Source organism: Rhinolophus hipposideros, assembly GCF_964194185.1.
Source record: "Rhinolophus hipposideros genome assembly, chromosome: 7".
Taxonomy (NCBI): Eukaryota; Metazoa; Chordata; class Mammalia; order Chiroptera; family Rhinolophidae; genus Rhinolophus; species Rhinolophus hipposideros.
The window spans coordinates 74,120,910-74,265,088 of record NC_138053.1 but is presented as its reverse complement, the minus strand read 5'-3'; the positions used below and the strand labels follow the sequence as shown (position 1 = coordinate 74,265,088).

Sequence of the window (144,179 nt, the reverse complement as noted above, 5' to 3'; positions counted from 1 at the left end):
TGCTTTCTTTTCCATTGGCTGAAAGCTAAATATGTCAGTCACTTATTTTTAACCATATGTATGATAACAGTGTCATATTTGATGGCAGAGTTATGTGTTAGAAGGAATGTGGTTATATCAGTGACCATGAGAATCAGAGTTACTCTTTCTTCCAGGAAAGCTCACTTCCAAACTATTACATGAGAAAGAGTAAGCATCTATATTCTTTGATCTACTAGTTTGAGGTCGCTTTTCTTATTTTATTTTATTTTTTTACTTCAGCTTATCTCAACCCTGTATATAGAGACAAAGCTGACAACTGTCAAGTTAAGGTTATGCATGTAAGCACTGCAAAAGATGGAGAGCCCTTCCCATTATTCTATCCCTATATTTCAGCCCCACAACTAAACCAACACATTGGATCTCTTCCAACAAAGAGAGAACTCAAGAACTTTGAGCACTCAGAATTTTTGGAAAATCTTTTCTTGCCTTATGTTACCAGATGTGACTTAAGAGGAAAATTATGCCTGTCATAGGTAAATTTTATAAATTCACAGAGATAAGCTATATATAAACTTAGTTAATTTGTATTCTATATTTATAAATAAATATAATGAAATATACAAAGCTACATTGGAAATATACAAAATTATGTTAAGGCACCTGATTTAATGTTAAGATATATTTTGCTTCTTAGTCCATGGATTTCCATAAATGTACAGACAGAGTATTATAGCCACTACTTTTCAAACATGTTTAGAAATTAAATGTAAAACCATCTGAACAGTTTTTCAGAAAACAAATTCTGCATTCAAGATAATTGAGTGGATCCATGTATTAGTCAACTAGTGCTAAGATAGTGCTAGATAAAAAAAAAAAAATTCTAAAGTCCTTCCTAGTTAACAATAACTAGCATTTATTTATCACTTATTTGTCTAAAGATAAGCTGTGGCTCAGCTAGGATCATCTACCTTGCTCCAATTTGCAGGTTGACTTCAAATTTACTCTACATGCCTCCTCATTCTTTCTAAAACAGCAAACTAACTTGGACGTTCTCTCCTCATGCATATGCGTAATCACAAGAGAGAGAACGAAAACACATGCTGCTTCTCATGGACATGACACTTCCACTAACACTTCATTGGTCAACGTAAGTCCTATTGCCAAATCCAATATCAAGGGGCAAGGAAACACTGCCAATTTGCATGACAAACCAATAATAAAACAATTTTTCACTGGCCAAGTATAAATGTCACTGTCTAATTATAAAATTCATGCATTTTGTTTTAAGTCATGTTGTCCTGAAATATTATTTTGATTTTTCATATATATATATATATATATATATACACACATATATATACATATATATATACACATATATATACATATATATATATACTAATTTAATCTTAAGAATATTCTTATGAAGTAGGTACCATTGATTTCATTTTACAGATGAGTAGCTCATTGAGGTTGAATAACTCTGCCAATAACAGACAGTTAAGCAATGACAGAACTGAAGTTCAAATCAGGTTTCTTTGAATGAGTGCTCTTTAAAATGTAAAGAGATTAAATGATTTCAGAGCCCGTTACAGTGTGTCCCCAGAAGGCATGAACTACTCAGATAGGCTCTAGCCAGCACTTACTGTGTGAGGGGCACCACACAAAGCATTAACACCATAGCAAAACCTCAGGATAAACAAATGAGTGAACAAATAACCTCTGCGTCTAGGTCAAGTAAATAACATCCTCAGTCAATTCAAAATCTCACGTCTTGCTTGATGAACAATGAGCTATTTTACAGCATTATAATAATTCCCAGTCACACACAGCCCACCTCCTTTTAGTATTGGTATTTGTTTTGGCTTTACTTGCATGGCTAACTTCAAGACATATTCTTTCTCCAAGAATCAATTATTTATTTATTTTTACTCATAAAGACACACACACATGCTAATGTCAGAAAGTTATCCTTGTTTGAAATATTTGCTGGTTTGCTTGTCCTTTAAGACACATTTTCCCTCATTTGGTGAGTTTGAATTGTAGATTTGATCCAGCATACTCTATTTGGTCATACTTTTTATTAAAAATCACCAGTCACAATCTTTTGTTCTATTGTGCATATTTTAAAGAAATCGTAGCTAATTCATGGAGTTAATGCAGTATAAGTTAGGTGAATAGACCTGAGTATTTTCTGAAAATAGCTGTCATAATACTGATGAATGGAGAAAAATACAGAGACTTTGGTATTAATAAAAAAGGTTGGACAGATGAGATTCTGGATAAGAGATAAAAGAGGCTAGTTCGATCCTTATTCAAATTAAGGAAAAATATTTGAAATCAATAAACATATTATTTCGACAAGCGTAAGACTGATCTGAACAACTTTTAATCATTTCTAAATGGAATAAAAGGTAAGAAGTTCCCAAGTGTGTTTTTGAAGATGTAGGATATTTCAAACCTCTTTTTACATGCCCTACCAACAAAATGGATGCCATCAGTTGATGTAACGTATTTTATTTCTCCCAAACTAGTTTTCCCTTACTTTTTAAAATTTATCTTAAAGGAATTTCTACAGTGTGTTTTCCTCTCATTAAAAACAACTTATAAAGAGCCTGCTGTACACTAGCTATTCTGCTTGAAGCTTTCCATTCTTTGGAATTATACATGTAGCTACTAAATTATTCCCACTTTTAATAAAGTAACTATATTTCAGTGCTCATAAATTTGTATTGACATCACAGTTGTAAAAGAGATTATAAGCAGCTATGAAAAGTGATTATTTTATATATTACTCAATAGTTTAAGCTCCTAAAAATGTTAAGAAAAAGGTACAGATCTATCAAAATAATTTACATTTAATTCTTTAGGAAAAGGTTAATTTTAAATGATGGTTATGCTACCTAAACTTGCAGAATTCTAATTGTTTGTTTGTTTATTATAATTTATTAGGTATTTACTTATTATAATTTATTTAGTCATTGGCATTCTTGACTGACAACAAATAAATGTGTATATTTTAATAGCAGTAGTTGTTTCATCAAAAATCCTGATAGCTTGATTTGCCCGTAAATATTAACTACTAGGTTAGTTTCTTGCTGAATGAAATTAAAGTATGGTATTTCATTACCTGAAGAAAATGGTCTATCGAATGTGTTCATGATTTTCAACGTACATGGACCACTTAGTAAAACAAGTAAAATAGGTGTATCATTTTGATAAAATTTGCTAAGTGAAAAGCAATTATTTGTGAGTTATTAAGCCCTCCAAATACATCAAGTACATTCTCCAGTTCAGCATTGAAAAGCTATTTGGATGTGATACCCTTCCAACAGAAGCTAATTCTAATTCTTGTTTCTTGTCAACACCATTGGCATTTAGTGGCTGTTAAATAAATTCTAAGGACAACCAGCAGGTGATTTTTGCCATAGCAGGAAAGAAAAACACTGGCTTCTGGGATGAGTCACTCAAGTCAGAGAGGTTTATAGAAAGGCTTTTACAAAAGCACCTCTTTTCATTTCATTGTTTAGGTTGAGAGCTGTCCATAAGGAAGTGAACTCAAACAGCTTTTGGCTTCAAAACCACCATGGACATGTTTATCTTAGGCAATGTGGTGCCTTTGCTAAAAAGGAGTATGTCAAAAGAAAAAAATAACTTAAAAGCTATGAAGTTATCTGGTATATCGAGCACACCAGAGCCCCATTACAAAGTTATTGTCAGTTTCAGTTTCTCTCTTTTGAAAAAAATAAAATAAAATGGAAAAACCCAAGAGTGTTCAAATAAGAGCACCAAAAATGATCAAGGAAGGGTAATGAACTTACTCTTAAAAGGACTTGGGTTTATATTAAATCTAGAGAAAAGAAAGCACAGAAAAATATTTATAACTGTGTTCGATAAGTAATCAAGTATTCTGTTATGTACTTTATCTCAAGATGGACAGAACCAAAGAAGTAAGGGTATAATTGAAGCAAAATGTTTAGGTTAGACCTGCAAAAGACTATTAGAGAATTAAATTAGCCTCAAATAGACTGCAGCATTTGTAGAATCTTCAGCCTGGTAAATTAAAGAGGCAAAATTATCCCCCTTTGAGAAAGTTCAAATAAATGAAGTTATCACAGAAGACAGAAATATATCAAATTGACCACGAGAAATCTTTCAGATCCAGAATTCAGACTGCCAAATATTTGAATTTGATTTCTTTTGAATATAGCTGGATTTCCATCTAAACATAAGAAATATGAACTTCAATGAATGCTTGCAAAAATGTCGTCTGAACAATTTCAGGGGTAGGGGATGGCATTTGGTTAACCTCTCTGGTGGGATGGCAGAGGGTCTCCCACTCCCCTTCTTGGTCTGTGCACGGAACACTGCCAGAGAACTGGGTGGAGGGGGGTCTCTGGGCTTACTCTGACTGTATTAGGAAACCTTCTTTGACTTGCCATCCAGCCTTGATTGGATTTCTTCCAAGTTTCTAAAAATTTTAGAAGTTTACAAATCCTAATGCACAAATAGTGACACTTCTTGCCAGCTCATTTCTGCTCTACCCCTCTCCTCTGTTGCAAAGCTGGCTACAGAATTCTTTGCTGAGTTCAGGACCCAGTTATATATCCTTCAAACATTATAATCTATCTAGCATTCTAACTTCTAAAAACGAGCTGTCTTCCTTATTCTTTTCCATCGTTGGTCTTGACTACTCCCAATCTCTCTGAGCTGGTCCTCTGTTAGTCTCACCCTTAAATGTGATTAGGTTGCTGGAACTTTATATTGCATTAGTTAATTGCACACAGCTAGAGCCACTAATTAATATATCATATGGTTCCCTTGAGCTCACGACTATGGGTATATTTATAAACCACATTATATATAATTTTAAATCAATAGAATTACTAAGTTTGCTTAATCATATACAGAAATTTTTAGGATCGGATTCACCTCAAGTAAATATCAAGCTTCTCAATTCTTAGCATATTGAAAGAGGGGGAAGTTACAAATATGGAAGGAACCATTCAGCACTGCACTAGGTGCCAGTCATAAAACCATAACAGGCCCCAGACGCCTTCACTCTGCCAGACATCAAGCCTCTCAGGCAGGACTATAGACAAGATCTGGTCAGTGCTGCTCTTTTATACCGGGGAAGCAGTATTTCAGTTTCAGCAACCAGTATAGCCATACTCTCACTTCAGGGCAGCATAAGGTCCATATTAATGAGTCCATTTTAATTATCAACAACACACATTGGTCAGAAAAAGGAAGAGAAGTCAAAATATGAATATATACTTATTAATTCTAGAGACTAGTAAAATAGATAATTTCCTCTAATAGTGGCAGGGATATTTAAAATGTTCAAAGGCAGATGAGTTCTGGAAAGTAAGTTAGTTTGGTTTTATCCACACTTCACTATTTTAGTGCAATGGTTAATAAATACTTATCGTATTAAGAAACTTAAAGAAATAACTACGGACAAAATGGAAGGAATCAGAGGCATAGCATGTGACCAACTCAATTTTGCTAACCTTCATGGATGAATTTTAAAACTAAAACTTTGAATAAACCAAAAACATTGAGCCTGAAAATCATTTCATCTAAAAGTCACATGTCAAGAGAATCCAGCTAAAGCATAATTTATAAGTTAAATATAAATATGAAATAAGAGAACTCCTCATAACCTGTATGCCTTTTAAAATCTAATTTTCTTCTGGGAATGCACGTTTAAATATTACACAGAATTTTAGCAATATGTATTATTGCCCTTAATCTACCCTGGCATAGAATGACATTTTTAAACTGGGAGTATGGTAAAATTTTCCCTCTTTTTCCCTTCATTCCTTCATTTTTCCTTTTTTTACAACTAACATACTCTTATAATCCAGATTTTTAACCATTCCATCAATTTTTCAAATTTTCTAATCAAACATAAAACAAACTTAAAAATACAATTAAGTAATCCCCCAGTTCCTTTATTCTACACTAAATGAAGTAAAGCAAGCAAAATTAACTCATAGGATTAAAATCACTTTTTGTTAAAATATCTATATATGTGCATGGTGCATGTTTCTATATATGTAAATTAGGCTTTACATGTTTCAAAGCCAATGGCTAATATTAAGCCTCTCTAATTTTGACCCACTTTTCATATAAAATAGAAAGAAAAATAATAAACTTTCTTTGTCTGTGTTTGGGGGCCAGCAAGTTCAGAGTTAAATGGGACCCAGTGGATTCATTTCTACTTTGTCTCATACTTGCACAATTCAAAGTCCCATGCAGAGTTCTCTTGAAAATGTAGAAATTTAACCAGTGTTTAGAATTCTGACCTCAAAAACATGTGTGTGACCTATTTTTAGACCAAAGCATTTTCTCTTTATACGTTTTAGTGGTTGGAATTAATTTTGGAAGCACATGCTACAAAATAAAAAGAATCAGCTCCATTTTTGTAGTTGCTGATGATTTCTAAAATGTTCTAGAGGGAATTGACTATAATTGGCATTGCTTTGTAGAACACTATTGTCCATCTAACATGTGCTTTTAAAACCTTCTGTATATTCAACCCAACATAGAGGTACTTGCTACAGACTATCAATAAGCATACATTATTTTTTTAAATTAAGTTTATTGGGGTGACAATTGTTAGTAAAGTTACATAGGTTTCAGGTCGGTGTACAAAAACTCGTAAACACAGACAATAGTTTCATGGTTACCAGAGGGTAACGGGGCAGGGGGAATGGTAGATGGGGTCACATATATGGTGATGGAAAGAGAACTGACTCTGAGTAAGCATACATTTTGCTTCAGAAGATCAAAGTGGAGACAAAAAAATCATTACTAAAAAACATCATTACAGAAGAGAGTATAGAACTAAATTCTAAAATTATTTCATAATTTATATGTTAAGACATTTCAAAGAAAGGTATATATTCATGAACTGGAAAAGTCAGGTAAGAATTTATGAGAAAGAGTATTTGTTTGGTCCTGGAAAGATAATGATTATGATGTTGATGATGATATTAGTATGAACTGAACACATATTTATGCCAAGGACTGAGTTTTTCACAGGTTATTTCATTTAGTCTCCAAAGAACCTTGTAAGGCAGAAATATGATTATCTTTATTTTACAGACTAGGAAACTGAGGTAAGAAAGATTAAGTTACTTGCTAAGTGGAGATAGGATTCTAGCCCTGCCATACTGTTTTCATATTTCTGTTCTGATTTTCTGTCCTAATTCAAATAATCAGATGTTTCACAACCACCATCTAAGATAATTATCGCAAACATGCCTGCCTATGTTTCTCAGAATCCTCTTCCCTGATGACCTGCATTATTCTCTCTATTCACTTGTTGGTCCTGATTAATTCACCTTGGGCACTCTAATACTAAACTTTTATTGAATCATGAGTAAGACTGTGAAGAACTTTAGAATTGCTACAGAAAAATCTGGCTATGTATCAGAGTAACCTAGGGAGCTTGTTAAAACTACAGATTCATAGATTCCAAGTTCTTGAAATCTGCAGAAAGAAATTCTCACATTAATCTAGGGTTGTTAAAGAGCATTTGAGACCGATAAGTTGTGCCTGATCCATGGACTAGTTGTCCTGCGAGTTAGCCAATTCTAGTGACAAAATTTCTCTTAGGTTACAGCATCTCTGAGGCCATTCTATTATTCTTTTAACTAGCAACATTTAATCAGGACTAAGTATGAGTCAGCTACTGGACAAAATTCCGAAATTTAAAATAAATAAATAAATAAATAAATAGTTACTTTCTTTAAAAAGCTCACTGTGTGTTGACATAGAGAGCTAAGCCAAAAAGCACTGTACCGAAGGTATCAGGATCGGTTTATACATAGGGTTCGGTGACAGCACATAATAGAGACGTTACAATTTCCTGGCTTCCTCCACTTTTCTCTGGCTTGTCCTTTTGGTGTTCCTTCCCATGTAGTCTATTGGAGGTTTTATTTGTGTCATTTCATTTAATCTTCACAACAATCCCAATAAGACAGACATTAGAGAGTTCAAAGATAAGGAAATTGACTCAAACGGATTTTAAAAATTGTCCAAGGATATGCACCTAGGCAACAGAAAGAGAATTCAAAATCACAACTATGTATCCAAAAGTACAATCTTCGCATTTTGTAAACTGCCAACAATTTCAAGGATGTTTATCTCAGTAAATGAATAGTACAGTCAATCCTCTGCACAAGGAAATAGCTTGAATTTTAAGCTCTAGTTCCAATAAGTAACACATCCAGTCAATTTGAACAGTTTACGTCTTGCTTGGCGAACAATGAGTTATTTTACAATGACCATCCACAATTCAAAGTCAGACATAACCCTCTTCATTTTATGAGCTCATATTTGCTTTGGCCCCTGATAGAGCAGAGCCACAATTCATGTTCTGTTCTCAGGAAGCCATCCTGTTTTCTCTTATTAGAACCTGCACCCATATTTTTTTGCAAGCTGCTGTTTATAAAGCATTTTGTGGTAGCTCAAGAAAATAAAATTGCAGATTAAAAGACGAGGCTGAAATTGCTCCATACTCAAACTAGTCCTTCTTCTAGAATATAACATATTACATATGGTACTACTGAACCTTGTTAATCAATGTTAGGGTTAGAACTATTACGATTAGATTTAATTTTTCAGGGTCCACTTTGATAGGAATTAGGAGTTCAATGGATTAAATGGGCGAACACATATTTAAAAGTAACATGAAAGCAAGATTATATAGCTTTATCAGAGCAAACTTAACAAATCACCATTCAGAGCTATCATTTCATCGTTAGGAATTGGGTTAAGGTTGTAAATAGAGGGAGATGGTAGTGGGGATTAGATTTGAAATTCAAACATTTCCTACCTCCACTTTATGAGGACTAAAGAGATGACAGTTTTCAGAGCTGAAGTGTAAGCCTTATGTTATATGGGTACCATAGATATTGTGTGTGGTTTTCAAATCTCCACTTGTCGCTGTTTATTTTTATCTCCTTAAAATAATGTTTCCCTTCTTGTGATATTTACCCCCAGGAATCCAGGAGTAAAAATACCCATAATTGGCATTTACTAGCTCAACTACATAATAAGAAACACATGTGAACATGCAGATAGAAAATATTTCAATGATTTTTCATTTGTATTACAGTGTATGTTTTCTTTTTAAAAAATCTGTTCTCAACATAGAAAAATCTCCAAAATGTTTGAAGCATTCTGAAGTCAAACCAAATATCCCAAAATAAATGCTAAAATGAAACGTGTACCTAATAAATTCTAACAAATTATTTCTCAGAATTAATCTAATGGGTCATATTAAAACAGTTTTAATATTTCAAGTATCAAACAATAAGGTGTTTTTTTTTTCACTTTCCTGGTAGATTAATTCAGTGTGACCTCACTACTAAGAAATTCTGCTATAAACAGATTTTGTTTTTCTTTGTTCTAGAAACACAGGCATGAGTGTTCTCTAATAGTTGTATTCAATTTTTCCAGTACTTTTATTCATCTTATCTGATGATAAAGTAATTCAATCCCATTTTTATCTTGAACAATGGTACATCGATAATTTATTTCAAGGAATTTGAAAGATAAATACTTTTCAGTACAAAGAACCATGGTTAGAGCTGTTAGGGGTTAAAGCATAACCAAACACGTCGAAAGTCTATTCTAAGGATCTCCAGGTTTGGGATGGACATAAGCCAAAACCATGAAAAACAACTGTTAGACACAAAATAATCACATAAATGTCCAAAGTGCTATGGCAAAGTTTCCATCAGGTTATAAGAATTCAGGAAGACTTCATAGAGAAGCCTTTTAATAAATTATATATATAGTAGAGGAATAGGATTTGGAAAAACAGATTAAAGGTGGAGACTGTGGTCCAGTAGGATATAATATCAACAAATGATCAGAGGAAGAAAAACAATTTTTTTAAATGTGCATGTAAGCATTCATTTCTTTCATGGTGTACTGTACCTACCATTACCTGGCATTTGTCTCAACATATATGGGGATTCTTTATGTGTCTTTGTCCCTATAAGACTAAGTATTGATCAAAAATGTTGATTCTATCATCTTTATATCTCTAGAATTTAGCATAATTCCTAGGATACAAAAAGTTATGTTATTAAATGAAAAAGTGAATAAATTAACATTTCAATCCAGGTTAAAAGTTAGGGAATAATTGGTGATAAGGATAAAAAGAAAAGTTGGAGTGATAATATTCGAAAAAGAGAGGTGAATGGTTAGTCACCGAATGATATTAATAAGAAATTGGCATAAATTAACTATGTTTTGGGAATAATAATCTGACTGCATCAAGCTGACTCCACTGAGACAGTCTGGAGGAAGAGATCCAGTCTGAAAGTATAAGAAACAGTTCAGGTCAGAATTAAGTTACATGGGGTTGAAGTGAAGGCATGACAGATTTAACAAACATGCAGAAAAAGTTCTTCGTGCCTCCTTTGCCCCATACAAATTAAAGACCTGCCTTTTTCTGGCTAGTGATGAATTATATATTCCACCCTCATAACAGAGTGAGGGTTGGAAATAGCCTCTATTTATGGGGTAAATTTAGTCCTTTGAACATGAATATCTAGCTACACTCATCCCAATCATCTATTTCATTGGCCAACCTCCCTGGTCACCCTTCCTCCTGGGCTCCAGATGTCCACTTCAGTTTCCTGACAAGACTGCAGCTTGGTCCTATACACCAACCTGGAAAGTTGAAGGCCTGATTCTAGACTATGCCTCCGGCCAGTTGAATTGTGCTCATAGTCTTATAATATCCTTCCCAATACAGAACTCAGGGACCCATGTGACACCAATAAATACTGCCATGTCAAAGCATTCAAATTGAGCTCTATTTTATTCTGAAGGAGAGAATAGATCCTTATTAACCTTGACCCATGATTCAGAAAATGCGTTGTTCTGGCTTTTTGCTTCTCTACCACTACAAAATTCCCCGTGCAATGTGAAAAGACCATCTCCTTTGAGAACTATAATTAATAAAGCTCAGTAATTTATTAAATACAACACCTCAGAGTTTCTCACGTCAAAAAAAAAATCTAAGATTTAGTTTGCCTAACTGAAAAATGACAGTTTTCTAAAAATATAGAGGTCAGAAAGGTACTATTGGAGGAAGAAAACTATGAGCTTGATTTGCGACTTCATAGACTTGAGATGTTGGTAGCACTACTGGATCAAGTTATAGAAGAATGTCTGGAGCTTAGAAGTCTAAAGATCATATTTTAATTAAATAATAAAGATGCAGAGATTTAATTAAATCATGTTGATGATAATTGAATAGACATCACAAAGGGGAAGAGTTCATAAAGAAATAAAGTGAATAGAGGAAAAATCTTGGTAAAGATTAAGGAAAGTTGGGAGAATAGAGACTGAACAGAAGCTAAGAGATTTCCACAGAATATATCAGCTGAGCCAAATTTCCCAAATAAGTCAAGGTTGAAGATAAGTTTGTTGATGTCCAGAGCTTAGAGTTGATCTTTGTAGGAACATTTTCAGGAATGCATTGGGAGGGAAAGCCAGGTTGCAAGAGGTAATGTCATGAGTGGAAAGCAACTCCACTGATGGAGTCAGGAGTATGTACAAGTTTTCAAAGAACTTTGATATTGAATGAAAAAGCAAAAGAAAAAGCTGGTGTAATTTGAAGAGGAACTGGATCAGCATGGTTTTTCTTCTTTAGAGTAGGTAAAGCTTGAACCATTCTGTAAGCAGAAGAGAAACCAGCATACAGGGAATAACAGAAGACGCACACACACACACAGACACACACACACACACACACACACACACACAATAATCAGTCAAATTGATGGAGCAAAGTTCCAAAGAAAGTCAGGAGCAAAATTTGTAATTATTTTCTCAAACACAGCAACAACAAATCAAAGAAGGAAGGCTAAGATTCAGAAAGATTTTAGTTAATTAGCAGTAAGGGAGGGAGCTCAAGTAAGACGATGATAATCTAGAAGGATATAAAAAGAATGCTCAATTTTACCAGCCCTGGGCCATCAGGAGTAATTAGGTCACCTTCTAAAACTTCATTTTGGATATTTTATTATCCCACACAACAAAATATCAGGCATTTTTAATCCAGTGTAACCAAGGAGTAAATTGTCTTGTTATGTGGAATTAAAAAGTAAGATGGATTTAGAGCAACATTATGCTTGCATGTTTATATTTGTCACGGAGACTGATTCACAACAAGTACTTAATAAATGTGCACTGCTCAATGAATTTATAAATAAAATAAAATACGTAGTTTAAATATAAAATAAAATGCAAATATAAATAGCAGACCCTTTTAATAGATGAGTAGCTGTAACTACCCATATTCATATAAATACACACAGACATATGTGTACGTCATCGTGTGACTATCACACACATGTGCTCATGAAGGGGGGCCTTTCTTGTCAATTCCTAATACATGGAACCCCAAATCCCCAGCACTTGCAATAAGGTGGGTTACAAGTCCAAAGAGTTGGTAATACATGAGTCACCTTCTCAACAGCCTGTATCTAGCATTTATCCATAAGTACCTCATTCCCCAAACAGTAGCAAATTCTAAAGTAACTAAATATCTGGACTGGAAAGGCAGGAATAGGAAACTTCTTTCCCTCACATTGTCTTCTCTAGAGCCACTATGTGAGAAATTGAACTCCAAATCATAGCAGTTGGTCCTGACTGCAGTTGAGCTTTTGAGGTAACGTTACCCAAGTTCAAGTATATAAATTGACTGACTGTAAACAGAGTTACTGTTTTCCATAAAATTGTTACTCATTTGAGTAATGATCCTAAGGCATTTACTAAGGAGAGTGCCAACAAAAGAGGGACCACTCTCACCTCTGATATTCAGAACTCATATTTTTGTTGGAATAGAAATGTACATAGTTTGGGATAATAATGCAATCAAAATAAGGGAACTACAATTTCCCTAACACTTTTCATGTGCCATCCTGGAAACATAACCCTCTCACCTACCCTGCAAGGTAGAAGAAACTGAGGTTCAAAAAAAAAGAAACAATTTGTTCAAGCTTTATATGGCTGGTAAGTGGCTAAACTCACATTTGATTCTCTAACTACACCCCACTGCTGATGAAGTCAGATATATATTGAGGAGCTACAGAAAACCACCTAAGATGTTTTATTCTGAATGGTAATTATCTTGGTAAGTTTTTACGATAGAAAACAAGTCAAGGTTATTTCTGTAAATATCCTTCCATCCACTCTGAAGCATTCCCTGTCTAAATAGTTTCTGATTTTCCAAGTCATTCACTCTCTGTCACCAACCCTTGCCCCTGTGGAAAATATGATGAGACCCAGTGCAAACAATTCCACACACCTATCTTGTAGAGTGACTCTCTAGCCTCCTAACTCTTCTACCTCATCTTAGATGTAGTCTTCCCCTATTGACAAAGTCCCCAGCCACAAAGACCTGGCTCCACTAAGCAGTGCACTTACACTGCTATGTATACATCAGCTTAGTTCTCAAGGCAGGTAAATTCAACCCTGAAATCAATCAGTTTGCTCTAGTTTCTTGGAAGCCACATTAGTACCTCTGAAATATAAGCAGGGAATTAGCAGAGCCCTCTAATGTCTTGAATTAAATTTTACGCCGAACTGTGTTGTACTCGAATAATGGATTGCCCATTGTTCACTAGTAAAGGGAAGGTTGTTAAGTACTTCAAATAAAGCTGTGGCTTTTCTGTTTGTTTTAATTGTATGTTTTTCCCTGCTTAGTCTTTGTGGAGCCCATGGTGGCTAGTCCTCTGTTCTTTTCATTGAATTCTGCTGAGTGCTCAAATCAAAATGGTAGCATTTCTTAAATATAGGGATATTAAGGAAAAAATACATTTCTTCCCCCCCAGAAAGCTAACTGTGATTATACTGAGAAATAGGAAATTGCACTCAAAGAGCCTGGTGAGTCCCTCTAGCAAGGTTCTCTTGTCTCCCCTTGGATTTGCTGCCCTTCTCTCTTCTAAGCCAATTCCTAATTTGTTCTCCAGTTCTTTCAAATCAGCCATGATTTCACTTCTTCAAACTTTCAAAATCTTATTGCATATTCCAGCTCAAAATCTAGCCTCCACTATTTCAGGTACAATGAATATTATTCAGCTTTTAAAAAGAAGGAAATCCAGCCACAGGCAACAGCATGATGACTTGGAGGACATTATGCTCAGTGAATAGCCAAACATCAATACTGCATCATTCCACTTATGTGAGGCATCTAAAGGAATCAAACTCATAGAAACAGAGAGTAGAATGGTGGTTGCCAGCAGTTGAAGGGAGGGGGACCTAGAGAGCTGCTAGTCAATGGGTATGAAGTTTTAGTCATTCAAGGTGAATAAGCTATGGAGAGCTGCTGTACAGCATAGTACCAACAATTAGCAATACTGCATTGTGTACTTACAAATTTGTTAAGAGAGTGTAACTCGTGTTAAGTATTCTTACATTAAAAAGAAAAAAATGCCTCCACTATTTCAACGTCCAAAACAAAACTGATTATATAAACTATAATTTATAGTATATCTCCAAAATACAGTCAGTAAAAAGCATAGACTCTGTAACAATAATAATAACAACATTTTTGAGTGGTCTATAGTGCCAGCCATTGTTATAAATGTCTTATATATATATTACTTCATTTAATCCTTATAATACCCCTGTAAATGAAATACTATTATGCATACTATTCCATTTTTCAAATGAGGAAATGAACTGTAGAGTGATTAAGTAACTTGCCCAAGTCACACAGCTGGGAAATTATACAGCTTTAGAAAAGCTATAGAAAATCCAGGAAGGCAGAGAAGAAGTCCGAATATAGTGTTAGCTTGAAAAAAAATAAATTACCAAAAAAAAGTATGTTATTATTCCACTTTATTGAAAATAAATAGAGATAAATGGGTTATAGTTTTAAAAATGCTCTGAAAAGACAAACTTAAAATGGTTCAGAAGTGAGAAGTGAGAATGGTTAAAACTCTGAGAAGTGAAAATAAGAAGGGAAGAGATACCAACTTTTTATTTTATACAGTCCTGTATTGTTTTTAATTTTCAAAATGAGCCTACATTAAACAGGTAATTAAAAATTGTAACAACTACTTCTTTACTTTCATATTAGACTTTTACTGTGTGCACAGCATTATATGATGTGCTCTAAGACATTTTGAGTTCACGTGGTGACTACATAGATAAATTTCTCCCTCTGACTATACTACTCTTTCCATGAATCAAACCAGACTGAGAAAACTACACATTGCTTTGTCATCGTGTACAATCTTTTTAATTTTGTTATTTCCCCCCGGATTTATTCTATGATATGATGTCTCTAATTCACTTTGAGAGACACTAAAAAAACCAAAAACACACAGCTTCCTAAAACATATTTTTGTATTTATTAAAAGAATGCTGTGAAAAATACTGTTTAACACATTGCACCCTAATTTCTTTTGGCGAACATACTGCAAAAATATTTCTATAGATTCAATGTAGAAAATTGTTTTACCCTTGTAAGTAACTGCTTTGTTCTTAATGTGTGGACGCCTTGAAATAGTTAACCAACCATGATTCTGTGTTTCCATGGTCTTCCCAAAAGCTTAAAATGTATCTGTTGCCTATCACTAGAAAATACGTAACATCCTTGCAGCATGTGCTTTGTTTACTAATCACATTCTTAATTTCATCTTATTTTTCTCACCTTCATTCACCCAGATTTGTTAATCTACTTTTCAATCCCTCCCTCTCTCTTTTTTTTATCTTATTTGCACACATCTTGGTAACTGCCTTAAATCATTTTAGAACAGACAAAATAAGAAGAAAAATATATAAATTCATAAAATTTAATTTACACATGTATTGGTTTAAAGAAAACCCAGTTGAGTTAGGCCTAGTTGAATTTAAATTACCTGGTATGTCTAAAATGGCCATTAGAAAGAGAGTTTAATTGTGCACTTTTCCAATACACTTATGAGATTTTATTCAGAGTGTAATATGGACATCTCATAATTTTAAAGAATAAATAAGATGGAAAATATTAAATGATTGTCATTTAAAAAGTAACTAGGACCTAATTTTGCAAGGCCTGTATGTATTCTGTGAGAATAGACATAGCACCTGCCCCTAGAAATTTAATATGAGTCGTACATAACACTATTTCGAAATCTAGCAATTTGGGATCCAAAATGTTCAAACTATATTCATATCATTCTAAGAACATAAAGGATATGTTCAGTCTTGTTTGAAAGTTGGTGCTATAAAGCATTTTCATAAAGGGGTTTGTCTTGAGATAAACAAAAGACAGTTCCCAGGAGACACCAGGGTTTTAGTAACTTCTGAATTAATTCAAATGATATTAAGAGGAACATTCCAAGAATGACCTTACAAAACACCTTTCTATTCACCTTATTAATATCTTCAGAAATTAATAGTTCACTAGGAGATAGTAATAACCTCTAAAAGTAATGCAAAATCTGTAATAAAGCCACAGCTTTAAATTTAAATACCCCAAGTAAACACATCCAAATCAGACAGAATTAAAATATTCCCAGTGCTTGCTTTATTTGAAATAAAATTTCCCAGGCTAAAGCTCAGTGGTAGAGAGATAATTCATCTTTTCCCCATCCCTAGTGCCAAGGATTCTCCTCCCTTTTATAATAAAAATGTAGTAATCATCTCAAGTTCTCAGCATCTGTAATGCCATGTAATTGCCATAACATGCCACAAAATGTAGGCAAATATGCCTTTGAATTATTATTTTCCAGTTGCCAGGAACATTACAACTTGACCACACAAGCTGTTGATACCGTATTGCCAGTCTGACTATTATGTTATTTTAATCATTATGTCAGAGCCAAGAGGCTTTACTCAATATCATCTTCATTTCTGAAGATGTTATAGCACAGGACCAAGGAAAAGAGGTAGCTTTGTTAGCGTTATAGAATTGGCAATAATAGATATAATATCAACTTCAAATTTAGAAATTCTGGGGAATACTCGATTACATGACACATAAGCAGCCCCACAGAGGAGGCTATTAAATATTGAAACAGTGCAGATTCATTCTAGTTGACAAATATAATGACTAAAATTTATTAAATCTCATTTTCATTAACTTCTACATGATTTTAGGATCAAGCAGATATATTTTGAAAGGGTCATCTCTCACTTCCAAGTAATTCCTGTCATTGAAATAACTCAATAACATCCTTGCAAAAAAAAAAAAAATACATCCAAGTCTTCAACAATTCACACAAGTATTAAAAGAGCATTTGTCCTTAATTTTGGGAAACTGAATTTCATATTCTGATGACAATGCCTACTTTAAAATATTTTTTGGCTAATTGATAAACAAAATGGCACCTTTGTTTCTAAATAAGATGCTTTGTTATCAAAGTAAATGAAAAATATTCACTAAACTATAAACCTGTTCAAGTGAAGACACCCTGCCAAAATACTGTATTGAAGAAAAAAGATTGAAATCAAATGCCCATTTATTCTCCCATAAGGATATAACTCTCAGCTAACACTACTTGTACTTGAAGTCTCCTGAACGTTTTCATTTTGGAAAATTGTACCTGAAATACATTCTTGATTAATTGATTTGCTTTTATCTAATCAGACACCTAGCACTAAATCTAACAATTGCATGTATATTTTTTTCAAAAGTAAACACTAGAGATTGTAAGATTATCTAAGTATTTCAAAATAAATTAACTTTTTTCCCCAAAATATATTGTCAACCTCCACACTAGACCACACCATTAAAATAATTAACAGTGCTTTGGCTGACATGGTGGCCAATGATATTCATTAACTCCTACTTGGATGGTTTCAGAATTCAGCAGTCAATGATTGGTATTTTTCCTCAGCAGAAATTTTCCCCCTTTATTTATTGCTTTCAATTGGTATTGACTTTCAAATGCTTCATGACGAATTTGATTAGTTTTGTTCCTTAAATAGTTTTCAAACAGGAACCTAAAAGAACCAGTTCATTGGCTTCCATGGGTGTCTAAATTCTTTTGATAGCTTTTTTTCCTTGGCTCCTGGTTTTCAGAACATGGAGAAAGGTCTATTGTTTAGACATTTTGACTTTGTTTTTAAATAATTCATATTGTATAACTTTTATTGTTATTTCATAATTTCAAATACGTCATTTGAATGTGAAGAACTAATTTTGACAAAAAAGTATATTGTTTTAAATATTTAAGTTTGAATTTTATCTGTTTCATGTACCCTAAACAATATTTAATAATTTGTAGATACTCAATAGGCATTTACTCCTAAGGAATGTGGTATAAGTTGGCCCTTTGTTTTCATCTGTAAAGGGAAAGTAGAAATTGATATGAAAAAGGGTAATCAGAAAACTGAAGTTTTCTTGTGCTTTTTTTAAGGAAAATGCAATCTGGGTGACACAAAATAAAGTTTGTTTTGTTCAAAAATATTCAATCTTAAAATATCTTCCTTCTAAGATGATATAGGAACATTTGTGACAACATGGATGGATCTTGAGAGTATAATGCTAAGCGAAATAAGTCAGACAGAAAAAGCAGAGAACCCTATGATTTCACTGATATGTGGTATATAAACCAAAAACAAGACAAGCAAATGAGAAACAAAAACTCATAGACACAGACAATAGTTTAGTGGTTACCAGAGGGTAAGGGGAGGTGGGGGGAGGGAGATGAGGGTAAGGGGGATCAAATATATGGTGATGGAAGGAGAACTGACTCTGGGTGGTGAACACACAATGGGATTTATAGTTGATGTAATACAGAATTGTACACCTGAAATTATGTAATTTCATTAACAATTGTCACCCCAATAAATAAATTTAAATTAAAAAAAAATATCTTCCTTCTGAATCTATTTAGTTCAAATCAGTTTTGTAACCATTACATCACATTGTTAACTACATTTTTTTTTAATTTAAAAAGTTACAGAACATGTTCTGTAATGTAGAGACTTTCAGTTCAGTTCATCAAACACTGGCTCTACTATGAATTAGGCATTATGGTAGGTGATGGAGAAACAAAGATAGATAGGAAATATCCCGTCTCCTAAGAACTTCCATATGTGGAACCACCAGACCCCACATCTCAGGAGAATATCTACAGAACACTGTCTAGAGGCATGCCTAAGGGAACCAGAAGCATTCCAGAGATGAGAGTAACTACAAAGAAACCAGGAGGAGCCAATGCTGTTCAATGTCTACATTCTCGGCACCATGATGAGGATACCAACACAGAGAGGACAAAGGTATGTGTTGCCAAGAGGAACACAGGGAGGAGTCTGATAGCAGATGTGTACACAAGAAACCATGGAAACCCTGGGGAAAGTGTATCACACAACTGAAATTGTGAGTGTTGGAGAGTTCGAGAATCCAGCTGATGGGAAGGCAGGATTCCTCCAACTAGTCAACAACATAAAAGTGCTAAAACTCATTATTGCATTACTTATTTTAAATATTTGAAATGCACACATTATTACCTGACATTCATGTTGCTTGGTTATTTTTTAAGTCTATTTATTATCCATCTATCAGTGCTCCCCCACAAAAAAAACCAACATTCAAATTACATGAAATCAGAGAGCTATCACAGGCATTGGTACAAGCCCAGTGCTTACCTGATACATAGCAGGTAACAAATATATATTTCTTGAGTGAAGGGATGAATATATGAAAGTATGAATATTCTAGTCCCTTCTTCCTGACAACATGACCAAGGAAGCCAGCACACCTTATCTTCTGCTGGCTACATCCATGTTGGCCTTTACTTCACCATTCTTACGACTCTCCACTAGAGCTTTTATAATTGCAAGTTCAGATTGATCTTGGGAGTCCTCCCAGTGTACCCCAGGTCTCTTGTGCCCTTTTTGTCTTGAAAGATCCTATAATACAGAAGAATTGTTCACTTTAGCTCCAATTATAAAGACTCTAACACCATATTCTCACTCCAAGTATCTCAGAAAGAAGGTGAGATTCATGGTAGATTTGGCTCTGGAATACTCTCCTCTGTCTGGGGCCCTCTTTTAGATCACTGTAAAAGGAGAGGGCTCAATTATTGGGGACCCTACACATTACATCCTGCAAGGAGAAGAAACCAAAGAGCTACCTGGTCCATCATCAAGATAATCCAAGAAATTGTCACTTAGATAAATTAATCCACGTACAGAGCCAAAGACTATCTTTCACATTGATGAAGCGGCACTTAATGAACTTTCAGAACCTGGGAGAAACAAAATGGGAATTGCCGTAAGAATATGGTACCTGTGATTGGACACGAAATCGAGTCCTGAACATGATAGCATTTAAACAAGGCTTTCTAAACAGGAACATAGTTGAAGAGTCGATTATGAATTATGTTGCAATGAAGACTTAATTCCTTTGGCAAGAATTATATAATTTACTGCAGTTTCATCGACTTACCAACTATTGCACAATATTAATACAGATGACTCTTGAGTAGTCTTCCAGGAAACAAACTGGACTGAATTTAAATGTACCCAAGTTTCTTCTAATATTTAGATATGATGATATTAATTTATAAATGGCAATATCCATGACAAGGAGACTCTGTTTCACATTGCCCTGCAGTCATTTATGTCAAGATAGATGATATAAACTTGGATAGAAGCACAAATCTAATATTCAAAGACCAAATCAACAACCCAGGAGTCATGGCAGACTAAAAGATAAATTTAAATGTTAGAGCTATTAAATATTAATATCAATGCTTTCTCAAACTTAAATATTATTATACTTTACAGTTTATAAAAGTTTACATTTTTCATTTCATTTAAGCCTCACTAAACTCTAAGAGGCTTAAATGAAGATTTTGTTATGTACATTTTATAGATCATCAGAAACCTGACTTTCATAAGGGCTGAGACATGTAAGTTTAAGCTCCATATTTCAGTTTAGACACTTTGTAGGTTTCCTCTTTGTGCCAGTCACCGAGCTAGATACTACAGCATCAAGATGAACGTGACTGGATTCCTGCTGAGATCTGATGAGGAAGATAGATGGTTAAATTATTTCAGTCAAATATAAGGAATGATAGATGGAAGTTATCATACCTACTAATTGACAGAGCAAGGAATTGAACATATATCTCTGTGTATAAATCCTATGGCATTAGGTAGGCACATGAACTGTGTTACATATTGTTTCGCCATCTGTTCTGGTTGAAAGGTTGATCTAATCCATATTCTGTAAAACAAATGGGCTCTGGAAAAGATATTCTTGCCAAAGTAAGATCTCATATTAACAATAAGAAAAGATTAAAAGCTGTTTCTGTGTAGAATTCTTACAGTCAGAATGTCAAGGTAAGGTCACCAACCATCCTGGATTTCCCAGAACTGAGGGGTTTACCAGGACATGGGACTTTCAGTGCTAAAACCCAGCAAGTTTTGGACAAACAAGGATACTTGGCCAATTTAAGTCAAGGTCAGGAAATCATAAAACAAGTTTATTATCCCAAGACCCAATTTCAGTTAGGCTCAACCCCATCAGTTTAGATCTATTTATCTCTGGATTGGGTTGGATTATAAAGACCAACAAGAAAGAGGAAGCCAAATAATAACATTACCTTTTATTTGTAGAACAGTTAAGGTTTATAAAAATTGGCCTCAATCTTTATAAATTATTCCATGTGTGGTTCATGACACTGATAAGGACATTTTACAGATAAAGAAGCAGACTCAAAGAGATAAGAAATTTGGTCAAGATCATAAAACTCCTAAGTGCTAGAAAAAATGCTAGAACCAAAGACTATGTAAGGATCCTAGAACACTTCAACCTCTAGCAATAAAAATAATCCAATGATATAATAGCCTAACTCACCAGGTCAAAACTATTATTCATGAGTATTAGTTTATTAGAGTTGTACTTAAAGTGCAATCAATCAATAGAAGAGGAAGAAGTGACATAAACTTAAAGTCAAGTGAGAGTTTATAAGTTCTAGAAACACTCTTAACCACTGAAAGGCAATTTAACCAAAGAATTTGTGCATATCTAACTTCTCTGAAGTGTGTAACTTAATAACTGTCTATGATTTTTATTGCTGTGTTGTAGTGGTGATAAATATCAAACCTGGATGGTGCTTTGGAAATCCCTATACAGCACTGTACAGATATAATATCTTACAGGGTTTTTAAAATTCTTTTTTAAAGTTTATTGGGGTGACAAAGGTTAGTAGAGTTATATAGGTTTCAAGCGTACAATTCTATAATACATCATCTATATATCACATTGTGTGCTCACCACCCAGAGTCAGTTCTCCTTCCATCACCATATATTTGACCCAGTTTATCCTCATCTACCACCCGTCCCTCCTTACCCTCTGGTAACCACTAAACTGTTGTCTATGTCTATGAGTTTCTGTTTCTTTATTTATTTGTCTTGTTTCTTTGGTGCTTGCAGTTTTATATCCCACAGATCAGTAAAATCATAGGGTTCTCGACTTTTTCTGACATGAGATCAGTATCTCAACACCTGGAGGCTTATCGCTATTAGTCTGAAGTCAAAATTCCAGTTAGTTTTCCTCATTTCAGTAGATGAGTCAGATATTAGATATTATTTCTGCTGTCCATGTTTCTGGGGCTTAAGTCAGGCTTGCCACTCACTCCAGTGTTAAAGTGGCACAATGTACAATAATTTCTTCCGCTTTAGTAGTCCTTGTACCATCATACCTGATCTCTAAAGCTCCTTTTAAGCAAGCCAAATACACACACACCCACACACACACACACTTCTTGGTATTTCCCATTATAAATTTTGGTCATAAACGACTCACATTATAAACTTAACCATAAAAAGTTCACATGAACCAATGGGTTTTAAGAATGATAAAAATAAAATACCTCACACTGAACCTTTCATACATTCAAATTCTGTTTTATTTCCTGTTGCAACTGAATAGAGGTTTAAAGTTAGAAAGGAAACTACAAAGGTTTATTTAAGGACGTTCTCTGTACTCACTGTATTTAGAATCTATCCATATAATTAGTTGCTCAAGACTTGAGAAAAATTATCAAAGACCCTGTCCGTAAGCAAGATAAGCCATTCTGATTTCTTTCCTCCTGCCAGGGAATATGTTTTCCTCTTGTAAAAATATCATAAAATATCTGTGATCATGAAGACTTGCATATCTCATTTCAAAATGCCAAATAGCATGTTTTTTAATTAAAAATCAATATGTTGTTTTGAAAAGTTTATATAATGGCCTAGAGAGTAATGAAATTAAAGGTTGGGAGTATATTTAAATAACTAATCAGCAGTTTGCATTCATTCAGTCAGTGTGACAAAGATGTTAGCTGTCCACATAAAAAAAGAAAAAATATTATGCTCCCCCTTCTAGAATATGGTAGGTGTTTCTCAGAGGTATCTTTCAAGGCAGTGAGTACATTTTACAGCACCAATTCACATAAAGGTATAGCCATATGACTAGTCACACCAATAAAATATGAGTAAAACGATGTGTGTTATTTCTGAGCTTAGATTTTTTTTTTTAAGCAGTTATGTCTTCTTCACTCTGTCTCCCTCCACCTGTTGGACCCTTGTGGATGATGGTGTTGCAAGATAGAAGAATCCTGAGTCCCTGAAACACTGTGGAAGGCCACCATGAAGCAGTTAACACTCTCAGTGGACCGTTCCATGGATTGCAAAGAAAATTCTATAATGTTAAGCTATTGAAATTTTAAATCTCATTTTTTCAGGAGCTAGCATTAATTACCCTAATTGAATACTCTAGGCAAATAAATTTCCATCACTAGCATCCATTGTTCTGTACAGAAAAATGCAATATTTGGAAATGTCAGATGAACCCTCAAATTCTTAATTAGGTATAGACAAAATTAGGTCTCATCTAACCCTTAGGTCTCATCTAACTGCCTGCTGCTACTATAGATGTAGTTTCTTCTACTTGTCTTTTAAATTTCAGTTTAAATATTACTTTTTTAGAGAAGTCTTCCTTATCTCCCATCTAATTCAATTCTCTGTAGTGGCTACAATAGTACCACACATCTATCCATAGTAGTTATTACAATGTCACTTTACATATTATTTTTGTAATTATATGATTGATGTCTGTTTTCCTTGCTAGACTATAAGATTTTTAATTTGAGAAATGATGTCCTTTTGTTTTGCTCAGCACTGTGTCCACCATGTCTAACACACAGCCCACATGTACCACTCCCTAAATACACATTTGTTAAATGTATATAATGAATAAATAGTTCAGTGTGATATTAAGACAAATGAAGACTAGAGAATGTAAAGAACTTGATGAAGGTACTTTTATGGAATCCAGACTTGTCTCTTTTCCTTCAAGTTAATTACTAGTCTTATAGTGTCTCAATGGAGAAAACAGTGAGTTGGCCCCAGATAAATTGGTTATTATAGAAGACAAATCAATTCACAGTAATAAAGTTATCATTTTATTCCTGACAAAGGACCATGTCCATAATCTCACTCACCAAAAGTTTCGTGTTTTGCTCTGCTAAGAATCATAATCACTGGTGCCCAAAATATCATAGGAACATGTTCTGATTTTGTGACCTGTTAATTTTCCCCAGGATGTTAATCATTCTAACAACATGTGGAAAAAACACAACTTCACTAGGACCCTATTTTGTTCCATTTTTAGAGTGGTTTCCCTTATCTGCCCCGCTGAAGAAGAAGTATGACTCTCTTGAGAGTGAGACTGAGAGAAGAATCTGAGCGTATTCAGTTCAGCCTTTTTCTCTCTGTCTCTGGACTCTTCCTGCAAAGAAGCAGGATGTGTACTTCCTGCTTCCAAAAAGTAAACACATCAGAAACAGTGCCTAGGTCAGCATTCCAGAGATGTTTCTGGCTCATCTTGCTTTTTCTACTTACCTTATGAAAGTTTCAGAATTGTGAGGCAGGAATTCTGGGTAACCACATGCTATTCCTTAGGCTGGGATACCTCTTACCTATCCACATCTCTCCTAATTCATCTAGTTAGCTGCTATTTTAGATCTGAGTTCAGTTATTACTTCCTTAGAGAAGCCTTCCTAATACCCTCCTTATTCAATTTCTGTCCAGAACTCTGCCTCAATGTATGGGTTATATATTGCTGCATAACAAATTGCCCCAAAACTTAGCGGCTTAAAACGACAAACATTATTATCTCACACAGTTTTTTAGAGTCAGGAATCTGAGATTAGCCTAACTGGGTGGTTCTGGCTGAAGGTCTCCCATGAGGTTATAGTCAAAATGTTGGTCAGGCCTGTAGTCATTTGCAGGCTTGATGTGTGGGCTGGAGGTTGTCAGGAGCTCAGCTGAGCTGAAGAGAGATTGCTGAGCTGCAAAGTGTTGGAGTAGCCAATTCATGCAACAAGCCAAAAATGAAAGAGTTCAGCCCTCAGTTACTTGTTGAGATGGTACAAGCAAAGGGCTAAAATCGGAGAAAGCACTGCTGTCCTTTGTTCCATTTCCCCCCATGGAATGGTACACCAATCAAGGATCAGATAGATCAACACAACACTGGGGGCTGCCTCACTATTGAGGGAGCCCCAAACAAAGACTCTGGGAGTTTTATGAACCCTAAGAAGAAGACTGAGGGGGAAGGGTTAGGAGTAAAAAAGTACCAAGTACTAAGTCAGAATAAAGTTATCTTCAAGCTTTTCTCTTCCTCTTCCTCCGAATAAGGACGTCTCGGAAGAGGTGCATGAAGACCTCTGCCCAGGCCTCTGATGAAGAGATCTTAGAAAGAAAGTGGCCCAGGGCTAGAACTGCAAATATGTGAAGAGTAAAACCAGCGAATGAGACTGAGTCCTTGGATGCAGCTCATTCAGAGACTACAGTGTATTGGCTGTACACCTGGTCTGGTATGGGGAGGTCAGTTTTCTCCCATGAGGCCTGCCATGTAAAGCCTCTGTACTTGCCTATTCTTGGCCTTAAAAGTCAGACATAAGCTTTTAACCACTACCCAGGCTCCTCAGAGTTTCTGTTTCCAAAATTGTTCCCTCACATAGCCGTTGGCAGGAAACCTCAGTTCCTTACCATGTGAACCTTGCCATAGGTGTGTTGAATGTCCTCGTGACATGGTAGGTGCCTTCCCCAAAAGTGAGCGAACCAAGAGAAAGAATGAGGAGGGAATCACAGAGCCTTTTATGACTGTCTGAAGACATACATCATCACTACTGCCATACTTTCATTTTCAGAAACAAGTCACTGAATCTATCCACACTCAAGGAGAGAAGAATTAGAGTCCGCCTTTTGAAAGGAGAAATGTCAAAGAATCTATGTATTTATTTTAAAACAACAATACTTAGTAGATCATCTTAAGGTTTAGATTAAGAGCAAGGTAAGAGGAATTCTGCTCCTAGTCTCACATCTAAGCCACATAGCTTAGTTGTTACTTTGACCTCCATTGATCTGACTGTTCGTTTTCAAACTTAGAATAGGGAAGAAGATACAATTGAATATCATCTTTAAGTCCAATTAGGCTGTTTCAAATACAATTTTTTAAACTATTAACTGATTTCATTTAATCTGTAAATTCACAAATCTGTCAACTCAATCATAGGAAAAAAATTAAATTATTCATGCATTCACTTGATTGATTAGTTAAGATTATGGCAGATTCAGAGGTTCATTATAATGATCTAAATGAGATTATTTTCTCTAACACAACCAATATGAAATATCCACTACAGGTAACAATAATTCTAACAAAGATAGAAAGGCTACAATTGGAAACATGAACATAACAAAACACACTGAGCATCAGCATTTTTTTCAACCATGTTTTCCACTGTCAAGAGCAAAAAACTGAAATGTTACAACTTACTCTTCTCACTGGAATGCTAGCAGACAAGTGAGCTGAGGTTAATTTATTACTAAAGGAAAGAGGACAGCAAACAGTCTTTGAGGGTTTGGAGTTTTGTTTCATCTAATGTTAGGAAATGCTAGGGAACTATCAGTTCCTCCCTACTTACAACTATTGTTGCAGTATTTACTGGAACAAAAATTCAGTTTATAAACTAAGGAAATAAAAGCAACTTTACATTGATGGTGGCATTACTTTTTACATGGGATTTCCTGAATAACATTATGCAACACATTGTTACTTCAGAACTTCTTCCTGTATTTTTAAGTAATTAAACCAAACAGAATGTACTAAATCCCCTACAGATTTTAGGGAAAAGTACTGGCCTGTAGATACTCAATATTCTTCCAACATGCTGTCTTTTCTTAACTCTGTTGTTCATTGCTCGAGAAATAATTTTTCTCTGTTTCTCTTTGTTGTATAAAAATTAGAAATACTGGAAACTGAAACCAATTCTCAAGTCAGAAACACCATAGTTCACCATAACTATTGGTCTTCATGGTGACTTCATACAGATAATCTCTGTGCTTTCCACATCTAAATTCCATCAAAGGACTACTGTCCATCTTGTTCATCACTGTCTTTTCAGGCTCTTGCTCCATACTTGACTGTTTGGACTAAATAACTGGGGAAGAAATTAGTGAATGCTGCTCTTTACAACAAAATTATTGACCTGCCACGAAAAGAGACAGAGGTATTTTTACTATGAACTCTCCATGTAGGTGGAAGGAATTACCTCAGACTGAGCTTTGGGAACAACAACAAAAAAAAAACCCTGCACCTTAATTGCTGTGCAAGTTTTAATTCTTTAAACTTTCAGGACTGTTTTAATAATTATCTAATTAATGACTTCAAATCTTTTTGAAAATAGAAAGTTCCAGATACATGCTAAATTTTAAAATTTTAAGTAATGAAAAATGTGTATGCATTCAGACACTTGGTGAGCAGTGGGGGGAAGAATGATGAACAAGGTAGATCTAAACCCTAAGCGCTTGCATTCTAACAATGAATAGAGATATTAAACAATGAACTACACAACCATTTCATTATAATTGTGATGGATGAACATGGGGAGAGTAGAGTGGGTGTGGCAGTGTATAACAAGAGGATCTGATCTAGTGGAGCAAGTCAGAGAAGACTTCCTTAAAAAAAATGGTATTTCAGCTGAGCTCTGAAAGATAAATAGGAATTAATGGGTGGGCAGGGGGATCCTGAGAATAGAAGAGGATGTGAAAGAACACCACATGACTGCAACTCAGAAAGCACATCAATGACCTATAATGATGCTAGTAAAGGATAAAGCAATCTGAACAGATTTACTTTCTTAAACAATCATTCTGGTTTCTGTTCTGAACAAGATGGTATAGAATAATTTTTCCTGTGCTCCTTTATACATGTTGTTAAATACTCAAAAAATTGTCCTTTGGACAATGATAAAAGAACTCTGAAAGTAAGCTGAAAGAGTGACAATGGCACTGGCTAGAAGGCGGACTGCTAGGAACCTTAGGACATGAGGAACGTCTGCATGGTGAAATGTCCTAGGTTTTCTTTTTTTATCTTCCATATGTTCTCAGACTGGGCAGAGGAACAGTCGAAAACCCAGAACCATCAACAGGCACAAGCAAAACAAAAACAAACAAACAAAAAGAAAAGTTTGTCCTATCTGACCAAAGACTGGGAAAAGAGAGCCCCAGCTCCGGCTTCACATCTGGTCCTGGCAGTAGTCCCATCACCAGCAGCAGGAGCAGAAGAAAACTCTAACCATCCCAGTCATCACTACACAACCCTGCTTCCAGTGGCAGTCTGTCCCTGGCAGGGCAGCATCAACAGAAGCATAATTCCCCCTGTCCTCCACCCAGAATCACAGAAAGACCAGGCCCAGTCGCTTCTACTCACCTATTCTATGGCAGAGGGTGGCCCAGCGACACCAGGTAGCCCAGGGACGTGCCTTCTATATTTGTAGATGGCACCAGCAGGGATTGAAAGGGAATCTGCATTAGTTTGCTTGGGTTGCTATAACCAAATACCATAGACTGGATGGCTTAAACAACAGACGTTTGTTTCTCACAGTGCTAGAGGCTGGAAATCCAAGATCAAGGTGCTGGCAAGGTTCTATGGAGGATACATTAGTGGTTCCTTGGGATTAAATGCAGGGGAAGGGACGAGTAGGTTATAAAGGGTAACATGAGGGAGTACTGTGATGGTACAGTCTAGTGTTTTGATTATGATGGTGGTTACACAAGGCTACACATGTGATAAAATTGCAGAGAACTACACACATCCACAAACACAAGTGCATGAACAACTGGTGAAATATGAAGGCACTGTGTGGATTACACGAATGTCAACTTGTTTTTGATATTATACTGTAGGGAAGCCGAGGTAAAGATGCACAGGACTTCCCTGCATACTTCTTTACAAGGTCTTATGAATCTATAATTACTTCAAAATAAAAAGTTTAAAAAAAAGTTGTATGTCTTCTATGTGAAAGTTGGACCAAAAAAGGCAAGAAGAAACGGGGGAGACCAGCATTGGGTGATTGGGGATTATAACTTTGACCAGTACAACGGCAGCAGAGAAGGGAGTATATGAATGGATTAAGTATTTAGGACGTATCAGTATAATAAGATGTAGTAATTATTTGGATGTGGGGTAATGGAAAAAGAGAAGGAAACGCTGAGGATTCTGACCTATAAAAACTGTGGATTTTGCTACCGTTTGTTGAGATCAGACATAATGAAAGAAAATGCATTTACTCTACAGGAAGATAAATACTGTTTTGGATACATTCATTTTGAAATACCTAGAAAGTATACTAGTGTAAAAGGTATTAGTTGAATGTATGGTCCACTGTGCAGAAGTCCGGGTTAAAATATACAAGCCTAAATTGTCAGTGGAGAGGTAAATCTAGGTGTGGCTATCCTAGATTGCCTAGGAAAAGAAAACATGGAGTGATGAGTAAAGAGGACCTAGGATAAAACCTTAGAAAAGTACATTGCTTAAGTTTAAGGAAGTCAGAAATAGGAGGATGAAACTGCAAACAAAAATGAGAAAAGAGAGGTCAGTAGAACAGGAAATCAGAATATGTCAGTTTAAGTCAGACTGAACTCAGAAAATGTACGATATTTGACGGTTGTGTTATTCATTAAACAAGGTAGAATTTGAGGACTATTAAGGAAAAGGGAAATATATCTTCAGTTGGAAAGGAATCACCCATTTTCTTCTGTTTTACTATAAGGCAGCTTAGAGAAGAGGCTCTTCATGACCGAACTTGATTGTCCTGCACTGCATTACACCCAGAAGAATGCTGCAGTTAGACAGGGAAATGTCTGTGCTGCATCTCAAGTTTAGTATGAACCTTTTAAGTAGCACTGAGCTGGCTCTTTTAGTTTTCCAGATCCTTCAATAGACTCCTACTTGACTTAAAAAAAGACAAGAGAACACAGGACCATATTTGTCTATAACCTTTTCCTGGAAAGGTCCTAAGTATTCTGTGGACTTCATTCTATAAACAAGATAATTACATAAAAACTCTTATATAGAAATGCGCCTATAAATATATGCCAGGTCTGCAGAAAACTTAAAATATACCAGGCCACACCTAGCTATTTTTAATCAGTCTTTTCATTAAATTCTATTATACAGGCATCATCATCACCATCATCATCATCACCATAATAGCTTGCATGTCTTGAGTGTTTACTATATTCCAATGTTCCAGGTACTATACTAAGTTCTTTACATAACATTTTATCTAATCCTCAAAGATACCTGTTGGATATTGCAAATATTTTTATCTCTATTTTGCACATGATAAAATAAAGACTTGGTGATTTGAAGTAACTTGCTCAAGTTCCCAGAACTAGTTAAATGGCAAAGTAAGGATCCAAATACACATGCTCAATGTCCTAAACATTATACAATACTGCCTTTACAAATAAAAGTAAATAATGTGATATTTCGTTGCTCTTGGCCCGATACACATTATTACAACTTTGAAGGAAAGATAATCACAAGAAGTATGTGTCAACTGTGTACAAAGATAGGGCACATCTACAGCCTGCTGATATTCACCACTTTTCCAGAGAACACATTAATTACAATCCAAAGTTCAACAACTGCAGGAATGGAATGTGGAAATAAAGCCTCTCATGAGTGTGGCTAAGAATACAGATGTGACCTAGAGAACATGGTCTGGAACTGGAGTTCCCATTTTTCCAATAGGAGAAAGGGAGAGCCCGGAGCCAGAGTGATCAGTAGAGCCTGAGGCTCAGCAGAGTTCATCGATTTGCAAGAATCACACACAAAGAGAACTGAAGGTCTTGCCCAAGGTGGCTTCTGCTTTTGCTTGGACAGTGTTGCTCTTTATATTAATACCACTGGAAAGTGGGCATCACTATTTCAAATGTAATAAGTCCTATCCATAGCAGTAATGGCATCTTAGAATAAGCAAGACTATGGTTTTGTTTACAGAGATCAGTTCCACTTATTTAGAATCATATAAGCATAATCATTCCCCATCCTCACTGTGACCACGCAAGGGGAAACATGTTAATTTTGAGTTCTTAAGAAAGTACTCCCTTAAAGTTTGATTTTTATTGATTTTATTTTATTTTTATTTTATGATATCTTTGAAATTTAAAAAAAATACTATAAATCAAATCTCATTTGTCCCTTATTATGACAGCAGATCATATTTCAAACTAAACAACTAATAACTAACTTCTTATGTCAGATTCTAAATAGGAAAACAGAAACTAATTACTAATGATGGAGGATATTTAATGTAGGGAATTGGTTATACAGGTAACAAAAGACTGAGGCTATCCAGAGATTAAAAATAAAAGGAAGCCACCCAAATCCCTAGGCTGAGGGTTCAATATGAGATAGTGTTATTTGAATCTTAGAGCCAGAATCACACAGTGGAATCTCGAACTTAGTAGACCTGATCAAAAGAAACTAGAGTCACAGACGCAGACTAGAGTCACTGGAGTCACAAAATGCTGCACCAGTGAAATAGGAGGGACAGGAGTATCCTGATTTTTCCTTTGTTTGCCCTCAAATATTCTATGGGTGCCTCTCCTTGGTCAATCCCAGTAAGAAGCCAGCTGTCATGGCAGCCTGGAAATTGCAACCTGTAAGTGTCAGCTTCCCCATGATACAGGAGAGAGCCAAGGAGGGAAGGATCTGAGGGCAAACATGTCCAGGACAGGCACAAGCCATGGTAGCAATCACTATACTTAACCAACCATATTGTCCAATGTCATGGTATATGTGATCAAATATTAAGTCATAGGATTCAGAAATACATATTTGAGAAGATTTTGGAAAGTGTAAATCAAAAGATATAAGCTTTAGTAAAAGATCAGTAATTCATCTAACACATATTTTATGGATACCTTTTGTGATTCTAATATTAGAACTTGGGAATACAATATGTAAGTAAAGAATAAATAGTAGACAAGTAAATAATAAAGAGTAAACAATGCAGAGTAAACAAGCTTGCTGCTTTGTGAATAATGAAGACTTTGGGAGATATTTATTTGACTACACTCTGATTTAAATAATAAATTCCCCTGGAACTGATTTTAGCCTCAACATTCAATTTATTGATTTTTAAGCTCATGTTCAAAGATGCATTGAATCAAAATTGCACCCGTGGCTTTTATTCACAAAGATAGTGAGTAGGAGAGAAAGAAAGGCATTGACAACCAACAGCATAGTCCTTTTGTTCCTTCTCTATATTACTCAAAAGATAAAGCCAATAGAATCATATCTCTTACTCTACGTGTGCCCATAAGCCTTCCCAGCATAATTTGATGACTTCTCTTCTATTTTTGGTCTGTCTTTGATGCTTATTATAATGATTCTACTCCTATAAATATACTGGGGGTGCCAAAAATGTACTACACACATTTTAAGAGATGTTATCTATGCTCCAGCAGTATTTCGCCATAATCAGAAGTGCCTGGATGCTGATGGTAACCACTTTGAGCACCTCTTGTGATTGCAAAAGTCAAACGTGACTTGTATTCATTTTTTGTTATGGGATATACTGAGTATTACAATTAATACAGTTTTTTCCTTTCTTAAAATGTGCATACATTTTTTTGGCATCCTCTGTATTTTGGTACTTAGTATATACTCTTTATCATTTTGCTAAAATAGGATCATTTGGGCTATATCATTTTGTAACCCCATTTTTTACTTAGCAATGTATTTTTGAGATGCTTCTTTTTGAGGTGCTATCTATATAATAACATTATATAGATATAGATATGTGCATATAATTACATAAATATATAAATGTAAATATGTTATCATAAGTTTTAACGGCTGCATATTTTGTTATTGCATGCATATGCTATCATTTAGTAATATCACTGTTGATAAGTTTGGTTCTAATTTTTCAAAATTTTTACAACAATGTCATGAGCATCTCTAATCCTGTGAAGTTATTGCTGAGAATAAATACCTAAAGGTGTAATTGTTAAGTCAAGAGTGTTTTATTAGTCAGTTTAGGCTACATTTTTCTACAGTAACAAACAGCCAAAGGATGCCAGTGGCTTATAACTGTTTTTCGCTCTCTCACACAACTGAGGATAACCTCTCTCGAGGATCTTGTGAGGGAAAACAGATGGACAACTCTGAACTGATTCAGAAAACTTCTGGTGAGCAATATTTCATATCAATTCTACCCACAATTCACTGTCCAGAGCCACCATAAATTTAAGAGGACAGAAAAACAAAATCCTTTTGCAGAGAAGAGCCCTAAAATATAATCCTTCCAGGAAAAAGAAGGAAGTATTTCTAACAACACTACCAGACTTGTCCATAATAGTTCATACTGCTCTGATCACTACTGTTATAAAAAAGGACAAGGTTAAATGTTGCCATAAACAGAAAACAAAGATTCTGAAATAAAGAAAGTACCAAATGTCCCAATCAATTCTTAGCAGATAATTTAAAGCTACATTATGGAGAAGTAACATAAGTAAAACACCTTGTACATACAACTAACACAGGGTAATCATGTCCATTTCCACCTGGCAAACAAACTCTGCCAAAACATGACCACCACATAACTTCAATCCCAACCATTGGATGACCACAGCCATAGTTTCAACCTCTAAATCGTCATTGGCTTCTTGCCCACATTTGCTCAGAAGAGATTTGATTGTGTGCAATAAAATTTAGCCATGAAATAAGAGGTTTTCTATCCAGTAAACCAAACTAACAAGTCTATCGATAGTATATTTGGATTTATAACTTCCAGTCACTTTTTTCCTCTTGAAAAGATATGCAGATGACATCAGAGTAAACTAGATGAGATTGTTAAGATCACTGACAACTAAGCCATACCTAAATGAATGTAGGGACATCTGGTCAGTAAAAGATAATTAAATAGCCTAAGGTTTAAAATTAGCCTACTGTCGGGAAAGAACTTTTCCTATTTATTTTTCAAAGGAAAACATAGAGATGAACAGAGAAAGCAAGAATGAAAAATAAGGGAGGTATGGCAATTTTAGAAGTACATTAGCAACTTGGTTTCCAATCCTGAGTTGCCACAGTTAATAGCTGACAATAGAAGGAGGTATACATTTTGATAAACAATAGACTACATATTTTCACATTAAAATAACCAAGGGGAAAGTTCTCTTCAAGTCTATGAAACTTTATACTGAAAATAAAATTGCTTATCCCTGGGCTCCAAGGGAGGTGGTGAAGGATTGGCATAGGATGGGGTCCAAGGAGGCTGCTGGTATGACCCCCCAAACTGTATTTGAGATCATAACATTGTCCTTTATTAAGTGTCTGAATCTAATCATTAAAAAAACAAGTCCTTATCCAAGAACAAGTGTGTGGATAATATACTCAGGGAAATCCTTTTGATTGATTGAGTTTTCACTTATAAACCAAGTCTAAACCCTTTACCTTGAGGGCAGATTAATACACAGCTTCCAAACCATTCTCTAAACAGCCACTTCCAAGTGTGTTGCTTCTAATGACTGGAGGTGTGGGAAGCCTAATTTTTTACCCCCATCCCCTATGGGTTCCAACTACTTAAGGACACCCCCCCCCTAAGGTTCTTAATGAGGAATCAAGCTGTAACATCAACCATGCTTTCTTGTAAACTGGAGTGGAAAATATAGTAGGGGCTCTACCTCCCACACCAAATACAACTCACTCCCCAGCTGCAGCCACAGATGTCTCACATGCCATGGACCTTACAAACAGAAGGCGTTCAGACAAATTAGGCCCTATCCAAGTGAGCTTTGCTTGAGAGAGACAGCGAGAGTAAGGCGTGAGAGGAAGAGACATTAAAATTAGAAAGGAACTTGGAGACAATTAAAAGGTAAGAAAAGCTTTCATTCCTGAATGATAGATGAAGATGGAGAGGAAGATCAGAATTTTACCCAGTACAGTTCCTCACAGGATTGGAGAGGAAGTTTCCTTGTAGTCATAGGGAATAGGATTTTCCAAAGTAAAACTTCCAATATTCAGAATCACTTTATTCTTGAAAGAAGGAAGACATTGTTGTAGAAAAACATTCAGTGAGAATTTAGTAGTATCACTTATGAAAGCATTATTTATATTACAGTACTATATATTAATGTTACTGGATCACACTTTCACTTCTGTATCTGGATCCAAAGAGAAGAGTTTTCACAAATGCAGGAAATTAGAATTCCAGCCCTCCCTTTCAGACCACATCAAATAGGGAGTTAAAAGCTCTTTGAGAGAAGCAGATATTGAAAATCTGAAAACATAATTTGAAGAAGAGAGCAGTAACTGAGTTATTTACTATTTCTAATTGCAATTAAAATATTTAGTGAGGTAAAAGCAATAGCCTGTGTTCCCTGATGACTAGCCACATTGCACAGCTGTTAGTTCTTTGACATTTTTATTAGGAGACCCATAAAGTATTGTTACCCTGGACATGACAACTTTGGGCAGAAACAGCTAAGAAAACAAAAAGTTACTAGCATAGCATCGTCCAAGCTGACGCTTCCACTGTGCAAGTTGTCATAGAAGCAGGAATAAATTATGGATAGGGAGGGCCACCACTAAGTGTGTCCCTCTGAAAATGCATCTTGGCCCAGGCTTGAGTAAAGCCACAGTGAATAGTAAAATTTGCTGCTAACACCATTGAACCATTTTCTTGGCTGTTACTTGCAATCCAACTCTTAGCGACATTACAGGTCCATTTGGAGGTATATTGGTAAATTCCTGTGCATCAAATCCACCACATGTTCTTATGTCATCTGATACTCACTGAAACTATTAGATGAATAATCAAGAAAACTTGACATGAATTTATTGAATGTTTACTGAATATCTATTACTGTGTCAGGTCTTTTGGTGAATGGAAAAAGATATAAGGAATGTTATTGTTCATAACAAGCATTTGTAGAAGGAAAGACCTCTCACGCCATTAGTTATTGAAAGAAAATATAGTTGGTATTTAGGCAGATGGAGCAAAATTGTGAAAATGAGAACTGGAGAATCAGTTCCGCAGATGCCAAGTAAAGCACTCTTATATGTTCCTGCAAAATCTGTAGAACAAGCTAATGGAAATTCATGTGTTATTACCAAATGCTCATGAATCTTCTTATCATTGGTGAATCTGTAGGTTATTACAAAAGGACAATTTCTCATCATTTCTATTACCAATTTTCACATCTAAGTTAAAGGAGATGCAGACCGGAAGTTCTGATAGAATGCAAGGTCTCCGAGCTCTTGTTAATCTTAGTCCCTGGAGGAAGGTAAACCTATATAATCCAAATCAAAACAGAACTGTCACAGATCCTAAATCCAAGAGGCAAGCACCAGAAAAGACAAAGCCACATAGAGAAGTTTCTGTATACTTAGAAAAAATTGGACATTTACAAAGGGATAATGCTCATTCTTAAAAACCCCATTATAGAGTAATTCTATAAAATAATCAATGTAGTACATGCAGTATTTGACAGCTTGAACTCTGAAATCAGACTGCAGGAGTTTAAATCCAAGTTCTTCTACCTCCTTCTGTTTGTGTGATCTAAAGCTAATCTTTTTTTTTTTTTTTTTTTTTTTTTTTTTTTTTTTTTTTTTTTTGGTTCTCTTCTCCCTACAATGAGAATAAACAATACCAAATGAGAAGATGGGCAGTATGGATTAAAAGATGGGCAGCATAGCCTAGCTGCAGAAGTATAACAGTACTTGAAAGTTGAATAAAATGATGATACAGCTATCTTCTTGTCTAGTTTACTGGCTGATCAATGGAAGGAACCTTACCCTATTTATTTTTGTGTCCCATGACCAAGTATTACGAGCACAGCTGGTGCTCTATAGATGTTTTAGAATGAATGAATGATGTATTTATACAATTATATGCTATATAGGTGATAAAAAACAATGAATTCAGTGAAAATGTAAAGAAACCCAACTTATTTTGTTCCCTCCATATTAATTAACACCCTAGAATCAATCCAGGTTTTTGCCTTTTATGTTAATTTTACTTACACAGAAATTTGAAAAGAAATATAGTTATTCAAATTCTCTAGGTAGGACATCTGATCCCAAGAGTTTCTATGGTAGACTTAAAAAAAAAAAAAAAAAGGGCGTCTCAAAGATATATTCACTTCCTAATCTCTTGAACCTGTGAATATTATGTGACAAAGAGTGAACATTACCTCATATTGCAAAAGATGTGATTCACTTAAGGATATTGAGATAAGGGATTTATCCTGGGTTCTCCAAGTGGGCCCTGAATGCACATAGAGGAGGCAACAGGAAGATAGAGGTGAGATTGGAGTGATACAAACACCAGTGAAGAAATACTGAGCATCCACCAGACGCTCGAAGAGACAGGAACAGGTTTTTCCCCAGAGAATCTGTAGGGGTATGGCCCTGACAGCACCTTGATTTCAGACTTCTGGCCTTCAGAACTATGACAGAGAGTAGTTTCTGTTGTTTTAAGCTACCAGGGTGGTTATAATTTGTTACCCCCAACCTAGGACACACATACACACACAGTCCCCCTGTGTACAGTAATCTTGTACCATAACTCTTAGCTTAGGCTTTGAAATCAGACAGAACTGGCCTCAAATCCTGGCCCATCCATTTGCTGAGATATCTTAACCTTAGATTCTTCTCCATTATATAAGATTATTAAATCTCCTTTATTGAATGGAATTGTGGGTATAAAGCATCTAACACTTAGTCACTCTAAATTATTGTTCTTGTTATGAGCTAAATAAACATAAATCTAGTCATCCACCCAAGAATCTAGTGGTAAACTCTGGCAATTACTGGAAGACTATTAGATATGCTCTGAAGGAACCTATACAGGCTGACGTATTAATGTCCAAGACCAGACTGTTAGAAGAGCTGAGGTCACAGAATTACCCAGAATGCAAGTTAAGTTAGGAATCAGACATCATTGGACATAGAATTCGAGTCCAGTTCTGCTGCTTTCTTGGAGACTCAGCAAGACCGTCCCAAAATGAGACGGTGGCTTTTGAGCATAACTGGCTACTTGAGACATACAAACCCTTCTGTTGTTTATAGAATGAATCACCCTTTGGGATTAGTTGATTTTTTAATCTGTAAGCATGAATCATAAGGTCTTGTAACAATAGTTAAATCAAGAAAGGATTTAAACTCAAGAAATTCTCTCATACACACACATACAAAGTGTTCTCTCTTAATAATAGCAATCTTAAAAACCACCATTCTTAATTTAAAAATATCCATTTCCTTATTGGAGAGAAACATTTTACCAACCAGGTAGTCACATACATCTTTGGAAAATTCCCTGAACAACTTCCCTTTCTCCGTAAATCTTTGTTTTCACAGGATGATCTCTCTTTAACTGAAATCATAACGTGTGTTAGCTATTATAATGATGTTAGAGAATAGACAGTTCAAACTCCAGATGTGTGCTCCTCCCCAAACTATAAAATCTTGTAAAGAACAAACACTTCTTATGAGGCTGTAGCAGAATGTTTTACATGCTACAATTTTCAGGGCAAAGGATTTAGCTAGCTACTATTTACCACTTCCTTCCCTCTTCTTCCAGCCAGCTCTCACTTCCCCTTTTCCTCAGCATCTCTAATGTCCATTACCCTTCACTAGTGCCCAGGATAAAGACTGCTGTGGTCCATCCACCCTGTGTGAAGATGACCACAGTGAACTGTAACAAAGATTCATAACTCTTCTTTTATTGGAGCATTCAAATCACTCTCAGAAAGAGATGATTTCAAACCTTGCCACAAGGAGCCCTGCCTGATAACAGAATTTTCTCTTAACCATCAAGAGAATTATAAAAGAAAAAAGCAAATGTGGTGTTGGTGCTGGATTACATACTACTGCGCTATTGAGAATTTAGTGCTCTGGGTGGGTGTGCATTTCTTGGTAATCTGTTGGAAATTACAAACATCAATAAAGAAGGCTAAGAAGGATAGTGGACAAGGACTCAGAATTCTGAAAAAGAGCCCAATGTTTTAGAGACAAAGGAGAATCATAACAAGAGAAGGCCTTTTATAATACAAAATATGACAGATTTTAATTATGTCTTTTATTACTATCAGTAACACAATAAGAATTGTTTGAAAAAACTACCTGGTAGATTTCTTTTTATTATGAATTTCACACCTATACAACATCTTTAGATTTTATAAAGCACAATTAGCTACATATGCATAGAAATCAAGAAACTATAGCATGTCCTAGATTTTTATCATAATATCAGTAATTCACCTGTAGATATGCCTCAAAAGAAAAGATGAACTGTGCTATTCCATCACCCCCACCAGAGACAAATAAATTTATTATAAGTAACCGTGAATACTTTGCTTAATAAACAAACTGATAAAAGTCAGTCTTTACAAAGTTGGGAACTGACACCACGGCTGTCAACCTTACCTCCTCGCCTCTCATATCCTGCTGTTCTCTTCTTCACTCACTCTGCTCACCTCACTCCAGGCACGTGGGCTTCTTGGTTGTCCGTCAAGCATACTAAACACTCTACTACTTCAATGCCGTTATACCTGCTGTTCCCACCCCTTCCTTCAGGTCTTGACCTAAATATTGCCTTCTCTATGTCCTAATCGCCTGATAGAAAATAGCAGTACACCTTCTTAATATTTACCATTCCCCCTTCTCTGCTTGATTTATCCCTTTGACCCTTATTGTCTGTAAGTTCAGTGACATCAGGGATTGTTTTCTGTTTTGTTTATGACTGTATTCTCAGTGCTCAGAACAACTGTGGCGCATGTAGACCTTGGAAAACACCTTTTGATTAAGCAGGTGACCTAGTTGTATTTCCAAGTTCAAGTGTTATCATAAAATATTTGACCTAATCTTGACCTTAAACAACATGTAGATACAGTCTTGAAATTTAAGGAAGCTTTCAAAGAATGTAGATCAGAGCATCTATCAGATTCTTGAAAGTAGAGGTTGTGTCTCAGAACATATTCCAGGAGCCTCTGCTGTAGAGACAGAGGTCAGGTGAATTTGCAGCAACTCCAGAGTGGGTAGAGTGACAGGCCAGGCCTAGTGGTCTCAATATAACACACCTACACTACTTTCCTGCAGATGAGCAATATGGGGTGGTGGAAAGTAGGCTGAACTGGAAGCTGGGAGATCTGGGTTTTCCCTCTGACGAGATGTGAGAGTTAAGGCCAATTGTTTAAACACCCAGGTCCTAGTTTCCTCTGTTAAAAACAGAAGTCAACCAGGTAAGTGATTTTGAAACTTTTTCTTAAAAAATAGGCAACTTTTTCCCCCAATAAAATAAAATAAATAGAAGATATTCACTATTGAAAATGAAAAGAAGTGAAGCTGTTTAATGGAATTATGGGAAGCAGTGACCTGATGCCCTACTTCCTCCCTCACCTCCCTTTACCAAACCAGCAATGAGCCACTTCCATTGAACCCCTGGAGAACATGGGAATGTAGCTTGGAAACCCCAGCTTGGAAATCATCTTAGGTCACATCATTTCAGATGTCTTCTTCTAAAGTAAAGATAATGTCAATTAGATAGGAAAAGAAAATAAGGAATTTATTATAAAACTAAGCTTAGGCAAAGGTCAGAAATATCCAGTAAGTCATTTTTAAAGCTGCATTACTTCCTACAAGCTGCAGTTCTGTATTGGTACATTGCTTGTGACTTAGAAGTCTAAGGAGTTAGTGTTAGTGAAAGATGGCTGGATGAACTTGAATAGCAAAATTCTCTTAGCTACCACTTACTGTATGTCATTGTGCAGGTTTATTAACATTCTTATGCTTTAGTTTCTTCATTTGAGAAGTTAGGCAATATCTACCACATATAGTTGTTCTGAAAACTTGATGAGATGATTTATGAGAGTTTGGAGTAGGATCTGACACACAGTAAGTTCTCAAGAAATTGTTTTCATTTGTGTTGTTACATATTATAAAAATATGCGGTGTTATTATTGGAGATATCACAACAGCCTTTACCCTTACATGGCATTCGAGAAACCAGAAAAAGTTACTGACTGAACTCAAAGTTTGGCTACATTGTGGCTCCAAGATAAGGTAACACTTTCATTAAAATAGAAAAAAAGACAAAAAGTTAAATAAGGATTTCTTCCATTGTCAATATGTAATTCTGCTAATGTCCAATCTTACAGATATCCTTATTAATACACTAGATTCAGATAGACATTTGGGTTACTATTTTCAAATTTTATTAAATATTAAATATGTTTTGAAATATAAAGCAATAGATTTGCATTATTGCAGCTCACAAATCCTCCCAAATTTCTCTCTAGATAAAATAGACTATACTGCTAAGAATGCCATACAGAGAAACTTTTTGACTTGCTCACTGACGTCTAAAACTTTGAAATCAAGCTGTATGAAGTCATTTTATATATACAATGTTACTTTAATTCTAAGTTATTGAAATCTACAAGCATTTATTGCACCACTTTAATTATTTTTGAGTATTAAAAAGCAGACTAAAGATATCAGTCACATAACAATAAAAACTATTTGAAGTTAGGGAGTGTTATACCTCCATCATTGTTCTTTTTCTTAGTATTACTTTGGCTATCCGGGTCTTTTGTAGTTCCACACAAATCTGATGATTTTTTTGTTCTATTTCTTTTAAAAAAAATGTCATTGGGATTTTGATGGGGATTGCATTAAATCTGTATATTGCTTTGGGTAATACAACCATTTTAACCATGTTGATTCCTCAGGGCAACAATAATCAAAACAGAATAGTATTGGCAGAAAAACAGACACATAGACCAATGGAATAGAATTGAGAACCCAGAAATAAAACCACATAAATATGGACAGATAATTTTTGACAAAGAAGCAAAAAACATACAACGGAGGAAAGACAACCTCTTCAATAAATGGTGCTGGGAGAACTGGATAGCCACGTGCAAAAGAATGAAACTGGACTGCTATCTGTCACCATGTACCAAAATTAATTCAAAATGGATCAAAGACCTAAACATAAGTTCTGAAACAATAAACTTCATGGAAGGAAACATAGGTACTAAACTTATGGACCTTGGGTTCAAAGAGCATTTTATGAATCTGACTCCAAAGGCAAGGGAGGTACAAGCCAAAATAAATGAATGGGACTATATGAAACTTAAAAGCTTCTGCACAGCAAAAGAAACCATCGACAAAATAAAGAGGCAACCAACTGACTGGGAGAAGATTTTTGCAAACAGTGCCTCCAATAAGGGGCTAATATTCAAAATATACAAGGAACTCATGAAACTCAACAACAAAAAAACAAACAACCCAATTGAAAAATGGACAGAGGACCTGAAGAGACATTTCTCAAAGAGGACTTACAAATGGTAAATAAACATATGTAAAAATGCTCAACATCACTAATCATCAGAGAAATGCAAATAAAAACCACAATGAGATAGCACCTCACCCCAGTTAGAATGGCTATCATCAAAAAAACAAATAGTAACAAGTGTTGGAGAGGTTGTGGAGAAAACAGAACCCTCATACACTGTTGGTGGGAGTGCAGACTGTTGCAGCCACTATGGAAGGCAGTGTGGAGGTTTCTAAAAAAATTAAGAATAGAATTACCAAATGACCCAGCAATCCCTCTTCTGGGTATCTACCCAAAAAATCTTGTGAACATCTTGAAAACACTTGTCTATAAAGACACGTGTGCTCCAATGTTCATTGCAGCTTTATTTACTATGGCCAAGACATGGAAACAACCAAACGTACTTCGATAGATGAATGGATAAAGAAGTTCTGGTATATATACACAATGGAATATTATTTGGCGGTAAGAAAAGATGAAATAGGACCATTTGTGACAACATGGATGGATCTTGAGATTATAATGCTAAGCGAAATAAGTCAGACAGAAAAAGCAGACAACCATATGATTTCACTGATATGTGGTATATAAACTGAAAACAACAAAAGAACAAGACAAACAAATAAGAAACAAAAACTCATAGACACAGACAATAGTTTAGTGGTTACCAGAGTGTAAGGGGGGAGAGGGTAATAGATGAGGGCAAGGGGGATCAAATATATGGTGATGGAAGGAGAACTGACTCTGGGTGGTGAACACACAATGTGATTTATAGATGATGTATTACAGAATTGCACACCTGAAATCTATGTAACTTTACTAACAATTGTCACCCCAATAAACTTTAATTACAAAAAGAGAGAACAAAATAAAAGGGGGAAAAAACTACTTGAAGGTAACTCCTACAGGGGAGATCCCCTATTCTATTCATTTTTGTGATCTTTTAAGATAAGTTCTCCCAAGCTTGAAATTTGAAGAGGCCCTGAATGGAGGTTGGTGGTTTCCAGGAAGGGCCTCTAAGTAGCCTCGAAATGTGATATTTGCTCTCTCATTTCCCACATTCCAAAGTCCTTAAGCTTTATGGTTCAAAAATCTGATATTGTCAGTATAATGGGAGAGATTCATCTGTTAAACACTGTCTTAGATGAACCCGGCTCACAAAAGATGAATGTACAAAATTAGGGTGCTTAAGTATTAATTCACTTAAGTAAGTATTATAGCAATCGTGGGTCCAGACAACCAGGTTAGCATGACCAGTGTATTTGTTTTCTCTAGGAAAAATGGAAAATTAGATAAGAAGCTAAATTCTAATCACAGGTTTGCTTTGAGTGCACGAAAGTGAGTTGTATAATTCAAACATGTGGCAGGTAGTGGTTACTCTACATGGAGAGATTGAGTCGCTGTGCAAGTTTACTTAGCCCTTGGGTGACAGAACCCTGGGTAGAGTCCACATCTGTTTTTCTCCAAAGACTCTGCTATGTTTTAATGACTGTGACACTATATTTGATGTCACAAGAGATAAAAGAGAAGTATGTTCCCCAGAGACCTTGTAATCTCACTGGGAAACCAACTCTAACATTTATTGTACTGTCGGAGAGTAATATAAGGCAACATGTAATTTGTGCCGAAGGCCCAGATGGTCATGATAGTAGGAGAAAGTACAATAAAATCCCAAAGACTCAAGGAAACGCTCCAAAAAGGAGTACCATATTTTAATCAGAACATTAAAGGAGAAAATCCTGACTAGATGGCTGACTATCAAACCCCTTCACTTTTGTTCATGTTTGAGTTCAGTCACTCAGAAGTCAGAACAGAGATCAGTTTGGTAGTGCAAATTCTTGTCATAATGTAAATATGTTTTCAAAAGGCTCATCTGAATACAGGAGACATTAGTACAAATGATACGCTGTGCCTTTAATATTATATTCTTCCCCAAAGCAGTTATCTCTAATGATTAATAAGTAGTAATCAATTATCTCTAATGATTAATAAATAGTAATCAGCTGAACTGTTTTGCATCCTGTTTATCAATAACAAACACAATGGGGAAGCAAAATTTTTCATTGCAGTGAAGTTATCCTAAAGCAGAGGTCCTCAAACCTAGGGAATTTTGCCCACCACAGGGCATCTGGTACTGTCCAGAAACATCTTTGATAATTTCCATGGGGGTGACAGGAAATGCCATTGGCAAATAGTGCATAGAGTCCAGGAATGCTGACAAATATCTATCCCATAATGCACAGCACAGACCCCTGAGAACAAAGAATTATCTGATATGAAATGTGTATCATGCTGAGGCTGAGAACACCATATGGACGCTGAAGAAATATCCTAGTATATGTTACCAGTAGTCAAGCATAACACACATTAAAGGCCTAGGTCCAGATTCCTCTGGTTCTCCCTACCACCCCACACCTAATTTGAATCAAGATTTGTATTCTCGTGTTGAACTGGGTAGGAAGGTGTGTGTGTGTGTGTGTGTGTGTGTGTGTGTGTGTGTGTGTGTGTGTGTGTGTGTCTGAAGCAAAATTTCATTTTAGCCTCCTGGAAACTTAATGTAATTATTATAAAGTTGTTCAGATTTCTTTTAAATTTGCATAGAATGTGTTCTTTTCTTGTTATTCACATTCAACATGAAAATAAACAGAATATTTAGATTGGCCAAAGATGCCCATTTTTCTGCCAATCAGAAAATGAGGGAAATGTTTAGTGATAAAAATACTTTTGTAAGAGAAGAAAGCATGTTCAAATTGTGAATACTAAATTGCATGTATCTAAAGAAAAATGTCTTAATGTTTGTATTGTGTCTTTAACTTTTCAACACATGTTCATACTTATAGTTTTCATTGTATCCTTACAGACAGAAAGGAGTTATAGTAGTCCCATTTGAAGATGAGAAAAGACCAAAGCCAGGAGATCTATGTGGCATCTCTAAGAACATAATTCTTTCTTGCATTCTACATTGAGCCATATCTGAAGTTACTCAGGGATAGGAACTCAGAATAGAATAAGCTGTAATAAGAAAAGTCCAAAGAGAAATAAAACACAAGATGGATAAAAACATTTGAATCCTGGGTATATACCCAAAAAATCTGAAAACATTTATCGATAAAGATGCATGTGCTCCGAAGTTCATTGCAGCTTTGTTTACGGTGGCCAAGACATGGAAACAACCAGTGTCCTTTGATAGATGATTGGATAAAGAAGATGTGGTATATATATACACAATGGAATACTATTCTGCCATAAGAAAAGATGAAGTACTGCCATTTGCAACATAATGGATGGATCTTGAGATTATTATGCTAAGCGAAATAAGTCACACAGAAAAGGTTGAGAACAATATGACCTCACTGATATGTGGTATATAAAACTAAAAACAACAAACGAACAAGACAAACAAATAAAGAAACAAAAACTCATAGACACAGAAAATAATTTAGTGGTTACCAGAGGGCAAGGGGGGAGGGAGATGGTAGATGAGGGTAAGGGGGATCAAATATATGGTGATGGAAGAAGAACTGACTCTGGGTGGTGAACACACAATGTGATATATAGATGATGTATTACAGAATTGTACACCTGAAACCTATGTAATTTTACGAACCACTGTCACCCAAATAAATTTTAATTAAAAGAATTCACAGGAATCAAAAAGAAATTCAGCTCATAAGTGGAAAAAACGGGCATAATTTTTCTCAGGAAATAATAAAAAGAGAGCTATACAGTTAGTGACAAAAAGATTAAAAGCAAAGAAACGTGATTATTTCCTGACTACTGAAAAGACATACAGAAACCACATCTCCCAGATGCACTTTCACCACTTCTCAGCACATGTATTTCTGTTCACTCAGGATCCCTCCTCACAAGAAATGACACATGCTAGAAGAGCTATTCTAAATATAGTGTTTGGTCACCTGTCTTCAGTTGTCCAAATGTTAGGCACACTTGAAAAAAATATCTGAGATCCACAAATGGAAATTAAATTTGAAACCCTGAAAAATCAAACCTTATATCAAGCCAAATTACAATAATGCATAAACTTTTAGGATTTAGTTTATAAGAAGTTTCTTGTTTTTAGATAAATCACATAATCAATGTGATCTTTATTTGCTTATATACTTTGACATGATTAGGAATCTGTCCTCTACAAATAACTAATAAATAATTGTTGTGGGTGCACCCTGTCCTCCTTCAACATGAAAACAGATCTTTTCTTTCTTACTCCTAAAGCCAAAGTTCATAAGGATGTGATTTTCAGACATTTCTTTATTACTGCCAAGGATTTGAATGAAGCCATCAATTCAACCTGTTTCATGTAAAGATGACAGCGATTTGACTTCCCTAATAGAAAAAGTTAAATGCTAGGATTTAATTTTCACATAGCATTTAGAAAACAAAATAACCCCAAATATTCAGTATTTTGACAAGTGAAGAAAATTTGTGGAAGGGGCGCTGTTCTTTCTTTCTAAAGCCTGGAGATAACTCTGTAGAAAGTTCTTTTCTATGTAATGAAATATCAAAATTTCCAATTTCAAAGTACATGAAACATATATGTTTTGGATGAATATTCACTGCCCACTCAATGCATTCCAGAGCACATTGGCATCATGATATTTACTTATTTCTGGTCTCCTAAAGTAGTCTGCTCCTCCCTACCGCCCCCCTCCCCAAGTTCTAATAGTAGAAGAGAACTCTGATGACTACACACTTATACTGTGTCTATCATGTAAATAATTTTGTTTTCATTTAGAAATATGGTTAATTCCATTTGAACTTCCATTCTCAATAAAACACGTTACTTTCCCAATTAGGACTCATCCTGAAATGTATATATTTAAGCCAATGAGCAGGTACAACAGTGCAACTCTATTCTCATTTCTCATTTCTTTTAGTTCTATAATTTTGTCCTATAATTTTGCGTTTTTTGGCCCTCCTTATGTATTTGATTAAATAAGCTCATAGAGAGCATCAGTTCAGGTAACCACTTTGAACAGTGGATAGCAGAAACCTGGTGGCCCTAGGAGATACTGAGGGACAGGTCATGTTTGCCACCTGTTCACAGATGTTAAATTCATTTAAAAACCTACTTCATCCTAAAAGAATCAGTTTCAGCATTCTGCATATTCTCCTGATTTAGGTATTTTGTTGTCATTTTGATGGATCCAAAAATAAGTAACGCTGTCAACGTGTACATAATTAAATAGAAGATAGATCAGGATCTCAAATGGCTGAAATGCAAGCCAGAGTTAATACCAAAAAAGAATTACTTTAAAAGAGTAATGTGTGCACAAATCTTTAATAATGCCAGGCCCATGTATGTATTACATGCAGATGATTTCATTTAATCTTCACATAAAAAGAAAACATTATCTCCATTTTACAAATTTTTTAAAAAGGCTCAGAGAAGATATGTAATCTGTTCAAAGCCATGAAATTAGTAATAGGCAAAGTAAGGGTTTGAATTTAGGTCTGTCTGAACCAATACTGTATAATAGCTCCAAAGGATATTTTAGAGAGTGACAGGGGTGCAGATGGTGCAGGTGGTAACCATAGAGGCATCTGAAATAGAATGTGATCTGATACAGGATTTGAGGAAACCGTCAAGAGGTCATGGAAAAGGCTCATTACAAGAGCACCATCACCAAGGCATGTTCTAGGAAAAGCCATGAGTTCATAGTAAGATGAGAGATCAGAAAGTTAAGCTCTGGCTAAACTGTGCTGTAATTATCAAACTAAGAAGTTATTGTTATTATTATTAATGCAATGCACATAATGGGAGAATTACATGCCCGTAGTTTGGATTACTGTGACAGTAGTACGATAAAAGATATTTTGAAGGGAGGAGAGATGGCAAGGAGTAGAGAGATGAGTTCACAATATTTCTGGCAAGAGAAGATGAGTCTAAATGATGACAATAACAGTGGGACTGTAAATGAGAGCAAAGATGCAAGGAAAGGGTACCTGTGTGGAGAGATACTTAGCTAGACTTGGCAACAGATTGAATGCGATAGGCACAAGATAAAGGAAGCAAGTACTCCTCAAGACGGTATCATGGTTTCATGGAGATAAGGGTGATTCCGTTATGGGACATAAGACAGTGAAAGAAGATCTGACTGGGGTAGGGGTCTGGCAGGTCTAAAGATATTCTGTCAGGTTTTGTAATATCCTGTTACTAGAACAACACCAGGCTGGAAAAGGCGTATTTTATTAGGATCAGAAGAATGATCTGGAGTGGCTTAACCAAAGTCTAGGCCTCTTAAAAGCTGAAATGGTTTTGTACTCAAAGATACCTACAAAATAGGGATCTATTTTGTATATGCCTACAAAAAAGGCATATAGTACAAGCATATAGGTAATTTATTAGCATGCCTTTTTATTCAGGTTAAAAAAAAAAAGATAGAGCCAGAAGATCACTGAGAACTCGCTCTCAGGCTTTCTGGTCTCACTGATGTCGGAGGTTGTTAAGTGTTTTTCCTGAAGAACTTGTCTTAATAAGTAGATACCTCTCAGGGGTAAATGCTCAAGAGTTTAACTTTCAAAGACAGAAGTAAAGAAAGAAAAAGCCATGATGCCTGAAAATCAGTAGAAGGAGAGCTAAATTCACATAAAATATCATTTGGGGAACCAGAGCACAATCAGGGTGGCCAATAAGGAAAACCAACAAAGTTGGTGAGATGTCCAAAGAAAAGTTCTCCTAATCATCCTATGACTCATCTATTCTCTCTGACTTGCTGCCAGCACTGTAAATAGATTTTTTTTTTTAAATAGAGATGGTTAGCCGAAATTACTTCTGTTCTAGAACCAGGGAAATGGTGTTAGCTATGAAATTTCATAAGAGACAAGGACAGGTGAGGTGAGAATAAAGAGCAAAAGACCCATAGCGTGGCACCTGGGAAAGGAATTAAAACGACAAAATCATTTCATCATTTGCACTTTGTAAGGGGAAGAAGAGATGCATTTTAAAATATATGTACATTGTTCAGAGGAAATAACTTTGAAGTCCATGTAGTAAAATTTAGGTTAAATACTAAATGAAAATGTACAAAGAAAAATAAAGATGAAATTTTAGTTGGATTTTTTTTTGAGGCTTTCTTTTCATGAAACTGAATTTAATTAGAGCATTTATATCCATGTTTCTAAGTCCAAATCAAGGCCAGCCTCAGAAGTACGTGACACAAATTGAGGAGCTTTCTAAAAATCTTGACCCAACGACAGTCCCTATCTGCCTGCCATTGATCTAGGAATTCCATGATTATAGATATAGTCATTTCTCTTCACAGAAGTTCTGAACGATGTCTTTTTGAAGCGGGAATTTTCCTGAAAGTGGCTTATATATTACCTTTCTAATAGTCATTCACACCCCAGAAAGAAAAAGATCTTCAAAAAACAGCTACACTAAGGGAATGAGGCTTAGGAAATGTTGAACCATTTGAAGACAATGTATACGGAGAAGAGGAGGAGTGGTGGCTACGTGAAGTTGGGAAAATCCGCGAACTCTGACCAGGACACATGATCTCATCACCACCTCTTTAAAGTCAATTCCCACTTGTTATTTTTTTCTGGAGTTTTCTGGGACTAGCTTGCCTATTCCTCTTTTCCACAATAAAACTTTTCCCCTGAGACTCTATCTTCTTGAGCAATGAGGTACTGAAGCATATTTTTCTCTCTAGTTCCTCGTGTTCTATAATGAACCCATAAATCTTGTTCACATTTGCTAAGATTTTTGCCTCAAATTACCACTGGGGAAGAGCTGACACACTATACCTGGAGGAAATTACAGAGCATAAGAGCTGTATTAGTCACAGGTAGCCGTATCTTCATCAGAATATTATTGGGACAGGGCCACATTTTTTTTTTTTTAAAGACTGAGTCAGTCTTGCTCAGACCTTCATCTGATCTTGGTAAGCCCCAAGCAACTGTTTCTCAACTTTATACCAACAACCCACTACCTTCAACTCTTTTCATAAAGATAACTCATTATCAAGTGTAGAATCAAGGGGAAATTCCAAACTAGTATCAGGCCTCTGCATCTCCAAACAGAATTTCATATGCACACACTTACTGCCATCATCCATTTTGTATAAAATACATGAGAAACAAAAATGTACATTCTTTGAATTAAAATGATTGCACATTTTCTATACAGAATTGTTCCCATGTGCTCCCCACCCCCTTCCTGGATAAACAACATTAAAAAATATTAAGTTAATCTGTTTTTCACTTGAAGAAAAAAATTAGGGCTAACACTGGGACTGGGAATTGGGAGTGAGACATGATTCCAGTGCTCTTTGGGCTTAGTGCTATGATCTTATAAAATAATCTGAAAGGACCCCTGTGTTAGAATGATGGGACAGGAACCGGCCTGACAGCATTTATGACGCTACCCCCATCCTTCAGCACAGGTCCGCCTTCTGTTTCTCTCATCAGCTCCACTTGAAGAGACCAACCTGAACCCTGGATACAGTTGAGAAAGAGAATGGTCCCACTGCCAATTCTCACTTACTATAGTTTTCCTTATTTTCCTGTCTCTTTGGAGACTTGAAGAGAACTTTTAGGTGAAAAAAAAATACATAAATACATCTGGAAAGTTTATGAATTGAAAGGATTGTTAATGAGTGTCATTAGCTATGTAATTTCTGGACATATTCAAACAAATATGGGACTGAAATAGAAGGTCCTGAAAGCTTCACAGTGTAGTAGTATCTGCCACCTACCCCTTTCCCATCTCTAATATTTTCTACTAAACCCTTTTTTTTATATTTGGATTTTTTAGATTTAGATTTTTTAGATTTTTGGATTGGGAAATTTCATAAATAATGGGATATTAGACCCCCCTCCCCTTGCTAAGTAACAATCTATACATAATTTCTGCATTGGACAGAAAATCATATTAGGGGTTTCCAGAACAAAGATCAATGCATTGAGAAGGAAAATAAAAATAGATGGTAGCTAAGGAAAGGAAATTCCACAGCAAAGTGAGACTACCTGAGTTTCTCCTGTGTCTATCTCAGCTTCTCTATCAATAAGAAATGTCTACATTTACATTAATCAGAGGTGTGCTGGATCTGGCTACAACCTGCTTCTAAGAGACAGAAATGTGTGTATTTCTTCCCAAGTTCTAGTTCACTGATATACATTTGTAGTTCAAAATAAGCCAAGGTGGGAGTATTGACACCATGGAAATCAGCAAATGCTTCAAATCAGGCCATTGTATTTTTGTACAGTCAAATTGTCAGCACACTGCCAATTATAATTTATATTAGAGAAAAGGAAATGCAAGAGAAGTCCTAATCAACATACATACAGTGCTGTCCCTGAAAGGAGATCTGATGAATATCATTTTTCTCAATTTTAGTGATGTCGTAGCATGCATTAGGCCATGGTGTCTACTTGATTAGCGGCATCACATACCTGAGAAATTGCAAATCAGAAACTCTGGATTGGGGCCAAACATTAAAGCCCTCCTGGGGACTCTGATACTTGCTAAAGTTTGAGAAGTTCAGTCTGTGCATCGCATCTAGGGAATCTCCTCAATCTAGCTCTGTGTGTGTGTGTGTGTGTGTGTGTGTTGAGGGGACAGTCGAGGTCAAGGTATATTAGATGTCAAGGTGTATTATTGAAGGTATATCATTTAGTTTGATTTTATGATAGAAGAGCTATGAGCAGATATCAAGACTTGCTTGTCTGTTTGTAAGGTAGAAAAGGTGCAAGCTAATGAGAAAGAAACCTTAATAGGGGAAAGAGAGAAAACACAGGAGAGGATAAGAGTAATTCGACCAAATTCCTTGAGAGACAGAAGATGGGATGTGAAATACAGATAATGAAATCAACCTTGTTAAGTCTTATGCTTTATAGACTTGTACCATCCCTAACCCCACCTATTTTTTAAGGATAAGATGCCAACATCATCTCTACAAGTAAAATAACTTTTTTTTTTTTTAGCAGATGCAATATCTATCACGGTCTTGAACAACTGGTCTGCTGAATGCTCAGATAACACAAAAAGTTAGGTGGGTTTGCATGAAAGCTAAATTAAAACTCTCTGCCACACATATTACTATACAAATTAATTTGATGAGTCATCTTTGATATCTGAGGTGGAACAAAATTTATAACGGGCCTCCAATAAGGCTTACAACATGAAACTTCAATAACGCCTACCATTTACTGAATACCTAATGTGAGTTAGGCATATTATGTGCATTATTTTGTTTCTTCATCATATTTGTACAAGGCAGGTGTTATTAGCTATATTTTCTGGATTGGTTAAGGTTCAGAGATATCAAAGTTAATCAATTGCCCATGATTGTGTAGTAAATATACTTTAGTATAATGGATCCCAAAATTTATTCACTTATTTTTATTGATATTACTGGCAAAGTTGGCAATTTTAAGAAAATGCTTTGAAGTATTTTTTTATAATAAGTTTATAGAATAGAGTCAAATAGAAAAAGGTCAAGGAAGACCCCCACACAATAATTTTCCATGGAAATAATTACAAAAGCCTCTACCCCTCCTAGAACATTACAAAGAGTAACTCTGAATCATATCTGATGAAAACGGTTTCACACTCACATTGCTCATAAGCAAAAAGTAATAGAAATGAATATCTTGTCAAAACTTTTATAATCTTTTGGCTTGGGGACCAGAATTTAGCAATACAAAATCAATGGGATTTTAGCAGGCCTTATGCTAAACTCACTGCCTTACTATGGGCACAGACCAGACCTCCCAATAACTCCTCAAGTGAAATATTTTCAGCACTCTCAGGTTTAATTGCTTAGCTGTGCTTTTTTCCTGTCCATTGGGCTTTCATAAAATTATGAGGGAGAACCACTAATGTTCACAAGGCAAAGTTAAGGTCACTGCCTCGGCCACCTTAGTGTGACATTGACCATAATAAACACCTAGAATTACCCTAGCTTTTCCCATGTCTGCATGTGGTTTACACTGGAGAAACGCCAGACTGATTAGACCATGTCTTTTCTGGATCACAGCTCTGCCGACCATCCAAGAAACATTTTTCCCTCCCTTTTGGAAGTTGATTTCCTGTCCTGCAATCCTACTTCATTTTAGAGGAATCTCTCTATTCAATAGACTAGAACAAAAAAAGAACCATTACAGTGTATTATCATTATTTAAAATGTATTGTTTTTATCTCAGTAAGCTTCAATGCAGGAAGAGTAGAAAGTTTTTCATCTACCTATGACTTGCCTTTTACCATATGAATTAAACGTGAACTGCTTCTTTGGGGCTCACTGAGTCTTATGGTGAAGTCCAAATCGTTACACAACATTCGCTCAGTCTTTCCTCTATTCCTAGGCTACAACCTCAAGCAGTTTTCTCTTGTTTAAAGTGTCTCTTTCAATTAACCACTTTTAACGAATAGAAAGTGATAAATATTCAACATTGAAACAATATCGTATACCTAATTTCCTTCCCTAGTTTGAAATCACTTGAATCTTACTATCAGTCTAAAAAGAGACAGTGCTGTTTTTACTTCGCACAAGAAAAATTACGTATTGAAAATACGTGTATGTACATGCATACAGATATTTATATACATACATATACGGGTGTGTCTATACAGTTCATAGATGGCCACTTAATAGATGGCCACTATTCGAGAAAGAACTCGAACTACAGACATTGCCTAGTCCTGGGTAATCAGTTTGCACACGAGGAAGAGAGTTTTTGTTTAGCATTATAATTTTTCAGTATTTTAGTATTATACTTAGTATTTTAGTATTATAATTTCCTGGGATAGTTTTCTAAGATGAAAGTGTGTGATTAGTATCTTCTAATCACTTCAAATGGATTTTGCAAAAGGAATGTTCTTTTTAATGTGTGAAAACACGTACAGAGCGTGGGGCCGGTTGTGCGGTTGCCAGGCTGCAGCTGCGACCGGGGCCGTGGGTCGTCTCCTGACTGTAAACTGGCGACGCCAGTGGCACTGCCAGTGTCCCTTTGAGGTAGTGTCTGTTTGGGATCTGGTGCAAGTCGAATCGCTCATCAGGTGTCATTGAAAAGTGACTGACCCTCTCTGCAGAGATGTCAAAAACAAACAAATCCAAGCCCGGGTCTCGTTCTTCTAGCGCAAGACCTGCATCACGATCCGGTTCTCGGTCGTTTTCGAAGTCTCCATCTCGAAGTCGATCTGTCTCTCGTTCAAGGGAAGGCAGGCTGAGTTCTAGGTCTCGTTCCAGATCATCTTCTCCAGCTCATAACAGAGACAGGAATCACCCAAGAGTGTATCAGAATCGGGATTTCCGAGGTCGCAACAGAGGCTTTTATCCGTGGGGCCAGTGTAACCGCGGAGGTTATGGAAACTACCGCACAAATTGGCAGAATTACCAGCAAGCATACATACAGTCCTCGTCGGGGCCGTCCCCGATCCCGGTCCCCAAAGAGAAGGTCCCCTTCGCCACGGTCCGGAAGCCATTCTAGAAACTCCGATAAGTCTTCCTCTGACAGGTCAAGGCGCTCCTCATCCTCTCGTTCTTCCTCCAACCACAGCCGAGTTGAATCTAAGCGCAAGTCTGCAAAGGAGAAAAAGCGCTCTTCCAAGTATAGCGGGCCATCTCAGGCTGCCGGGGATAACCAGGGAGACGAGGCCAAGGAGCAGACGCACTTCTGAAGATGCAAATGCATCTGAGGACCTTGCAAGACCCAGTGGCTTATTGGCTCAGGAACGCAAGCTTTGTCGAGATCTGGTTCATGGCAACAAAAAGGAACAGGAATTTTGTTCCATTTTCCAACACATACAGTCAGCTCAGTCTCAGCGGAGCCCCTCCGAGCTGTTTGCCCAGCACATAGTGACCATAGTCCACCACGTCAAAGAGCATCACTTTGGGTCCTCAGGAATGACATTGTATGAATGCTTTACTAAATCCCTAAAGAGAAGAAGTGAGCAGGATGCAGCTAAACACAAGAAAAGCCCAGACATACACAGGAGGACAGACATTTCCCCAGTACATTCAGAAAACATGGTTTGGCTCATGATGAAATGAAAAGTCCCCCGGAACCTGGCTACGAGACTGAGGGAAAATACAAAGATGACCCTGTTGATCTCCGCCTTGATATTGAACGTCGTAAAAAACATAAGGAGAGAGATCCTCAACGAGGTAAATCAAGAGAATCAGTGGATTCCTGAGACTCAAGCCTCTCAAGGGAAAGATCAGCTGAGAAAACCAAGAAAACCCATAAAGGATCAAAGAAGCAGAAACAGCACCAGCGAGCACGAGATCGGTCCAGGTCATCGTCCCCTGCCTCCAGTCGTCCCACTGCTACAAAGAGGAGGAGTACACTGAAGAGGCGGAGGACACAGAGGAGAGCACCAGGGGCTTTGACAAATCAAGACTGGGGACCAAAGACTTTGTGGGTCCAAGTGAAAGAGGAGGCAGAGCTCGAGGGACCTTTCAGTTTCGAGCCAGAGGGAGAAGCTGGAGCAGAGGCACCTACTCTGGCAACAACAACAGCAGCAACAATTTTCAAAAAAGAAACTGGGAGGAGGAGTGGAAACCTGAGTACACTCCCAAAAGCAAGAAGTATTACATGCAGGATGACCGTGAAGGTGAAGGCAGTGAGAAGTGGGTGAGCCAGGGCCGGGGCCGAGGAGCCTTTCCCCAGGGTCAGGGCCTATTCATGTTCCGGAAATCCAGCCCCAGTCCCAAGTCGGCCCACGACAAGTTCATTGGGGAAGAAGGGGAGATTGAAGATTACGAGAGTGGGACAGAGAACTTAGAAGAGAAGGACAATTTGCAGTCACCACTGAATAGGGGCCACTCTTGATGGCTGGCGAAGAGCTAAACAGAGGAGCCCCAAGAAGATTCTGAAAAATTCCACCCCATACCCCCTATCAGCCATGCAGAATCCTACTACAGCTGAAAGGATCTCTGGCACTGCGCCCCACTGGACAGAGGTGGCTGGTGTGGAGCCTGGGGTCAGGCCCAGCTCTTGAGCAGAACACAGCACATTGGGCTTTAGCTGTGTTTCTCATTTGTTGTTGGTGTGTGGAGTGGGGGCTGGGGCTGGGAGGGGAGAGCGATACTTGGATTTTGGTTTGTTCCCTATTAGAAACCAACAGTTTTGTTCTTAATTTCATTTGGAACGAAGACTAATTTGATGATTTTCTGCTAGTAATATTAGCAGAAAGATTTAATTTGGGCAACTTTGATTCTTAAAAGCGAAAACAAAGCATGTGAATAGACATTGAAGTGTTCACCTCAGTTTGGGACCAAACTGCTTGGATCTCTGTACAAATCAGTTTTGTATGTCGAGGAGGAATTCAAGGCCTTTCTGAGCACCTTGTGTTCCCCTTTTCTGCACAGCCATTATCACACGGTGTTGCTCCTAACCGCACCCCGCCTGCCCCTTCCCCCATATTTTCTGATTTCTTCTGGGCCTGGCTTCCCATTCTTTACCAGCAGCTCCAGTATCCTAACTTTCTAGTCCTGCTGATCTGCTCAGCAACGGGTGGAAACTGGACGGCGGTTTCTGGTCTGTTTTCTAAGATACTTCTGAATTCTATTATCTTTACAAATATAAGATGAGAAAATAATTATTTCAATATTTTGTATTAATCTTTTTATAAAATGAAAAGAAACTCCTATGATCGATTAAGGAAGGTGGTTATGGCTGGTGGTTTGTGGGGTTTTCTTTGCTTTTTTTTTTTTTTTAACCTTAAGCTTTAAGTTGAAACATTCTCAGATATGTGGGGGGAAAACATCCTCTTAAAATGGGGTCCTTGTGCTTGCCTTCTGGGGAGGCGGTCCTGAGCAGGTGAATCATGGCGTTTATGCATATGGTATATACGGACTGCACCCACCTCTTTCCCCTCCAACCTTTGCCTCTTGGGTTTTTGTACTACCTTCCCCTTACTTTGCTACGTTTCTATGGTTAAGTTGGTTATACTTGAATGATTCATGTTTAGGGGGAAAAAATGAAAACACCTTAAAATTTGTTTCAACTCCTCCTGCAAATAAAAAAATAAATGAAGTGGCAGATGAAAAAAAAAAGAAAACATGTACAAATGGAATGCTTTCTAAAAATTAGCATAGAATAAGGTATATATGTCCATCAGGGTGATCTATTAGAAATTTTATCCTGAAATTTTAAATACTTTGCTATTTAAACTGAAAACGTCAGCATTGAAATATTGTAAGCAGTTTCCTACATCCAAAATGGTAAGATTTAATAGTCCTTGCAGAAAGTCCTGTTCTATTATCCTAGAGAAACTTTTGGATGGGGACCTTTCAACCATACAAACTTGAAAAAAGAACTCTTTCCTTGTACTTTTCATGAAGTGCAAAATTACCATCTACTTGAATGAAAAAAAATTCATTATACAAAGTATTCTGTTTGCTAATGTAAATTAGTGCAGATTTGAGGCAATATTCTTAACTTTTAGGCATTTTAGCTAACTTTTTTGTTATTTGGGTAGAAGAAAGGCTCGGGGAAGTTTGTAAGATGAGGTCCGATATATTCCTGGGTTTTGTATAAATTCCAAATGCCTTGCTTGTGGAATTGTGTGTTCTCTTTTTTTGAATAGTTGTTTAAATGAGATGAGTTGAGATGGAGGGAATAGCACAAAAGACATGCAGATATTTACCATCTCGTCTTTGGAAGGAAAACTGTGAAACCCAGGAAAAAAAGACATGGCTAGAGTGGTGATAGTGTGGTGGTAAATCACAAAATCTCAGAACTTTAGAAATGTGCATACTACTGATAGTGTGTTCTAAAATGATATCTTTGCTGAAATGAATAGGGAGAGCAGCAAGGGAGAGTTTGTGTGAGAGAAGCAGGCACAGTACAGTACTGCTCACTCTGGGTACGGTGCTGTGCAGCAGATCTCTACAACTTTTCATCCTGTGTCACTGAAATTTTGTACCCATGGACTAGCAACTCCTCATTGTCCCTGCCTTCTAGCTCCTGACAATGACCATTCCACTCTCTGCCTCTACGAATCTGACTATTTTCGACACCTCGAGTAAGTGGAAATATTCAATATTTGTCCTTCTGTGACTGGCTTACTTCACTTAGCATAATGTCCTCCAGGTTCATCCATATTGTTGCAAATGGCAGGATTGTCTTCATTTTTAAGGTTGGATAGTATTCCATGGTATGTATAAACCACATTTTGTTTATCCATTCATCGTCCATTGATGCACATTTGTTTCCATACCTTGGCCATTGTGAATAATGCTGCAACAAATGGATGCATGCAGACAGCTCTTCAAGGTCCTGTCATCAGGAGTCCTGTCATCAGGAGTGCTCTAAGTGTGCCCTACACTCTTTTGATAGCTTCAGACAGGTTTGGGCCAGATTTCCATAATTCTAACTTATAATTCAAATGGTAATTACCTTCTTCATACTATTGGTCTTCTCACATAGTCATTGATGGCCTCCCGGCCTACCACAATTCTAACCTGTGTCTTCGGTCATCAAACAGACACATTCTGGATTTTTTCATTGGTCTCCTCTTTCTATAACACATTCTGAGCTGCCTTTATAAAGGGATTCTGAGACAAACCTGTTTCTGATCTCAGATACTCTGAATTCTTTCACTCAGTTGTCTATTTGCCAGTATGATAAAAGAATTATGCTTTCTTCTAAGCATTTTGAAATCATCAACAACAGATGTCATTTTTCATATACATCATATAGGCATTCTTCAAAGAAAGATTTGCAAACTAAATCAAAATTAATGCAGCATTTAAACTCTGACCACCATAAGTTCGTATTTTTTCAAATCATTCTACAGTTTAAGAACTAGTACCCTATTATTCGATAAGTCAGGCATCCACAAACTATGATCTGCAGACCAGCCATCTATCTTTGTAATTAAACTTTTATTGGAACACAACTATGTTCATTCATTCTCCATTGTCTATGGCTACTTTCATGCTATAATAACAGAGGTGGTAAGTTTCTACAAAGACTGTGTGCTCCATAAGCCTGAAATATTTACTATCTAGAGCTTCAAGAAAAAGTTTACCACTCTCTGCAATAGACTATAAATTGTAATGCCCACACCCAAACATGTAAACAAAATTTAGAAGAAATTCCTATGCTAGTTTTTCTCAGAACCCTTGGCATGCTGAAGATTGTGCATCCAAGTTGATGGTGACTTTGCAGTTTATTGCAAGTATAAGTACAGCCACTCATGTATCCTTCTAAACTTTGTTCTGAACAGCTGGGGTTGAAAAGCTGAAACTACATTTCCCAGACTCCTTTTATGTATGGCTTCCTGTTTGTGTCCTGCTCATGGGAGGAACTAGAGGAATAACAGAAGGTGAGAGGAAGAGAAAAGCTTCCATTTTCTGACACTGACAACAATGGCAGTTGTTAGAGGCTGCTGTAGCAGCAGTGGCGTCGGGTGACTGCAGAAGCTTGGAGCCCCAGCAGTGGCAGCATCTTCAGTTCCAGCACTGCCAGCAGCGCAGCAGGGACAGCGCTGTGAGCTCTAGTCTAGGGGTATCATTTGTTCTTTCATCTCAGAGTATCTCCCCTTCTGCCTTTTGGCTCCTCCAGTTTTCCTGCTTTTCTCTGTTTTATTTCTCTAGCCCTTCCAGAACTGTGTTACAAAGTTCCAAAGCAAACCTTCCCCCATTTTGAAATACCTACCTCTCTTCCTATTTCCTTAACTATGCCCTCACCGATATGATACCCAGGGTGCCCTGTTTTCTTCCTCTCTTTTGGTGATCACATATTTATCCACCAACACACACACACAGACACACACACACACATCCATTATTTAACTTAGACCATCAGAATCCTTATTGTTGTTCTTGCATTCTTATCATAAATTTTGACAAATTCATTGTCACTCAGGCTTCAAGCTGATATATAATGAATAGAGAGAAAATAGGCACTCAGAGTCAGTAAGAGGTATGGATGACGATGCTTCAGTAATTTGTGAAATTGTAAAAATACACTCTCTTGTTTTTTCTTTTAGCTATATTGAAATTTTTCCTGATTTTAAATTTAGAAGCGAACACTCTGGAAATGCATAACTAAGAACTGCAAAATAAATAAATACACAAACAAGAAAAATAAAGCAAGCAAACAGGAAACATCAATGTGACTGTAACCCCAAAACTAGGCAGCTTGTAAGTCTTAATTTAATAAAAGCTGGAAAAGACTTCTGTCCGCTCTATGATAAATGGCCCCGTGCTCAAAATACACTCCTGTCTTTCAGCTTTTAAGTCATCCTGAAGAATTAAGGTCCCTAAAGGCTTTAGCCCCCTAGGTTTCCTGCATTACTTGGATATTCTGAGAACACTTCATGTTTCTAATGACATATTTAAGATTGAACTTTGGAAAATCATTTCTCATGTTCTCTATTTACCTACAAAATTATTCCATGTGTCTGTTTCCTAAGAAGAATTTGGGATGAAGACAATTATTATTAACGTGAAATTACTATGACGTAAGGTCAGAAATGAAGTATACTTTATTATATACCACATTGTGTATTTAAAGTATAAGTAATGTGCATTTATCCCTTTGTGACATTTTCTTCCTTCTGTATAAGCTGTTCTTCATACATATCATCTCAAATCATATTTTAAAGATTTGCTTGGCTACTCTTAAATCTATTTAGTTCTGAAGTACAAAGCTTACAGTTCCTCTTAGATTCAGTACAGTCTGTACTTGAAAAGAACTCATCCTTTAAAAGCACTTCCTTGCCCAAAATATTGGGGGATGCTTTTACCTACCACCCTCAATGTGATTTAAAGAACATGAGCGACTTTAGACAATGTGGTAACACACCCTTACTAAAAGGCCAACTACTCCAGGGCTCTAAGTCATAACAGAATCTGTTATTTTCATTTTGTTTTTATTGCATGATACTTTTTCCCCGTGAAATACTAGAACATAGATTTTTCTTTTTAAAAAAAATCATGCACTTCAAGGTGAAAAAAAAATGGCGGCGTGAGGTGAGCCTCTGTAACGCTCCCCTGGAATTTACAACGAATCGGACAACAATAACTCCACAAAGGACTCCTTGCACAGCAGACAGGCAAGACGAAGAGGCCGACTACTGAATTCACCTCCAGGTGGGTGAATCGCGCGAGCGGGGGAGGAGGGAGAGGAGAAGTGCGGAGACGGAGCCGCGCGGGCGCAGGACACAGACCTAGCTCAGTGCTCTGAGCTCGCTGCTCCCGGAACTACCACCGTTGCGGGAGAGGGAAGGACTCGGACTGCTAGGGCTCCGCTTACGGCCCGCAGGGCTGAGGGGGCAGCATACAAAACAGCTGAACCCAACGCTCGCTCACGGCAGACCTCGGAGCAAAGACTGAGGGAAGAGGGCTGAAATCGGTGGTTTAAGCCCTCACTGCCGAGCGGAGAACGGAAGCCCTAGGCACGGAGACTAGCCGCCACCTCCCTACCCTCCCAGAGCTCGCCCCGCCCACACCTGCCCCGTGCTAGAAGCGATAAAGTAGCAGTGTCGGATCAAAGGACAGAATATTTGCTGCTCTGAGAACTGTGGACCGCAGACACAGATTCGCAGCTCAACTAGTTCCGGCAAAGGGGAAAGAGCTGTGGAAGCAGGACTGGCTGTGGTGGTGGTCACCGCCATTGCTCTGGGCCACCTCTCACAACTCACCCCGCCCCTGGCCCCACCTATCTGGGCGGATCCCTGCAGGAGTAAACAGAACTGCTGAAACAAACGGGCTCTGAATCTGGTACAGAAAGAGCTTTGGAACTCCAAAAGCTCTTCGCATACCTATCAACCTGTTGCAGAAGACACTCCTGTAGATGTCTAGGAAGAGAAATAGTAAATCAGTGATTGCCATGAATAACCAAGGCAACAAGATAGCTCAGAAAGAAAGTGAAAAGTCTCCAGAAAAGGAACTTAGAGATATGGACCTTTGTGATCTAAATGACAGAGAATTCAAGATCGCAATTCTGAAAAAACTGAACGAGATGCAAGAAAACACAGAAAGGCAGTTTAATGAACTCAGAAACACAATCAAAGAACACCATGAGCATTTTACAAAAGAGATTGAAATCTTGAAAAAGAACCAAATAGAATTTCTGGAGATTAAGAACTCAATAGAAGAAATTAACAATAAAATATCCAGCTTAGGTAGTAGAGTTGACCAGATGGAGGAAAGAATCAGTGACATCGAAGATAGGAACCTGGAATTTACACAGAGGGAAGAAGAAAGAGACTTGAGACTTAAAAGAAATGAAAGAACTCTACAAGAACTTTCTGACTCCATCAGAAAGAGCAATATAAGAATAAAGGGCATACCAGAAGGAGAAGAAAGAGGGAAGGGAACAGAGAATATATTCAAACAAATCGTCGATGAGAACTTCCCAAACTTGTGGACAGAACTGGATCCTCGAATCCAAGAAGCAAATAGAACACCTAATTACCTCAATCCCAACAGGCCTTCACCAAGGCACATTGTATTGAAGCTGTCTAAAATCAATGATAAAGAAAGAATCCTCAAGGCAGCCAGAGAAAAGAAGACGGTAACTTACAAAGGAAAGCCCATTAGATTATCATCAGATTTTTCAGCAGAAACTCTACAAGCTAGGAGGGAATGGAACCAAATATTCAAACTATTGAAAGAGAGAAATCATGAGCCAAGAATAATATATCCAGCAAAGATCTCCTTTAGATATGAAGGAGGAATAAAGACCTTTCCAGACATCCAGAAGCTGAGGGAATTTTCTAATACACGACCTGCACTATAAGAAATACTAAAGGAGGCTATTAGACCACCATCAACAGGGACAACTTGTGGCAACCGAAACATAAAAAGGGGGAGCGTAAAGGCCTGAACTGGAATATGGGAATAGAGAAAGTAAGCGTACTGAAGAAACTGGAATACTCTAAATATCAAACTTTCTTTTACATAAACTCAAGGGTAACCACTCAAAAAACATCCAAATCTGAAATATATACTGTAATAAAAGAAGAAACAGAGGGAAACATCATAGAATACCACCACACAGAAATAACAGACAACAACAAAAAGGCAAAGAAACAATGGAGACACAGCCTTACCAGAAAACTAAAGACAGAATGACAGGAAATCCTCACATATCAATAATCACCCTAAATGTAAATGGACTGAACTCACCAATAAAGAGATACAGAGTAGCAGATTGGATCAAAAAACTAAACCCAACCATATGCTGCCTACAAGAGACACATCTCAGCTACAAGGACAAGCATAGACTCAAAGTGAAAGGGTGGAAATTGACACTTCAAGCAAATGGTACCCAGAAAAAATCAGGTGTAGCCATAATGATTTCCGATGAAACAGACTTCAGGGTGAAAAAGATAACAAGAGACAAAGATGGTTCTGTGGAGAAAAATGGCGGCGTGAGGTGAGCCTCTGTAACGCTCCCCTGGAATTTACAACGAATCGGACAACAATAACTCCACAAAGGACTCCTTGCACAGCAGACAGGCAAGACGAAGAGGCCGACTACTGAATTCACCTCCAGGTGGGTGAATCGCGCGAGCGGGGGAGGAGGGAGAGGAGAAGTGCGGAGACAGAGCCGCGCGGGCGCAGGACACAGACCTAGCTCAGTGCTCGGAGCCCGCTGCTCCCGGAACCACCGCCACTGCGAGAGAGGGAAGGACTCCCACTGCTAGGGCTCCGCTTACGGCCCACAGGGCTGAGGGGGCAGCATACAAAACCGCTGAACCCAACGCTCACTCACGGCAGACCTCGGAGCAAAGACTGAGGGAAGAGGGCTGAAATCGGTGGTTTAAGCCCTCACTGCCGAGCGGAGAACGGAAGCCCTAGGCACGGAGGCTAGCCGCCCCCTCCCTACCCTCCCAGAGCTCGCCCCGCCCCCGCCTGCCCGGTGCTAGAAGCGATAAACTAGCAGTGTCGGATCAAAGGACAGAATATTTGCTGCTCTAAGAACTGTGGACCGCAGACACAGATTCGCAGCTCAACTAGTTCCGGCAAAGGGGAGGGAGCTGTGGAAGCAGGACTGGCTGTGGTGGTGGTCGCCGCCATTGCTCTGGGCCACCTCTCACAACTCACCCCGCCCCTGGCCCCACCTATCTGGGCGGATCCCTGCAGGAGTAAATAGAACTGCTGAAACAAACGGGCTCTGAATATGGTGCAGAAAGAGCTTTGGAACTCCAAAAGCTCTTCGCATACCTATCAACCTGTTGCAGAAGACACTCCTGTAGATGTCTAGGAAGAGAAATAGTAAATCAGTGATTGCCATGAATAACCAAGGCAACAAGATAGCTCAGAAAGAAAGTGAAAAGTCTCCAGAAAAGGAACTTAGAGATATGGACCTTTGTGATTTAAATGACAGAGAATTCAAGATCGCAATTCTGAAAAAACTGAACGAGATGCAAGAAAACACAGAAAGGCAGTTTAATGAACTCAGAAACACAATCAAAGAACACCATGAGCATTTTACAAAAGAGATTGAAATTTTGAAAAAGAACCAAATAGAATTTCTGGAGATTAAGAACTCAATAGAAGAAATTAACAATAAAATATCCAGCTTAGGTAGTAGAGTTGACCAGATGGAGGAAAGAATCAGTGACATCGAAGATAGGAACCTGGAATTTACACAGAGGGAAGAAGAAAGAGACTTGAGACTTAAAAGAAATGAAAGAACTCTACAAGAACTTTCTGACTCCATCAGAAAGAGCAATATAAGAATAATGGGCATACCAGAAGGAGAAGAAAGAGGGAAGGGAACAGAGAATATATTCAAACAAATCGTCGATGAGAACTTCCCAAACTTGTGGACAGAACTGGATCCTCGAATCCAAGAAGCAAATAGAACACCTAATTACCTCAATCCCAACAGGCCTTCACCAAGGCACATTGTATTGAAGCTGTCTAAAATCAATGACAAAGAAAGAATCCTCAAGGCAGCCAGGGAAAAGAAGACGGTAACTTACAAAGGAAAGCCCATTAGATTATCATCAGATTTTTCAGCAGAAACTCTACAAGCTAGGAGGGAATGGAACCAAATATTCAAACTATTGAAAGAGAGAAATCATGAGCCAAGAATAATATATCCAGCAAAGATCTCTTTTAGATATGAAGGAGGAATAAAGACCTTTCCAGACATCCAGAAGCTGAGGGGATTTTCTAATACACAACCTGCACTACAAGAAATACTAAAGGAGGCTATTAGACCACCATCAACAGGGACAACTTGTGGCAACCGAAACATAAAAAGGGGGAGCATAAAGGCCTGAACTGGAATATGGGAATAGAGAAAGTAAGCGTACTGAAGAAACTGGAATACTCTAAATATCAAACTTTCTTTTACATAAACTCAAGGGTAACCTCTCAAAAAACATCCAAATCTGAAATATATACTGTAATAAAAGAAGAAACAGAGGGAAACATCATAGAATACCACCACACAGAAATAACAGACAACAACAAAAAGGCAAAGAAACAATGGAGACACAGCCTTACCAGAAAACTAAAGACAGAATGACAGGAAATCCTCACATATCAATAATCACCCTAAATGTAAATGGACTGAACTCACCAATAAAGAGACACAGAGTAGCAGATTGGATCAAAAAACTAAACCCAACCATATGCTGCCTACAAGAGACACATCTCAGCTACAAGGACAAGCATAGACTCAAAGTGAAAGGGTGGAAATTGACACTCCAAGCAAATGGTACCCAGAGGAAATCAGGTGTAGCCATAATGATTTCCGATGAAACAGACTTCAGGGTGAAAAAGATAACAAGAGACAAAGATGGACATTTCATAATGGTAAAGGGGACTATACAACAAGAAGACATAACAGTCATCAACATTTATGCCCCCAATCAGGGAGCACCGAAATATACCAAGCAACTACTAACAGAACTAAAGGGAGAAATTGACCAAAACACAATTATACTAGGGGACTTAAATACATCATTGACAGCTATGGATAGATCATCCAAACAGAAGATAAATAACGAAATCGCAGCCCTAAATGACACATTAGATGAATTGGACATGATTGACATATATAGAGCACTTCATCCTAAAACATCAGACTATACATTCTTTTCTAGTGTACATGGAACATTCTCAAGGATAGACCATATATTGGGACACAAAATCAGCCTCAGCAAATTTAAGAAGATTGAAATCATACCAAGCATATTCTCTGATCACAAAGCTTTGAAATTGGATATCAACTGCAAAAAGAAAGCAGGAAAAAACACAAATACATGGAGATTAAACAACATACTTTTAAAGAACGACTGGGTCAAAGAAGAAATTAGAGGAGAGCTCAAAAGATACATAGAAACAAATGACAATGAAAATACATCCTACCAAAATTTTTGGGATGCCGCGAAAGCAGTTTTAAGAGGAAAATTTATATCATTACAGGCCTATCTCAAGAAACAAGAAAAATCCCAAATAAATAACCTCATGTTACACCTTAAAAAACTAGAAAAAGAAGAACAAGCGAAACCCAAGGTCAGCAGAAGAAAGGAAATAACAAAAATCAGAGCAGAACTAAATGAAATAGAGAACAAAAAGACAATAGAAAAAATTAATGTGACAAAAAGCTGGTTCTTTGAAAAGATTAACAAAATCGACAAACCCTTGGCTAGACTCACTAAGATAAAAAGAGAGAAGACACTAATTAACAAAATCAGAAATGAAAAAGGGGAAGTTATCACGGACACCACAGAAATACAAAGGATTATCCAAGAATACTATGAAGGACTATATGCCACCAAATTTAATAACTTAGAAGAAATGGACAAGTTCTTAGAAACATATAGCCTTCCAAGGCTGAATCATGAAGAACTGGAAAATCTTAACAGGCCGATCACCAGTAACGAAATTGAATCAGTCATCAAAAACCTTCCCAAAATCAAAAGTCCTGGACCAGATGGCTTCACCAGTGAATTCTACCAAACCTTCAAAGAGGATCTAATACCAATCCTGCTCAAACTCTTCCAAAAAATTGAAGAAGAGTCAGTACTCCCTAACTCATTTTATGAGGCCAACATTACCCTGATACCAAAACCTGGTAAGGACAACACAAAAAAAGAAAACTACAGACCTATATCTCTGATGAATACAGATGCTAAAATCCTAAACAAAATTCTAGCAAATCGAATACAACAATGCATTAAAAAGATTATTCTTCACGACCAAGTGGGGTTCATCCCCGGGGCACAAGGATGGTTCAACATTCGCAAATCCATCAATGTGATACATCACATAAACAAAATAAAGGACAAAAATCATATGATTCTATCAATTGATGCAGAAAAAGCATTTGATAAGATACAACATCCATTTATGATTAAAACACTTACTAAAATTGGTATAGAAGGAAAATACCTCAACATAATAAAGGCCATATACGACAAGCCCTCAGCTAACCTCATAATTAATGGTGAAAAGCTGAAGCCCTTTGCTCTACGTTCAGGAACACGACAAGGTTGTCCCCTATCACCTCTGCTTTTCAACATAGTGTTGGAAGTCCTCGCCAGAGCTATCAGGCAAGAGAAAGAAATAAAAGGCATCCAAATTGGGAATGAAGAAGTTAAATTGTCACTCTTTGCAGATGACATGATGCTATACATAGAAAACCCTAAAGACTCCACCAAAAAGCTATTAGAAACAATCAATGAATATAGTAAAGTTGCTGGCTACAAAATCAACGTACAAAAGTCCATTGCTTTCCTATATACCAACAATGAAATCTCAGAAAAAGAGATAGAAAAAACAATTCCTTTTGCAATTGCAGCAAAAAGAATAAAATACCTAGGAATAAACTTAACCAAGGATGTGAAGGATTTATATGCTGAAAACTATAAGACATTTTTGAAAGAAATTGAAGAAGACACAAAGAAATGGAAAGACATTCCGTGCTCATGGATTGGAAGAATCAACATCGTTAAAATGGCCATATTACCCAAAGCCATATACAGATTTAATGCAATCCCCATTAAAATCCCAATGGCATTTTTTAAAGAAATAGAACAAAAAATCATCAGATTTGTTTGGAACCACAAAAGACCCCGAATAGCCAAAGCAATATTTAAAAAAAAGAACAATACTGGAGGTATTACACTCCCTGATTTTTCCTTGTACTACAGGGCTACAATAATCAAAACAGCTTGGTATTGGCGGAAAAACAGACACATAGACCAATGGAATAGAATTGAGAACCCAGAAATAAAACCACATAAATATGGACAGATAATTTTTGACAAAGAAGCTAAAAACATACAATGGAGGAAAGACAGCCTCTTCAATAAATGGTGCTGGCAGAATTGGATAGCTACGTGCAAAAGAATGAAACTGGACTGCTATCTGTCACCATGTACCAAAATTAATTCAAAATGGATCAAAGACTTAAGCATAAGACCTGACACAATAAACTGCATTGAAGAAAACATAGGTACTAAACTTATGGACCTTGGGTTCAAAGAGCATTTTATGAATTTGACTCCAAAGGCAATGGAAGTAAAAACTAAAATAAACGAATGGGATTATATGAAACTGAAAAGCTTCTGCACAGCAAAAGAAACTATTGACAAAATAATGAGGCAACCAACTGAATGGGAGAAGATTTTCGCAAACAGTTCCTCTGATAAGGGGCTAATATCCAAAATATACAAGGAACTCATGAAACTCAACAACAAAAAAACAAACAACCCAATTGAAAAATGGACAGAGGACCTGAAGAGACATTTCTCGAAAGAGGATATGCACATGGCAAATAGACATATGAAAAAATGCTCAACATCGCTAATCATCAGAGAAATGCAAATGAAAACCACAATGAGATATCACCTCACCCCAGTCAGAATGGCTTTCATCAACAAAACAAATAGTAACAAGTGTTGGGGAGGCTCTGGAGAAAAAGGAACTCTTGTGCACTGTTGGTGGGAATGCAGACTGGTGCAGCCGCTATGGAGGGCAGTGTGGAGGTTCCTCAAGAAATTACAAATAGAATTACCATATGACCCAGCAATCGCTCTCTTGGGTATCTACCCCAAAAATATAAAAGCATCTCTCTATAGAGACACGTGTACGCCAATGTTCATTGCAGCTTTGTTTACGGTGGCCAAGACATGGAAACAACCAAAATGTCCTTCGATAGATGAATGGATAAAGAAGTTGTGGTACATATACACAATGGAATACTATTCGGCGTTAAGGAAAGATGATATAGGAACATTTGTGACAACATGGATGGATCTCGAGAGAATAATGCTAAGTGAAACAAGTCAGACAGAAAAAGCAGAGAACCCTATGATTTCACTGATATGTGGTATATAAACCAAAAAGAACAAGACAAACAAATGAGAAACAAAAACTCATAGACACAGACAATAATTTAGTGGTTACCAGAGGGTAAGGGGGTGGGGGGTGGGTGATGAGGGTAAAGGGGATCAAATATATGGTGATGGAAGGAGAACTGACTCTGGGTGGTGAACACACAATGGGATTTATAGACGATGTAATACAGAATTGTACACCTGAAATCTATGTAAATTTACTAACAATTGTCACCCCAATAAAATTAATTAAAAAAAAAATCATGCACTTAAAGCTATGCCCCTCTTCTTCCTGGATTCAATTACACTTTGCACATTTACATAATGTCGGACATTTGCTCTCTAGAGCTGGGTTGACACCACTGTGTTAAAACCCTTGCAACACACACCTTCCTCTCTGTGTGACTTGGGCAGGTAATTGAAGGTCACTGTGCCCAGTTTTTTGTCAGCACAATGGAGATAAAAATACTCTTAACACTTTCAGTGCCTGAAATGCTGTAAACTTTGTGGAAGTGGTAACTATGTTTATTATTTGAAAAACTACTCTCTCAAAAACAAAGAAAAATAAGAAAATCAGGAAAAGTCTATAGCACAGTAGAAAGAGCATCAGACTGAATAGGGGAGCCTGGTTCTGATTTGACCACCAGGACACTGAGCTCAGTCTTCAGTGTTTGGTCCTGCAACACTGAGTTGGATGAAAGACAGAACTGCATAAGATCATCACAAAAGACTCTTCCAGGTATAAAATTCTTTGCCCATGACTAATGTCAAAAGACAAAACATGGTTTATTTGCCTCTTGGCTGTTAAATGTAGGATATTTCTTCCTTTTCCCTGATTTCCCAGATTGAAGAAGGCCCAAAGAATCAATTTTTGACCAAATTCCCCAGCGAATAATGTGTGATTTTCTCATCTCAGTATTCTACCCTCTTTTTTCATCTAATAACCAAAAAGAGTATTAATATTTACCGCATGCAATACCTGTGGTCAAATTACCCATCTTTCTAATGGATTTACTATAAGCACATGCATTTATTTCCAGTAAAACATTCATTTCAATCTTCAGAGCAGAATGTTTTTAAGGTGTGTTAATGAGACATCACCAATGACATGTTTCATTACACAGCTCTGGTCTGAACTAATGCCAATATTACCAATCAAATGAAGAACCATGCCTACGTGGGGAATCAAAATGTTGCAGAGAAACCTAAAACCACATATATTTACCATTCCTAGGGAATCCTGACACCTTAATCATTTTAAAATTTATCAGCACGTAAATACCACAATTAGAAACATTCTGAAACTACAATAACACTGGCTCTCATTAGATGGCTCAATTTAATTTAGTTTCTACCTTCCCATCCTTTAAAGTGTTTGAAAGCTTCCATATATATCATTTGAGGCATGAGACTGGGGCTTGAGATACTGCTAACCTTCTTCTGCCAGAACGTGTGAATTCTGCTCATAAAGCCACTTAGTTTGTACAAAACCAGCCACTCACCAAGTCTTTGGGTCTGTTCCCCTGGAACACCTGCACATTCCCCTCGGGAGCGCTGTGCTTGCATACCAGCTTACATCCTCCAGATCTCAATACCTAAAATTGATTGACATAAATGAGATTCAACAAGACTTTCCTGCCTGGCTTGGTTCTCACTGAATTAGTTTGATTAGGTATTTAACCAAGGCTGCAGGGATTAAGCCAACTTTGTGACTCTGTAGCCTGACAGCCCTAGAGGGTGGCGTTGTCTCCTTTTGGTCTGAAATACTGCCAGTGTAAATCAGAGGCACGTTCATCACCACCACCTCACGCCTCACTGTGGACTTCTCAGAGCCATGTAGAGTTGTACAGTTTATACTCTAACGGATTTTAATTTGCTTTTTGGCAGGCCCCGGTATAGTAAATGTGAATGAGATTGCTGGCTGGTCAAAAAGAAAAAAAAAAAAAAGGAAGAATTTATTTTCAATTTTAGAAAACACTGACTGATACCAAGCATTGACAGCTAAAGCAATTTTTTTTATATAAATCTGTTTGTGCATAAAAAAAAGATTAACAGCAAAGATCGCTGCCAGTGATAGCATGTATTTATGACCATGTGACAGGGAAAGGATTTTTCTCTGCAGAGAATACTAAAGTGACCGTAGCTTTGTGGAATAAGAAAGCTGCCTTTTCACAGGAAAAACCCATTTGGTTTGTCTACTTTGTCCACCAAACTACTTATGTATTCATATTTTAGGGAAAAGATGCTATAGTATGCTCTTTAAAAATATGAATCAAATGTCTTTTCTTTTTGCTAAATGAAACCTCATGCCCAAGAGTGCTATTATGAAAAGCTACTAAAGCAAAAGCCAGGAGTAAACATCACTAGATGACCAGAAATAAGGACATTAATGTTTTAGGGATTCAATGGCTTAAGAAGTCTTGATTTTATGGATGGATGATGGACTCATTATAACAATGACTATTTGTTTAAGGTAATTAGACTTATTGGTTGATGGATTTATTATGAGGCAAATTACTTAATACCTATTAGTAAGGTGTCTTTAGAGATGAGACCAGACATAAACTTCATTTGCTTTTTCTGATCAGCTTATATAAATATATGTACATGTACCTGGTGTGTGTGTGTGTGTGTGTGTGTGTGTGTGTGTGTGTGTGTAAAAGTACAGTCAAAATTTATCTGGAATTCTTTCATTTGAATATCTACTCTGATGGATGTTTCCTATATTTACAGTATGACAAATAACATCCTTGGCAATACCAAGAAGAACAATAAGACATCAAAACATTGTCTGAATAATTAAAATTAACTCATGTTCAGTAGATTCATAGTGTTCTGTGTTCTTGTACAAAATTTTAATTCCTTAAATAAGTAATACGTAAATTACACACATATCTAGGTTCTTTATTAAAATATCCCATCTCCTAACCTTCATTTATTTTATTATTTGTTAGAAAGTAGAATTCATAAGTTACCAATTTATTTAATATTTCAACTACGTAAGACAAGGGAAATTTTGAAAAGTGTATTTAACCATCTCAGGTTAGACTTTCAGAAGTCTCATAGAGCTGATAAAAAAAATATTTGCACAACCCAGGCTGAAATCCACACCTTCAAATTTAATTTTCAGACACATCAAATGTCTCAGGCCAGGAAGAAAAACAAAATAACTTGACGTAGCTGTAAACACAGATCTTTAGGGATAAAGAAAAATTTCTATAAGTTCTGTTATTAAATTGGGTTAGAATAGAAGAAAAACCTATCTGAGGTAGGGAGTTTATGGGTAAAGAGAAAACATACAACTTCAGACAAAAAAGATTGGAATCAGTATTTTTTTAAAGCAAAGAAAAAAGGCGGGGGCTAGACAATATGCTGATTATTTTTGCTACCTTGAATACAATTAATGGACAACTTAATTCAGTTTGGAATTCATAATTGTAGTGCTGTGGTCATCTTACTATTTTTCAATATAATCACTAGTTCCATCTAGCACTCATTTTTTTTGTAATAAATTCTAAGTTGAATCATCGAATCTTTTTTCCAGACTTCATTTTTACAGGTTATTATAAAATAATCAAAATGGACACTTGTCTTTCCCAAGTCTTACCCTCAGAACCTGGCCTGAGAATAAGACTTAAGGAACTTTACAAGTTATAGTCCTCTCAGAAAAGTACCTGTATAGAATAACAGCTTTATTTTTTGCTTGTCCTTTTTATGATATGCTATAAAGTCAAAACTCAGTCACTGGATGTCCCTGTAAAAACAACAAAAACCTCAGGGGAAAAAAGTGCCAGTTTCTTACCACCATCCCTTGAATGATTTATGTGAGGCTAAACAGAGGATGCAGTTGATTCAGGGAATGGTGACTAATTATTTTAACAGGATGTAATAGAAGCTAATTCTCATCACTTCATGACTAAACCCCTTGACTTACCAATACAGACAGTTGGACTCTAAGAAAATAGTGGTTTCCCTTTAACTGGACTTTAAAAGAAAAAATATAAGCATTAATTGGTTATACTTATTGGTTTTTTTTTTCCTTCTAAGAAATATTCCCCTTTTCAGTGAATCATTTTTATAAATAATCAATCTGTTAAAACAAGTACATTATTTTATTTTTGCAACTTTTTCCACCTGCTATAAATATATTCTGAAAAATGTAAGGTAATAATCCATGGGTATTATGTAAAACGGATTTTTTAAAAATAAGATAGCAAAAGGATCACAATAATAGTCAAGACAGATTGGTCCCTAATTTCAGCATCATCAAAATACTAACTGAAACAGAATAATTAAAATTCCTTGTAACAGAATTTTATCTCACTGTGGCTTTTCCTCACACTTTTGTAGTTTCTATATAATATCTGTTGGTCTGAACTAAAGAACATGAATTAACAAAACTAACTGCTAATAAAGCCATTAGTATAGTTACAGGATTTAAACAGTTTTAGTAGCTCTTTAGAAAATTTTAATTCTACAGTTTCAAGTTCAATACCTAATCTGACCAGACATCTTGTAGATGTGGTCTCACCACGTACTTGTAACAACGGAGTTTCATGTCATGGAGGTAAATTACTACTTGTTACAAATGTGATTGGGAGGAAAGAACTGGGATGACTAATTACAACCTATCTCCTCCCTAAGGAAAAAAAAAAAAGGAAAACACTCCAATACCCTTTAAAAATAGCTTAGAGAAGAGAAATTGCATTGAGGGCTTTGGATGAGGGACTTTGAAAAGCAGAAGCAGGAAGTATGATCTTTATTAGCCCTTCCCCCAATCCCCAATAGACACTTAATGCAAATAAGGGGATAGGAAAGGTAGTTGTTAAGGATTATCCTAACTCATAACATGTGTAGTGTCCAGAAGGCCCTGCCTGTTGGTCAAAATATGGTTCTTGCTACATTACAATCCATTTGTTTATTCCATAAAGGTTTATTGGGTGGCCTGTGCCATTCCAGTTACTGCACCAGTAAATGGAAATACAAAGATGAATAAGACAGAGCTCTCATCCTGAAAGAACTTTTATTGACATCAGGGACCCAGATAAGAAAGACAATGACAACACAATAAAATGGCTGCTATGATTCCTGCAAACTGAGGGCAAAGGGAGAGCTCAAGGAAAGCTTCATGGAAGGGTACCATGGGGAATTTTTATGTATAAACTCACTGCATAGAAGCTGAATTTGGGGAGACAGAGAAAACATGCTTATGAGGAAAGCGCTCCCAGTGAATGAGGAGATGCTTGAAATTAAGGTTTCGGGGCAAGAATTCCCATCCGTTCTCCAGAATTTTTTTGCTTTCCGTTCCCAAATCCCAAGATATGAACTGTTTTCTGTTCTCCACGATGAATCGTTTCCACAGTGACAGCCAAAGTGACAGCCGATACTACCAACCACCTGGGTTCAAGGAGCCGATTTTCCCAATTTCCCAATCAACTTTTCTCAGGATTCGGGAATGGAAAAGCGAAAAAAATTCCTGAGACTGGGTGGGAATTCCCACCTGGAAACCCTACTTGAAATGTACAAAGAAAGCTAGCACTAGAGAGACCTCGCTCAGTTCATGATGATTGGATTGTGGAGCTGGTCAAGGCTGTGTCCTGAGAGCCCTCGTATGCCACCCCAATTTAGAAAAGAAGGCTTTCAGGAACAATTGAAGGATGTTAAGCAAGAAGCATTTTTAGAAAATTCCTTCTATATTAGAGTGGAGTCATGCATACAATGAAAACATCTTAGGAGATACAGTAAAGATCTAGATATTCATAAGAGGGGAATAAAGTTCTGGTTGTCAAACTATTAATGATGTTACCTTAAAATCCTGCTGCAGATGGGTATACTGTATTTCTGTCCTGGTTTCCAAAAGTGAGGCAATTTTACTGTTTATTATTTCTTAAATACTTCCTAAAATGACTTTTTTTCCTGCTTGCTTAGTAGTGTTCTCAGAGCATGTAAGCCCTGAGTGCAAGTGATACTTCCCTCTTAAAACTTAATGGAACCACAATGAATATAAACACGCAAATTATATTCAATAACAGATTTATCTTCAGCAATATGTGCCCAAAGTCAATATCTTATGAGATACATTGTTCACCTCAGGTTGTAAACTCAGAATTATAAATGCTTTCCTCAGAACTTCTCAACATTAAAAATATCAACCAACTTTGACAATATAGGATTTGTTCCCTCTTCTCATCTACTCACTTCAATATTCTAGATAAACAAGCATATCTTTAAATGTTCTGATTTATAGTGATGTCCTACGTTGATTTTTCCTTCCCAGTAGGCTTAACATGATATTATGCCATCTTGTTTGTCAGTTTTTGTTCACCTGTCCCTTGCCTATTGTTGACACCAAAGCTCCATATCTGTCCTCTTCTCTCCATCTCATCTCCTCAACCACCATTTGTTTTCCCAGGACTGTACGTAACATAAACATGATATGTACATGCGTGGTAGTGTGTGTGTGTGTGTGTGTGTGTAAAGCCAATCAACATTCTCTCTAGCATCCTAGACCTCAGGCTACTTATTTGCTAGCACAGTCTGGGATGCTTAAGTGTCCCTGATATTAGAATCCTCATCCAAGACATTAAAGATTCTATTCATAGAGAGGTAACGATATTCCATCATGTCGGACCATGGCAAGAAAGAAAAATCAGACTCAAATAGCTACCACACATAGAACAAAGGACTTATCTCCATAAGATGCCCTAGAGCCAACTCCAACAATGTTCTCAGCAAAGATTTAACCCTGGCCTTATAACTGATCATCTTTTAGTCATTGCCTATGTGTTCCTCAGTCCTTAGCCTTTGTACCTGGTTACTTTTCACTTTTACCTCATCATCACCACATCCATTCCTTTACCATCTCTTGATACCAAGTTTGTTTTTCCTGACTTTCATTCAGCTGCCCTTTTAAGTCATCAGATTTCATTCAAAGTCTCCCTCAGCTTACGTAGCACTCAGTTTCTGTTCATACTTTCTGGATAACCCTGGTGATCTATTCATTTCTTCATTCTGAGTATAAAAGTGACTTCCTCCTCACAGCTTTGTGTCATTCCTCAGAAACTGACTGATGCACCTTAGCAATCCAACAATTTTTGTGTGTACACATACCACAAAAATCAGTATGAGCTGGGGTAATTCCTCACCTTGTAAGTAGAGAATAACCTCAAGTATTGGTCGTGGTGATGATTTACAGAGATTACACAGATTTTTTGTTTTGTTTTGTTTGGATTGCTTCAGTTTGTTTATCACAGTCTTCTGCTGTTTGTCAACTATATAATTAATTTTAGTATGTGTCAAGTTCTTAAACCATTGTTAAAAATCATTCCCACAAATATAGTTCATTATTTTTCTAACAGATTAGAAACTACATAATGAACAATGCTTATCTCAATAACTAGATTCTATAAAAGCAAATTTTCTACTCAGACACAATATTTTGTTATCCTAATATTCCTAAAAGATAACTTTATATCTCTATCAAGTCAAAGGGCAAAAGACATTAATGCCTGAGTTCAAGCAGACGAGCTGCTGATTTTTAAAGCAGATTGTACCTTCAATGCAATTGCAGTTTTAGTCATGGTGGACATTCACACATGGAATTAACTTTTACATCTAAACCTTGTTCAGTTAGTACAAGTGTGCTTATATTGTACAAGTCTCTCTTTTCCCTTCAGGAAGGCAAACTCAACCATGATTATCATCTGGTGGCAACTGTGATGACGGCATAGGAGACTTAATTTGACACTAATTACTTTGGGAATTTCTATTTAAATGAAGGAATAAATTGTCATTTTCTTTTCCCTTTAGAGCAACTTAGCAATTGTTCCATCTGCTTAAAATAGCCACTTAATATCAGCATTAACTGGTAGGGAGGAGAAATTACAAATTTTATATAATTATAAATTATATGCGATTCAAAGTAGCTATGTCTTTAAGAAGTTATTTTAATATTCTTCTTTTATTGTCACAATCTCAGCACTTAGAGAGCAATACCCTTAATCCTCAGCCAGTTGTACCAGTTTCTAAATTACAAAAGGTTACCTTATATCAATTAGTCAAGTGAATGACACTAGGTAAACTTTATCTTAAATTTATACGAGTATTGAAAAAATGTATTCACCACGATTATTTTAAGAATCTACTTTAAAAAGGTCAAAATTAAAATTTAATATGACATTTAGCTAACATCCCATGTTACAGTTCTCCTAACTTTCTATTAAATACTTATGATAAAATAGGGAAAAAATGTACTCATAGTGAATTATGTTCAGTTGACCCTTGAACAACATAGGTTTGAACTGCTCAGGTCCACTTATACACAGATTTTTACTGAAAATAATTGGACCCACACAGTTCAAAACCATGTTGTTCAGGGTCAACTGTATAGAAGAAAACTGTATAGAAAGCCAGTAAAATATTCAATAAATGGAGATGAAGCCATCCATTCACTCTCTCTGTTGACAATCCCAAAGTCTAGAAAGGTTTCTCTTCATGTATGGATAATTTCATTACCGAATTATTTGTTGCCATAATATAGAAATATGTGTACATTGAACTTGTATTTTCAAATTTTGCCAAATTCACTTATTAAATCTCTTAGTCATTTTGTAGATTACTTTAAATTGTCTACATATATGATTATGTCACCTGTGAAGACAGTTTTACTACTTTTTTTCCAATTCATGTGTCATTTTTTATTTCCCTTGTGCAATAGCACTGGCTAGGCCCTCCAGTACAATGTCAAACAGAAGTGATGAGAGGACATTTTTGCCTCACTCTCCATCTTAGAAGAAGTATTCAATATTTCAAAATTAAGTTTGATATTAGCTAAATGTGTATTATAGATACCTTTTATTACATTAAGGACATTCCTTTCTATTCCTAATTTACAGAGTTTTATTATAAATTAATGTTGAATATCATGAGAAAGTTTTCTCATGAGAATATTATGAGAAAAAGGCCACACAGGGGCCCTGCATCCTTCTGAAAAGTGACACTATAACCTTCAGGTTGATGGCTGAAAGTAGCATGAGTAATAAGGTAGTTCTAAGGAGTAAATGGAATGTGAAACTCTTTGATTAGTTTCTTCTGTCCCTTGGTGTCTGGAGATTTCTATTTTATTGAGTTTATAATATAACAATGTGACCAAGAGGAGAGCATCCTTAAATTTGGAAGGCCCTTAATTTTAGATAGATATGAAACATATATATATATATATATATATATATATAATTCGTATAATATATACATATATAATGATAAGAAGCTCAAGTTCTGAAAACGTATTTCTTGGATTAAAATCCTGTTCTGCTGGGCTGTTAAACTTTGGCAAATTCTTTAACTAATCTCTGTGTGACTCAGCTTTTTCTTCTGTAAAATGGGAACTACTGAGGATTAAATGAGTTCATACACATAAAATGCTTGAACAGTGCAGTTGAATCATTGGCAGTGAAAACATTTTTAATATGAAGTACAAGAAGACGAGAGAAAAGGAAGAGGAAAGGGGGAAGAGAGGGAGAAATGTTATTCTTTATGGGAGGGACATGAAGATACCAAAAAGCAGAGATTATGTCTTCTACCCATTTATATCCCTTGCAGGATTTAGCTGATAACAGGTGCTCAAGTAATTGCTTAAGAATATGGGTGAATAAGTAAGTGACTATAAAGAATACATGCAACACTGTGAAGAACATCCTGGAAATGAAATGACTAGATCTTTATGATTTCCTAGTTTAGCAAAGCTTTGCTGATTCAAATGTTATGAAAATGCTCTGTTTGCATCTGCAAGGTTTCTTGTTTTACTGTTCAATCTAGATCTGCATCCACATTGCACTGATTTTTTCTGTATGGTGCGGCTTCGTAGCCACTGTTTGTTTTTTTCCATGTGCCTATCCAACTGATGCAGCAACATTTATGTACAAGACTATTGTAAATGGTCATACTACAATTCACTGTTACTTTGTCAAAATTTGGTTTTTTATTAATTTTATAAATATATACTTGCATTTGTTTTTAGATCTACTGTTTTATTGGTCATTTTGTCCAACGTGGGCCAACATAATAGTGTCTTCCTTACTTGCTGTATTATTTATTTATCATGGGTCTTAGTTGTGCAACAAGACTTTTAGCTTTGTTCTTCCAAAATGCATTGGCTATTCTTGGCCCTTTGCTCTTCCATGTGAATTTTTAAATCAGCTCATTAATTTAAAAAGAAACAAAAGCTGTGATAGTTCATTCTTTTTTTGACACCTTTTAATTTTCAATTACAGTTGACATACAATACATCTTGACTGGAACTCCTAAACTGTGATATTTCTCATGATTGCATATAAAGTGTTTATTAATTTGGGGAAAATAGTCCCTTTTCCAGTATTGAGTCTTCTAATCTATGAAATGATACAGCTCCCCTTTTTTTGCTCCTCTTTCATTTCTATCTTTAATGTGTTATCATTTTATAGTTTTCCATGTAGAGATTTTGTACATTTTAATTTAAATATACTTCCATGTATTTGGGATTTTCATGCCATTGCTAATGTCATCACGTCTTAAACTTAATTGTATACACAGTTGTTGCACACATGGAGCAACAATTAAGAAATTGATTGATCGTGTAGCTAGTAAAAATTGTGTAGCTTTAAAAATTGACTATTTTTTAATTTTTATTTTGAAAAAAAACTTACAGAGAAGTTGCAAGAATAGTAAGCCACCAATTGTTGAATTTAACAACATTTGTTTTATCATTTTTCTGTATATAAAATATATATTATTATTTAACATCTATTGTTATTTTTATTTTTGTTGAATCATTTAAGACTAACTGCAGACATAAAGAGTATCTGCTCCTAAATAATCCTGTACTCACCTGTTAAAAATGAGAACATTTTCTTACATAAAGAGTAATAACTATAAAGTTCACTAAATTTATTTTTCATACAATACTACTATCTAATTTACTGTGTATTATCAAATCTCACCAATTACCCCTATAACATCCTTTTTAACATTTTTATTTTTCCTGATCCCAGATCCAGTAAAGGATCACACATTGCATCCAGTTACATCTCCTTAGTCTCTTCTCACCTAGAACAGTCCCTCAGCCTTTCCTTGTCTTTCATGAAGAGTATTGGCAGGTTGTTTTGTAAAATAGCCCTCAATTTTTGTTTGAATACTTCCTATGATTACATTCTTATTATTCATTTTTGGTTGAAAGCCAAATAAATCATTTAATGCTCTCAGTGCATCACAGTAGGAGAAATATGATGCTAGTTTGTCTCATCATTGATTATATGAATGATATGTTAATATTAATATTTTTAATGTAATGGATTCAAAATTTGCTAACATAAACTTTACCTGTACCTTTTTTTTACATTTTAGTATTGTTTCTAGATAATTTAAATTATACATATAACTGACAGGAGGAAGGCGTCACATAGGGAAAATGGGGATTCTCCCTCTCATCCTCCTTACAAAGTTACACACCTAAGTTTCTCCCCATATGTCTCCGACTCTCTCAGAGGCACTGTCTCTCCACCAGAGCCCAGGGCACTGATTTTGGTCCCTTCTTTTATTCTACCTGTTCTACCTGGGATCTCCCACCCAATACAATTGCTCCAGCATCACATGTACAAGAATGATATCTGTTTATCTCTGAAGCTGTGTCTACTTTCCTGAGTTCGAGACCTATATTTTCAGTGGCCAGTGAGTCACCACCAGGAAGACCCCAGTGCCTGAACATGTCCAATATTAAACCACTCCTTGCAATAAAGAAGAATAAAAAATAAATAAATAAATAAATAAATAAATAAATAAATAAATAAATAAATAAATAAAACATATGACTTGCATTATGTGTCAATTGTACAGGGCTACCTGAGAGCACCCACTAAAAATATAAAATGGAGGTATACATAGAAAACAACTATAAAACACAAAACAAAACAAAAGCTAAATCTACAAGAAGGCAGGAAAAGTGGGAAAAGGATCCACAAAAGTATGGGGAAGTAGAAACCAAATAGCAAGATGATAGATTCAAATTCAGCTGTACTGATAATTACATCAAATGTAAATGTTTCAAATACTCCAATGACTCGTCCGACATTATCAGACAGGTGAAAAAAGCATGACCCACTTATATGTAGTCTACAAGAAATCTGCTTTAGACATAAAGACACAGATGTGTGTAAAGCTAAAATGATGAAAAAGGTAATACTTTGCAAATATTAATCATAGGAAACCTGGAGTGACAATGTTAATACCAGTATCAAACAATTGAAGGCATCAGGACAAGGAGTACTGTTAGGGACAAACAGCTATGATCCATAATGATAGAGTCAATTCATCAGGAATATATAATGATTTAAAAAGTGTGTGCACCTAATAACAAAGCTTCAAAACATATAAAACAAAAACTGATAGACCTGAAATGAGAAAAAGACAAATACATAGTTGTAAGTGTGGAGATTTCAACACTTCTCTCCCAGTAATTGGTAGATCAATAAATTAGAAACTCAACAAGCATATAGAAGTCTTGACCATATTATCCACCAACTTCTCCTAATTAACATTTTTCAAGTATATGTGCAAGTCTTCATGATAGACCACATTTTAAGCTAGAAAACAAGTTTAAAGTAATTGTAAAAGGCTAAAATTACAACATTTTAAAATAATCTAGTTCTACAGAGTATATTCTTTGATCAAAATTGAATTAAGTTAGCAATTAATAATGGAATGTTATTCTGAAAATCCTCAAATATTGTAAATTAAATGAAATGCTTCTAAATGAATCAAAGAAGAAATCACAAGATAAATCAGTAAAATATTTTGACCTTAATCAAAATAAAAACATGCATATCCAAATGTATGGCGTGTTGCTATAGCAGTGATTAGAGGTAGACAAATAGCTTCACATGCTTATAATAGAAAAGAGAAAAGGTCTAAAACAAATTACCAGAGCCAATCTTAAGGAGCTAGAAAAAGAAGGTTAACTGAAACCCAAAATACATTAAAAGAAGAAAAGAATAAATAAGTGAAAATCGATAAACAGAAATTATTAAAGTCGATGTAACCAAGAAATTAAACAATTAGTAAATTTCTTACAAGAACAACCAAGGAAAAAAAAGCACAAATTACCAATATCAGAAATGAAAGAAAAGGAAATAATTATAGATCCCACAGGAATTATAAGGATAATAAGAAAATTTAGGAGCAACTTCAAGGTAGGCAGAATTCTAAGATGGCCTCCAAGATTCCTACCCCCAATGTACATGCACTGTATAATTCTCTCCTCTCAAATGTGGATGGGACCTATGAATAAAATGGGATAATCACTCTCATGATTACATTATATAAGACTGTTTTATCAAACTGCTGTGAGAGACTCTCCTGCTGGCCCTGAAGAAGTAAACTGCCATGTTTCAAGAGGGCCTGTGAGAGAGCCATGTAGCAAGGAATAACGAGTGGCCTCCAAGTGCTGAAAGAGACTCCCACCTGACAGGAAGCAAGAAAATGAGGAACTCAGGAACTGAAAACTGCCAATAATCAGGTGATCGCAAACTCCAGAAAGAAACACAGGTCTGAACGTACCAAATTACCAAAGTTAGCACAAAAAAAGAAAAGAAAAGGAAATATGAATAGTCCTATGTATTTTTTAAAAATTAAATTCATTAATTTAAAACTCCACAAGAGAAACTACTCTAGGGCCATACAGCTTTATTGGTATATTCTACCAAACACTTCAGGAAAAAACATCAATCCTATATAAACTCTCAAAATATATAGGAGGATGGAATACTTTCCAATTTATTTTTTAAGACCAGATTATCCAATACCAAAATTAGACAAAGACATTAAAGGAAAATTAGAAACCAATATCCCTTGGTCTTTAAGACCAGATTATCCAATACCAAAATTAGACAAAGACACTAAAGGAAAACTAGAGACCAATATCCCTTGGTCTTTAAGACCAGATTATCCAATACCAAAATTGGACAAAGACACTAAAAGAAGACTAGAGACCAATATGAACAGGCACAAAAGTCATTTAAAAAATAATAAATCAAAATCAATATATGAAAAGCAAATATATATTGATAACTAAATGAGGATTATTTCAGGAATGCAAGATTGATTTAACATTTGACTAAGTAAAGTTTATTTCAGGAATACACATTTTGTTTAATACTGAAAAATTAATCAATGTCATTTACCATATCAACAGACAAAAGAGAAAAAATGATAATATCAATACAGAAAATTTTTCTAATGATATTCAATATTAATTTATAATAAAACTGTAAATTGGGAATAGAAAGGAATTTCCTTAATGTAATAAAAAGTATCTATAATAAACCTTTAGCTAACATCAAACTTAATTTTGAAATATTGAATGCTTCTTTTAAGATGGAGAGCAAGGCAAAAATGTCCTCTCATCACTTCTATTTGACACTGTACTGGAGGGCCTAGCCAGTGCTATTGCACAAGAAAAAAAAAATACACATGAATTGAAGTGTGGGGGCATGGTGATAATGGTGCCTGGGCACCTATAAAAGAGAACAAGGATTTGACCCATCTTCCAACCCAGCAAGGGAGAAGAGGTTCTAACCTAATTCTAGAGGCCTGTCTGGGCCATGAGTGGCTAAAAATGAAATCAGAGCACAGTCTCCCCTAAATCCAATCTCAGAAGAAATTGCTCAGGGAAATTCCCAGTCCTTGCCCAGAGAAATCCCAAAAGACTTTGAACAAAGGGAATAACTTTTTCCTAAACAGATTAAAGAAACATGAATCAAAGGCAAGTATTTGCATGCATTATTCACCATCCCTCTCTGTGGCTGCCTTACTTTACATAGAAAGATGACTACAAATTATTACCTCTATTCAGGATTTTCCTTGTGTTTTCCCAAGCATTCCCTATATCACACTGTATGAGAAAGAAGGAGGAGAGAGAGAGAGAGAGAGAGAGAGAGAGAGAGAGAGAGAGAGAGAGAAAGAGAGACAGAGAGAGAGAGAGAGAGAGAGAGAGAGAGAGAAAAGAAAATAGGGGAAATGTAATTTAAGCATTATAGGCCCCAGAGACAAGGAAATAGCACATCTTGATTGATAAGGTAAATTATATAATTCATATAATATATACATATATAATGATAAAGTGAGAAAAGTCTCCCTGGTTAAGCATTTAGGTTATGTGCTCGCTTCGGCAGCACATATACTAAAGCATTTAGGTTAGACATAGAGAGTATGAAATTAGAGGTAAGCTCCCAAAGGATAGCTAGGGAAGAGTTGTGATGATGTGACCTTGGGTAGAGATGGTAGAGATAGGGAGGAAGGTATAAGATCCAAAGATACCAGTAATAATAGGCAGTCAAATGATTAGACAACTGATTGACATGTGGAGGGTCAGAGAGAGAGGTGAAAATATGAAGATTCTGCCCAAGTGTCTGGCCTAAATGGCTGGAAGAATTGATGCCATCAAGGGGAAAAAAAGTGAAATCCCTTTTTTTGAGGGAAAATAAAAAGTATTGGACTTGTTAACTTTCAGGCATTGGTCAGATACACTTATGGGAATACCCAGTAGGCATTGAAACAAAACAGATAAAATGGTGAAAGCTAATAATAGTGGTGCTCAGTTTGTTATGTAGTATATTGTAGCCTTTAAAGTGCTTGATTTTATTCTCACAATAACTCCAATAGGCAACCAGGAAAACTATATTTTCTCAATCTACAAATTTCGAAATTAAAGCACTGTGATGAAAAAGTTTACACTGTTCATGGCAGAACTGGCAACCTAAAGATTCCTGGTACATTCAGTACATTTATGCCACGAGGTACCATGTCACAGAATCTGAATATATTATCAGTTGAGATATTACTGAGATAAGGTGAAAGGAGTCTAAGACCACTCTAAAGAGAAAAGCAATAATTTTGTTCTCAGTACATTCCATGTTGGTTATATAAATGACAAGTAAAATATTGACCATATTCTTCTCAAATGATCCAACCTTATTAACCCACTATAATCAATGTGTCTATCCAAATCCCTGTATACCAGTGTATTAACCATATTAACCATGCGTTTTGTTTCCTGACACTTTGACATCTTGGGTCCTTGTTGACTCTGGAGGGATTGCCGCTCCCAGAATTAGTTAATTTCTAGAGATAGCAAACTACTTGCCAAGAGCATGCCTTTTAAGCAAACCAGCTAATCCAGAGCCAATACCTCCAACCACTTCCTTAATCAGTCTTACACTCTGAGCCACTATCTACCTTCCCAATCACCCACAGGGCCAAGTACCAGACATCTAGGGACAGCCTGCCCAGAACCCAGTGAAATTCTTCAAACAATCCAACAAAACCTGCTTACCCTGCTTCATCTGTTCCTTTCTTTAGACACCACAATAAAAGCTCTTGCCAATACTATCTGTCCCCATCCCTTCATCTCTTGACAGACCCTGTTCCTTCCCTGTGTAACCCCCATGGAAAGGCATGCCCACTTCTCTTTAGATTTGTTAGTATAACAAACTGTCTTTTCACTGGCTGATGCCTCCTGACCAGTGGCTTTGCCATAGCTAAATAATAATAAAATCTATATTTTAAACCAACCAGTCAGAAACTAAGCCTGAAATAATAAAGAAACCCTGAATTGAACAGATTCCAGTGTGCCTGTAACAGAAAGAACATAGCCATCATTTTAAACAAACAAAAAACTCACAAAAACTGACATGACAACAGTTATAATTACATAAAATAAATATATCTTATATAACTACTATATAGAAAAACAGACTATTTAAACATCGCTTTTTTTCTTTTAAATACTTATAATTTTTAGTTTTTAATTGTTTCCTAATATTAAATATATTTTATTTTAAAATCACTCTATTTTTGTACATTGATATACATACATGCACAGTATCACAAAAGATAATTTCAGTAACAATAACACCCGTTCATATTTTAACTTTTCTTGATCTCTTCAGCCATATAATTTTTAGGTAATAAAATTATATAACAGAAACCAATGTATAATGAGTTTTTTTGCACAGGAACATATTTCAACCTGTGGCCCACAGGTAAATCTGGCCTGCTGCCTATATTTATGAATAAAGTTTTATTGGTACACAGCCACACTCTGTCATTTATGCATTGTCTATGACTACCTTATTACTACAGTGACAGAGTGAAGTGGCTACCAAAGTGACTACATAGCCTGCAAAGCCTAAAATATTTACTATCTGGCCCTTCACCAGAAAAAGTTTGCCAACCCTGATATATGATGTATACACTTTTCATATCGTTTCTATTATAGCATAATATTCTTTTAAATCCTACAGTAATCCATTACAAATATATATTATGATTTCATTTCTCAAATGCTAATTTTTTGGATCATAATCTCGGATTCATGATTCCCGGAAATAAACTTTTTCAATTTGATTTTAGAGCATGAAGTTTTACAGAAGACTGGAAAGGCTACTTCTTACATACTAATGTTGTTAAACTTTAGACTGTAATTAAAATGTAAAACATTGATTCTGTGTATTAAGATTTAAAATCCATTATACTTTCAGAGAACATAAAGTAAGGCCATAGGCAATACCGAACACGATATCAAAAGACATTTCTATATATATATTAAGCATTCACAGTTCCCATGTTCTGCCGGACCATAAGGTCTTCTCTCCACTTGACTGTTATCTTTTTAAGCAAAGCTGCCGCAGCCCATCAATAGCTCCTAAGCTGTTCTATAAATCTCACATTTCGTGCCAATTTGATACAGTAGAACACGTTTAAGGAGAAGGAGGAGGAGGATGAGAAGAGGAGGAGGAGACTAACACTTCTGTAACTAAATAATTCTTCATCAAAATATTCATCAATGATGATGCTAAAAATCTAAATACATAGGATGGTATTGGGGAGGACTGGAGCTCTCACTCAGGACTCAAGTTTGTTCTAAATTAGACTCTGCTCTACAGAATGAAATCAGGAATGTCAAAAGTAAAATACAATGATGGGTTGTACACCAAGAAGAAGACATTTATACTATGATAAAAGTAAGAAAATATTTGGGATTTACTGTTTAAATGTACTACAGGTAATAAATATTGAATTTGAATCTGCCATATTTGGATAAATATGACCTATTTATCCAAATAATTTATAAAACATTTATAAATGTGACCTATTACTGAGATTTTCTAACTTATATAAAGTAAATCTAGGTTGATGAAAATCATGTATATATATATATATATATATACATGTATGTACATGTATATATACGTGTATATAAATACACACACACACACAGGCACAAACACACGGGGGTGCTAAAAAATGTATACACATTTTAAGAGATGTTTTCTGTACTCAAGCAGTAGTTCGCCGTAATCAGAAGTGTCTGGACACTGATGGTAACCACTTTGAGCACCTCTTGTCATTGCAGAAGTCAGATGTGACTTGTATTCATCTTTTGTTATGGTATGTATTGAGTATTACAATTTTAATACAGTTTTCCTTTCTTAAAATGTGTATACATTTTTTGGCACCACATATATAACTATACTATGTTTAAACAAATTGCTGTATATGTGCCTCTCTTCTGCATTCAAACTTTAATGAGTTTCCTTAGTTTTATATTTTCTACATAAACCCTACATACCATTTTTTCATGACATTAATAGTGGACGAGTAACATGATAAGGGTAAAGAAGGAAATCTACACAGGTATTCATAGGCTGGACAAAAAAAAAGATGATCAAGGTTACTGACAGGCAAGGTGTGAGGGATTTTAAACTGTCATCCACGTCCTAAGATTATGGAATCATTTTTAATCAGCAGGTCAGTCAACTGAACCTTGAGAATGGGTGAGTCATTTGCCCTCGATTTGTATAAGCATCTACATTTTGAAAATCATAGCTTCCCAATGTTGAAAAATGCCAAGATAAATAAGCATTATATGTGCTTGTCAAATAAAATTAAGTAAATATAATCAATAAATAAGTTGGTATGAAAGAGAACTAAAGCTTTCCTTTCCTTTCTCCACCTCGTCTCAGTTTCTCCTTAATCTTTTCTCTTTTTTTTAATAACAATAACATTTGGGAGGCAAGGTAAATTCAGGGAAAGGATGATTCCATAAAACCATGCTTCTGGTTTATATTATCAGACATACTTCTTTAATCCGTCACAAGACGTGCTTCAAACTGACGCAGAAAGCATTACCAAAGAGGACAGCTGAGGTTAGACTGTTCATAAATAATTACAAATAAGTGAATTGTTTACTTAGCCTGTCTTGTTTTGGGAGTCAATTATACACCAATTTTCAAAGCCGTGCAACCAACAAACCAGTTTGCCACCGGAGTCTTTTCCCAATGCAAATCTCAGGTTCTGTATCCCACTCACATCTGACAACTAAAGCTTTTCCGTTCCTCGTATGTTATGCTCCACTAATTTGAAAGAGAGCACAGCAGTAATGAACTTATCAATAAATCACCTTAATGTCAAATGACAATTGTGTGGTAGTGCCCTGCAGAAATATATTCAGGGCTTAATAAATGGGTCTAGCTGCGTCATTATTTCACAGTGTGTGGAAGAAGCCATTTCACATACGCACAACGCAGAGATAAGAGTCAGATTTCTTTCCCTTTCCATTATGTATTTCCTGGCTTGTAGGAGAAGCATTACTCTTATAGGTTATTTAATGTCATTTAAATATTCTCGTGACCTGAAAGAAGCACAAGTCCATTTGTTCCGTAAGGATGAGAGTGGATGGGCTTCCGGGATCAGTCTGGAGGTGTTGCAGGAGGTAATGGTTAATATATTAAAGTCCCTCTAACTCCTCATAACCTTACCTTATTTACTACTGCATTTTTTTTTCACCTCGGATTTTACTAGATTTATATTATTTTTTTAAAAAAATACTTTTGTGGTTGAAAAATAATTGAAACATTAGAGAAGTGAATCAAGGAAAATAGTAAGTTCTTCCCATGGCTCCTTCCTGGCGCTGTCCACCCTTGTCACAACGCCCGTCCTCAGGGGAAAGCACTCAACAGACTAATGGAAAAACACCAAGAAGTTTGGGGCATACATGCATAAAACATACATTTTTTTAAGTATTTCAATTAAAAAATTGTATCTTCCTGTTGTATTTCTTAAAATATTTACTTAACCATGTGACATAAATGGTGACGGTGGAGCCCCGTCACATACTTGAACAGCAACATAATGTTCCTTTCTATGGCTATAATGTAATCTATTTAGTCAACCCCTCAGAAAGAATATAGTTCTATTTTTTTCAATTCTGTGAATATGCTGCAATGAACATCTTTGCACACATATGTCGGTACAGTTTATTAGCAATCATTTATTTATATAGTGTTTACTATCTTTCTGGCACTGTTACAAGTGCTTCATTTATTCAATCCCCATAACAAGTGTTTGAATTCAGTACTATTATTATCTTCTATTTGGAATTTGTGGGGGAGGTGGGAAAGGCACAGAAAAACAGCTTTCTCACATTAAATGACAGAGATGGAATTCAAACTCAGGCTTTTTGGCTCCAAAACCAAACCACTGTGCAGCATTGTGTCTAAGTGTCCAAAATTTGAAGGTCCAAAAATTTTTAATTTATCTCTGCTTAGACCCTTAATTATCAGCCCATTGGCAAATTAAGTTCTCCTCCCTTGACCAAATTTGGGTGGATAAATCATTCTCTTGACTGTACTCAAATTCTGTGTTCTCAGCACAGTCCTGGTTCCCCCACCTCAGAATTGCAACCTCGATTCTGTGACTTAAGCCTATCTACAGCCTTGGCTAGGAAACAAAAGAAAATTTTTATTATAGTCATCAGTATAAAGAGCTGTGAACAGTTGATGTCAGTTATGATACAGTACTTGGGGAAAACCATAAATATTTAGGACATTAAAGAATATTTTTGTTACAGAATCATTGACCTGAGCTTAATATGTGGGTTTGTGATCTCTGATCTCAATTTCCTCACCCATATAATGAAGAGGTTTACCTAAATTACCCCTGAGATCTCTTTCAGTAATAAAATGCAGTAATAAGTCTTTATATCATTGAATAATTGAATAATGTCCTGATTCAATTATTCAGATATCTGTTATCCAGCTTGTAGGTATCTCCTGAACCAATGAATCTGAATCTATCTAATCATCTCAGCCATCATAAACACCAAACAAGTAATGCAAGCCAGCTGTCCACTTGAACTTTACTGATCTGGCTGAGCTGATGGACCCGTGTGAATGGGTCAGTGCCTTCTCCTTCCTCTACTTACAAGGATGTTACTCAAGAACATTCCCATGGCACAGACCATAAGACAAAAAAAGTCCTTGAGATGGCATTTGAGGATATTCATAATGAACTTTGGGGAAAGATGCACTTGATATAGAATTTGAAAGTGCCCCCTGTGTTTGTGCAGGAGAGCTTGGACCCTTAGGCCAAGACCAGATGCTGAGGTGGGAGTCAACCAGGTTTTCAGACTAAGGAGGATGAAAATAAGGGAGCTGTGAAAGATGTTGAGGAGAAAGTCAATAACTGAGAACAAAAGAAACAGTTCACATGAAATGGCATTCCAAAGGGAGCAGGGTCTGGGACTCAAGGGTAGAAACCAGAGGCTGAGAAAGTGGGTTTGGGTGCTGGCAGCTGATGGAACAGTGTGACAAAGACATTTTGTGAGGGTAGATTATAGACTTGCCCAGGGCTCAGGATAGCATATTGGTAAGTCAATCTGGATAGGAACTATTTCTTAAAGTGAAAATTTAAGTATTATATGGCAGATGCATTATAGGAAAAAAATGACAAAAAAGATACTTTTTTTAAATACCATTTTTCATACTCAAATCCCAACTCATATTAATTATGTAAGCTCAGAAAAATCACTTAACTTCTATGAGCCTCCATCTCAAATTTATGAAAGAGATTGGTTTCTTCCTGGTAACCAATCTTCCTGGTAACCTTTTTGTGGCTATTGGCTGAGTTAACATATTTGTAAAGGGTTTGTCAGTTGTGAATATCAAGCAAATATAGGAAGGATTTACTCTTGTTATCATCAGTGGATTTCAGTTTTTCAAAGTAGAACTCCATCTCATGAACACTTTTTACTGGTTTGCTTTCCTACTCTCCTTGTCCTTTTGCTTTTGTGCACCATATACAGGTGACATGGTACAGCTGGTCCATAAGTGGCTACGAGAGAAAATTATACAATGAATTCTATTTGTTCCCTGGTATTCTCAGCCAGCTGTTCTTCTGAGAGATTTCAAGACCTGATCTCAGCTCTTTCGGTTTTCATAACCAATCCATTGAATTACGGGAATAATACTCTTGTCTTTGAATCCTTCCTAATATTTTAGTTTTCTTGGAATTTCTTTTCCAGCCTTTGTCACAAATAATTTTAGATCAAGGGGTAGGTAGATTCTTTTAAGTTATGAAGTAATAATATCTAACAATTAGTGATCTACATTTTTTTCTTCTCCAGAATTGTGCAACCCTCGCATGTTACTGGGCTACAAACCAGCATCATTCACAGAGATTGATTAGAACCAATTTGGACTGTAAAAACCAAGATATAAACAATGCATTTTTTTTTGTAAAGGAGGACATTCACAACAATAATATACACATCAAGGCTACTTCTATCATAGTTATTCTAAGACATTTCAACAAGATGAGTAGTCCCCAGTTGCCTTTCCTGGAACCAGAGCTAGGCCAATTGCATCAAAATCATTTTGAGAGCTTTGGGGGAAAGAAAAAAAAGACTAAATCCTCAGCCTTGCTGCTGAAGTATTGAATCATAACCTCTGGCTATGGAACTCAGGAATCCAAGCAATGTTTAAAGTTTCTCAGTTTATTCTCTTATCAAGCCAGGTTTGGGTAGCAACTTTGGGTACCAGATTTGACAATATGCATATAGCTACAGGTTTGATTCCTAATTCTAGGTATTATTTATCTAATCATATTAAGTAGCTATCAAGGACTAATTTTTCAATTGTGTAGGTCCATCACATAGCACAATATGTGGCACATGGTACTTACTTAATGCAGCATTCAAAGCACAAAGGCTGAATTCTACTGAACTTCATCCAAACATTACTTAAAAACTCAGAGCAACATAAGAAAGGGAAAAATGAATGACACAGATGAGGCTGAGTACATTTTCCATTGTTGTTATCTGAACAATTGAATTTCTGCAGCTACTTAAAAGTATCTATGGTTCTTTTTTATGGAAATAAAAAGTAGCTAAAAAGGAAAATATCAGGATTCATGGAAAATCATGTACAACCTTGCATGTCAGAGAGAATAAAAGTTTCAAGCAATGTGATAAAGGTTATAGTCTATGAACAAAGTCATTCAAAAATACACTGAGGAAAAGTTAAACTCTTTAATTCATTTAAAATTAAAATAAAGTCCACTCTTTGAGCTGTAGTGACTGTCATAAAGTAAACTGAGATAATAATCCTACTTAAGGAATAATGCTTTAGAGACAAATTTGCTCAACAGCCCCATTTTTCTTTCTGGTCCTCTTGTCTCCAGAAAAGTTATTCAAGCAAGCAATTTCTAGTTTTAGCTTACTCAATTCCTCTTCCCTAATACTGGAACAATTCAGTAAGATTTCACACATTACTCAAGGACGGATAGAATCGAATGCACTCATGGCTCAGCGTATGAAATATACATTGGTTTTACTCATTTAAAACACTAATTTTTAAAAAATTATATATATAAAAATTGCATACATTTATATATAAATGTATATAATTATATATGATATATATCATATATATAAAATTATATATGTGATATATATATATATATATCCACCCCCCAGATCATTAGAGCAATGTTACTCTACCCAGATCATTAGAGCAATGTTACCCCAGATCATTAGAGCAATGATTTCTCTTCTTAGAGCAATTAACATTTCTTCAAGGTTAAACCCATTCTCTCTTCTTAAAGAATATGTGTTAGATTTTGTAAAGAACTAATTTTAATCATCATGTAGCACAAAATCTGGAACATGTTTGGTCTTTTTAATAAATCGAGTAATAGTTTAAGAGTTTGGACAAGCAGAGCTCCATGAAAAAAAATTTAAGTCAAAATGAAACAACCTCAATTTCTAAGCACTGAAGCATGTAAAAGATTCCCTAATACTCAGCTAACACTGAACGACATTACCCCCAAGATATATAATAGTCAATCATCTCTCATTGTAAGGCATCTTTTCTAATCATCTAGGGGAGAATCGTATTATAAGACTGTTGCTAGACTCTATCAGAGCTTTAAAGTGGCTCTACCTGTGAAGTAGCAGACGGAAAAGAATTATTGCTTTCTTCAGTTTATGTTTTCAACAGTGTGGTGGATTGTAAAAATGCCCACAAATCTTTTCTTTCCTACATACACTCTTGCTACGTGACACTGCAGAACCTCCCATCAAAAGATGGAATCCGTTTCTCACCCCTTGAGACCTCCGTTGGACAAAGAAACATTAGCAAGCCTATCGCAAATAGGGGCATCAAAAATGCGGTACAGAGGGTTTCCTGCTCCCTTGCTGATCTTGGAAACCCTGAAACTGCCACCACATGGACAGGCCTGGAATTGCCTGATAAATGATGAGAGACACATGGCCCTGTTACCCTCACCACTGTCGTCCCAGCCAACAAAGAGAGCTGCTAGAGTGTGAGGTTATCAACTGCCATCTGAATGCAGAAGCATGAGTGATCATAGATAAAGAACTTCCAAGCTAAACCCAACCCAAATTGCTGCTGCAGAGAATTGTGAGCTAAATAAATGGTTGTTGTTTTAAGCCATTAACTTTTGGAGCAGTCTGTTAAGCAGCAAAAACTAACTGACACAAGGAGATAAAGTCAAATTTATAAAAAGGAAAAGGCAGAGGAAAAATATAGAGTTCTGCTCTTGTTTGAGCACTCCAGAAGGAAAGCCTGCAGAGTTGATCAAATGAAGAGGCCATCCCAGCACACCAGACTTTACACAGTTCTTTGGTTCTTTACCAAAGAATGATGACGGGAAGTAACATTTGATGCATGACTTCTATGTATTAGATATGGTCATAGTTTTATGGTGTAAAACACATTTAATTGACTACCTAGGAGGAGTTATGGCCATAAGTTTATGCCCCTTATCTCATTTAATCTTAGCAACCCATGAGCTAGAATTCAGTATTACTACTATTTCAAAGACAAGGAAATTACTGCTCAGAATGACTGCTGCAAAGCTACATACTTAGAAAGTGGCACAACTGAAATTCTAATGCAGTGCTGACTAACGCCAAAGCCTATTAAATCATGACATAAATGCAACCTCACTGGGAGAAGCAAACATGACTTTTTAAACAGGTAGTTGACTACTTGCTACAAATTCAGGAAAGGTCTGACTTGGCACTGGTCTCATTGGTCTCACTGTTACCACAGTTAACCTTCTGAAAGACATGCCTGGTCTCATCACTTTTATGTGAGAGACTCTGTCACTACCATGAGGTACCCCTGCCATGCCTCCTCTTATACCCAATGCGCTGGTGACTGAAAAATGAATTCGGTTCCCGCGACACCTCAAGCTCTTTTTTTCTTTGAAAAAAAAGTTAATGAAATACTTCAAGCATAGAAAATTAAAGAATAATATAACAAAAATGTATGTGCCTATCATTGAGATTTGTCTAATCATTTCACATATTTTATTTAGTTGTGCTTTTTATGAGATATAGAGAAAAAGTCTCTATATATAGTGTGTAGTTGTGGTTTTTAATTAATTAATTTGGTATTTAGTCTGTTTGGGTTGTCTTATTTTCTCAGATCTATTGTTTGATGCTTACATTATTTTTTAAAAATTATTTGCCATTACGTTTTCAAATATTGTCTTCTGTCCAAATTTTACCTTCTTCTCCTCCTAGGTAGTCAATTAAATGTATGTTAGACCATTTGAAATTGTCCCACAGATCTTGGATGCTATGTGCTGTTTTTCTCACTTTTGTGTGTGTATCAGTTTGCTTAATTTCTAATGACTTATCTTCACATTTATTGATTCTTTCCTCAGCAGTGTTTGTTGAAGGCACTCCTCATCCTTATTATCATGTGTTGTTTTTTCCAGTCTTTCTATTTGACTCTTTCTGAGTTTCCATCTCTGCTGAAATTGCCCATCCATTATACATTGTCCACCTTTCACACTTAGAGAGCCTTTTCCAAATTACTTCGGAGTATTTTAAATTCCCCATCTATAGTTCCAACATCTGGGTCATATCTAAGTTTGGTTAGGTTGACTGCTTTGCCTCTTGATAGTGTGGCTTGTTCATTTGTTTTTGTTTGTGGTCTGTGTTTTGCAGTTTTGGGTTGAAAGCTAGATATTTTATATAAGACGGTAGAGCCCAAGGTAGACAGTGTTTATGTCTACAAATGAGCATACTTCCCTTCGCTTGACCGTTAGTTTTGGAAGTAGATTCAATCTAGAAGATAAGTTGGATCCTGATTTTGTTGTTTTTCTATAATTACACTTAGTGCACTACCAGGTGCAGATTCCTTTAACATTATCTGTAGGTGAGTGCTGGTTTCCAAAGCGTTTTTTTTAATGTTACTCTTCTATGAGCAGCTTTAGGCTTTTCCTATGAGTGCACCTCAGAGAAGTTCTTCCTCCATGCTCTTGGCTTTCGCCTAGAAGCAGACACTACTACTTGCCACTGGGATTTGCTATGCTGGTATTCAGGAGTGAGGCGAGGGGGGCATTTGTCTGTTGTCTTGGTTCAGCCTAGTCTTATACAGATGCTGTGTCTGCATCTTGGGTGTGGACCTTCTTAGTAATTCTGCCCTTTTTCCAGCAGTAAGTGATTTTGAATAATTGAGGCCTCTGATGCATTCCTGCCCCACCCCCAGAAGGAGTTTCCGGTTTGGTTTTGTTTTTTGCCAATTTCCTCCCCCTAGCAGCAGTAGTCTTTAACTGTATGTATCTTGCGACAGCATTTGCTGATCTCTCCTCAGTGGTTTAAGGCTTTTGTTTCATAGAGGAGATAGGGCAGAAGGGTATGTGGGGGGCTTCATGCTTTTCCCAAAGTGGCTGCAGCTCCACACCTCTAGGCCTGCAACACAAGGGAGGCTTTTTCTTCACTCTCCACCCTCATCTCAAATCTTTCTTGTGAACATTCAGTGAGCATCCATGGAGAATTCCCTTGAGTCTGCAGCTCCAGGAGTTCTATTCTCACACATTAGCTCAGATTCAGCTTTTAACAACTCCTAAAAATTTTAGCTAAATTATTCTAATATGTTCATATGGTGCCTGGTATCTGTTTTTCCTTTTATGATACTTTTGATGGAAATAAGTTATTCGATTTCATATAATTGAGTTTCCATAACTTTTCCTTTATTGTTAGTACGTTTGTGTCTTGTTTAAGAAATTCTCTCTTAACCAAATCCGTGAAACTATTACCCTATGTTATCCCATAAACACATTACGTTCTGTCTTCCATGGGTATCCTTCATACACATAGAATGGGCTTTTGTTTACAACAGTCACGTTCTTTACTGCTCAGTGTACACACGCTCTTTGCTGTGTCCTCTTCCTATTCATTTTACAAAAGTTCATTCAACTATTATCACCTCAGAGTGAATTTTTCCACTAAGTCATAATCTGTTGCTTTAGGCTTATTGCTTTCATAGAAGAAAGTCAAATCAGCGAACAATGATTATTTTAGGACAAAGTATGTTCTGGGCACTAGACTGAATTCCAGAGACACAAAGAATAATTTACAGCTACTATCTTCAGCATTTCATAGTCCACTTCAGGGTTTCTATTTTTTTTTTCCTTTTTTTTGTGATCTCAGCCCTTGGGAAGTCTAGTGATCCTACGGTTACCTTCTTAAAATGTTATTTTTATATTTATAATAAAGCAAACAATATAACAAAGGAAACTAATGTACTGGAGTAGTTATTGATGTGTTAAAAATTGTGATACAGTAATATATGTGCTTCTTAATGCATACAAATGCAGTGTTTTCTATCGTATTCCAGTCCATTTGTAAAATTCTGGACGGAAACCCCTAAATGTATTTCACAATTTACTAATGGAACATATGAAGTTTGAAAACACTAGTCTAGTGGAGATGATAGGGTTCAGTCTCATGTTGTTCTTTAAAAACAAAAGAGTTCCTTTTTCCATATATCAAGTTTTTCTTTCTTTTTTTTTTTTTTTTAAACAAAACTCTGTTAGAGTTTCCTCTTTGTATTATAATTCTGGGTTTTCGTATCTGTTGCATTAAGCCATGATGATGTATGTATTCAGTGACTATTTTATTTTCATGCTTCTTTTGACTTAATGGCCTGGTAAAGATTAAGTCAAAGCCTCTAATACAACATCCTCCTCTCACGTTATCAGACACACGCAGAGTAGACATACTAGCCAAGTTGTTAGCTGCGTAAATGTGATTTGGCTCTCTACATGGGCACTAGTCACGTATTTCCCATGACTACCTACCACGTGAAATAGACTCTACAGCTATTCCAGGGTTGTTCCCTACTGTTAACCAACCTGAGAGAACAGATGTAATTTTAACAGAGGGCATTTGAATTCCCCCATGACTCCTTAATCCCACCACAAACCAAAGTCTTACTACCTGTCCCTCACTGGGCTGTTGGTTCATTTGTCAGAATGGGCTTATGTATGTCCTAAGATTTCCGAGTTTGAACTCATAGATATCTTACGGGCTGCTCCAGAGGCATTGCAGGTGAATCGAAACTTTCAGTACCCACATCTTTCGATCCTATTTTCATCTCTCCTGTATTTAATGGTGACCTTCCCTCCTCCTACATACAGCATCCTTCTCTGCCATTTCTCCTTTTTCTCCCTCTAGCATGTCTGTATAATACTTTTTCACACTAAACATCCACCATTAAAATGCAAATACTCTTTCTCATTAAGAGAAATACAACTGTGGCATTTCAGGTATAAGAAAGTAGATAGGAAAGTTTTAGGTAGAAAGTGAGCCCATGAAGAGCTTTTGGACAGATGTGTATCACACATTGAAAATATAACTCTCTGGTCCCATCATACATATTGAGAGCTGAAGTTACTTATTAATGAAAGTAAATAAATCTCTCTGGATTAGCTATGTAATAGTTTTTCATAATTGAAATCAGAGCCAGGCTTTATGGTTTAAAAGATACCAATGTGAATACATTACTATTATGTGCATTTAGTTCTCACTTTAAACTGGGAAGTTTTATATGAACAACTATATTTTAAATATACTAATATGGAAGAACATTTTAGATGTTGAAAATTTAAATGTCCAGTAACTTCATCTTAAAAGTAAAGACTGTCATTGTTTTGCCTTTTTCTTTCTAGGGAATTTATGTAAAATGAAAAAATTGTTCAGTTATCCAAAGCTCTTTCAGTTAGGCTCTTGTACGTGGATGTTAAAAATTCCTTTATTTAACATATATTTATAAAGTACCTACTATGTGCCAGGATTTTTTTTAAATTCCACTGAGAAAAGGAACAAGATTGAGAACACTGTTGTACTTGGAGAATACAATAAATAAATATATATGTATTTCAATATACATATTTGAAATTAAATATTTAGTAAGTGTTACAGAAAACAAATTGTTTTAAAAATGGCAAAATATATATTTGCCAACAGACATAACCACATGAATGTTAAGCTTTGCTTCTAAAGTACTTTGTATTGCTTTTCTTTTAATTACTAATATATGTTCATTGTAGAAAAGACAGATGTATCAAGATTAACCATGAAAATAACATAGTTAACCTTTATTGAGAATTGTTACCATATGCTTTTAATGTAGTATCTCATGTAATCTTTGTAAGTGTCCAATGAAATAGGTATAGTTATTACCCCCATTTTGTACATGAGAAAACTGTAATGTGAATGGATTAGCTTTCCCAAAGTTTACATATATTGAGTGGCAGCTTTTAGAAGGCAAGTTATGTCTGTCTCCAAAGCCCATGCCATTAACCATTATCCTATTTATTGAAGTTCAGAGAATTGTCCCCCAAAGAAGTCTATTTCCTAACCCATGGATCCTGTGAATACATTGTGATATATGGAAGGGATTTTGAAGATGAAATTAAGGTTGCTAAACAGCAGAATTTTAGAAAACCCTAGATTATCAAAGTGGGTTCAATCTAATCCCTCAAGGCCTTAAAAGCCCAGGAATTTCTCCAGCTGGATGTCATTTCTCAGTCAGAGGGATGTCATAGAATAAGAAGGCAGGAGAGACGAAAAGCATGACTTTGCTGCTGAGTTTGAAGATGAGGGGCCATGAGCCAGAAAATGCTGACAGGCTCTGGAAACTGAGAATAACCCTCACAACAGCCAGAAAGGAAATGGGGACTTCAGTTTTATAACCATGTGGAACTGAATCTTTTAACAATCTAAAAGAACCTAAAAGTATATTTTCTTCCAGAGCTTTCAAGTAAGAACCCGGGCTGACTGACACCTTGATTTTGGTTTTATGGGCCCCAGAGCAGAGACATCAGCTGGGCCTACTGGACGTCTGACTTACAGAACTGTCATATGATAAATGTGTGTTGTTTTAAGTTGCTAAATGTGTTATTTTGTTATACTAGCAATAGACAATGAATATGCTATTCCAGCTCCCAATAAACAAATCAAAAATTCTAATCTCACCACCCAGAGATAATCTTTGCAATCATTTTAGTGTATATCCTTTTACCCTTCTTTGAATGTATATAGGTATGTCGGTATAAATTTCAGATTATCCCAAACATACTATTTTTAACATCCTTTCTTTCAAACCTAAAATGTCATTGTGACTTGTGACTATCTTCTCATATTTTGAAATATTCTTCTAGAAGAATCTTAATGGATAATACTATTCCACTAAATTTATATCCCAGTTTCATGTCCTACGTTTAAATATTTAACTTGCTCTGAATATTTTACTAATATTCATATAAACCAGATACTTAATAGAACCTCTCATCCTCTAAGATTTATGCTGGTTTTCATGAAGACACTGTTTCCATAGCCTGAAAGAGCCAAGATTGCGTGAAACAAGACACTTACAACTTTAAGTTGGCCTCTCTTTTCCCACGCTATCTAAATGCTATGCAGCTTTTCAAGTTCTCCAGAATGAGTATTCTGACCCTAAATCATTAATGATTAATTTAGACTTTTTTTTTGTATGTGAACTTAAGATAATGGGCTCAATTTCCTTCTAAATTTTCCACCAATTTTAACATGATCCACTTTTTTTAAACTGAAGACAGAGGTGCATATTTTTTTTTCTTGTTTCATAGCATTGCAATAAATATTCTTATACTACATATTTATACATATTGTTGAGTATTTTTTTAGAATGAAGACCTTGATCTGGAATGACGGAATCCAAAATATGCACATTTGAAGCTTTTTATTCCTCTTCACAATATTCAGTGTTGTTCAGATACAAATCAAATGCTAAAAGATTTATTGGAAAGTTATTTGCATTAAAAGTCAAAAGATATTATTTATTGAGATATAATTGACATATAACATTATATTAGTTTCAGGTGTAAAAGAATTAGTTTTGACTCAGTTCTTTAAGCAGCTAAGTTTTGGGCTTTATTTTTTCATCATGTGTAAAATGAGGGTCCTGGTTACATAGGGTCCCATTATGTAATGCTTTGAGAAGCAAGTTTAGGATTTTATATTAATGCTTTGAAAAGCAAGCTGAGTATATTACAATAATGAAATAGGATTAAATATATTTCTCGGTACAGTTGCCAGTCTCATGTTGAATCTATTCAGGGAGAAGTTACAAATATGCCTCTACTGAAACCTCTTATCTTATTAAAGCATATTTCCTTCACAAATGTTTACCATGCAGGAAATACAAGGGTTGGACCTATTAGAAAATTTTGTTCATTGCTCATATCCCTAATTATTAATGAACATTATTCTTCCACATCACAAATTCATTTCTGAACTCATAATTAAATGACTAATAAATATAAGGTTTTGTATCCAGTAAAGGAAATAACCAAATAATTTCCTATATTTGAGGGCATTTGGATTTATTAAAAGCACATGACCTCATTCTTTCTGATGCTGACATCAGGGTGCCCTAGAGAAATGTGGTGGGAAGAAAGCTTGTCATTTTCTGGTTAAGATTTTAAATCTGACACACCAAAATTTACTTTTTTGTAAAAGAAATCATGAGAACAAAAGCCAGTTTTTATTCACTGAAAGAGGAAATTTCTATTTTTTATATCACAAAGAAATACAATGACCCAACATATAATATGTGGAGAAATTTCCTAAATATAAGCTGAACTTTTGTCCTTGCTCTGTTCCAATAAACAGTTATCATAGCTGACTATTTCCACCACTTCCAAGACGGGAATTTCTTTGTTTCTTTACTAAGAAACATTCATTGGAATGTTCTCACGAATGCAGTATTTTTTTCTTATAGTTTTCTTCCAGAAAAAAAATGATCTTACATACACTAGATGTGTTTTCAGGTGACTGAAATTGTAAGTGTCCCAAACCCTGTGACTCTGTAAACTGTAAAAGATGAATTCCAATTAAAGCAGCACATGTGGTTTGATTCTGTAATACAGCCGAGTTTTAAATAGAATAATACCTCTTTAATGTGTGCAGATTTTGAGTTTCTGGAGTCTGAATAGACAAAGCATGTTCTAAAATAATGGTTTTCAAGCTCTTATTGGTATCAGGATCTCCAAACAAGCTTGGTAAAAATATAAAGACCCAGGCCCTACCCCAGGGAGTCTGGGACTCTAGCCCTCTGGTTGATCCTGTTACCCACCAAAGTGGAAGAACCACTATTCTAGAACCTTATTTTAAATTTTTTTTTTTTAATGTGTGCATGAAAAATCTGAGGACCTACCAAAATGTAAATTCTGATTCAGAAGAACTGAATCAGAAGTGGGGTCTAAGATGCTGTACCTCCAGCAAGGACACAGGTAATGCCTGTTCTCTGGTCCACAGACGCCATTTGGAGCTATAAAGCAGTCTAGAGGCACAGTTTATGCCTCTTTATATACATCATCTGCCTCAGGCCAACGTGAACGCAACTTTCCCACTGCCAGCAGTACTTGCCTAGGAGATATCAGAACTGACTCTTGTGTTTTATCACAGCTGGCTCTAAACAACTTAAGTTTCCCTGCACTTTGAGTGTCCTGGATGCAAGATCTTTATCAGAACTTACTGAAGATCTTTATCAGAACATTACAGTTTTAACCAAGTGTACACAGACCTATGGACTCATCCTACCTTCTCAGAGAGCTGGTTTTCTCTGCTCAGTGTAAGTATGAACTCTTCCTCTCTAGCATATAATCTCCCACCCCAACATTCTTCTTCAGCAAATGACTCAGTGAATTGAATTTCTTTGCTGTTCTGTGTTCTCTGGCCTGGCAAATTAATGGTGTAGACTTGGATTTTGGTTGGTTTTGCTCTGGAAGTCTTTGTTTTATTCTTTGACACTAGTTTTAATACATTGTTTTTCCATAAAATCTTTGTTAAATCTATCATGCCTTTCTGAAATCTTGTCTCCCCGTGAACCCCTCCTTTCCCAAAGGGAATTTGCCTTGTGTTACCACTTAGTGAAAGGTTCTAACACCCCCCCAATTGTGTGCCAGCACTGGACCTCATTCTCTGCGTCTACTACACACCTATCCCATGACCGGATATATGCATGTAGGTCACATCTTATCTTCTCCACTGCGAAATGAATGCCTTGAAAGTAAGGGTTATATTTTGGTATGCTGTTTATGTCATTGTTTTTATGTCTGTTATCTGTTGAATTGAAATAAGTGGTAGTAAATAGTAATACTATCTTCTCATTACTTGGCACAGTAGAAAGGCACAAAGTACTTTTATATACATTATATAATATAACCTTTATAACAGACAAGAAAGGTTTTATGGTATAAATTAGAAAGCTAAAACTTAGAGAATATAAATTATAACCTTGGAGTAGCACATAACTAAATGTCAGAAAAGAGACATAAACCCATATCTTTTTCCTCTAGATACACGTTAATCCATCTTTAACCACAAGCAAATAGACATACATTTTTTCTTACCAATTTTTATTTCAATTTCTTATCAAGATAGATAAATGGATAAAGTTGTGGTATATATACACAATGGAATACTATTTGGCAGTTAGAAAAGATAAAATAAGACCATTAGTGACAACATGGATGGATCTTGAGAGTATAATGCTAAGTGAAATAAGTCAGACAGAAAAAGCAGAGAACCATATGATTTCACTGATATGTGGTATATAAACTGAAAACAACAAAAGAACAAGACAAACAAATGAGAAACAAAAACTCATAGACACAGACAATAATTTAGTGGTTACCAGACGGTAAGGAGGTGGGGGGGTGGGAAATGAGGGTAAAGGGGATCAAATATATGGTGATGGAAGGAGAACTGACTCTGGGTGGTGAACACACAATGGGATTTATAGATGGTGTAATACAGAATTGTACACCTGAAATCTATGTAATTTTACTAACAATTGTCACCCTAATAAACCTCAATTTAAAAAAAAAAGAAACTAAAGACACACAGAATGGAAAAAAAAAAGATAGAGTAAAACAAAATCCTGCAAGAATAAGATGAAGGCCAAATAAGATTTGACAGGGCACAATGTTTCCAAAAATTATCATGGGCAGGGGAAGCAGACTGAGCTAGAACAGAGGCAGGTATATTGAAAAAATGGGAACACTGACTATCCAATATGTGTGAAGAGAATAAAATAGAGCAGGAGAGGAGAGATACCAGTGTCTGGAAGAATTCTGAGTTCCTAGTAATTGGATCTCTAGTACCTTTCCTATTCTTCAATTCTGTCTTGCAGCTGTAGAATTCATTTGTTCACTGATCTATATTTGGTGTGTGTTTTAAAGCAGGTAAAGCTGACTTCCATTTGTAGTAATGTGGTAACTACATTTTTTAAAAGCCATCCAACTATAGAACACCTAAAAATGATAGATACAATATAACAAATTTTTTAAATAAAAGGCCAAACTCACAGGAACTAAATGACTACCCTGTGAAAAAAGAGAAAGGAGAAGGAGAAGCTAGAGGAGATGGTGTGCTAGGTCAGGAAAAAGAAGAGGAAGAAGGAGGAGGAAAAATTCTGATGGATAAATTCAGGCTAGATTACCTACAGCTATTTGTTAATAACAAAAATTTAATACTTTGTTTTATAAGGATCATTCAGGGAAAAAGAAGGAAAAAAAAGGCCCTTTGGGTAAGCCAAAGGAAAAATTAGGTAAGCTTCAGAAAAAAGGGAGGTGGCAAAGAGAATTAACTCTGTCTCAGCTCCAGATGAGGAAAAGCATCTCTCCTGAGGACTAGCTGCATCCTTCTGGATTGGTAATTGAATTTATATCACCTACTTGGTCAATGTGTAACATCAACAAAAAAAAACCCTTCTAAATCAAAAAATAAACTTCACACGGTTCTGAGTTTAATATACTGGGCATCTGGCAAGAGCAAAGGCACACAGAGCATACCATCGAACCAAAATTTCCAAACCCTACCAAAAGAAGTCCCCAAGAGCAATGCTAGCAAAAACAAAAACAGTACAATTAGATCTGTAAGCACTTTATGTACTATAATTATCAGAATCAAAATACAAAATAAGTGTGCTTTAAATGTTTGAGGAAACAAAAGAAAAAAATTAAAACTTGAGCAAAAAATCAAGCAAAAAGCAAAAATAGCAGATGAACTAAATAGATTAAATTTACAGGAAGAGAGAATTGATGTGGTAAATTGATTATGAAGTCAACTCAATTCTTCATCCTTCCCTATAATCACACCCCTTGCAATGTGGTTTTGCAGACCTTCCCATCATGTCGTGGGGTCTATTTCCCCAGTCTTATGGTCTGGGCTTGCTTTTTGATTGGCTGTGGCAGAAGTAATGGTGTGCTAGGTCAACTTACGCATTAAGGCATGGTAGTTACAATGCCAAGGAGCCACAATACTTTTAGGGGCAAACAAAAATGTTTTCATCTTAATTTCTTTCAAAAGCAGAATAAAGATGAATATAATAATGAATATATATTAATGAACAGAGCCTGGATTACATTCATTTTTATGCCAAGACAGTTCTAAAATATAATTTCTAATACATTTTTATGAAACAAGATCCAAAATGGCAAAAGTGTTTAGGGCTCTCAAGAGTAATAATGAAACCTGATAATGTGCCAATTTTAGCTTGGGCCTCAATAGACCTTGTGTATTTCTGCTTATTCTATTGTAACACTGTCACCACCATGAAGATATTCAAAGTCTAGCCTTTGGAGGATGAGAGACTACTTGGAGTAGAGCTGAGTCATGCTGGCAGAAGCCCCACACATTTTGGCTGAAACCCCAAATCAGCCAAGTTACATAATCAACCCACAGCTGCCTACAGACACATGCAGGTAAGTGAGGCCAATCAACTCCAGAAGGATCAGATCTGTTGACCCGGTTCATGACCAATAATATATCCTTATATCTTTTAATCCACCGAGTTTTGGGGTAGTTTTTTTATGCAGCAGTAACAAACTGATAAAAAAAATAATTAAAAAGCAACACCAAAAAAAAAACACCTCTTATAATTCCCAAGATACAAACTGAAATTACAAAAGTAAAACCCTGGAAGAAAAGAATGTAAAGTTTTAAATACATTTCTTGGAGTTCCACATGGCAGCAATAGAACAACTATATTTGAAGGGATGATGACTAATTTTTTTAGAATTGATGAAGAACTTGGATGGTAGATTCAGGAAGGACAATAAATCTCACACTGCAGAATATAAGAAATCTATATCTAGATACACTATAAACTGAAATAGTGAAACATCAAAAACAAAATATATTTAAAGCAGCTAGAGAAAGAAAAAGGATTACTTAAAAGCAGACACTGTCACAAAGGTCTGATATATAACAAGAAGTTTTCTACATTCACTGTTTGAGTGCAAACTCCATGCAAATTCTACCTACTCCATTTAATCGTCCCTCATCATACAACACTGAGAAGGTTTTATCTCTCTCCTGATTTTTCAGGGCTTTCTGTGAGAACTCTTACATAGCATGCATCCTATAATTTTTAGTATTATCATTATTTGTGCACAGGCTCAAACTTTATTTTTAGTAAGGGAAATTATCTCTTTTAATTAATAATTGGAAAATAGCAGTAATATTAATACTTTGTTATTTGCTTTTGGATACTCAGTCTTATCTAAATGTTGTCATTTCTTTTCATATTTTTCCACAATATTGACCTAGTCAAAACCTTAAAGGGTATGATTGGTGATAGCTCAATGTTTTACAAACACTCCCCAGTATATGTTCACATTTAAAACATTACAATTCTAGTTATTAGCAGTACATAAATAGAAAACTCAAATAACATAAGCAGTACAACACATCTAGAAGGGGAGTGAAAGCTAAAGAATCTTTAAATTTCATTATATAAATGATGCCAAAAAATGTATACACATTTTAAGAAAGGAAAAAACTGTATTAAAATTGTAATAATACTTGTCAATAACAAAAGATGAATACAAGTCATGTGTATATTTTTTTGGCACCCCTGGTATAAGGTTCAATATGTGTTTAATAGGACTGAAATTTTTCATATTATACAGACACATATTTCCTGTCCCTCTGTCTTTCCAATTTATTTATTTTATTTATTTTGCAATTTTGGATAGATAAGTATTCACTTTCTACATTATCACAGACATAGAAATGCTATTCACAGCTATGCCAAATAGTACCTGGTGATTATCATTCCTTTCTTGCCTATTTTCTTTTTCTCTAGAGATTATAATTCTCTTAATTTTTTAATAGACTTTATTTTTTAGAACATTCTAGGTTCACAGCAAAGTGAAAATAATAATTAATTTTGCACTTATTGAAAATGCTTTGTGTGTTTTCATAATTCAGACCCAAAGTCTCCCCAAAGTGTTAAATACCCTCTCCATTAATGTAAGTACATTATTTATTCTACCAACTCTATAAATTTGAACTCTATGGCTTCTTTTGTCTTGGCTGATTACCTTCTATAATGACTACACTATCCTCTAGGTTGAAGATTGTGTTTTTCTTTTTACGTCTTTGAAGCCACTTGCATATTGTGTGCCTTTAGTAGATTACTAAATAAATGATGACCCTAATGCAAGAGGAAAACAAATGGGGAAGAGGCTGTGTGAGTGAGCTACTTAATCTGGAATATTCCAGTCAACTGACCACAGAGAGAGCTTTTATCTCCAGTTCAGCCCAACAACTGGCAACTCCACTCATTTAATTGACCTGGCATTTGAGTATCATATGGCTGCTGCCTATGATATACTTATTTGAGCGGAAAGCTAGAAGATCATTTTGTATTCTTCTTGGTCTACGAGTCTTCCATTTTATATAAGTAGATAAAAAACAAAACACAAATAAGTACCATTGTATTATCATAGTCTACTGAGCACATTTCAATGTCTTTGAAGACAATCAATGCAGATGATCTGACATGCCCAAATCAAGAGAATCTTGTTTCTTCCAACTTGATTGGAAACCACCTCACAACTCAAATGTACTAATATCTGAGAAATGCAGTAACATGATCTTTTATGGATTTTTATGTTTATGTTTCTTCATCCTCGCTGCAGAAAATATTGTATTTATATTACAAGTCGTACAATAGAAAAGGCAGTGAGCAGACAGAATCCTAAAGATAGAGATTCAACTCTAAAATCTATTCATGAAAGCTTGGAAAATGCCTAATTTCTCTGTCTCTATTTTCCCATATAAAAAATAATGATAATAATATCTATTCTCACTTCCAGAATTGCTTTGCCTATATGATGAGACAGAGTACAATAAACTTTATAAATCTTAAGGCACATCGAAAACATTAAATAACTTTTTATTCGATATTTTAAATAGAATCATGGGTTAAAGATTCACAACATACATGGGGAAATAATAAAAGCCCATAGATAGAAAACACTGTAGGTTGGCAGTGAAAGATCATGGTTAATGAGCATGGGATCTGGACACAATCTACTCTGGTTCAAATCCTAAATCTAAAATATGCTGGTAAAGTGACTATAGATAATTTACATATCTTCTCTTTTCTCAGTAGTTTTATCTGTAAACTGAGAATAGTAATAATAGGGCCCATCCCACATGGATATAAGTAAAATGAGTGTGTAAGGCACATAGCCCAGTGTCTAGTGTATGATAATCACATGGTTAAACTGGATATTTTCCATTATCATCATTATTGCTAAACACTAACGATAACTTATATTAGAGTTCAATCTACCTTAATTCTTCTGTCAAAATCTACACTATTCTATGAGACTATTTTATAGTTTTAAGGAAACACACAGTTATTCCATTAAAATCATTGATGACCCATTATGAAAAATCATAGAATTTTAAGCTAAATAAAACTTGAGACAAGATTTCATCTATCTTATTTTGCAACTAACAAAATTCAAACACAGTGAGTGCACCCACTTGATAAAGATCATACCACTGTTAGTGGCAGAGTTTACACTAGAATCCAGGGCCTCTGATATCTAAGTCACAGATTGCTGCCTCTGGGATAGCTTCGGTTATTTCAAAAGATGTACCAAAAATAAATGATCTTCTAAGTCATAAAAATCACTAGTATAGATCCTGACTCTGCAGTAAGAGAACCTTTTGTGTTCTTTTTCATTAGAATGTAAAAGAATGTTCAAACTACTATGTGTTATGTGTACATATGTACATGTATTATATATGCACATATTGGAAGATAGACACTTACATTTTACTCTAGTTATCTGTTGCCATTTACTGGAAGTAGAAATGCTTTGAGAAATTCAATAGCTCATGATGTATTTTTAATTAGCTGATATAACTTCTCCTTATTTTGAAACTTGGAATGCTAGCTAAATCTACCTTGACTCATTTCAGTTGTGAATTATGGTAATCCCCATCTGAAATATGACTACAGAAATATTAGGTTGGTGCAAAATTATTGCAGTTAAAAAGGTTAAAAATAATTGCAAAAACTGCAATTACTTCTGCACCAACCTAATAGTTGGTTTTGCGCTTACCCTACCATCTACTATTTACTTCAAAGTAGTCTTTTTAGTGCCACTCTCATACAGAAGTAATAAAATTAAATAGAATAAAAACAAAAGAGAGGCAACTAGAAAACAGTAACCAGTAAATAGCCTCAATAGCTTTATAGCAGGAGTGTCCAAACTTTCTTCAACGTTTTTCACCAAGGGCCATATGCAGCAAAATACACAAACAGCCAGGCCGCTCACTTAAGCTGAAATACATATTGCCTCACTTGGTTTATTTAAGTAAATTAAATATATTTTTGGAATTTGCTGTGGGCCAGTTAAAAATGGACTGCAGGCCGCCGTTGGCCCGTGGGCCACAGTTTGGACACCCCTTTACAGACTTGAAAAATTTCTATCTGGCCGAAAGAATCCATACCACCTCAGAACATTTCAACTTAAATCACAAGTTTCCCTGTGAGATGGGAAAATGGTAAGTATATCCATCTCTGGAATCCAGTGAACCAGGACACGTGGCCCAGCACAGTCCCCTGGGGACCACATGCCTGCTACTGCTGCTAGGTGGATGAGCAGACACTAAAAGAAGTAACCAGTGAGGACAGCAATATAGCAACCATCTCCTTCTGCCCTGAAGGAGATGTTTGTTTTAATCCAGTCTCATTTGAATACCATTTGGTGGAGGCTTGGAGGAGAAAAAACAAACGTGATTTTCACTGAGTTCTGTATCTCCCTTTGGCATTTTTAAAATCTTTAAAATCTCTTAGGAAAGTACTAGAAAGTAGACATTTCACTGATAAGAAATGAAAGCAATTCATAAATTTTCCAATTGTAATTTCATGAATTAAGTATAATCTTGAACTGTGACTAAATTTGCATCTCATCTAGAACAGGAACTATATATTCCGTGGTATCATTCCTGACTCATTGTCTTGCCTGTGAGAACCTCAATAAACTAGAATGAAAACTCATCCTAGTGCTTTTCTCCTCCTCTGGGGCTGCCTCCTGAATTCAGCAATGTTGAATTCTCTGCTAAGCCCTCGTGTGCACTGTTCTCCATGTCTTCAACATGTTTTCTTTTTTGTCATAAGTATTCCTTGAGATCAACTAATGGGCAATGGAGTCAGTGTATTAGTGGCTGTGCCTTTATATTAAGGTGCATTTCTTTATTTCAATATGTGACTGGCTTTTTATAGAAGTTGTTTTACTTAGGCCATTTCTCAAAGGGTACGCTCACATCTGTCAAAAGGAAACCAAGAATACAGAGATTACGTGTTATTTATTTATTATACTTTACATTCTAGAAACTTTTCAGTATGTACAAAAGTAAAAAGAACACTATAACTCATTTCCATGGCCCATCACCCAGGCTCAACAGGTATGAACTCAAGGCAAATCTATTTCATCTGTATCCCTTGCCTACCTAACTTCCCTCTACATTATTTTAAGCAAATATTATGATATAAACATTCAAATACCTCAATTTTCCTCTAAAAAATAGGAATACTTTTTAAAACATACATAATCATAATGCCATTATAAACTTAAAATAATCAAGAATTTCTTTAGTACCATCAATGGCCTCTGCTTGTGGCTATAACCGAGTAGCCAGTAACAACAGCGCAGCTCTCCAAGGACTAGAAAAGAGGAATGAGACACATCTCTGATGCTTGAAGTCACAAGGGGCGTTTGGGAAGGCAAGACCTGAAAGGTCAAGACGCCATGGGAAGGGAGCTCACTGAAGGAAGCTCAACATTCTTCTGTAGCATATGGCAGTTCTTCAGATTCAAAAGTGAGTGAGAGGCTGAGAAACTAGGCAGAGGACTCCAGTGAAGAGACAGAGAAACCAGAAGAGACTGCGTCTCAAAGGACTGGAAAGAGAAAAGCTACAGTTCAGGCTGCTAAGACAACCAGGTCTTGAGATGCTTAGATCCTAGAGGAGAGGGAGTCAAGAAAATAAGCACATCACTCTGCTGGTTTTAGCCTTGAAGCAGTTCCCACACCTTTAGATGTGCAGGGCCAGAAGCCAAGAAGCCAAGTAAAAAGCAGCTGAAAAGCTGAATAGGGCTTTCACCATTCTTACAATGCTTGGGAGCCACAAAAAAAAAAAAAAAAAAAAAAAAAGGAGGAGGCCAGGGCTGTACCAGCCCCTGATAAACTCCCAGGCTTTCCATCAGAACCCCAGAGAGCTATTACCCTAGCAGGGGGTAAACCAGAGGTTTCCTTCTCATCTCATTTTCTTTTCTCTTTTCTTTACAGATTTTCTGTATTAGGCCAGGTACTTTGTCCTTTGGTTTCTACATTTTTGATTTTGCTTTTCCATGGTGTATTTAGTATGCTTCTCTGTTCTCTGTATTGCTGTGTATTGGTAGTTAAGTCTGGATGTTTCATGAGATTCAAGTTCAATTACTTGGCAAGGCTACTTCACAGATGGTGAGATGAACTTTCATCAGGAGGCTTATAAAGTGAATTATCTTTTCCCTTTATGATGTTAATTAGCAACCACCAGTGGAGATTGCCTAGATCCATTATTTCATCAGGGGTTGCAAAACGGTAGTATTCTAATTATGTCATTGCTTCATTTATTAACTGGAATACATCTATAAAGAGAGGATTCCTCTCACCACTATTTAGCTACCCTGCTGTATAGTTCATACAGAAAAGACAGGAGAAATGAATGGTTCTTTTCCTTTATTTACAAGTTTCAAAATACTAAGTTGGTTCACGATCATCCTTCAACAGTGGCCATTTATATTTCAAGTATCATTATGAATTAATGGATTTGAAAGTATTTTATGTATCTAAGCCATTTTATTTGTAACCTATGTTGATGCCCCAATTAATGGAAGCCTAGTCAGTTGGCTCCTGGGCCCTTTTAATATCACCTTTGCTGTCACTGACAGCTTTCTAGACCACAAATTTTTAGCCTAACTCATTTTCAAGGAAATAGATAAGAGCATTATTAGAACATATACATATGTTCATGTACATATACATATGTTTGTATGTATTTATACATATGTGTATATATGCAGCAGAAAAGCCATCCAGGTGAGTCACCATTACTGACTGAAAAGAAGTATAGAAAAACCTACAATTGAAGGACTAAATTGCACTAGTTATGCACTAGTGAATTGAAAATTCCCATCAACCACCTTCCATTTCCTCTACCTCTTTTTGTTGCACAGTATGTATATCTACAATGGAACAAGGAGAAAAGATGACAATGTTATTTCTTCTTTGAAGACTGAGAAAGAGAGAACTGTCTTAAGATGCAGTGAAATATCTATATTTAAAACACTTGCAACACGCAGGCTAGGTTTGGTCTATGTAAAAAATAATTTACTTGAGTACATACGGGTAGAGAGAGTGGAAGGAAAGCAGTATTTTCTGAAGGAGGTCAGAGCATTGCCTTTTAAAGAAAACAAATTATATCTTGGGTGCCTACAACAGTGCAGAGACAAAGCTTCTGAAAAAAAGAGGATAAACAGGATGATGTTGGGGCATGTGGTTCTTTCCAAACTTCTAATTTCATAGGATCAGTTCACCAAAAATAATATTGTCGGAGTTTCTTATTGTTTGTAATGTGAAGGCTGGATAATTGGCATCCTATTGTTTGTACAGGACAAAATATTACAGGAAGAACACCATGTGACTTGGGTACCTCTGGGTTCTCGTGGGAACAAGAAGGTTCTTAGCGAGAGGGAAAAAATATTCAAACAGCATAACCACAAGCTCACTAATGGCCATTTTCTGCTTAAAAGTGGAAATTGAGGGAATTTTATGTTTCATTTATTTTTTTTTCAAACACTTACTTTTCAAAAGTAAAGTAGGGAAACTAGAATATTTATTATGATTGTCATCATTTTTGTCTTGATATAAGAGGCTGTAGTGTTCAGAGAAAAGCGTAGTTAAAACGAGCTACCTTGTAATCTGCTCTGCTTTACTTTTATATATTTTTCTTACTCAGGTAGACCTTTTACAATTACTTGTAATTGAGAAGAATGATAATAGTAACATTTATCGAGTGCTGTATTAGTTTCCTCTTGCCACTGTAAATAGATTACCACAAACTTAGTGGCTTAGAACAGCACAAATTTATTACCTTACAGTGCTGGAGGTCAGAGGTCCATAATGGGTCTCACTGGGCTAACACTCGTGTGTCAGTAGGGCTGGTTCCTTCTGGAGGCTCAGGGAAGAATCCATTTCCTTGCCTCTTTCAGCTTCTAGATGCTGCCTGGGTTCCTCCCATCCCTGTATCACTGTAACCTCTGCTTCCCTAGTCACATCTCCATCTCTAGCTATAACTCTCCTGCCTTCCTCTTTCACTTATAAGGACCCTTGTGGTTGCATTGAGCCCACATGAATAATTCAGGATAATCTCCCCATCTAAAGACACTTAACTTAATCACATCTGCAAAGTCCCTTTGCCATGTAAAATAATATATTTACAGGTTCTGGGGATCAGGACATGGACATCTTGGGGGGGGGGTAGCATTATTCTGCTTATCACAAGTACTTAATATATGCTGGGAACGCTTAAAAACCATTCCCATGTGTTAATTTAACTACTCTGCACAACAGATCAGATAGTAAGATAGTTATTATTATCATTTCCATTTTAAAGATGAAAAAATTGAGGTACAGAGGTTGCATTTCTAGGAAATGGTGGAGCGAGCTGATATACAAACTTGCCTAAGCTCAAGGTTCAACTTTATCCTTTAAACCATACTACATATTTGAGAATAAAAATAGCATGGAAATTTGAAGTACATGGATATTCCCCAACCCCATTTTAATTAAAAATGTCAAACACTCCATCTTTTACAAGACCTCTAACTAGAAACTTGCTATGTTGGTTCTCAATTTTTCAACAATGTTATTAAATACCCAGAATTATAATAAATACTGAAAATTCACAAAATCCCTGCCTTTCAGAAATTTTAAAACAAAATGAAAACATTTAGAAACCATTGGAAAACACTACAGAAGTATGTGTACTCAAGTTCTAGGTGGAACGATACATTCCTTCAAGTGTCTTTTAGTAGAGTTCAAGACACAAATAGCACCATCAGTGTTTAAAGTGAGCAAAGGGAACTAAAACAAAAGAATCAGCCAGGGACATGGGCTATCTCTAGAGTGAATATCTACATCTGGGTAGCTGTTATGTGTATTCATTCTTGACTTCCATTACAGTAAAAGTTATTTCATAGTCACATCAACTTTATTTATAATGATTACATGACAGAAATGCCTTAGTCAGTAATTTTCTCCCATGAATAGGTAATGAGCATTTCCAGCACAACTTCCTTGTTCTGACTGCTGCCAGACCCTATTATTTTCAGATACACTCCTTTCAATAACAGAATAATAGAATCATTTTATCTATTCATCAGAGAAGGTTCATGAAGACAAAGAATAGTGTGTCACCACATAAAAGACCAGATATTCATGTTATCAGCAGCATATGAGTCTTAGAGTTTTATAGTCTACAAGTGAGTAATAAAGGAACAGAATGTGTATTGAGCCAGACTATAGTATTTTGGAGTCTGTTTGGGGAGGTGGGTGTAGAGGGAGGAAGGAAACTCAACTGATCCTACATAAGCTGAAATTCTGTGTCACCTGAGCCCAGCCTTCCAGCCATCCCTTCCTAGATGCCACAGATAAGAGCTGAGCTGTCTATGACTCCAGCCCAATCTGATTACCAGCTAAATAGCATTGAGTGACTCCTCTACATGAAGAATCACTTGATCAACAATGGCCTGCTTTTCTTGCACATAACATCATGATATAATAAATATGATTGTTGTTTAAACCCCTAATATTTGAGGTAATACATAATAGGTAAACTAGATCAAACAATAGATAACCAACCCCAGGTTTAATACTTCTCAATGTAGAAGATCCGTAAAGAGTTCCTTAATTTCTCCTAATCTCTGCTGAATGGCTGGTGGCTAACGGAAATCTTCTAGTGTGGTACACTAATCACAGTAGACAAACTGCTGTAATGAATCCCGAAATTGCCCTGACTTAACACAAGAAAGGTTCCAGTGAAGTTCTGAAAAAGGTCTCTGCTGCACAGTCTAAGGGTGCCCCAGGCTTCTTCCATCTAGTTCTTCATTTTCCTAAGGTCTTTGAATCCTTCATTGGATCTTCTGTATTTTGGCCAGCAAACAAGGAAGAGAAAAAAGACAGGATGTTATGCAGAAGGTTTTGCGGTTAGGTCTTTAGGTGGCTTACCTCATTACTTTCCCCACTTTCCATTGACCAGAATGGAGTCACATGCTGCACCTAACTATTGAAGGTTAACAACGGAATCTAGCTCTGTGCTGAGGATGAAAAGGAAATAGGGTTTATAAACAGTGTCTCCACATATGTCCATGTTAGCATGGCATGCCATCTCCTGATCTGTCAACTTTGCCACTCTGAGAGCAAGCCAGGTGCAGAATAGTATACTTTTATTTTGTATGTGTAGAAAATATTACATCCCCACATTCCCTGCTTCCCGGACACTTCCCATCTCTTTGACTGCAAACTGGGGACTGATGGTCATCACATCTTTTCCTCTCTACCTGCTACCTACATAGACATAAAGTCTCCAAAAAGGCATAAAAAAGAAGAGCTCGTGTGGTTAGGAAAAGAGGGGAGAGCAGGGCAAAATTCTGGCCAGTTCAGAAGTCAGTTGCCTAAATTCCTGTCGGGGTCAAAGACTGGACTTGATCCAAACGCCTCCATCCTATCTTTCAGCTCTAGGTTTTCTTTGTTTGTTTCTGATTTGGTTACTTTGTCAAAACAATCAAACCTGTAGTCTCCAAATCCCTATAAGTTGGGCCTATGGTTTTCTCTGCAGTTTTTAATATTGCTGACATCTTTGTGGTGTGTGTGTGTGTGTGTGTGTGTGTGTGTGTGTGTGTGTGTGTGACTTCATAGTCTATAGTTGGAAGATGAGAGAATTATCTTGTATAACTGGGCTGCCACCATGCTAACTAAAGGTCTCCCTGTCCTCTTTGAATTTAAGTTTTTTTGGTTATTATCACTGTTGTTGCTTTTTGTTGTTTTGTTTCTCAGTTTTTTAAATGTCACTTCCAATTTAGGTTTTATGTTCACTGTAAACAATTACATCATGGGATTTAAGGCTAATGTTTCTTCAAGACATCACTCAGGGAGGTAAAAACAAAATCAAAGACAGTTTTTAGAGCAGGGACAATGTCTAACACATCACTATTTGGTACAGGTTCCCTTTACCACTGAGCTCTGTTGAAGCCTCAAAATCCTTCTGAGGCCATCCCCTTGGGCAGCCACTGCCAATCAGTGTGGGCACGTAATACGAAGTCTGTATGCCATCAGTGGGTTAGAATGACCTCATTTGGCTTGAGTGGTTTGTTCAGTTAACAAGCATTTATTAAGCTTGTGGTAGGCATTGTAGTCTTTGCTGAAAATAAATGGTAAAATATGTGCTCTTTATCATCAAAGAGCATGTAATCCGTTGGTGGAGACAAACAAAATGACATGCAGGGTAAAAGGTATGAGAGTAGAAGTAAGCCCAGGATGCCACAAGAACTTCTAGACTGAGCACCCATCATAGCACTGACAGTGAGGAATGGCATCTTGGAGGGCATGGAGACCTGAAGGATAAAAGGGAGTTAATCAAGCAAAGAGGAAAGGCAGAGCCAGCCAGCTATTCCGTAAGCCCCTTCTCAGTACTTACCCTACTGCTTTAACCACTTCCTTTGGAAACTCTCTCTCAGGGACTCCTGCTCCTGTGCCTAACTCCTCAGGTATCACATGGAAGCATGGATGCCAGAAATGTTATTATCTCACAGTGAGATAATCACTTCTCCTCGATGGCAGTGTTGAAATTGCAAAGGGATGACATGAGCTGACTATGGATAGTTCTTGGGAAAACCTCCAAAAAGCCTCTTTACTCTTCTTCCTTTTTATAGAACTCTGCCCTCTATTTTGTCGCTTGGGAGAGGCATTTCTGGAGCCAAGTTCTCCAGCTTCAGTAAACTGTACTGAACTCCTTTACTTTGGTTTCATTGAAGCCACCTCTACTCACCAAAGTCTGCTTTTACTTGTGACTCCAAAACAAAGAGATTTTGAGACTTCAAATCAGAAAGCCCACTTTTTATCTTATCCTCATTAAGTGCAAAGATTGATTTTATAATCATATGCAAAGAGATTTGCTTTGGGGTTATATATTTTTTTTCTACCAGTTTCCTCATGTAAGTGACAATGAGGAGAGTTTGGAAGAGTCAACAAAGAGACATACAAAGAAGTGGAATGACGGACACTGCAGGAGTCCCCTGCTCTCAAACTTCTCTTTCTCTGTCTGAACCTAGCTTTTGATTCCTTTGTTCAAGTTCACTACTTTTGAGTTGCACAAAAAGTCTGTTGCTAAAATGAATCATTGCAGACCCTGGTAAAACCTTAGTACATCATCCTCTATTAATAGTCTAGCTTAGATGTCTCCAGGTTTGTTTGAGTTTTGGTTTTTAATTAGTTACAACTAGCAGAGAGCTGGTCTTATGAAAATAGAACTCAGGGCAGATATTGTCAGGTAGGAAGTGTTTAAAATGATTAGAACAAATAAAGCACTATCTGAGTGTGACATTTCTGGATGGGCATTTCAGTTATACCCTCTGTTAAATACTAAATATGCAATGGGGAAAGAAGTTGAAATAATATATAATAATTGAATTATAAGTAGTTTAGAAGCCAAAAAGACACATGAAGATGTTTTATATTTGACTTAAATATCTCCTTCCTGCACCTTACTTTCACTACCAGGAAATACATTAGGATGTGTTGTTTCTTCTTACACCTGAAGAGAAAAGGGGGTTAGATCAAATAACATTTTTAAAAGTTGACATTTAGTGAGTAAGTCATTGATTATAGTACTCTAAATCTTGCTCTCGGTTTATACAATTTAAGTATAGCCTCTTTTGATGTTTGTGCTTAGGTATTTTAATAAAGTGTAATCAGATGGACAAACATGTTGTTTTTAACTCTAATTTAATCACCTTTGGGAAATCTGGTTGGTGAATGTAGGAAAATATAGCCAAGTTATTAGCCTAAAACTGGTGACGGTTTTACAATAACTGCAAACCAAAGAATCTTAAAATAAGAAAATAAAATAAAATTTTGTTAAAGCAACCCTAAAAGCCAGAGCTAAAAATTGCAAGCATCTCAATACTTTCTCAGTACTTTGAGAAAGTAAAGTCTCAATTAACTGAATCTAAACTTCTGATCCTTCAACTTTTAGCTGTATTTCCAATAGTCTATTTCTTACAAGCCTGGGTAGGAGGGGCAAGAGAAAGTGATAAAAACAGACTATATTAAAAGATTCATTAACAAAGCAGTTTTCAGCATAAATCTAGGGATGAGAATGCATTCAATCCAGTCCCCCAAGCTTCTGCATTATATTGCTCTGTGTTAAATGCATAGGCTTCAAAAGCGGGAGAGGAGAGAGATTTAATGGATTTCACAAGGACCTTGGATAACAGTTTTGCAGCAAAAAAATGTTTTCCATGTTAACCACAGCTGACCACAAATACAAATTTGCCCCACTTTTGACTTGCCCCACTTCCTAGCCATACTGGTTGAGGCTTTACTGTACATGACTAATGGAGTGTTTCCCCATATTATAGATGGAGCATCCCATCCCATGTAAGATCATTAACTTAGAAACGACTTCTGTCTGCCACTACTCCTATTGCATGAGATGTTCTGATTAGCAACTATATAGTAACGGGATTCACATCTCACCCACTCAGCGTGGTTTTAAGTAGCTGAGAGAACCCCAGTGCCAACACATGCCCAATAATTCACAGCCTGGTCATTTCCCTGAACTCTTTAGAAGGAGTGCCCCTCAATCAGGAAGAAACACATATTGTTCATTCACTACACATTCTTTCACTAACTAGGAGAAACGTCAATCCTACCATATGATTTGGGTAATTTTGATTTCTCTGTTTTCATACCTTGAGATCCTGGATGCATTTTATATCTTCCTTTTAAAGATTCCATTTTATTAAATATTTGACCAGATATTTAATTTTCTGCTTCCTTTTCTCCCCCCTGAGTCCCTGTGTCATGCTCAAAGTTAGGTCACAGGTGCACTTTAGAGAGCTTATTCCGCTTCTGAGTCATGTTGCTGAGCAACAAAAAACTCCCTCACATCCCAAGAGGCTCACTCCTCTCCAATTTCTCTTCTCTTTCTAAGGACACCAGAATAGGATAAGTAAAATAGGATAATGTTTCTCCAAGTATGTGGATTTTCAGTATTATCTGTTTCCGGGAACATTTATGACAATATTTAGATCCTAGGACCCACTCTACTACATATAATATGGTAAAAATCTGGAAGAATCTTTAGCTGTTTATAATATATATGAATGACTAAAGTAGAAATACATATACAGAGGGTTCCAAAAGCTGTATACACATTTTAAGAAAGGAAAACTGTATTAAAATTGTAATACTCAATTTATACTGGTAACAAAAGATGAATACAAGTCACGTTTGATTTCTACAGTTACAAGAGGTGCTCAAAGCGGTTACCATCAGCGTCCAGACACTTCTGATTATGGCGAACTACTGCTTGAGCAACATTGACCAAAGCATTCACTTGTATACACTTTTTTGGCACCTATGGTATATATTCATTCCTATTGTTAGTTTCCTAATTCAGCTATCACCATGGTTTCCCTGATTACTGCCATGCTCCCTACATGGTCTCTCTGACTCCTATGCTAAGTCTCTTTTGTCCATTGCCCCCTTTTATAGACTGGGACATTCCCCTGCTTAAAATGCTTAAGTGGTTCCTCATTGCCCTCAAGATAAAATGTATCTCCTTAGTATGGAATACAAGGGCTTTCTTATTTTGCTCCTGATTACTTTCCCAGCCTATATCTTGACCATTCTCCTACTGTCTTGCAATCTGATCTCCAGTCAGACTGAATTACACACGCACTCCTACAAGGTCTTTGCATAAACTATACTTTCCACCAGGGACACCCTCTCACTCCCAACACTTCCACTCTTACTTAGATAAGTCTTATTCATTTTCCAGATTAGGTGATAACTCCCTAGATGTCACTTTCCCTTACACCTCAAAACTTGTACCAAATACCAAGTTACCAATGTACCAAGATAACAAGTGTTGACTCAGCAGTGCAGCTTTTCCCTCTGTGAGCTCTGAACATCTCACTGAATTCTGAAGTTCATGAGGGAGGGGACCATGACAATCACATGAGTGTGGAGACCACATAGTCAGACTCTGCAGCTGCAATAGTTATATGTTCTTTTTTCCTTTAGGAGAGTGGAGAAATAAACTCATATACTCATTCAGCGATCTTCAGTGAGAAGTCTGTTGCCACAGCTTTAAATGGCTTTTTCTTAGCACATGAGATGCTTTTGACATTGAATCCACAAACTCAGGATACAAGAAATGTACTATTACTATTTTTTTAAATATTCATATTGCACTCTGTAGTAGAAACTTTATCTATTCAATTCTGGGTTATCTCATTCAAATCTGAGAGTTCTATCCCTTCCCTGAAGTTACATCCAAATTGAGGGGAGAAGCACTGATTTTTCCCTTAGAAGATAGGAATGGGATCGAAATCTGTTTCTCAGTCATCACTCAAACTGGCACTGGCTGATTTGGTCATTGTTCTATCAGGTCAATTGCATCCTCCCCATTCTACCCCAAGATCTTTCCAGGTCTACTTCTGTCTCAGCAATGTTGGAACTCTCTCAAGCATACTGAAAATACTTGGTTGTTCCATAAACCAGCAGGGCATAGTTAATTCTATATATTCTCCTCAGGTTTGTATGCCTAGACACTGTATGTTTACTCAAGTATTTATGCCATTTCGTGTGTGAAAAACCTCTACAAGTCTTACCACCACTCTGACTTTATTTAGGAAACAGGATATAAGTAGATTTCTTGCAGATCATCCTAAATCCAGTGAGATTTTTGTTTTGTGTGTTTCCTGTCTCTTTTGTCCAACCTTACATTCAATGCAAGCCAAAAATTCCATACAGTTTCCATTTGGTGAGCCAACATTGTCTAGCTAATGCTCTAGTTTTAATTTCTGTTTTTCCCCTAGTGAGGGAAAATTCCCCTGCTCTGGGTACCAATCATATATTCTTTTCTGTCTTTTGTCTTACATCATGAACTCAGGTTTGTCTCTTTTTTAATCCATATTTAAACCTTTTCATGTTCTTTGCATTCCACTGTGTAATTTAGTCCCTGAAACATAATTGTGGAAGGCTATAGTTTCTTGGTTACAGAGAAGAGTCACAAGACACAAGGACCTATAGGGAAGGGACATCAATTAATATCTGAAAATATTATTCTACCTAGACAATTGCCCTAGAATTACCCAAGTGCCTTAAAATTACCCAAGTGCCTTAAAAGTACCTGGAAAAGAGCGCTTTCTAAAATTAGAGTTGCGAGAGTTCAATAAGAGGTCTACTTGAAATGTCCTGCTTTCCCCCTGCTTTTCCCTCCCAAATTAACTAAGAATTCTATTTCATCCCTGCATTTTGAGTAAAGGCCGCTGTGAAGCAAATCAGCACTATGAGAGGGAGATGACTAAGATAAAAAGCAAAAAGAAGAATCCATTTTCTCTTAAAGCCCCTGTGTCCACCTAAGCCCTTCTTAGATTCAATCCTTTGGCCTGTGAAAGGGCAAAACCCCAGGCCGTGCTTCCACAACAAAGAAGAGAGAACAGAGAATAGACTTTTACACCAACCTTCATACCATTTCATAAAACAGAAAGTGAAAGAGACGAGCATGGCCTCTTATGTTTTTAAGGCAAAGTATCTTTGGTTATCAGAAAACTGAAAGAAGAAATAAATGAGTAAGTAAACTAATGAGTGAAAGAAAAAAGTGAAAAGGGAGAAAGATGTAAAAGGCAAGGAAAAATGAGAAAAAAATGGAATTTGGGGTTTGTAAGATGTAATACATTTGGTTGAAAATTTCATTGCCTTTGATCAAGATTTATAAATTGTTAAATACGTTTCATTCTAAGCATGGTTGAATGAAGCAAAATAATGTATTTGAAAGTATGTCATAGGCTACAAAATATCATAAAAAGGAAGCTATTGCTATCTATTTTCACTAGTGTTACCATCTGTTAATTTTGTTATTTCAAAAAGATAGAAGGTACAAACTTGTAATGTGAAATAAATAAGTAAATAAGTCCAAAGATTTAACGCACAGCATAATGAATATAGACAACAATATTGTACTATAATCATCCAACTTGCTAAGAGACTAGAACATTCAACCACTGAAAAGAAAGTATAGTTATGTAACATGATAAAGGTGCTAATTATCACTACAGTGACAATACATATATACATGTATCAAATTAACATGGTTTACACCCTAAATTTACACAATGTTATATGTCAAATATATTTAATACATTTAAAAAAATGATAGAAGGATTTCACGTCAACCCATTAGTATTTGTGAAGGACCTGATGTGCCTGATTTGTTACAGAGCTTAGAGTACTCTCAAAACACAGAAGAATGTGGGAAGAAAGCCAATATGGGCAGTTGCTTTGTCAAGCAAGACTTTCCAACAGATAAACAAACAAGAATCCAGTCACCCAAAGGAACAGAAATGCCATAGCTGAAATTTCCAAACCAGTCAATGACGTTTAACATTTACAAAAGGCTGTGCATCTGGGAATTCACTCAGACTTTTTCTGTTATATCTAAAGCAGGCATGTATACAAATTTAAGGCTGTGCCCAGCCATCTGTTCAGGAAAATAAATGCTTATATATTTTTTTCATTCTTTTCTATTTCTCCTTCACTGTTTCCTTCTTAGTCTCCTGAAAAGGCATCTTCAATTGGTGGCCAAATGCACAAAATTCAACAGAATAGAAATAAATAGATGAAACAATCAGCACGAGATCAAAATGGTGATAGAAAGACAAGGTAACACCAGGGAGAAGAAATGCAAACCCCATTGTTAGGTTGATATGTTGGCTCTGAATATCGTAGTGGGCCATTGAGGCAACATGGTTGTTACAACATTCACAATGTCTATGGGACAAAAACCAAGCAAGTCTTCAAGAGAAACAATTCAAATAGAAGCACTGTTGAGTCATTGTCTTCACGACGCTACACACTGTAGGACCACTGAAATAGAAACTCCCAAGTTCCCATGCCACATAGCAGACACAAATTCCATCCTAATCTAAATCTATGAACAGAACATCTTCACTGATGTACCATTAAACAAAAGGCACATTAATCGAGAATAATTCTCAACTTGCTAAGGAATATGTTTGTTATATCTCTAATTTGGAACACTTGCTGCTTTAATGGAGGGTGGAGCTTTTTTGTTTTTACTTTATTTCATTGAAGGTTTTCTGTCTGTCTGTCTCATGATTTATAACCCTGGGATGAGTCTGTTTTCATGCTGTGACCCTGCTTTTGTGGGTGTTAATTGATGAAGTTTATTCTTGTTCCACTTATTGTCTTCTATGCCTACATTCTTTTATTACCTAAATGTCAGCCTTTTCTTGGTCCCACCCCTTCCCAGCTGTTCTGATATCCTTGTAGGGGCCTGAAGGCTGGGGTGGGCTGAAACTCTCCCAAACGAATGAGAAGGCAAGGGGCCAGTGTAAACTAGGCTTGACTGAGCAGGCTCTCATTTCAGAAAATTGGCCTTGCACTGCACAGTGGATGATTTAGTTCCTTCTATGGATATCCTTCAAGCTCTTCTCTGTGTGCCTTGAAATCCTTAGATAGAACCTTGTAGACACCTTGACCTTCCTATACCCCTCAAATATTAGTACCCTAAGAGGAATTCCACCTACCACCTTCAGTCAGCTGCCTTGATTTACTCCTGCATCTGCTCTTTAAAAACTTTAAGAGATTTGCATCTCACATTCTGCATTAGTTTAATACTGTTGCCATAACACATTATACAAATTTAGCAGCTTAAAACAACAGCCATTTATTATCTACTACTTCTACAGATTAGAAGTCCAGCACAGGCCTCAGCAGACTAAAACCAAGGTATCACCAGAGCTGTGATCCTTACTGGGGACGCTCAGGAAGAACTTACTTCCAAGCTCACCAAGGTTGTTGGCAGTCTTTCAGTTGTAAGGCTGAGGCCCAATTTTCTTGCTGGCTGTCAGCTGGGAGGCACCCTCAGCCACTAGATGCCTTTCTGGTCTTTGATGTGGGCCCCCACATTTCAGAACCAGTAACAGCACACTGAATCCTCCTCATGCTTGGAATCTCTCTGATTTTCCTTTCTGTCACATCTCTCCTGCCTCCACAAGAGAAAATCTATGTTTTTAGGGATTTATGTGGTTAGATTGGACTCATTTGAATCATCCAACATAATCTCCCTATTTTAGGGTCTGTAACTTTCATTAGATCTGCTAAATCTCTTGTGTCGTGTAAAGTAACATATTCACAGGTTCCAGGAATTAGGGCATGGACATCTTTGATGGACCATTATCCAGCCTATTACATGCTATCCCAATGCTCAATTTGAAGGCCCCATATAGTTCCCATTTGGAGTTTCTCAAACTGTCTTGATTCCCAGCGGACTCCTGTGAAGTTCTGGCATTCTGTCTCTCAAGTCCCAGTGAAACTAGATATGGAAACCATGAGCCATTTCCCAAAGGCGTCACGATTTACCTTGTTTCTCTGTTTTCCTATGAGCAGTCCCACTATCTCCCAGCAGCACATAAGTATCACTGATGCTGAGGTATGTTGAAAAGCTCTCTCCTACCTGCCTCCTTACCCAACCACCAAGCCAGATCTTTTGACACTTGTTTTTAATGGAGACCCTAGAAATAAGACATACATCTCAAATTTGCCTAAGTAGCTATTATTTTCAGAAAAAATAAATACCACATTATAGCTCATGATTTTTTACAGGACAATTTATTACAAATACCACAGCATATTAGTCTAGCACTCTCTAATATGACAGGAAAAGAGGAAATCAATCTGGACTGTAAGAGATCTGGAATTTTCTCTAGGCTGTGTTTGTTCTGAAAAGTTAACATGTATCTAAAAATATGTGCTCCATTTAGCAAAGCCAGATGCAATTTGGTGAAGAGTGATGAGATCTGAATGGCCCAAATCTAAGCAAACTATTTAACATCAAAATAGTTTGTCAAATTTTATGACATGCTTATCAAGTGTAAATCATGTGATTTTTAGATAATTATTTATATGTATTTTACACGTGTGTGTGTGTGTGTGTGTGTGTGTGTGTGTGAATCCATCTGTTGGTGGAGTGCAATAAGATAAGGCAAACAACCATTCAAGTGACCTCCCCACAATAATTCACATCTCTTCATGCCCTGGAGTCTGGCTGGACGGAATGACTAGCAATTAACAGAATGCAGCATACCAGATGGGAATTTTTATAGTAAGATCACAGAAAGACTGCAGCTTCTATCTTGTGTCTTCCTTCTTTGTCTCTCTTGGACAGCTCCTCCTGAAGGAGGCCAGCTGCCATTTCATGAAGCCTATCTGCCAAGAGGTCTATGTGAGTGACTTTGGAAGAACATGCTCACTCAACTGAACTTCCGAAATGACTCCAGGCTTAATCCAGTGCTGACTGGACCCTCACGGGAGACCTTGAAGCAACCAGCATACCTTCAGATTCCTGACCCATAGAAACTGTGAGATAGTAATACTTTTTGTTTCAAGTTGCTAAGTCCTGGGGCAATTTTTTTACATAACAATTGATAATTAATATAACAGATATACACTCAGAGCTCAATTCAACCCTCCAAACTAGCACTTTATGGAGCGTTCCTACCACGTTTCCCTGAAAATAAGACTGGGTCTTATATTAATTTTTGCTGCAAAAGACACATTAGGGCTTCTATTCAGGGGATGTCATCCTGAAAAACCATACGAGGGCTTATTTTCTAGTTAAGTCTTATTTTGGGGGAAACATAGTAATAGTCTTTATATCCAAAGCACTCTATTTAAAACAGTTTGACTAAAAGAAAAAAAATGGAAACTAATGATTATCTTTTCCTAGTATAAAAAGACAAGACACACATTTGGAATTGATGAGTTCATCTCTGTTCTAAAGTAGCATTTGCTTGACCTACTATACTTGGCATCATTGTTTTCTTTCATGAACTGTAGGATCTGCTTAAGTTTCTTAGAATTTACTAGCAACATATGAACAAAGAAGATTTAGAAAACTTGGGTATTAGCCTTAACTCTACTCTAAACCAACTGTGTATCTTTATTCTGTTTAATGTTTCTACAATCAGTAAGTCTAGCCACTTGTACTTCTTGTACTGGCACTAAAATTGCTGATTTCTTCTCAATTAGGGGGTATCAAAACTCTTAGGTGTTAAAAGGGCTATATCATCAAATATCATTCATAGTAACAAGGAATAAAAAGCTAGTCAGAATGAGAAATCATGACACAGGATTAAAGTGTTTTTTACTATAATTTCCTTAGAACTTTAATGGAGCTTTTAATTAGAGGTATATTAAATCTCACAGATAAATGGATTAAAAGCATAAAAATTCACAAAAATAGAAATTTGAATATATAAGAAATATAAAAAAAATTAAAACCTCATTAGTAATCAAAGAAATGCAAATTACCCTGTGAAAAATATCTAAGGGGATACTTTATCAAGTTGTCAATGATAAAGAATAAAATTAAATACTGGTTATAACCAGAAGCTGTTATAACATGAGCACACTAATACATTTCTGCTACCAAGGAATTTCTGGAGAGTTATTTGTCAATGTGTATCAACTACCCTAGAAAGTTTGTTTTGATTCCTGAAGCCCACTTCTAGAATGATGGAATTTGAGATGCAGTCAAACACTTATGTAAAAGGTATTATGGGAATATAATTAACAATAAAGAAAAAAACTGGAAGGAAGGAAGGAAGAAAGGAAGGAAGGAAGGAAGGAACTATGTGAATGTCCATTCAAGGAATGACATAATGAAATATGACAAAACCACATCATGAAGCATTATGCAGACGTTAAAAATTACGTTTTTAAAAACAATGTAATAGAAATAATAACATATTTTATAAATGATTATCTTTAAAGACTATATATTTTGAAATATCTGATATAAATAATAGCATGAAAAACTTTATGCTATATTTATTGTTAAGTAAAACTGATAGCATTAGAGATGGTCCTAACTTTGCATACATGAAAGACTTAAAAGCTTATCTTTATGAGATTCCAGAAATTTAATTTTTCTTATTTGTAACATGTTAACTGTATAACCTGAAAATAATATTTCCAATAAATGAACATAGATACTTCCATCTCTCTTCCCTTTGATTCCATCTCAAAAAAAAAAAAATGCTTTTGCTGAATTTTAAGAAACCTGTCATTTAGTTTGAGTCTTACACATCAGTTTAATTCTCTGAAATTAATATCAAGGTCAGGATTTAAAAATTTGGGTCATCTCTGCATAGTTATAAAACTGGCATGCAACTTCCTTAGATGAAATTCTTTACTATGCTTATTTTTGAAAAGCTGTAGGATTTCTGCAAATTAGAGTGCATAAAATAATTATGAAAATAAGTTATAAAATGGATTTTTTAACTTTCAGAAGGAAAAACATTGGACATGATTAAAAGAATTGGCTACAAGGCTTTCTGGATTATCTTTTATTAAGTATTTCAGTAAATTATGGCTTCTGAAGAGGAAATAAAAGTGTGGGTTATTTGCTGTTTGAAATGTATGGGAATTTTATGCATTTGAGGGTTATTGGAGTAAAACTCATCCAGAAATTTTATTGTTACCTTCATCATTTTTATTTCAGTGATAATAACTCTTGAAATTGACCAAGAAAAATTCATTATTTTGAAATTCAAATATCAAGTTCAGTAGAAGTAAATAAATTCTTAAATTACTGAACCTAAAAAAAGATAGCTGGAAGTACAGACTACATGATCTCATCACCATCCCCGGGAGGCTACAATCACTTCAACTTTGGTTAATACTCTTACCTGTTCAAAAGCAAATAGAACACTAATGGAGAAATACAAAGCAAGCCTGTGACAGGGTTTCTAAAACATGACATGCAGGTTGTTATCATTAAGTGGAAACATGCTCATTTATCATTGTGGGAGTCACTAAAATTTTTTAAAGGAAAGAAATTATTATGATTGCTAGAAAGCAACACCACCACTACCAATAATACCAAAATGCTGGTATGATAGTCTCAAAAATGAAGGAAAAAGAAAGACATCATCAAAATGGTGGTGTGAGGTGAGCCTCTGGAAATCTTCCCTGGAATTTACAACAAATTGAACAACTATAACTCCACAAAGGACTCCCTGCACAGCCGACAAGCAAGACGAAGAGGCCCACTACTGAATTCACCTAAAGGTGGGTGAATCATGTGAGCGGGGGAGGAGGGAGAGGAGAAGTGCGGAGACGGAGCCCGGCGGGCGCAGGACACAGACCTAGCTCAGTGCTCGGAGCCCGCTGCATCCCGGAACTACCGCAGCTGCCGGAGAGGGAAGAACTCGAACTGCTAGGGCTCTGCTTATGGCCCACAGGGCTGAGGGGGCAGCATATAACATGGCTGAACCCAACGCTCATGGCAGAGACCTCGGAGAAAAGACTGAGGGAAGAGGGCTGAAAACGGTGGTTTAAGCCCTCACTGCCAAGCAGAGAATGGAAGCCTTAGGCACTGAGACTAGCCGCCCCTTCCCTACCCTCCCAGAGCTCTCCCCGCCAACTGCCCAGTGCTAGAAGTGGAACAGTAGCAGTGTCACATCAAAAGAACAGAATATTTGCTGTTCTGAGAACTGTGGACCGCAGACACAGATTCGCAGCCCAACTAGTTCCGGCAAAGGAGAGGGACGTGTGGAAGCGGGACTGGCTCTGGGCCACCTCTCACAACCCACCCCGCCTCTGTACCCACCTATCTGGGTGGATCCCTGCAGGAGTAAACAGAACTGCTGAAACACACAGGCCCTGAATCTGGTGCAGGAAGACCTTTGGAACTTCAAAAGCTCTCTGCATCCCCACACAGACACGACACGGCATGACCCAGGCTGACTGTTAAAAGAGGAGAAGCCCACCTTCAAGGGAATCCCCCCATTGTGTCAGAAGCTGGAATAGTGCAAAGAAAACATAACACGACAGTGTGAGAGAGAAGAAAAGGCTGTAGTCAGAGAGAAAATAAAACATTCTACCAACAAGTACTGGAAAACAAAAGAAAGACCTCTTCCTATCAACCTGTTGCAGAACCTACTACTGTAGATGTCTAGGAAGAGAAACAGCAAATCATTAATTGCCATGGATAACCAAGGCAACAAGACAACTCAGAAAGAAAATGAAAAGTCTCCAGAAAATGAACTTAAAGATATGGAAATATGTGACTTAAATGACAGAGAATTCAAGATTGTACTTCTGAAAAAACTCACTGAGATGCAAGAAAAAAAACACAAAGGCAGTTTAATGTACTCAGAAATATAATCAAAGAAAATTTTACCAAAGAGATTGAAATTTTAAAAAGAAACAAATAGAATTTCTAGAGATTAAGAACTCAATAGGAGAAATTAAGAATGAAGTAGCCAAGTTAGGTAGTAGAGTTGACCAGATGAGGAAAGACTCAGTGACATTGAAGATAGAAACCTGAAAATGACACGGGTGGAAGAAGAAAGAGATTTGAGACTTAAAAGAAATGAAAGAACTCTACAAGAACTTTCTGACTGCATCAGAAAGAGCAATATAAGAATGACCGGCATACCAGAAGGGGAAGAAAGGGAGAAGGGAACAGAGAGCATATACAACAAATAGTCGATGAGAACTTCCCAAACTTGTGGAAAGAACTGGATCCTCGAATCCAAGAAGCAAATAGAACACCTAATTAACTCAACCCCAACAGGTCTTCTCCAAGGCACATTGTATTGAAGATGTCAAAAATCAATGACAAAGAAAGAATCTTCAAGGCAGCCAGGGAAAAGAAGATTGTAACCTACAAAGGAAAGCCCATTGATTATCATCAGATTTTTCAGCAGAAACTCTACAAGCCAGGAGGGAGTGTAGCCAAATATTCAAACTATTGAAAGAGAGAAATTATGAGCCAAGAAAAATATATCCAGCAAAGATATCCTTTAGATATAAAGGAGGAATAAAGACCTTTCCAGACCTACAGAAGCTGAGGGAATTTTCTAATACATGACCTGCATTACAAGAAATACTAAAGGAGGCTATTCGACCACCATCAACAGGGACAATTTGTGGCAACCAAAACATAAAAAGGGGGTGAGTAAAAGCCTAAATCGGAACATGAGAATTGAGAAAGTAAGCATGCTGAAGAAAATGGAATACTATATGTATTAAACTTTCTTTTACATAAATTTAATGCTAACCACTCAAACAAAATTCAGAACTGAAATATATACTGTAATAAAAGAAGAAACAGAGGGAAAAATCATAGAATACCACTAAACAGAAATAACAGACAACAAAAAGGCAAAGAAACAATGGAGACACAGACTTACCAGAAAACTAAAGATAGAATGATAGGAAATCCTCACATATCAATAATCACCCTAAATCTAAATGGACTGAACTCACCAATAAAAAGGCACAGAGTAGCCGATTGGATCAAAAAACTAAACCCAAACATATGCTGTCTCCTAGAGACACGTCTCAGCTACAGGGATAAGCATAGACTCAAAGTGAAAGGGTAGAAATTGACACTCCAAGCAAATGGTATCCAGAGAAAATCAGGTGTAGCCATAATGATATTAGATGAAACACACTTCAGGGTGAAAAGGGTAACAAGAAACAAAGATGGACATTTCATAATGGTAAAGGGGACTATACAACAAGAAGACATAACAGTCATCAATATTTATACCCCCAATCAGGGAGCACCGAAATATACCAAGCAACTACTAACAGAACTAAAGGGAGAAATTGACCAAAACACAATTATACTAGGAGACCTAAATACATCATTGACAGCTATGGATAGATCATCCAAACAGAAAATAAATAACGAAATAGCAGCCCTAAATGACACATTAGATGAAAAGGACATAATTGACATTTATAGAGCACTTCATCCTAAAACGTCAGACTATACATTATTTTCTAGTGTACATGGAACATTCTCAAGGATAGACCATATATTGGGACATAAAACAAGCCTCAGCAAATTTAAGAAGATTGAAATCATACCAAGCATATTCTCTGATCACAAGGCTTTGAAATTGGATCTCAACTACAAAACAGAAAGCAGCAAAAACTACAAATACTTGGAGATTAAACAATATACTCTTAAAGAACACCGGGTCAAAGAAGAAATTAGAGGAGAGATCAAAAGATACATAGAAACAAGGGACAATGAAAATACATCCTATCAAAACTTTTGGGATGCAGCGAAAGCAGTTTTAAGAAGGAAATTTATATCATTATAGGCCTATCTCAAGAAACAAGAAAAAATCCCAAATAAATAACCTCACATTACATTTTAAAGACTAGAAAAAGAAGAACAATGAAACCCAAGGTCAGCATAAAACAGGAAATAATAAAAATCAGAACAGAACTAAATGAAATAGAGAATAAAAAGACAATAGAAAAAATTAATGTGTCGAAGAGCTGGTTCTTTGAAAAGATTAACAAAATTGACAAACCCTTGGCTAGACTCACTAAGATAAAAAAAGAAAAGACACTAATAAACAAAATCAGAAATGAAAAAAAGGAAGTTATAACAGATGCCACAGAAATACAAAGTATCACCCAAGAATACTATGAAGGACTATATGCCATCAAATTCAATAACCTAGAAGAAATGGACAAGTTCTTAGAAACATATAGTCTTCCAAGTCTGAACCATGAAGAACTGGAAAATCTAAACAGACTGATCACCAGTAATGAAATTGAATTAGTCATCTAAAACCTTCGCAAAAGCAAAAGTCCCGGACCAGATGGCTTCACTAGTGAATTCTACCAAACCTTCAAAGAGGATCTAATACCAATCCTGCTCAAACTCTTCCAAAAAAATGAAGAAGAGATAGTACTCCGTAACTCATTTTATGAGGCCAATATTACCCTAATATCAAAACCTGGTAAGGACAACATGAAAAGAGAAAACTACAGACCAATGTCTCTGATGAATACAGATGCAAAACTCCTAAACAAAATTCTAGCAAATCGAATGCAACAATGCATTAAAAAGATTATTTATCAACCAATAGGTGTCACTAAACATCCTGCATGCCATTTTTCAGTTTGATAATCCCATTCATGAACACTTTCAGCATTAAATAAGAGAAATCTACAAAAAAAAAAAAAAAAAAAAAGATTATTTATCATGACCAAGTGAGGTTCATCCCAGGGGAACAAGGATGGTTCAACATAAGCAAATTTGTCACTGTGATACATCACATAAACAAAATAAAGGACCAAAATCATATGATTATATCAATTAATGCAGAAAAAGCATTTGATAAGATACAACATCCATTTATGATTAAAACACTTAATAAAATAGGTATAGAAGGAAAATACCTTAACATAATAAAGGCCATCTATGAGAAGCCCTCAGCTAATCTCGTAATTAACAGTGAAAAACTGAAGCCCTTTGCTCTATGTTCAGGAACACGACAGGGCTGTCCCCTATCACCTCTGCTTTTCAACATAGTGTTGGAAGTCCTTGTCAGAACAATCAGGCAATAAAAAGAAATAAAAGGCATCCAAATTGGGAATGAAGAAGTTAAATTATCACTCTTTACAGATGACATGATGCTATATATAGAAAACCCTAAAGACTCCACCAAAAAGCTGTTAGAAACAATCAACGAATACAGTAAAGTTGCTGGCTATAAAATCAATGTACAAAAGTTCATTGCATTCCTGTATACTAACAATAAAATCTCAGAAAAAGAAATACAAAAAACAATTCCCTTTGCAATTGCAGCTAAAAGAATAAAATACCTAGGAATAAACTTAACCAAGGATGTGAAAGACCTATGTGCTGAAAACTATAAGACATTTTTGAAAGAAATTGAAGAAGACACAAAGAAATGGAAAGACATTTCGTGCTCATGGATTGGAAGAATCAACATAGTTGAAGTAGCCATATTACCCAAAGCAATATACAGATTTAATGCAATCCCCATCAAAATCCCAGTGGCATTTTTTTTAAAAAGAAATAGAACAAAAATATCATCAGATTTGTTTGGAACCACAAAAGACCCCAAATAGGAAAAGCAATCTTAAGAAAAAAAGAACAATGCTGGAGGTATCACACTCCCTGACTTTAGCTTGTACTACAGGGCAACAATAATCAAAACAGTATGGTATTGGCAGAAAAACAGACACATAAACCAATGGAATAGAATTGAGAACCCAGAAATAAAACCACATAAATATGGACAGATAATTTTTGACAAAGAAGCTAAAAAACATACAATGGAGGAAAGACAGCCTCTTCAATAAATGGTGCTGGCAGAATTGGAAAGCCACGTGCAAAAGAATGAAACTGGGGCCGACCCGGTGGCTCAGGCGGTTAGAGCTTCATGCTCCTAACTCTGAAGGCTGCCTGTTCAATTCCCACATGGGCCAGTAGGCTCTCAACCACAAGGTTGCCAGTTCAATTCCTCGAGTCCCACAAGGGATGGTGGGCTCTGCCCCCTGCAGCTAAGATTGAACACCGCACCTTGAGCTGAGATGCCTCCCAGATAGCTCAGTTAGTTGGAGCGAGGGCTCTCAACCACAAGGTTGCCAGTTCAATTCCTCGAGTCCCGCAAGGGATGGTGGGCAGCGCCCCCTGCAACTACGATTGAACAGGTCACCTTGAGCTGAGCTGCCGCTGAGCTCCCAGATGGCTCAATTGGTTGGATCGCATCCTCTCAACCACAAGGTTGCCTGTCCAACTCCCGAAAGGGATGGTGGGCTCTGACCCCTGCAACTAGCAATGGCAACTGCACCTGGAGCTGAGCTGCGCCCTCCACAACTAAGACTGAAAGGACAACAACTTGAAGCTGAACAGCACCCTCCACAACTAAGATTGAAAGGACAACAACTTGACTTGGAAAAAAAAAATCCTGGAAGTACACACTGTTCCCTAATAAAGTCCTGTTCCCTTTCCCCCAATAAAATCTTTAAAAAAAAAAAAAGAAAAAAAGAATGAAACTGGATTACTATCTGTCACCATGTACCAAAATTAATTCAAAATGGATCAAAGACTTAAGCATAAGATCTGAAACAATAAACTGCATAGAAGAAAACATAGGTACTAAACTTATGGACCTTGGGTAAAGAGCATTTCATGAATTTGACTTGAAAGGCAAGGGAAGTAAAAGACAAAATAAATGAATAGGACTGTATCAAACTTAAAAGCTTCTGCACAGCAAAAGAAACCATCGACAAAATAAAGAGGCAACCAACTGAATGGGAGAAGATTTTTGCAAACAGTGCCTCAGATGGAGGGCTAATATTCAAAATATACAAGGAACTCATGAAACTCAACAACAAAAAAACAAACAACCCAATTGAAAAATGGGCAGAGGACCTGAAGAGACATTTTCTCAAAGAGGACTTACAAATGGCAAATAGACATATGAAAAAATGCTCAACATCGCTAATCATCAGAGAAATGCAAATAAAAACCACAGTGAGATATCACCTCACCCCAGTCAGAATGGCTATCATCAACAAGACAAATAGTAACAAGTGTTGGAGAGGCTGTGGAGAAAAAGGAACCCTCATACACTGTTGGTGGGAATGCAGACTGGTGCAGCCGCTATGGAAGGCAGTGTGGAGGTTCCTCAAGAAATTACAAATAGAATTACCATCTGACCCAGCAATCTTTCTCCTGGGTATCTACCAAAAAAGTCTGAAAACATTTATCCATAAAGACAAGTGTGCTCCAATGTTCATTGCAGCTTTATTTACGGTGGCCAAGACATGAAAACAACCAAAATGTCCTTCAACAGATGAATGGATAAAGAAGTTGTGGTGCTTCTGGCTTATTCCACATAGTGGAATAAGTCCATTTGTGACAACATGGATGGATCTTGAGAGTATAATGCTAAGCGAAATAAGTCAGACAGAAAAAGCAGAGAACCCTATGATTTCACTGATATGTGGTATGTAAACCAGGGATGACAAGGGAACAGGACAAACAAATGAGAAACAGGGGCTCATGGACACAGACAGCAGTTTGGTGGTTGTAGGAGGGTGGGGGAAGGGGATGGTGGATGAGTGTAGGGAGTATCAAATATGTGGGGATGGAAGGAGAACTGACTCTGGGTGGTGAACGCACAATGTGATTTATAGATGATGTGGTGCGGAGTTGTACACCTGAAATCTATGTAACTTTGCTGGCAACTGTCGCCCCACTTAATAAACTTTAATTAAAAAAAGAAAAGAAAACAAAAAGAAGAAGGAATAAATCATGTGAATAGTCCTAAACTTATCAGCCAAAGTTAATCCATAGTTTAAAATTTTCCACCAAAGAAAGGCCTGTGCTCACATGGCTTTACTGGTGAAAATTGTCCGCTTTCTCTTTTCCAGAAAATAGCGCAGAGGATACTTTCCATCCACCATTTCACTGTACCAGAGCCAGACAGAGACATGATTAAAAAACTGAACATTACAGACCAGTACCTTTCATGAAAATAGATGAAATCCTGAACAAAATATTGGCATATTGAATCTAGCATTATATAACTAGGATACTATATCATGATATGTGGGATATATCCTAGCATTGCATGGCTGGTTCAAAAATCAACCAATATAGCTCTTTATATCAACAGATTAAAGAAGAAAAACCACGATTATCTGAATAGATGCAGAAAAAAAACCCTCCATCTAGATCTAGCAGGAACTTGAAATATAAGCTCCTTGCAACAACAGATATTTCTCTATGCATTCCAGTATAAATGACAGCTGCCAATTCATTGTCATGCACTTAGTGAACATGCATTGGAAAATGATCAGTGAGCAAGAAGAAATAGAACTGCATTTTGAGATTCACAGATTTCCAACCATCACATCAGTGCAAGAGACTGTTAATAACTATGCTGGTTTCTCCTAATCAAAGGGTCACTCTGTCCAGGCAATCCTGCTCCTCTAATCACTGTGAAAAGGCTCAGCAGGTGTCTCCAGGATGGAAACTTCCTGTTGGTCTCTGATCACCTTGGAAGGGCTCGTTTCTTTCTCAAATTAAGTTTTTTTATTTAAATCCACAAATCTCCAATCATTTAGAAATATTTGGCTTCTTATTACTTTATCAAATTTGCTAGTTATTATACTGGGATACCTTGGTTCTAACAACTCTTCACATCTTAACCAGAAGCCAAAAGTTTAATATTCTTTTCTGAAATGTTTTTTTATAAATCTTTCTTGAACATATATTGGTTGGCCATCTGTATGTCTAATCATATTTTTTTTGTTTTCTAGACATCTCATTCCTAAGCTTTGCAACATATTTTTTTCTCTCGAATTATAGTTGATGCAACTGAACTCTAGACTAACTAATATAATTTAGACTGATCTTAATTTAGTTTAAGTCTTATTGCTTTTTTAATACTGCAAGAAATATTTTTTCTAAACTTTTTGAGATTAAGTTGATTAGATAGATGATGCTTTATTATCCCTGAATTTTTTAATGTGTATTTCCTTAAAAGAGAAAAAGAAAGAAAGAAAGAAAGAAAGAAAGAAAGAAAGAAAGAAAGAAAGAAAGAAAGAAAGAAAGACATCTTCCCACATAATTATAATACAATCATCACAATAAGGAAATTAGCAATGATACATTATTATGAAATCACAGACTCCCATCAAAGATACCAATTTCCCAATAATGTTCTTTATAGCAAAATAATTCAGTCCAGGATCATAATATTGCATGCAGTTGTCATGTCTTTTTAGTCTCCTCTAATCTGGAATAGCTCCACAGACATTTCTTTATTTTCATAACCTTGGCACTTTTAACAATTATATGTTAGAATCTGTAGGATGTCCCTCAGATTAGGTCTGCCTGATGTTTATTCATAATTACATTCAAGTTATGGATTTTCAGCAGGACAATCACAGAAGTGACGCTGTGTTCTGTTCAATGCATCCTATCAGGTGATACATGATTTTGTTTTATCTCCTTATTAGTGGAGTTAACAGATGGTAATCAAAAAGATTTCTCTTTTATAAGTTACTCATTTTCCCTTTGTAATTAATAACTAGTGGTGGGGAAGTTCCTTGGGACTATGTAAATATTCTATAATTTTTCCACTTTCACCAACTAGTTTTAGCATCCATTAGTGTTTCTCAACTGAAGTAACTCTTTTTTTAACTTTGAGTTTCAGTTTTATTAATAAAACTCTTTGAGAATTTCAACACAGAATTATCAGATATTTTACTTTTTTTGTGAGAGCACACGAAACTATTTTCTCTAAAATTCTCTGCATTAAAACGTTGACAAATAAATCATTTTTGTTTTTTTATTAAATTTATTGGGATGACAATAATTGGTGGAGTTATATGGGTTTCAGGTGTGCAGTTCTGTAGTACATTGTTTGTGTGTTGCATTGTGTGTTCACCACCCAAGTGAAATCTCCTTTCGTCAACTTGTGTTTGACCCCTTTTATCCTCTCTTGCCTCCTTTTTCCCCCTTTTCCCTTTGGTGGCCACTGTGCTGTTGTCTGTGTCTATGAGTTTTTACTTGTTTGTTTTGTTCATTTGTTGCTTTCAGTTTTATTTCTCACATATCAGTGAAACCATATGGTCCTCAACTTAAAATATTTCAGTCTATTTATGCAAATATAACATGGTAGACACTAATAAGCAATACTAAGCCTGGATATCAGGAGAGGTATGACTAAACCTGGGATAATATTATATATGTGTATATAGTTATATAGCTAAAGATAAATATAATAGTGTCTGTAGATTCTAACACAGGGAGGATAACATGGCAAAAATACATTTAAATCTAAAGTGAGTGAATAATAAATAGGGGTTAATTTTTTTTTAAATGAAGGAAAGAGGAAAAAGGGAGCGAGAGAGAGAAGAGAGAGAGAGAGAGAGAGAGAGAGAGAGAGAGAGAGAGAGAGAGAGATATTGTTTTTCAAAATAAAAGCTTGAAAATGTTTTGCTAAAGAATAAAAGAAGTCACAAATGTGAGTTTTTCTTGCATTTCTTTCTGGTCAGGTCTTCTCATGAATAGATGAGGTCATGATAAATTCACATTTACCTGACTTTGATTTCCAAGACAAGAAGCTAATAAAGCTTAGACTACTATCAATAGAGATAAATAACCAACGAGGAGGATTTTGTTTGTTTCATTTCATTTTGTTTTGTTTTAACGTGATGGACTTAGGAAAAAAAACAATGAACATCCTAGAACACCATGAAATAAAAGAATTCAGGATATATTCTGAGAATCACAAATGACATATTCTTAACAAGTCAGTATGAGCATAGATACACACATAATTTAACTGTTAACCAGACCTTAAACTACCAACCTACTTAACACACAGAAATGTTGAGTACAGTTAGTGTACTTGCAATGTGATCTCACAAAGTAAAATGCAGGACTGAGAAATCAGGAAGAATGAGACACAGAGGGGAGAAAAACCAATGTAAGGATGTGTTGTCAAGGCTACTGCTATAAGCAATGGGAGTCCTCTCTGCTTTTGTTTATTTTATTTGTGTTTTTTTGGTTTTGTTTTTGTTTTGTGTTAGAATTTCTCCAAGGTCTTGGAGAAGCGAACAAAATATTTCTCAGAATGACCACTCAAAGGGTTGACACTTGGGCATTTAGACACTGATTCCTGTCTGCCATTTTTTAAGGATTGCTCACAGGAACATTAATATGCTAGCATGAGCTGAGTGTGCACTCCACAGCTTCAGAGAATGGCCTGGCGCAGAAAAATGGAGCAGGCCCCTGAGCTAAGAGTACCATCATGCATGGGTGGCCCATCACTGCAGAGGTGAGCAAAGAGATAGGTCAACAGCCACCAAAGTGTCAGCTAAGCAGTGTTCATTCTGTGCTGCACATCCTCAAACCTGTCCCCTTGCTGGAAACCATATTTACAAGTGAGGGAATAGTACACAAGACCTAATACAGGCCCACACAATAGGTGACAGCCAAGGAAGACTTTGAGCTGGGGCAACAATAAACTATTCTTTAAGAATCTACACTCACTCACAAGGGACCCAATGACTGACAATAGTTTTACTTAGAGCTAAGCAATGAAAGAACATTATACTGCTATTTTCAAAACATTATATATATATATATATATATATATATATATATATATATATATGTGTGTATATATATATATATATGTGTGTATATATATATATATATATATATATATATATATATATATTGGGGAAGACAAATGGGTTATTTAATTCAGTTCAGAGATTTTTAAACGCAGGGATTTTTCTCCTCCATCTTTGTGTTTGTATCCCTCATAGTACCTAAAACCCTGCTTTATAATACTGTATGTCCAAAATGTTAACAAGTAAACGATGATTTGAACAGCCTACTTCATGAAATTCTCTGATGGCACCTTGGTTACAGTTCATTCCTCCATCCTAGTGCTTATCATATTATATTTAAAATATCTCCTTATTTGTCTCTTTCCTCCCACTAGACTGTTAGCTTATTAAGAGCAGAAAGTGAGATATGTTCTTGAGATTTCTTTATTTGGGAAGGCTTTGCTTCCCAAAGAAACATTCTTTCCATATCAATGACCAAACCATTTTACAAATCTTGTCATTTCACTAGTGTTTTGACTGTAAAGCACAATGTTTCAGCTGATTGATATTCAATAAGTTTCTATCAAGGTCATATGGTTGTCAAGACGTTATGAAAATTCTGCACATTTCAATATAGTAAGCATTAGCTAAATAGGAACATTTTAAATTTTTAAAATGAATTAAAATTAAATATAATGAAAAATTAAGTTCCTCAGTCACTTACCACAAGTATTCAATCGCCACATGTGACAAGTGGCTACCCTATTGGACAGCGCAGATTATAGAACATTTCTTTCCTCATGGCAAAAGGTTGCATGGGGCAGTACTATCAGAGAATTTGGCCAAAAAAAAAAAAAAAAAAACAACCCAGCTTCTAAAGTGGACAATTCACCTCTGAGGCAGGTCTAGCAAACTGAAGTCTGCAGCACAGGGTGCTGTGCTCCTGGCAGTTTCTCGTCTTCACCTCTGTTTGAAGCACAGTGTCACTTCTGGTAAGTAGTTCTCTGTGGTGCTTTCAGAAAACTGAGAACTAAATCCTATGGGCCACCCTTCCTACTTATATTCAGTGACAGATAAAGGCAAGCTGATCAATAGATATTAGCTGCAAATAACTTACAAGTAATGTTATTAGCTCTGGTCAGACTCCTATGTATTTTGCTCTGTGTCTCAGAGGTTTTCTGAAGGCTTTGCTTCAGAAAGTGGTGTTCATTCCAGTAGTAAATGTGATACTGTTGTCTGAACTATTTGAGTTTTGCAATTTCATTTACTAACCTTAGATCTAAGGGGAAGAATGCAATAACTTTCTTATGTTTCTTTGGGTACGCATTGCCTTTTAGATTGAGTTTTGTGTTCAGATATTTAAACTCAAGTGACCTCTTGCATAATTAACATTTAGAGTCCTAAATCAACCATATCACGACAGGAAATGCCAGGCTCAGTACACCATTTCCCTCTCTGTTCTAATTCTGCAAAACCACCTGGTGCTTATCTACTAGAGACCAAGTCTTGTTTACTTCTGTTGGGTAAGTGAGCAATGATGACTGAGTTAGGACTATTTCTAAACGGCATATAGACAGTGCCTATCCATTGCTGAAAGCAAAACTTTTTTTTTCTTTTTTTTTTTTTTTTAACTAGAGCAGCCAAAAACTAGAAAATATCCAGAAAAATTCTGGTAAATCCTAGAGACCTGCCGTGGTGAGGTAAGTACCACATGTAAACATAAATGAATCATCTTGTGGTTTGTACTCACGTGTTCCCAAACAGCTTTGTGTTTATTTCACGTTAAACAACACTACATTTAGCTGCTATTATCAAGATAGTTAAAGACAGCATATAATTGTAGAATGGGAATTTTATTGTTGTTGTCAGCAAAATAATTACTTTGCTGAAACTTATAATCACTTTATTTCCTTGCATTTTGTTTTGTTTCTGGTGTGTGTGTGTGTGTGTGTGTGTGTGTGTGTGTGTGTGTGTGTGTTAATTGGGGCTCTTGCCTTGATGCTTTCCATTGTCACAATTCCATGCCCCTCTGGTCTTCTGGGAAATCATTTAAAATTCACATCCTTTTAGAAGTCTTTTTGATTTACCAAGTCAAATTTTGATCAAACCCTCAATTTGTTTTGCTGAAACAATTTCTCTGAACAAGTGAGGGGCCATTCATTGAGTCTGGTATATGTGTCAGTTTCCGTATTCCAAATAACTGCATCTATCAGAAGACTTAACAGGGCATAATCAGATAATGATCACATAATATTTAAAATCATATATAAAAGATCTAACAATTCCAATTATAAGCAAGTCACCAACACAGGATATAAACAAAAAGCAACAAGACATGTGTGGGGGAAAAATGCTTCTTAAAATCATTTTAATCTAATGCACAACTTTTCTCTGATTACTATACATAAGATTAAGAAGTCTTACTTCAGATGAATGAAGGAGAAAAGTAAATTTGTCGGTTCTAATTTATAAAGATCATCAGTGAAAATGTTAATAAAAATTAATGAAGAAAAGGATTAATTTACATGCACATTTATGAATCGTTATACAGTTTTCTCTTTAAAGAAATGGAGCAAAGGAAATATGATCTGAAGGACTGGTGCTTTTTAAAAAGCCTATTGTGAATGTTCAACTACAAGATTTCATCAATTACTTAGCATGGTATATGGCCAATACAATAGAGTCCCGAAAGGGTATGGAGCATACTTCATTGCTTTTGATTTTTCCACCCTGTGGACCTCCGTGTTTATTTTATTTATACTCTTCTGATTGGATTGGAGTTATGCAGAATAAAGTTCAACCCAGCTGAAAGAGCGTAGTTCAGCAGTCTCTCCATTTGGTCTTTCTCAGAGTGAAGTTACTCTGGATTTTTACCCTAATCCCTTTCTATAGGTCCCACCATGGCAGCAGGGAATAAAGAAGGATCTAGATGTTGGCAGTATCATATTGAGACTAATAGCATCCCGGCCCAATCACAAACACCCTGCAAACCAAGAATGCCACATGGCCAGGAAAATATGTTTCCTCAAGCAAAATACTACAAATCTCAATTTTTCTCTATCATTGTTGTGATACAAAGTGAGAGCTCTTTTCAAGCTGTATGCCAGGGATCACCTTTAGCCTTCAGACAAACGTATGGCTACAGACTAATAATATCAATATCACCATTCAGTGAATGGCTCTGTGAGGTCTAATGTGTCTCAACATTCAGACATACTCTTTCTACTTTAGCACTACCTGAAATATTCTATCAGTAGAGACAGCTTGCCTTAGCTGCTCCGGTTAGAGTATACTTCTCTGCCCCAGTGGTGTTAGGCTTAGCCATAAGATCGGTTCTGACCAATGGAATGTAGGAAGAGTTGATGTAAGCAGAGCCCTCACATATATTTGCATGACTTGGCAGTGATTAGTCATGGGTAGAGAGTAGAGCTTGTCCTAGAAAGACACTTCTTCTGGATCCTAGGATCCAAAAGAAAATATATGAAAAACATAACTGAACCGAACCTGCAGCCTGTAATAAACCCACACAACCTGCAGCCTGAAGCAGAAATGCCTGGCTAAAAACAAAAAAGTCCAGATGAGCCAAACTCCAGCTGACCCACAGATTCTTGAGCAAAAGAAAGAACACTCTTACTATAAGGCATTGTTTTTTTTAATTGGTTTGTTATGCAGCATTATTGGACACAACAATATGTCTTTAATTTCCAGGCCAGAAATTATCCATCTCTGCCTTTAGTACAACTACTAAGAGCATAAAATTGCCAAAGCCCTGCACAGAACCAAGATATTTTATCCCAGAGAGAGCTCAGGAACAAAATTAGGGGAAAAATCAAACTAAAAATTACTCAAGTGACAATTAGATATAATGGGGGTCAGGGGACCAGGGCTACCCAGTACAGTACTACCCAGTACCAGTACCAGC

General features: G+C 36.3%; 1 pseudogene across 1 annotated transcript; it reads left to right on the top strand.

Moving 5' to 3' along the window:
* Positions 1-54,708: 54,708 nt before the first annotated feature.
* LOC308499768 (thyroid hormone receptor-associated protein 3-like) lies at positions 54,709-56,448 on the top strand (annotated as a pseudogene). The gene is made up of 2 exons: positions 54,709-55,224; positions 55,262-56,448. The product of its transcript is annotated as a thyroid hormone receptor-associated protein 3-like (transcript).
* The last annotated feature ends 87,731 nt before the right edge of the window (positions 56,449-144,179 follow it).